Genomic DNA, 144,179 nt, shown 5'->3' with positions numbered 1-144,179 from the left:
ATAAAAGGATGGACGGCGTGGATGTACAACACATCATCAAGGTGGGCCCCACGGTAGGTGTAACACCCACGAAGTTGTTACCCGGGCAACACCTAATCCGCTACGCTGTGTCCAGCCACTTGGACTATTAGTTACGGTCCACCCACCTTTCGTGTATGTCTGATGTCTGATGTCCAACCGTTTAATAGGTTGGCTCTTGATGACGACCATTGTCCAAACATCAATCATATTTCCCACCGAGTATACCAAGGATGTATTTTTCTATTTATCAATGGCTACATTTGTATTTTCCTATTTATCAATAGCTATACATTATTTTCTATAATTTTTACCACCTTATGAGTGTTGATTTTTGTACCATGTGATGTTTTTGGTGGGGCAAACGTAGTGTAAGGGTTGGATGTCACATGCACTTAATTGGTTGGAAGTTATGGATAAGTAAACCGTACCTTGTGGTCCAACCCGATGGACTTAAGACCTGTTTTGATTACTTCCTGTCACTTTTCTACGAGCAAGAATTTCTTATTCTAGAAATGTTGATTTTGTACATTTGTCAAAGGCTATTTTGAAACGTGGCATAACGTTCTATAGGACTGGTTAGTTGCGCCTCCCGGGTAACACTCCCCACCGTGGGACCCACATTGATGATGTGTTATATAGCCACGCCGTACATCCGTTTTTCCACTCCATTTTAGGACAAGGTCCCAAAATTTAAGCAGATCTAAATTCAGGTGAACCACACCACAGGAAACAGTGTTTATTGAACACCCATTGTTAAAAACTTCCCAGGGCCAACTGTAAGCAGATCCCTAATGTTTATTTGCCTTGATAAGGTCAACCAGACGTGGATGAAGGAAAAATTCAAATGTCAGCTTGATCCAAAGCAAAGTTTTAAATCAAGTTGAGATTTTTTGTTTTCCCTTCATTAAGATCGTATCAGCTTTACTGACGACGATTTAACAGTGTCAGTGAAAACTTCCTGGGCACTACAAAAGTATTAAATCAATTTGATATTTTTATTTTCCCTTCGCCAAGAGCCGTATCAATGGCAGCATTTGAAGGGCCTACTAATAGCTGTTGCTATAATTCAGTCAGAGTGGTTGTTGTACCATGGGCTCTCCATAGCAGTGTCCATCATGTAAACGGTCCACATTCATGTAGACCCTTGGAACGTCGACTTTTCCGTTGTCCTGACTTCCCCCCTTGAGAAAATGATAAGTCATAACATGCTCTAGCAGATTACGGTGAACCATACACTTGGACATTATTCTGTGTATGTGGCACGAAGATACATCGATCCAGACCTTATAGATTGTGGCCCAGCTATTATCCCTGCTATGCCATCAAATGGAAGTTCCAAGAACAACGGTCAACAGTCCAAGTTCAACAAAGTGGAGATAGAAGAACGGCTTTGATTATTCAGTCGTTTTTTTTGTTTTTTTTGCTATGGCCCGTGCACCCATCAATGAGGCCCGACAATCTTGAATTTAGCTTTACCATGTACGCCCACAAGTTTCATTTTCTGACAGCTGTTGATGGGAAAAATCTAACATTGTATTTGATTTCACCGTGTCTTACGGCATTTTTACGAAGAGAAATTTACAACTGTATGACCCATTTATGGCCCATTTACATTTTTAAACCCACTTCTTTTTACCTTTCAAGAATAAGCCCCATACGTACGGATGGCTTCCCAAAAGTCGACAATACCCCTGCTCTTCCTTCCGCGAGAGGATCGGCCACTGACGCTCCTCGAACTCAGGAGCTTTACAAAAGGTTCAAAAGATATCAAAGTTACATGGGCTCCACAGTTGTGTATTTATTATATCCACAACGTTCATCCATATTTCGAGATCATTTCAGAGCATTATCAAAAAAAAAAAATCATACCCAAAGGTCAACTGGACGACACCACAAAGAGCTGCGGGAAAATTGATTTTCACCGTTAAAAATTTTGTAGGGCCCACCATAACATTTATTTTCCATCTAATCTATTCATAAGGTCACAAAGACATGGATGAAGAGGAAAAACAAATTTCATAATGATCCAAAACTTCTGCAACCTGTAAAAAGGTTTCAATGGTAGACATCCAATCCTCCACTGCCTTTTACAGTGTGGTCCACTTGATAGCTAAATTTGTCTTATTTTTCGTAACACGAAAAAGAAGGAAAAAAAAAAATGAAGCCTGGAACCTATGACTATGGATTATAACCGTAGCCATAACTGCAGCCCAAACTTTTTCGATACGTTCTTTGTTACGTATCGAAGGTCTTTCGATATGTACTTCGTTAGGTATTGAATGTCTTTTGATTGATTGAAAAAGGTCTCAAATGGTCTAACGAGTTTGCTTAAAAAATCCTGCAATTTTCGATACATATCGAATACAGTATCGAAGCTATAGCTACGGATTATAGCCATAGCCATAACTCGTAGCCATAGCTATAGTCTGTAAAAGTCTATGCATTTTATTTTATTTTCTCTTTTTTCTTTTTTTTACATGGAGAACTTTATTTTACCTACAATTTTTTCTAATACATATTTATATAAATAAATATATATAAGCATATAAAAAAAAAATCACTCTTTTGTTCATTTCTTTCTTTATTCATTTAACAAGAATATCTTCTAAACCAAAATTAGTCACTTGACATACCATATATGATATTGGGGTAGGAGAAGCTACTTTAGCCAACTAACCTTGTTATTTTCCAAGATTCCATTAGGTCAATGGTCGAAAATTCATTTTATTCACTTCGTGAACAATTTTAATCAGTTCGTGGTCAATTTCATTTATTTCATTTACTTCGCGATTAATTTTATGCATTTCACGGTCAATCCCGGCGATTTCCCTTCACTTCACAGTCAATTCCATGCATTTCACGGTCATTTTCGGCGATTCTGTTTAGATTCATGGTCATTTCCATGCACTTCACGGTCATTTCTATGCATTTCACGGTCAATTCGCTTCACTTCAGTGTCATTTCTATGCATTTCACGGTCATTTTCGGCGATTCCGTTTAGATTCATGGTCATTTCCAAGCACTTCATGGTCAATTCCCTTCACTTCACGGTCATTTCCACGCATTTCATGGTCAATTCTCTTCACTTCACAGTCATTTCCACACATTTCACAGTCATTTCCGGTTCCGTTTAGATTCACAGTCATTTCCATGCACTTCATGGTCAATTCCCTTCACTTCACAGTCATATCCATGCATTTCACGGTCATTTCCATGCATTTCATGATCATTTCCGGCTATTCTGTTTAGATTCACGGTCAATTTCATGCATTTCACAATCAATTCCCTTCACTTCACGGTCATTTCCATGCATTTTACGGTCAATTCTCTTCACTTCAGTATCATTTCTATACATTTCACGGTCATTTCCGGCGATTCCGTTTAGATTCACGGTCATTTCCATGTACTTCATGGTTAATTCGCTTCGCTTCACTTCACGGTCATTTCCGACGATTCTATTTAGATTCATGGTCATTTCCAAGCACTTCATGGTCAATTCCCTTCACTTCACAGTCATTTTCACGCATTTCACGGTCAATTCGCTTCACTACACGGTCATTTCCATGCATTTCACGGTCATTTCCATGCACTTCACGGTCATTTCCATGCATTTCATGGTCAATTCGCTTCACTTCACGGTTATTTTCATGCATTTCACGATCATTTTCGGCGATTTCGTTTAGATTACGGTCATTTCCATGCATTTCACGGTCAATTCACTTCACTACATGTCATTTTCATGCATTTCACGATCATTTCCAGCGATTCCGTTTAGATTTACGGTCATTTCCATGTACTTCACGGTCATTTCCACGCATTTCACGGTCAATTTGCTTCACTTCACGGTCATTTCCATGCACTTCATGGTCAAGTCCCTTCACTTCACGGTCATTTTCCATGCATTTCATGGTCAATTCGCTTCACTTCACGGTCATTTCAATTCATTTCACGGTCATTTTCGGCGATTCCGTTTAACTTCACAGTCATTTCCATGCACTTCACGGTCAATTCCCTTCACTTCACAGTCATTTCCATGCATTTCACGGTCAATTCGCTTCACTTCACGGTCATTTACATGCATTTCACGGTCATTTCCATGCATTTCATGGAAATGACCATGAAGTAAAGCGAATTGACCGTGAAATGCATGGAAATGACCATGAAGTGAAGGGATTTGACCGTGAAGTGCATGGAAATGACCGTGAATCTAAACGGAATCGCCAGAAATGACCGTGAAATGCATGGAAATGACCGTGAAGTGAAGCGAATTGACCGTGAAATGCGTGGAAATGACCGTGAAGTGAAGGTAATTGACCGTGAAGTGAAGGTAATTGACCGTGAAGTGCATAGAAATGACCGTGAATCTAAACGGAATCACCGAAAATGACCGTGAAATGCATGGAAATGACCGTATAGTGAAGCGAATTGACCGTGAAATGCGTGGAAATGACCGTGAAGTGAAGAGAATTGACCGTGAAGTGTTGAGAAATGACCATGAAACTAAAAGTAATCGGCAGAAATGACCATGAAATGAATGGAAATGACCGTGAAGTGAAGCGAATTGATCGTGAAGTGCATGGAAATGACCGTGACTCTAAACGGAATCGTCGAAAATGACTGTGAAATGCATAAAAATGACACTGAAGTGAAGCGAATTGACTGTGAAATGCATGGAAATGACCGTGAAGTGAAGGGAATTGACCGTAAAGTGCATGGAAATAACTGTGAATCTAAACGAAATCATCGGAAATGACCGTGAAATGCATGGAAATGACCGTGAAGTGAAGCGAATTGACCGTGAAATGCGTGGAAATGACCATGAAGTGAAGGCAATTGACCGTGAAGTGCATGGAAATGACCGTGAATCTAAATGGAATCGTCGAAAATGACCGTGCAATGAAGCGAATTGACCGTGAAATGCGTGGAAATGACCGTGAAGTGAAGGGAATTGACCGTGAAGTGCTTGGAAATGACCGTGAATCTAAACAGAATCGCCAGAAATGACCGTGAAATGCATGAAAATGACCGTGAAGTGAAGCGAATTAACCGTGAAATGCATGGAAATGACCGTGAAGTGAAGGGAATTGACTGTGAAGTGCATGGAAATGACCGTGAATCTAATCGGAATCGCCAAAAATTACTGTGAAATGCATAGAAATGACACTGAAGTGAAGCGAATTGACCGTGAAGTGAAGCGAAATGACTGTGAAATGCATGGAAATGACCGTGAAGTGCATGGAAATGACCGTGAATCTAAATGGAATCGTCGAAAATGACCGTGAAATGCATGAAAATGACCTTGAAGTGAAGCGAATTGACTGTGAAATGCGTGGAAATGACCGTGAAGTGAAGGCAATTGACCGTGAAGTGCATGGAAATGACCGTGAATCTAAGGGCCTGTTTGATTTTCTGGCTCAAACGTAATTACCAGGTAAATGAGTAATCATTATTTACCAAGGTAATTACCTGCATCTTTCCCGATGCTGACTTCACCTGTTACTTTTTAAACACTTAAATAGAGGAATTTGTAAAATAAATATGGGGCCCACCATAATGTGTTGTGGCTTATCCACACTGCCCATTCATTATGCCAAATGAATTTAAGGCATGAGCCCAAAAATTAGGCAAATCTAAAGCTCAAGTGGACCACACCACACGATATTATGAGAATCGAATGCCTACCATTAAAAACTTGTCGAGGCCCTTAGAAGTTTTAGATCAGGCTTATATTTATATTTTTCACTTATTCATGTCTATGTGACCCTATGAACGGGTTAGATGGTGAATAAACCTCAATGTGGGCCCAGTAAAAGAATCAACTTTCAACGGTGGACAAATTAAGTCCATTGTTTCCCTTCATGTGGGCCAATTGAGCATTAGATCTTCCTAATTTTTTCGGATCATGCCTTAAAATATTCTAATAAAACGGATGGATGACACGGATATATTATATACATTATGGTGGGGCCAATGGATTTAAGTCAACATTTTGGACCGATTTTCTAGGTGGAATTACTCATTCATTTTCAAACGAGTGAAAAAGTATTAATTACTTCTTTACCCGAGATTTACCAGGATCATGGAAAATCAAACAGGCCCTAAACGAAATCGCCGAAAATGACCTTGAAATGCATGGAAATGACCGTGTAGTGAAGCAAATTGACCGTGAAATGCGTGGAAATGATCGTGAAGTGAAGGGAATTGACCGTGAAGTGCTTGGAAATGACCGTGAATCTAAACGGAATCGCCGGAAATGACCGTGAAATGCATAGAAATGACACTGAAGTGAAGTGAATTGACCGTGAAATGCATGGAAATGACCGTGAAGTGCATGGAAATGACCGTGAATCTAAACAGAATCGCCGAAAATGACCATGAAATGCATGGAATTGACCGTGAAGTGAAGGAGAATCGCCGGGATTGACTGTGAAATGCATGAAATTGATCGCGAAGTAAATGAAATAAATGAAATTAACCGCAAACTAATTGAAATTGTCCGCGAAGTGAATGAAATGAATTTTCGACCATCGACCTGATGGAATCTTGGAAACTAACAAGGTTAGTTGCTAAGTAACTTCTCCTATCCCAAAATCATATATGGTACGTCAAGTAACTAATTTTGGTTTAGAAGATATTCTTGTTAAATGAATAAAGAAATAAATGAAAAAAAGAGAGAGAAAAATTTATATGCTTATATATACTTATTTATATAAATATGTATTAGAGAAAATTGTAGGTAGAATAAAGTTCTCCATATAAAAAAAAATGCATAGACTTTTACGGACCCAGTTATGGCTACGGCAATAACCCGTAGCTATAGGCTCGATACATATCAAATATACTTTGATATGTATCAAAAATTACAAGATTTTTTAGGCAAACTCACTGGATTCAATTGAAAGACATTTAATACATATCGAAAGACCTACGATACATAGCAAAGGACATATTGAAAAAGCATAGGGTGCAATTATGGCTACAGTTATAATCCATAGATATAGGTTTCAGGCTTTTTTTTTTTTTTTTTTGTCTTGTTGTAATCCCCACTGCCTTTGTGGGTCCTTTTATGAGGTATGTGTTATATCCGGTCAATTTTCCCGCTGCTCTGTGTTGTGGTCCAGTTGATAATTGGGTATGATTTTTTTTTTTTTTGATAATGCTCCCAAATGATCTCGAAATATGGATGAACGTTGTGGATATATAATAAATACGTAACTGTGGGGCCATGTAACTTTGATATCTTTTGAACCGTTCGTACTACTCGGAGTTGGAGGAGCGTTAGCGGCCGATCTTCTTGCCGAAGGAAAAGCAGGGGCATTTCCGACTTTTGGGGAGCCGTCCGTACGCATGGGACTTATTCTTGAAAGGTAGAAAGAAGTAGGCTTACAAATGTAAATGGCCATAAATGGGTCGTACAGTTGTAAATTTCTCTACGAAATCGGATTGCGTACTGAGTTATTAACTGCGCTCTATTTTACCGAGTAAACTCTTTTTGAGCCCGTATTGAATGTATGTGGCTTATCCACGCCGTCCATCCGTTTTTTCAGCTCATTTTAGTTGTTGAACCCAGGTTTGAAGCATATCCAAAGCTCAAGTGGACCACACCACAGGAAACAGTAGGAATAATGATTTTCACCGTTGAAACGTTCCTAAGGCCTATAGCGATTTTTATTTGTCATCCAACTTCTTCATAAGATCTCAAAGAAATGGATGAAGGAAAAATAAAAATACCAGCTTGATCAAAAACTTCTGCTACCCCATGAACTTTTCAACAATAGAAGTTTAATTCACACTGTTTCATGTGGTAAGATCCAATTGAAATTTAAATATTCTTCGTTTTTTTAATATGAGTTATAAAATCATCTGTTAAAATGGATGGGCGGAGTGGATAAAATACATGAATCACAGTGGCCCCAGAGAGTTTCCTGGTACGCTTAGCGTATTGAGTTGCTCAATCCGCTGCCCATTTTTATATCCAGGAGATGAGCTAACGGATCGGCAACTCCCCCCGGTGGCTGGTGGTCGGTGCTCTGTGGGCCCACCTTGATGTATTTGTTTTATTCATTCCGTTCATCCATTTTTACAGATCATTTTATGGCTTTATCCAAAAAATTAGAGGTATATAAATCTCAGGTGGACCACACCACAGGAAAACAATAGTGAGTGGATATCCACAATTAAAATCCTCCTAAGGCCCACTGTACTGTTTATTTGACATCCAATCTGTTGATTAGATCATACAGGCCTGGATGAAGGGAAAAAACAAATATCAGCTTGATTCAAAACTTTTATGGCCCCCAAAAGGTTTTTAACGGTCGACGCTCATTCAATACTGTTTCATGTAATGTGGTCCACTTGAGAATGAGATATACCTCATTTTTGTTCTCATATCATAAAATGATCTGGAAAAATAGGTGGACGGAATGGATGACACATATACATCATGGTGGGTCCCACAGAGCACCGACCATCAGCCATTGGCTGGTGGCAGGGGGAGTAGCCAATTCGTTTCCAGCTTTTGGACAAACATACACACTGTTTGGAGCGCTTACTCTCGTAATCTCTGAATGTGATATTTTTGGACAGTTGTATTTACTCCTGTGGCTGCCCTGCCCACCCTGATTAGTATATTTTGATAGTTTGTAAAAACAAAAATAAAGAAAGGTGGCAGTTGGAAAGTACTTAATGTTGCTTTCTGGCCTCTCTTAGAGTTAGTTAAACTAAAAACACTACATTTGTCCATTCAATGCCGACCATTAGTTTTTTTTTTTAATCTCAAGTTGTTAGGCTAGCATTTCAGGTCCCACGAATCCTATGCATGGATCAATAGAGAATCAGATTGATTGCGTAGCTGAAGTCATGGTGTGCGTGGGACCATGACTCCCCCCTTACATGGGAAAATCCCAACAATCCAACCCATCGGTACATCCCTTTCCCTCTAATTCTCCACCACTTGCCTAATCCAGTCATGACCGAAGTGGGTCCCACCGAAGGGTTCGGTCTGGTTTTAGAAATGTGTGTCACGTGTTCGGCCATATTATGGGCAGGTAGGTGTGTTCCAATCAAGGTCTGAAGTATCGTCCGAGACTGGCCTGATGTGTATCAGTAGGGCTGTCAATGGGCCCGGCTCAGGCAAAATTAAACTTTTTAACAGACCCGGCCTGCCTGAAATAGTTCAAAATGTGGGCTGAAGCTAGCCCCGGATTGGACCCATTGACAGCCATGCCTATTGGTATCATCCATGAATGATATGGCTATGTTAGCCTGTGTGGGCCGAAGCAGCCCGATCGAGGGTCAATGTGATGCTATGTTAGCGGCGACCTATTCCCCCAATAGACATGGTTTGGCTGGTGACCCAACATCCGTTCGAAGCTTTTGAGTCCTACTATGCTGTATATGTTTTATACATGTTGTTCATTTTTCTTCATTCTTTTTTGTTGTATGCTATTTCAAACCATTTTTTAGAGATCTAGTTAAAAAATGGCATATGTCATTGTGTGAGAGATATATAGCATGTGGCATGGTCAAGAGAAACATGGTTGAGTGAAAAGTGGTCAAATGGAAAGATGACAAAGTATGGACGAGAAGTTCAAAGGATAGAAGGCAGTCCACTATAAATGAACGGCCAAAAAAATGTGAAGAGACAAAAGGATCTAGAAAACTAACGTGACAGCGCTTTAACTACCATAACCGATGAAAGAATAAAACCGACTCATCTAAAGAGTTCTTCTCTTCTAGAAAAGATCCATAAATAGTAGAGAAAGCAATAGAATGACACACAGAGTATCACACCAATCAAATCAAATCTAGCAATTTACCTTAACTTAGTTTATCTTAAGAGTAGTGATGATCTTTAATTGTAATCCAAGTTTATGCTCATACATTGGACTTAAATTGTTGAGATGTAGAGCCATATCTGGACAGGGCTGCTCAACCAGTCAAGTGCCTTGCTCGACCAGTCGAGTGGCCCACTCGACCAGTCGAGAATTGGCTTGACTCAAAGTCCAACGAGCATGAGCTTTTTTGTTCCGAGGTGCTTGACCGATTGAGGCCCATGATCGACTGGTCAAGAGTCCGCTCGACCAATCGATCAGCCCGCTCGACTAGTCGAGGTTACGCAGATTCGTTTTGCGCATTTGATACGAACTACGAAAATTTGAGTCGATTTCGTAAAGATGCGAAAGGAAAGTTGCATAAACTATAAATAGAGGTCCCTAAGGCTTTTCTAGGGTTATAGGAAGTATTCTAAAGTGTGGGCAAAGGGTTTTCTCTCTACATCTAAAGGGAAAAAGTTAGTATATTGCTTGTAATCTCGTTTTCTTCATAGTGGAAGTTTGCACCCGTGATTTTTTACCCTTGTTTGGGATTTTTCCACGTATATTGTGTCTTGTGGTTTGTTTAGAATGCTTTGATTCTTATTCTAGTTTATATTTCTTCTTGTTTATCGTTTGTGGGTGAGACTAGATATTAAATCTCGGTTCACTGCGTTGTTGGCGTGTTGCGCAACAACTGGTATCAAAGCTATTGGTTTAGTTTTATTGAGAGCGATAACGGAAGAAGGGAAAACTAAAATTGAGAAGTTTGATAGTTCGAACTTTTCCTTCTGGAAGATGCAGATGGAGGATTATCTGTATCGGAAGGACCTCTATATTCCTCTATAAGGAAAATAAAAGAAACCAGAAAAGATGACAGATGATGAATTATTTTTATTGGATCAAAAGGCTTTATGAACGATCTGACTCTCTTTGTCTAAGAGCGTCGCTTTCAATATATCCAAGTTGAAAAACACAACAGAATTAATGGAAGCCCTAGCTACGATGTATGAAAAACCCTCAGCGTCCAACAAGGTTCATCTCATGAAATGACTATTCAACATGAAAATGTCAGATGGTGGGAGCATGGCTGAACATCTAAACGAGTTCAATACAATTACGAGCCAGTTGGAATCCATTGACATTATTTTTAAGGACGAGGTCAGGGCGTTATTGGTCTTGTCCAGTTTGCCAGACAGTTGGGATGGTTTGGTGATTGTCGTGAGCAATTCTTCAGGGTCGACAAAGCTAAAGTTTGATGATGTGGGCGGTCTAATTCTCAGCGAAGAATCTAGAAGAAAGACATCAGGAATTTTAGAAAATTCAGAGAATGCTCTAAACGTCGAAGGAAAAGGAAGATCGTTAAACAAAGGAGGCAATAAATACGGACGTTCTAAGTCAATGAAGAAGTCCAAGGGATTGAAAAACAAAGACGAGTATTGACATTGCGGGAAGAAGAGGCACATAAAACGTGATTGCAGGGCACTTAAGAAACAAGAAAAAAGCTCTCAAGGTGGGAAGGATTCAGTGAACATATCTGAAGAGAGTGACACAGAGGCATTGATCTTGTCTCTTGATGTAAGGAATGAATCTAGGGTCATAAACTCAGGTGCGTTGTTTTATGTCACTTCATGTAAGGAAGTTTTGCGTGATTATGTGTCAGGTGACTTCGGGAGAGTCTACCTGAGTGATGATGAGCCGTGCATTATTGTTGAAAAATGAATATATTCATATAAATCAGAAAGACGGAACGGCTTTGAAATTGAAGGATGTCAGACATGTATCGAGCTAGAAACAGAACTTGATCTCAGTGAGATAGTTGGCCAATACTGGATACGTGACGACCTTCACTAGTGATTCCTGGAAGATCACAAAAGGTGCCTTGGTAATATCTCGAGGCAAGAAGGAAGGTACTTTATACATGACTTCATGATCTTATAGTTCACTCACAATCGTATCAACTAAACTGAATGGGCAATTATGGCATTAGATGATAGGACATATGAGTGAGAATGTGATGAAAGTACTATTGTCAAAAGGGAAGCTACCAGGGCTGAAGTCTATTGACTTGGAATTCTACGAGGACTGCGTGTATGGCAAGCAGAAGAGGATAAGTTTCAAGAAAATATGACGCACTCCAAAGACACATCTGTTGGAGGTTGTACACACTGACGTGTGGGGACCGGTACAAATATCATCTCTTGGTGGCTCATGTTATTTTGTTTCTTTTATTGATGATGCTAGTAGAAAACTGTGGATCTATTTTTTAAAGCATAAATCTGATGTATTTGATGTATTTAAGAAGTGGAAAGTTATGGTACAAAACGAGACAGGTAAAACAGTAAATTGTCTTAGATCAAATAATGAGGGAGAGTACTGTAATAAGAGGTTTGAGGAGTATTGTGCAACAAATGGAATCAAAATCAGAAAACGATTCTAGGGACACTGCAGCAGAACGGTGTGACTGAGCGCATTAATAGGACCATCCTTGAGCGTGCCAAGAGTATGAGGTTACATGCAGGGTTACCCAAGATGTTTTAGGCAGATGCTGTGAATGCTATCGTATATCTCATCAATAGAAGTCCCTTAGCACCATTGGATAGTGGGTTGCCATAAGAAACGTGGACTGAGAAAGAAGTAAACCTTACACATCTCAGAGTGTTCGGTTGCACTTCATATGTTCATATTGATACAGAGCACAGAAACAAACTGGATGCAAAGTACAGGAAGTGTACATTTATAGGCTACGGGTAACATGATTTTGGCTATAGGTTTTGGGATACAAAAAATAGGAAAATCATCAAAAGCAAAGATGTAGTCTTCAATGAAAAAGTGATGCATAAGGACAATGTGCAGCAAAACAAGGTCGATGAGAAAAAATTCATTGAGTTGGAAGAGTTACCGAACACAAGTGTTACAGCGGCACAGGATGATCATGCACAGGAGCATTATGAAGAAGAGCCACAGACACCGGTTGTGAGGAAGTCTACTCGGGAGAGGAGACCCACAGTCCAATACTCACCCTCCTTATATTATCTACTGTTGACAGATAATGGTGAACCAGAATGTTTTGAAGATGCATTACAGTCAGATACATGGGTTAAGTGGGAGCAGGTCATAGATGATGAGATGAACTCTCTTGAGTCTAATCGTACATGGGAGCTAGTCACTCTACCTAAGGGTAAGAAAGCTCTTCATAACAAGTGGGTTTACAAACTGAAGGAGGAGCACGATGGTTCGAAACAGTACAAGACTAGATTAATTATGAAAGGGTTTCAACAAAAGACAGGTATCGATTTCACTTAAATATTTTCACCGGTAGTGAAAATGTCTACGATTCGCATGGTTTTAAGTATAGTGGCTACAGAGGACTTACATCTAGAGCAGTTAGATGTTAAGACAACCTTTCTTCATGGGGACCTTGAAGAAAAGATATATATGCATCAGCCAACAGGATACGTGTCACCAGGAAAGGAGAACAAGGTATGTAGACTGAAGAAGAGTTTATATGGCCTGAAGTAGGCCCCGAGGCAATGGTACAAAAAGTTTGACAATTTCATATCAGGAAATGGTTATAGGAAATGTCATGTAGATCACTGTTGTTATTTGAAGAAGTTTGATACATCGTATATCATCATTCTTCTATACGTTAATAATATGCTTGTGGCCAAATCAAGTATGAAGGACATCTCAGATCTCATAAGACAAACTATCTAGAAAATTTGCCATGAAGAATTTAGGAGTTGCAAAATAAATCCTAGGCATAAGGATAAAGCGTGACAGGGAAAACAGGAAACTAGTTTTGTCATAGGCAGAGTACATAGCCAAGGTACTTGATCGATTCAGTATGGGAGGTGCTAAGCCGGTTAGCACTCCATTAGCCAACCACTTCAAGCTTTCTAAATAGCAAGGTGCAAAGACGACGTAGGAACAAGATACACTGCTAATGTCTCATACACGTCAGCTGTTAGGAGTCTCATGTATACTATGGTGAGCACGAGACCAAACATTACTCAAGCAGTAGGAGTTATTAACAGGTTCATGAACAACCCCGAGAAAGAACATTGGGAAGCTGTGAAGTAGATCCTCAGATACCTGGTAGGTACTGTGGATATAGGGTTGTGCTATGGTGGATCAAAAATTATGCTACAAGGCTACATAATTTCAAATTTGGCAGGAGATATCGACAGCAGAATAAGCACTACAGGTTATGTCTTTACTCTGGGTAATACTGCAGTCAGTTGGGTCTCTCAGTTACAGAAGATAGTATTTATTGGTATGACGGAAGCAGAATATGTTGCAGCTACAGAAGCGTGCAAGGAAATGTATGGATGCAAGGTTTCATGGAAGAGATGGGTAAGAAGCAAGCATATTGCAAGCTGTACAGTGATAGTTAGAGTGCAATACACTTGGCTAAGAATTCAACCTTTCATTCAAGAACCAAGCATATTGATATCGGATATCACTTCATACGTTCGTTACTTGAAGATAGATCAATTACTCCGGAAAAGATTCATACAATGAGAATCCTGAGGATATGTTGACTAAGGCGGTCACACAGGAGAAGCTGAAGCTCTGTTCAGCTTTGATTGGTCTTCAGGCTTGAAGACGGGAATGTGGTGCACTCCGGATGTAGAAGACGAAGGTTTATGGTGATGTGTCTCCAAGTGAGAGATTGTTGAGATGTGGAGCCACATCTGGACAAGGCTGCTCGACCAATCGAGTGCCCTGCTCGACTTAAAGTCCAGTGAGCTGCAGTTTTTTGGGTCCAAGGTGCTCGACCAGTCGAGGTTACGCAAATTCGTTTTGCGGATTTGATACAGACTATAGAAATTTAAGTCAGTTTCACAAGGATGCGAAAGGAAAGTTGCCTAAACTATAAATAGGAGTCCCTATAACTTTTCTAGGGTTATGGGAAGTATTCTAAAGTGTGGGCAAAAGGTTTTCTTTTTACATCTAAAGGGAAAAAGTTAGTATATTGCTAGTAATCTTGTTTTCTTCATAGTGGAAGTTTGCACCTGTGGTTTTTTACCCTTGTTTAGGGGTTTTTCACGTATATCTTGTCTTGTGGTTTATTTGGAATGTTTTAATTCTTCTTGTAGTTTATATTTCTTCTTGTTTATCGTTTGTGGGTGAGACCGGAAATTGGATCTCGGTTCACTGCATTGTTGACGTGCTACTCAACATAAATATCCTTATCTAATATAAGCAAATTTTTTTTTTAGAAAAAATAAAAAAAGTATTCTTATAGTTGCACTCAATAACTAGTTGTAATTATTTCCTTTTATTTGATTCCATTGGTATACTAAAAGTCATTTCTTGTAAAAGACAAAGCGTAACCCATCTTTGAATGAATAACCATACTCTTCGACTATTGTTTGATCATTACAAATATTTTGTGAGTGATTGAGTAGGCAATCAATCTCCTTAGATCTCAATCATATACTGTCAAGTTTAATGTATCTACTTATTAGGATGCTTAAAGTTGTTTGGTTTAAGTCAAGCCGCTATTTTGACATGCCCGCATACTCTGCACATGATAGATAACAAATTAAGTTCTAACAATTTTTTAAAATGAGCCAAAAAATAAGACAGATTTACATCATTTTAGTGGGAATTGAATCGTTTGCCATTGAAACTTCTGCTCAAGCTGATATTTATGTTTTCCCTTAAAGATAAGATGACATTTTTGAAGAGGTTGGATGACAAATAAACATCACCGTAGGCCCTTGGAAGGTTTCAAGGATAGATGTGGTGTGGTACACTTGAGCTCTGGATATACTACAATTTTAAGATCTCCCCTAAAATGAGATGGCAAAATCAATGGATGCCGTTGACACAACAAGTACATCATGGCAGGGCCTACAGAGCTTTGACACCCGCTAGCTGGCTGGCATGGGGTGACCAACCAAACCGCGTCCACTGCAAACCAATCTTCCATAACAACTCCCACTTGCTGGGACACGTCATTTCAGCGCCGACGAGAAGAAAAGTCGTAATCTCATCCGGTTGGGTGAACCCTGTGCGCTTTGAAATGGAGAGTGGTTTGAAATTGGGAGGTAGATAGGTATCCAGGAAGTTATTGAAATTGGGAGGCAGGTAGATACCTTGAAGTTGAAAACTGCTGAGACGGGAAGCTCACGCATCTGCTCTTCCACTAAATTTGGACCGTTGATGTGGTGGGCCGACTTCTTATATACCCAGGCCGGAATTAACGTTGGATTCCTCAACGGATGGACCGCACGAGCACATTTAATGGATTGGAGGTGATCCTAACCTTTTAAGTGAGAAGGCGTGTGATAGAGCTGGTGGAAAAGTAAGATGGTAAAGCCATCTGTCCAAATGCATGGAAAGGTGAGGAAATAATCAGAGCCATCCATGATGGGGCTATATGCATCAGATATCAAACCCAGCAGATTATCCTATTCCTCAATTCTCTTTACTCTTCCAACATTGAAAGTCGACCATCAAGCACTTCCATTTCCGGCCATTGATCAAATGGCTAGGATCTTCCTAACGGAACCATTTGTCATCCTCAATGGGTGCAATTTGATGGATGGTGCTAAAAGATGTCACCTTCTCGCATATACAGTTGAGAGATGGCTTGATCCAAACCCCAAACCTTTTCATCAATGGCCTACTAATAAACGGTTAGAAATAAAATACAGCAACGGCTCATAAAATAGACCAAAATTGGATGACTAAGATCACCAAATCTGTAATATTCAGCTGTCTCCGTCATCCATGGTTAGAATCATCTAATAAACGGTTCCGATCGCCTAACCAGGGTCTTGTACCAAATTAAGGCATCAGGACAATATCGACCTTGTACTTTCCAAGTGCAACCACAAGATCATTCCCATCATCACAGCCGTTAATCTGGAAAGCTGTTTAATCTCAAAAAAGAAGATTGTTGTAAGCGAAAACAGAAGAAAGAAAACCAACGTCCAAGATTTTCCAACAGGAGCCGAAATCGATTCAAATCACGAAACGGGAGGCGAAGAACAGAGCCCATCATCCACAGCTGTCCCACCACCGCCATCATCATCATCGCCGTTGATCTGATCGAGGACGAGTACTAGGCCCATAGCGAAGGCGGCATCGAAACGGGGCCTGAGGCAGAGGCAGAACACGTCCTTCCCGAGCACGACATTGGCGGAAGCAGAAACCTTTCTCTTGATCTCCGCCACCGTTTCTGTGGAAGCTGCGGAGGAGGTGTTGTAGAAGGTGCAGTTTCGGTGGGAGAAGGATCCTTGGATTTCGTACTCCTCCACAGGGGAGCTGCTGTTTCCGTACACCTCCGCGGTTACTCTCGACCGTCCGATGATCGATGAGCGTCGGACGCTGAAGATGGGTTTCTGACCGTCGATCCTCTCTCCCAGAAATCCCTCCCAGCGATGATGAAGGCTTGGTCTCTGCACTGCGAGTTTTTTCAGTATTCTACTTTCTCTCTCTCTCTAGCATTATCAGTGACCGAGTTGACTCAGAACCCTCCCGAGTCAACTCCGCCGTTTGCTAAAAACAAGGCCCCCAAACGGGTAAACCGAACGTGTTAAACACACAAGCTCTGTGGAGCCCACCATGTTGTATGTGTAAAATCCACTCCGTCCATCAGTTTCTATCCTTGATTTTAGGGTCTGGGGAGAAAATCAGCAAGATCTACAACTCAGGTGGGACATACCACTGGGAACAGTAGGGATGGGATGCCAACCATAGGTTTGTTCGTGGGACCACCATGGTTTGTATCTTTCATCAAAGCCGTTAATCAGGTGTTTTAGGAGCTGTTTTACATCGTTACCATTGGTGGGGCCCATCAGGAGTTTTTAATCAGGCTGATATTTTGTATGAATGGCCCATCTCACCTGATGAACGGAGTGGATCTACACAAAATGGTGGCCCCATAGAGCTTGGCAATTCCAGTCTAGCAACGAAACTCGGTCGATTCGAGGATTTACTCGCTCAAGTTGAGAGTTGAGAAACCGAGTCAGAATCCCCTCGTACGGCCATCTTTCAAGGGGCAACGGAAATCAGAAAGGAGTAGAAGGTGGGCCACGTTACCTTTCTACGGACGGTGAGGATGCAGTTTCCGGTGGGGTCCATGAGAACGAGCTCGTGTTGGTTCTTGGCGTCGTGGCCGTAGCTGTCGACTCGGAAGACGACATCGCCTTTAGGGTCGTAGACGGTGAAACCATCACCAGAGAAGAAGAGAGAGGTCTTGAGGACGGTTAGCTGCGTCTCTTCGTCGTTGCAGTAGCGTTCTTCCACGATCCCTCTTCCCATTCCCAATTCGCGAATTTCAGAGAGAGAGAGAGAGAGATGGGCGCCGTGTGGAATTCCTCCCTTAGATTGGCGCCGTGTGGAATTCCTGCCTTGCCACATATAGTAGGTTTCAGTAGTTGAGATCTGTGCAGGATGACCATTTTGTGTGAGTTTTTGGGACATGGATTAGATACCGACAGGTAGAGTAGCGAGACTCGCTCATGAAGTGACGTCACCAAGTTATGTGGGTCCCACCATGATGTGTTTTCTGTATCCACACCGTCCATACATTTGGAGAAAGCATTTTAGGGCATGAGCTAAAGAGTGATTCAGATCCAAATCTCGAGCGGATCCCACCGTAGAAAACATTAGAGAGAGTGACGGCCACCATTAAAATTTTCTAAGGGTCATAAAAGTGGGCGTCACTCTCTCGATTGTTTTCTGTGGTGGGTCCACTTCAGCTTTGGATCTGACTCATTCTTTGGATTAAGTACTGAAATGATCTCTCCAAATAGATGGACGGTGTGGATACAAAACATACATCATGGTGGGACCCACGGAACTTGTCACGTTAGCGAGTCTCCCTACTCAACCTGTCAGTAGCTAATCCGCGTCAGGGTTTTGACAGAACGTGGGCCCGCATCACAGCTCCCAAGACGTCTGTCCAGAGTGGTCTGTCCAGAGTGGTAACCAAATAGATCTGTGGGGCCCATCGTCATGTCTGTGTGACATCCGCTCCATTCATCGTTTGCGCCCACCTATGTTAAGATCCGAGCCCAAAAATAACACAAATCCAACACTCAAGTGCGACCCACCACGAGAAACAGTGCAAGGGTTGACTTCCACCATTAAAATCTCCATGGGGCCATTGAAGTTTTCTATGGCGGGCGTATCCATTTCACTGCTCACCTCCTCACTCCTAACATGAGTTGAAGAGCTGACGAACGGAGTGGATGTCTTGCAAGCAACGCAGTGGGCCCACAGAACTTTTGGTTACACGGGCTCCCGGTAACAGGAGTTGCAGGAAATTCGCATCCTACCATGTGGGGTTGGCCCCACCGTTGGATGGCACGCGTTTCACCGAAAAAATGGGAAAAATTATCACTGTAGACGCTGTCTTTCAGGTAATTATTTTTCGCCTCTCGGGTTCAAGTAAGAACCTGGTGAAAAATTAAGAGTGTATTTCGTTCGAAGTAGGTTGTCCGGGTCTACTCTGGTTATCTTTGTTGGTGGTCGGTCGCAGCTGGTAAGGTAGGTAAAAGGTGGTTCTACAGTAAAAAATTCCCCGCCCAAGTGGACCACTCATCAGGTATTATACACTGGAACGTGCCATGGACCAGAGAAGAGAGAAATGCTCCCTTCCAGACCAATCGGTTTATCTGAACCGTCCATTAATGCTTGAGCTCATTTCTAATATCACCATGAAAATATTGCATTGATCTGATGATCCAATCCATCTTTTGTTAGACCTATTTTATGTAAATGATCTTCACCGTCTATATTAAAGACCATTGATCCAACGGTTAATTATTTTTCATAATAGTGTGATGCTTACATGGTTGCTCATGAAATGTGCGTTGGACATAGTGAATAGTTTGATCAATGGATTGGATAGTCCAGGCGTTCTAATACAACTAAATGCAACTAGATCACTATAACTTATAGGTGCCCTGAAAGCGCTGGACCATATGTAGGAGAAAAAACTTTTATACTCTGGTGGAATGTGATGGATGATACACAGGCACTTATAGTTACTTTTAATTGATTAGGTGCAACATAATTAATTCAAGTTAAAATATTCCAATTATTACAAAACCAAAGATTACGCTCAGTTAAACAGCTGCCTACCAGATGGATGGACATTTATTGGATGGTTAAAAATGAAAATATCAACGGTCCTATTTTCACATTTATTGGATATATCGAAATGGAAAATATCAAAGGGGTCTAATTTCAACAGACAGGTGTCAAGGAATCAGAGATTTGGATTTGGTCAAACATTCATCTTTTAAGATCATGACTTATTAGCGACAGTTGTTTCCACAATTTAGTCCGTTTTTATTAGGTAAATCACTCCACGTGCACAACTTTTTAGTGCCAGCGCATCAACCGTTGCAGGCAGCGAGAGTGTCAAATAGCTCCCTTCTTTTCCTCATCGAATGAGCACGAGGCCGCAAAACTAGTGGAAGGAGTGGAAGCCAAATATGCAATACGGCGGCCCTACTCCGTTGGGGCTACCGCGATGTCCAACGTCCACTTCGTTGCTCTCTCTCATGTTGGCATGTTATTCCAAAAACGTAGCCGATCCAAAACTCAGGTGGGGCGCACCTTAAGAAATTGCGGGTATTACATACTGTTGAAATTGGTGCCTTCGATATCCCCCGAAACAGGGGGTTTTGATTGAATTGAAGGAAGCCTCGTTAGATTAAAAAAAAATTAACTTTTTCCATTTTGTTTTTGGATAGTTTTGGACATATTTGATCGATCAAATATGGAGAAAATTATATTACCTTTCTGGACACTTTTGAGCATGTTCGATTGATTGAGTATTGTGGTGTCAATCGATCGAAATATGCTCGGTCGATGTTGATTGATCAAAGGTTTGATAGATAGTGCACACAACTTTTGCGTAAGTGCATGGTTTTATTTCTAATTCTGAATCCAGGGTTATATAAATGGGTGTAATACACAATTAAGGTATCAGGAATTTGTTTTAAAGAAAGCGAGGGTTTGGAGAAAGGGGATCCGGGGTTTTAAACTCTAGTATTTTTTGGTAAGTTATCAATTTCTTTTAATTTCATTTTTATGGTGGATTGTTTGTTGCTTTATGCCATAGTTTTTTCCCACAAGGGTTTTTCACGTAAATTATTTTATTCTCCGTAAATTTTCTATCTTTATGCTTGTTTGATTCATATTTGGGTGACGTTTGGGTGACGCTTCCGCTTCGACAAGTGATATCAGAGCGATCAGGTTATCAGGTTAGGGTTTTATATTGAATATCAAGACATAAAATCGAAGGGAATGAATGTCAAGTTCGAGACGGGGAAGATTACGGGGACAAGTAATTTTGAATTGTAGATGGTGAATATTAAAATTCTTCTAATTCAACAAGGGTTACAGCATGTACTTATTAGGAAAGTGAAGTATCCTGATACTATGAGCGATGAAGAGTACGATGAACTAGAAAGAAATGAGCACAATCCAATTATGTTTAGCCGATGAAGTCTTATATAATGTCATTAGTATGACAGCTACCTCTAGATTATGGGCGAAGTTCGAGTCTTTATAAGACGAGTTCGCCTTCTAATCATGCGTTTCTAAAGAACCAGTTGTATAATATGAAGATGGTGGAATGGACAGTTCTCAATGAATACATAAGCTACTTCAATAATGTACTTTGCAAATTGATGAGAGTGGAGGTGAAAATTGACAAGGAAGATCAAGCCCTAATCCTGTTGAATTCTTTTCTAGAGTCTAGCAAGAGTCCCGTAGACACTGTACCATAGTAGGGAAATTATTAACATCAAAATCATTATTTCAACTCTCCATTTGAAGCAATTGAGAAAGAAAAACAAGGGCAAGGGTTCCTCCACAGATGTGTTGATTGTTAGAGGATAAAGTTTTAAGCGGGTGAAAGGGAATTCACAATCGAGATCCAAATTTAAGCGCAATGGTAAGATGAAGTGATAGAATTGTCGGAAGACCGGATATGCCTAAAACCCGAAAGGATGTGAATTCAAATAATTTTACAAGGGAGGCCAATTTAGCGTAATCCCGTGAAGGTTCGGATGGTTGCGATGTATTATCGGAATGGGTCACTTCTATCAGGAGTGAATTTTGGATATGGGGGTTTCATACCACATGACCCCTCATCAGAGTTAGTTCCTCACATACCGCGAGTATAATAGTGGCCTAGTTCTTATGCACAATGATCATGCTTATAAGATTATTATAATTGAATTTGTTTACATCATAATATTTAATGGGGTGGAGCGTACTCTAACCGATGTGAGGCACATTTCAAATTTGAAGAAAAATATGATTTTAGGGTGCAAGTTCACTCACCATGATGGTGTCATAAAAGTTTTAACAATCTCTATAAGTTGATCGGGAATACTTATTGGGTGGAGTTGTAGCATCTATAGTAAAGTACATGTCAGCATGTATGTGGCATGTGCACCTTAGCCACATGAGCGAGCATGATATGAAGGTACTCATAAATCATAGTTTAATTCATACTTTTAAAATTTTTTATTTGAATGTATGTGAGTATTGCATATATAGTAAACAGTCAAAATTTTCATTTAAAACCATGAAATTGTAATAAGGGACTGTTGGATTATGTGCACTCTGATGTGTGGGGATCGTCGCCCATGGTTTCTAGAGGATGGTTGTTATTCTTCGTAACATTCATTGATTACTTTTCTATAAAAGTGTGAGCTTATTTCATTAAGAATAAATCTGATGTGTTTATCATTTTCAAGTCTTGGAAGATTATGGTTGAAAAACAGTTAATGTAACAGTTGAAAGTACCGAGGACTAACAATGGTGGAGAATTTACTTTGAAGGAATTTAATCAGTTTTATAAGGATGGGGGGATTATAAGGTATAACACAGTCAGGTACACACCATAGTAGAATAGTGTGACAGAACGTATAAATCAAACTATTTTCAAAAGAGCCCGAAGTATATTTAATAATATTGTGTTGGGTAAGGACTTATGCGCAGAGGTCGTTAATACAGATTGTTATTTGGTGAATCAGTCCTCATCTACGATTATTGATTGCATGATTCCTGAAGAAGTATGGGGTGATCTGTAAGTAAACTATTCAGGGCTACGTGTATTTAATTGTGATGCTTACTCTCATGTACCATCTATTGAGAGAGATAAGCTACACCAAATGACGAAAAAGTGTACATTTGTTGGATATGGTGATGGTGTGAAGGGATACAGACTATATGACCAGGCCACATGAAAAATCACAATGAGTCAGGAGTCAAGTTTGACGAGGGTTCCTTGTTCCACAAGGATGGATACAAGGAAATGAAGAAATCAGTGGCAATTGATGTTAAAATTGACAAAGAGCAGGAGGAGCCATTACATATCAGGAGAAATCAATCCACCATAGGATCGCAAGTTACCATTGAGATATAGAAATGATCCAAACATTGCATTCACTCTCATTATGGATGAGAGGGACTTATCTACTTTTTAAGAGGCCATTGATGATGTAATTGCAGAAAAGTTGATGACAGCGATGCAAGATGAAATAGATTCTTTGTGTAAGAATAGGATGTGAGAGTTGGTAGAACTTCTAGCTGGGCGGAAAGCGAATGGATGCAAGTGTGTTTATTGAAATAAACAAGATATATAAGGCCAAGCTTGTAGCAAAAAGGTTAAGCACAAAAGGAGGGTGTTGACTTCACCAAGATTTTCATACTTATGGTCAAGCACGTATCTATCATATTTATATTGGCTTTGGTTTCCCAATACAATCTTTAGCTGGAAGAGCTCAATGTTAAAACCGCTTTCCTACATGTGAAATTGGAAGAGCGGATCTATATGAAGCAGCTAGAAGGGTTCGAGGTACATGGGTCAGAGAATAAGATTTGTAAAATTGATTATGTCATTGTACGGCCTGGAACAATTACCTAGGCAGTGGTACAAAAATTTTAATTATTTCATGATAAGCCAGCGGTCTACTAAAAGTGAATTCAATCATTGTGTTTACTTTAGATCACTAAGTAATGGAGAATTCATTATCTTAGTATTGTATGTTGATGGTATGCTTATCGTCAGCCAAAACATGTTTGATATCAACATTTTGAAGGCTTAGTTATCCATGACATTCGAAATAAAAGATTTGTGCACTGTAAAGAGGATTCACAGCATTGATATATATAAGGATAGAGGAAGGAGCAAACTATCGTTGTCTCAGGAGAAGTATATATATTGAGAAGGTCCTACTCAATTTTGAAATGGACAAGGTAAAATCGGTTAACACTCCCAATGTTGCTCACTTTTAACTTTCTTCGGAATAGTGTCATGCATCAGATGAAGAAAAGCAGTATATGTCTCGTGTACCCTACTCGAGCGCAGTTGGCAATTTCATATATGTCATGGTTTGTACAAGACCAGATATTTTCACATACAGTGGGTGTTGGGAGCGGATAAATTTCTAACACCGGTAAGTAACACTAGGAGACAGTGAAATAACTACTTCGTTACATATAAGGTACAACGGACTACGTCTTGATATTTGAAAAATCTGAGGAGAAACTGGTAAGCTACATGGATGTTGATTATTCTGAAAATATAGACAATAAAAGGTTGACTTCTAGTTACTTGTTTGTGCTAGTGGGTGAAATGATCAGTTGAATGCCAAAGCTTTAGTATGTGGTTCGTCTTTTTACAACCGACACGAAATATATAGTGGTGACAGAAGCATTTAAGGAAGTTCTTTGATTGAGAGGTATGATGAATGAGTTGAGGCTTCGACAGGAGGTCGTGCCCATGAATTATGACATCGAAAGTACAATCAATTTGACAAAGAACTCGATAAACCATTCTCGTATTAAACATATATATTGATGTGCGTCATCACTCTATTTGACAGATACTAGAGAGAGGTGATGTTACTCTTTAGAAGATTTATATGAGCAAGAATCCGACAGATATGCTTACGAAAGTTATTCCTATAGAAAAGTCATAATCGAATCAAGAAAATCGTGATTTTTTCAATTTTGTTTTTGGACAGTTTTGGATATGTTCGATCAATCGACATAATTTCGAAAAATCATGTTAGCTCTCTAGAAACTTTTGATCATGTTTGATTGATTGAGCGTCATCGATCAATCAAAGAATGCTCGATCGATATCGATCAATTGAAGGTTCGATCTATGGTGCACACAGCTTATGTGTAAGTGCGCGGTTTTGTTTCTAATTCCGAATATGAGATTATATAAATGGGATTAAGATATTGGTAACTTGTTCTAAAGAGGGCTATGATTTGGAGAAAATGGATTTAGGGTTTTGATTAGAAGTTGTTTGTATCTTATGATTTCATTTTCATAGTGAATTGCTTTGGTTTTTTTTTTAAAAAAAATTAAATTAAATTTTAAATTTTTTATTTTTATGCAGGGATTTTTTTCACGTTAATCATTGTGTTCTTTGTGCATGTTCAAATTTTCTGTCTTTATGCTTGATTGATTCATATCTAGGTTACGTTTGGGTGACGCTTCCACGCCCAACACAAGTGGTCCCATGAATCTTAAATCTTAGATAGGCTGGCATATGTTATCCTCCATCTTTGTGAGAAGCATCTCATGAATGGGTTGGATGGCCTATGGACATTATGGTGGGCTCCAGTAATGTTAGGCTGACATATGTTATCATGCATCCTAGTGAGAATCACCTTATGAAGGGGTTGATGGCCTATAGACGTTACCGTGGGCCCAATAATGTTTTAACGATGCCCGTTCAATTCCAGTACTGTTTCTCATGGGGTGCCCCAAGTGAGTCTTGAATGTACCTAATTTCTGAGACCACGTTCTGACGTAGCTGGAGAAACTGTAGGCCCACAGAGTTCTTTGCTAGATGGGCTCTGTCCCACAACTTTCAGGGAGCGGCTTAGGTGTAATGGGAGTAACACCATGGCGGGTGTTTCCCTGACTTTAAAAGGACCACGTTATGTATGTGTTATATATCCATGGCATTCATCAGTTTTCCCATGTTCTCAGGGTATGAGCTAAAAGGTCGATGACAAATAAGCTTTACGGTGGGCCCTAGGAAGTTTTTAATGACCACTATTTCCTGTGGTGTGGTCCACTTGAGATTTGGATCTGCTTCATCTTTGGGATCATGCCCTAAAATGATCCGGAAAAACTGATGGACAGCGTGGATATACAGCACGTACATCAAAGTGGCCCCAATATTAGGCAAACACCCACCAAATCCACACCCATTGCATCCGCCCGTGTGCGTTGCACGCGTTACTACAGCAGGTGGTGTAGACGAGTCCGGTCCGTACAGAATCCGTTAGGAAGATGCTTCTTGGTGGGAAAAGATATGGTTGTATCTCTTTTCAGCCACACGCTTCCTCTTCCTTCGAAGCCCAACCTTCTCCTCTCTCTCTCTCAACCCCAGCCAGTTTGGGAGCGTGGATCCGACGACTGCAACCAAGATTTACGCAGGGGAGGACGTGAGGTCGAGCACCGTCTTCCTCAAGAGGATAACTACTCCGAATCCACGGAGCTTCTCTAGACTCCTCATAGAGACTTCTCGAATCCACCAAGTAAGAAAGCAGCAAAATAGAAATAAATTTTAATAAATTCAAAATTAATTAATTGATCCATAAAAACCAGTTTACAACTCTTTAAATAGGGGTACCAAGCAATGGGAAAGAAATCAGAATTTACTATAAATAGTAAAATTACTATTTATAGACGGTCGTGATGTCTACTAGTGCGCAAGGTTTTCGTCCAAAAATAGTGTCCTATTTGTCTTCACCAACCTGTTCTCGTAATTATTCTAAGCTCTTTTCACGTTAGGCTAACTCCTAAAGCCCGACGGATGAAGAGTTATAATCAAACTAAAACTTACTATTTACAGTAAAAACGAAATTAAAATAAGGAAATGACCATCGATTAAGGGGTTTTTCACAATTCCAGGTTGCGCAACCCGGCGTAGCGGGGTTGGTTAGCTAAAGTAGCTCATTCTACCCCAAAATCATATATTTTACGTCAGATAACTCATTCCGGATTGTGAGGTACACCCGATCTAAGGTCCGACGGTCCGGATCACTACTGTCGTCGACCAGGCCTTTTCTGATCCATCATGGCCATGAAACTGTCCGCAACCTGCTCCACATCAAAGATCGATCGAGATGCTCGTTGTCAAGGCGAATCCAAAAGGAGGTTAGGGATTTTCAATTTCATTTCCATCATATTTATGAGTAGTTTTCTCTTAATTTTGGACCGTCCGATCAGAACGCTAACGGGCCATGATCTCGACTTGAATCGCGATTTGCCTTTCCTCATTTCTATTTGAATCGCCAACTGTTTCTGTGTATTCCTCGATCGGTGCTTTGAACAGATAAGAAGTCTGGTTGAAATTCGGGTGACGCATATGTACCCTTTCCTCCACCTCCATGCGAACCGCAACCAACGGATGAGATTCATCCTCCACTGTACCCAGACCTTGCAACTCTTCACCTAAACCATCGTTGACTTCCTCTGAATTCCCTCCCTCCCCTTTCTGCAATTCCAAGTTCTCAGGCTGGCTTCCTTCATGGAAAATTCCATCTTTGTGAGCCACATTCCCCAATTTTGGTAGTCTCACCGAACTCAATTGGTAGAAAGCTTTCGCCCATCTGAGACCGATTCAACCAGCACGGTTGAATCTTGCTGATCAGACCCTCTGGAAAATGCAGTCTCCCTGCAAGAATACTTTTTGTGATTATATGGGATTCGAGCTCAAATAACCCATCTCGATCATTCACAGGCTTATGGAAAACTCACGCTTCATCAAGTCCTCATCAAGGCCCGCTCAATCTGCGACTTTTGACACCTCTCCACCACTACCAACACCTCAACTTCATCTGATCTTTTCCCATCAGAAATATCTACCCAGCCAGTCCTGTGATTATCAAACCAAAAGGCCTCTGCTTTAAGTCTGTTCTTAATATACTGAACTTAATTAAAAGACTCCGTTCTGGCTTAAATAATCTAATGGGCCTCTTAAAGAGTTCTAACTCCTAAGCATGCCTGCTATATCTACAAATCCCAATCCCATAGTCCAATATAGGCAACCTTCAGTTTCAGTGAACTCGTATGGATGCAAAATATGTTGATCTCACCAAAATCCCTTTTTATTGGCTTAATCTCCGTGGGATCTACTCTAACTATAATTTTTCTTTCTTTTCTGAAAGTGGACAATACCACTGTTGAAAGATTGGTTAATTTGACTACATTGTATGTCTTCTAATTCCTGATAGGACATGCTCATTTTCACATTATGGTCTAGCATTGTGTAAACTAATCTCATTTGGCCTTCAGTGTTTGATTGTTCAAAAGTTGGATCTTGAAAGACATAACGAGGACAAAGTTCTTTTATTTCTCTTTTCTTTTTCTTTTTTCTTTTCCTTAAATTATGCTATGTTGATGTGTCAGTGTCCATGCATCCAATGCTTCCAGAGACTACTCATATAAAAAATAGATTTGTTGTCAAGATATTCAATAATGGTAATGGTGGCTGTGACATCCAGCCTTATGGTCATTATGATACAGGCCACAACTAGTGTTATCAGAATCGTATGAATTGTATGATTCATATTGTATCGTATGGGTGTGCGATTTCAATCGTACACCCAAATCGCAAATCCCAAATGCCAAATAAGTGTACAAATTGTACAATAATCATAGATTACATAAATCGGCCCAAAATTTACTTTATATATATATATATATTCTATTTCTTCTTTCTTTGTACCCTTTTTCTCATAAAACATGAAAAAGGCCTCCCCTATTAAATATATCTTCATTTTTTTCTTAGAGAGAGAGAGAGAGAGAGATTTGGGGACTTCAATATTCAAAAATCCAAAACAAAGAAATCAAGATACTATTCACAATGGAATCAAATGCATTTTTTCTAACATGATTCTACACTTAGGAAAGGTACAAAAGAATAAAATTATTAAAGGACTCTTGTATGTTTTTTAAGGTAAATCTTTTCAAAAGACGTCAAAAGAAAACAAAGAAAAGAAGACAAGAATCCTTTAATATCATGATATGTATACAATGTACTCACCATATATCATCAAAATATAATATTTAAGTATTTACCTTCTAAAAATATGTAATTATTTTATTATTTTGAATATTATATGAGTGATGGCATATCATTGGTGTCTATATGAGTCTTTGCGATGACCAGTTCCAAGAGCTCAGGTAAAAGAGGAAGGCTGGTTTCTAGCGGCCAGCTGATTGTAAGACTTGGCAAGCCGCTCTCTACTTTAAGAGCTAACCCCCAATTGTTGGAAGAAAGTATAAGATGATGATGGTGGTGATGGTGATTTTATTATCTTGAATTATATGGAAATGTCAATGAATTTGACTTTTAAAAGTGACCCCGTCGAGCTCCCCATTTTGTGTCGAACAACAACATAGGCGTACATGTCTATGTTACATAGGTTGGGTTTTTCTTTCATCTACAACTAGGTACATGCAAAATGACTTTTGCTTTCCACTAGCTGTTCATTTATAATTTATCAGAATCCTTATTCAAATATGTTGTATTAGTTTCTAGTTTCATACATAAATCAGCCTTGGACCTTTTGAATGTACTTATTTTATGATATTTGCATTAGATGGAGACTAAAGATGGAATCAGGGGAGATAAAACTGGCATGGCTATTACCTCTCCAAAAGGCTTCATCCATTAGCCCCCTTCTTCTCATCTTGGGCATAGACAACTTTGAGGTAATATTTTCTTGACATGAATCATTTGCTAATATGTGATTATTCTCAACATTTCTCCAAGGAACAGACTAGAATGTTTCTTTTGTACAAGGTGATTTCTCTTTTGATGCATTATTTGGGAACTTGGTAGGGGAGGTCCTCCTTCCATCATTTCGATAAGAGGATGTAGATTCATCAGAGGATGGACAGGATATTTTGTCAAATGGACATCTACAAGTTTCATCTGAGATGGCAAAATTAGCAAGGGGAGCCTCCACTCCACTATTTCCAGAAGTCGATATTCTCCTATCTCGGTTCAAGGATTCTTGCAATGAGACTTAGTTGATCTCATAAAGCAGGTATGCCCTTGAGATTAGAGGTGGTGGACTAGATATGCCCACTCGAGCTATCCATCTGAGTTTTCTTTACTGTTTTTGAAGATTGATGCAAAACTCTACAATCTCAAGAAGAAGATTTCTTTCCAAGATTTGAAGTACTGTTAGACACTTCTTGAGGTTAGTACTTGGTAGAAGCCAATACTTTGCATTGTAATCTGGTGTCATCTGGTACTCCCTTTAGTCTAACTTAATGCTTTTATATGCAGGCTCCAGCAGTGATTATAAAATGTCCACAATTATTCTTAGCAATGATTCGGTCTATTAAGCACTAATGATATGTTTGCTTTTGGGTTCCAGGGAAGTATAACACAATGTATGGGCTGAAATTTTATACAGTATGTTAGACTTCCAGTGTAGTAGTGGGGTCCATGGTTCAGAGATCCACACTGTTGGTACAATGGGTGTCACCATGAATGATCCTAGCACAAAACCTGCAGTATTTTTTTGAGTTAAATGTGAACCATTGTTGTTATTCATGTTAGAGAAGAAGAAAAGGAATAGAGAAAAGACAAGAGGGATTAGGGAGCTAAATGTCTCTCTCCCTTTAAGCTTTTATTTATAATAAGATTAACCCTAAACAACATACATCATATGGTACCCCACAGGAGTACCCAAACTATACACGCACACAATCTCCTCACCCCCTCAAGCTGGAGCACAACTCAGCTTGCACACAACCTCCTGAAGATGAGAACTCCAGCCGGTTGGACAAGCAGAGTACACAACAACTTAATTGAAATGTTCTCTCATAAAATGGCAGTCGACCTCTATATGCTTAGCAGCATGAACCATCAAAGCCATACCTGAAGAAGAAAATGAAGCCATCTAATTTCACATGTATCATGAGCCATCGAATGATACTCTGCTTTTATTATTTTGTTTCGAAATGAGGGAGCAGTCATATTGATATAAAAAAATAAGTATTTTAAAAAAATTTAAACAACGAAGAAATTGACAAGAGATGATAAACAGCTATCAAAGATTTAAAGTTTTAGGCAGTTCTTAAATTTTATTTTATTTTTATTTTTATTTTTATTTTATTTTTATTTTTTTTTTGAGAGAGAGAGAGAGAGAGAGAGAGAGAGAGAGAGAGATCTTTCCTTTTATTGCTTGTATAATTTGCTTTACTTTGTAAGTAGTTTTTTAAAAACTATAGTTGGTTTACATTTTAAATTCTAAGTAAAAAATTTTAGTCTTTTTTTTGTAGACAGAATCTTGCCATGAGGTGTTTCTGTGTCTTCTTGATGCATAGCTTTGAGCTTGTCCGTTTGCTATGATCTAGTAGATGTATTTTTGGGATCTATACCTCCTATTTCTAGTTTTGTAATTTTTGCATGTTTTGATCATTTTGGATCTCAAAAGACCTAGAAACTAATGACCAAAATAAAGACAAATTTTGAATTATTCTTGTAGGGATACTTTTACATAATTAGTGGTTATGATTAGAACTTAGTAGGTTGGGTAGAACTAACGGTGAGATTAGAAGTTGGATGGCAGTTCCTTTTGCTTTTTTCTTATATTTTAATTGAAGAATGTTAGTTTATAATTTAAAAAAAAATCAAAATCTCGATTTTTTTTAATCACATTTTTTCTTCAATTTTATTTATTATTTATTATTTATTATTATTATTATTATTATTTTGTACTTACTGCATTTTCTTTTTCAAAATGTCTTTCTTTTTTCAAACTTCTCCAATTTTTTTTTCAAATTCTAATTTTTTTTAATCTCATTTTTCTTAACAAACTTTTCAAATTTTCAAAATACAAAATCTCAATTTCTTTTTAAAAATCTCAATTTCTTTTTCTAAAATCCAATTTTTTCAAACTTATCAATTTATTTAAACTTCTCAATTTTTTCAAGATGTCAAATTTTTTTCAAATGTCAAATTTTTTCAACATCTCAACTTTTTTTTAAATATCGTAGGGTCCAATGTAATGTTTATTTCATCTTATCCTCTTGATTAGGTCATACAAATTTGGATGTAGGAAAAAACAAATAACAACTTAATCCAAAACGTTAGTGGCCCTCGAGAAGTTTTTAATGGTGGACATTCAATTAACACTATTTCTATGGTGCAATATTGACCTAAATTTTTTTTCCAATTTAGAAATCTGATCTAGTCACTCTATTCTACTTGTCAAGGGCTTTGATTTGACTGGTCACTCGCCCCAATCGGGTTTCGAATGAGAAAGATATTGAGGGAACAAGATTGATCAACAATATGGTGGGCCATATCTTGTGATCCAACGGTCAGATTTGAGTGAAATTTAATCTAAACATTTTAAAGTCATTTACTCTTCAATCTGGACCAATCAGATTGTCCAAAATATGATCAAGATCATAATAAACTGATCATGCCAATTTAAAGAGTGTTTTAGATGTTTTTGATTCGTTTCAGGTCACAATGAGCTGAATTTCGTTCTCTATACTAATTAGCACATTCCGAACACATTTGACCCTTCAGATCAACTTTAAGATGGCCCGATCATAGAATTTCATCAATCTCATCATTATAAGTTATTCTTGCAAAATCACATTTTTGTATCGAACTTCTCAATTTTTTTCAAAATACAAAATCTCAATTTCTTTATAAAAATCCTGATTTTTATTTTTGAAATCTCAATTTTTTAAAAACATTTAAATTTTTTCAAACTTTATCATTTTTTTCAGACATGTCAATTTTTTTTTTCAAATTCTCATTTTCTTTCATCAAACTTCTTAATTTATTTCAAAATACAAAATCTCAATTTCTAAATAAAAATCTCAATATTTTTCAAAATCAATTTTTTTTTTCAAATTTATCAATTTTATTAAAACTTCTCAATTTTATTTTATTTTTCGAAAATGCCATTTTTTTTTTTCAAATTGTCAAATTTTTTTAATCTCATTTTTTTAACTTCTGAAATTTCATTTTCAAGATGATATTTTTATGTCAAAATTGTAATTTATTTTTAATCTCAATTTCTTTTCAAACTTACTTCCTTTTTTTAAATCTTCATTTTTTTTAATAACTTTTTTTCTTTCAAAAACTACAAATTAGGGGATTTTTCATGTGATACTGCAATGCATTTAAAAATCATTTTTCATGCAAAAATAAACATAAATTCCACTCAATTGATAAAAAATAATAATAATAACAATCAATGCATTCAATCAATTCATTAAAAAAAACCAGATTGAAGTTTAGGGCAAAAGTTACTAATTCTATTAAACATCAGTGTTTTTTAAAACACATTTTTTAATCATTATAAAAAATTTAACTACTTAATTTTCTTTTTCAAAATGTCAATTTTCTGTCAAAATGTCCATATTTTTAATCTTTTTTTTTTCAAATTTTTTAACAAAATATCATTTTTGTCATCAACTTTTTTTTAAAATTTCAAAATATAAATTCTAATTTTTTTTTTCAAAATCTCAATTTCTTCCCAATATCTAAATTTCTTTTCAAACTTAAACAATTTATTCAGACTTCTCAAAATTTTCAAGATGCCTTTTTTTTTTTTTCAAAAGCACCAGTTTGTTTACAAATTTTCAAATTTTTTTTTTCCAAATGACAATTTTTTGTTAAAATCGCAATGTTTTTTTTAAAATCATTATTTTTTTTTTCAAAATCACAAAATTTTCAACTTCTCAATTTTCTTTTCAAAATGTCACCTTTTTGTTAAAATCTCAATTTTTTAATCTCATTTTTTCTTCAAATTTTCCTTTTGAACTTCTCCATTTTCTTTTTTAAAATATTTTATTTTTTCAAACTTGTCAATTCTTTTCAAACTTTTCAATGTTTTTCTTCAAAATACAAAATCTCTATTTCTTTTTCAAAATATATTTTTTTTTAAAGTAGTCAAATTTTTCACAAATTTTTTTAATCTTTTCAATTTTCTTTTTCAAAATATCAATTTTTTTCGAAATCTATTTTTTTTTCAAAATTATCAATTTTATTCAAAGTTCTTAATTTGTTTTCAAAATCCAAATTTTTATTAAATAACAGTTTTTTCAAAATCTAAATTTTTCTCAAACATTGTTAATTGTTTTTTTAAACTTCTCAACTATTTTTTTCAAAATCATAATTTTTTTTCTAATTTCTTAATTTTCTTTTTCGAAATGTCAATTATTTAAGAAAATCTTGATTTTAATCTTTCTTTTTTTTTTTTTTTTTCGAACTTCATTTTCTAAAACCTCAATTTCTAATAAAATACTAAAGATGTAGTTTAGGATTTTTCATGTGATATTGCAAAGAATTTAAATACAGTTTTAAAGCAAAAAAATTATTATTAATTTCCACTCAATTAATTAAAAAATCAATGCATTCAATCAATTAATACAAAATTAATCTTAAATACAAATAAATACAATTAAACTATGCAATTCTATTAAAAAAAACTTCTTCAACTACAATAACTACAATTTTATACCAAATTCTACAATATATATAATAGGATCAGGCAAAAGTGAATTTATGATGGACCATCATCCGTCGCAAAAGAAAATAAAATCCGTGATTGTTCGAGTTTTTAGGCGGCACTACTCACCGTTCAAAATTCGTTGCAAAATCTTAATTTGCGACGGACCATACCCGTCACAAATCTCGTTTTTTAGCGAGAATCCTCTATTCTGAAGATACGCGCGACGGATGATGTCCGTCGTTAAACCATGCCTTTTTTTTGACAGACAGTATCCGTCATAAATTTAGCGTTTTGACCAACTAACTGGAGATTTTTTGTGGGTCGTCCTATCTGCCCCAGGGACCAGCACATACGAACATTTTCTCTCACAAGAAGACATTCCTCACTTGTCTGTGTCCCTCCTAATCCTGGGATGTCCTACCTAATGTAAGAGATGTGATTGTTCATCCAGTGGGCCCCACTGTTTTGTGGTTATGAAAACAGGTTACCAAAATATTTGACCAATGTTCCAAATACCATGTGGCCCACCAATTGAATGGATCTACCTCATTTTGGGTCCACATCATGAATGGCATGGATCCTACACGTGCCACATTGTCTTGCACAAAGTAGGATTCAGATGGCTATAGAAAGCATCCATTGCGTGGCCCTTATAATGCACAACAAGCACTAGCAAACCAACACCTCGGTGAGCTTTGGCAAATCAACCACCTTGAGTGGGCCATATGTGCATGTTGATCGGACGGTTCAATTTGTAGCCCTCCATTGTGAACATACCCCAAAATTCACACTAATTGGACAATCTTAAGCACCTGATTTTCTCCGCTGAATTTGGAATGATGACCGTTTTGATTCTAGGCGAGTTACTTGATACTATGGCAGCCAGCAACGCTTAATACTCAGGCATTGAAGAAGTGCATACGTTGAATGCATTAACTCAAACTAAACACACGTGGAACCCACCATCCTCAAGTCACTGACTCTTATTGTACCCTACTTGTGACCGTTCGTGTAATAGCCAATGAGGAAATGACAACTATCGTTGCATGGAAATACATATCGTACATAAGATCTTTGGACATATTTGGAGTATTTTTTCATGAAAGTACATCTGATGTTGAGCTAGTTGATACATGTATCGAAAGTGGTTAAGTGGAAAAGAATGATTAGAAGCTCATTGAGAGAGTGAAGAATTTATAAGATTAACATGTCAATGATTCAACTATCATAACCGTTGAAATAAAGAAGAGAAAAGTCTGAAGAGAAGCTACAACAGAAATCTATAAATAATAAAAAATTCAGCAAAGCAAATTATCTCATACCAATCCAACGAACAAATCAAATTATTTTTTCTTATCATATCTCAACTCTATCATAGGAGAAGTGGTAATCCTTATTCATAATTCAGTAGCAGTAATTTTTAGCTGTAATCCAAGTCTATACTTTTGCATCAATTGTTCCTAGTATCGATACAATCATTTTATTTTTCAAAAAGGCATTTTACTATTACTTCATGTGATTGATCATAAGTATTTCTTTTTGTTTGACTGTTTCTGTTTATAAAAGTCGTTTCAGATGGAAGGAAATGCACGTCCCATCTTCAGAGCCCCACTCTCCGACAATCGCCTGATCATTTTACAACCATATTGTGAGTGGCCGAATAAGTGGCCAATCTTCTCTAGTCTCGGTTATATACGCTCACGTTTGATGTATTTGCCTATTTTGGTGCTCGAGGTCGAGTTGTTCGGTTTGAATCAAGCTGCACAATCAGCTCTAACACACCCGCACAAGTCACATGTGACCAAACTAAACCGAAAGCTAACAATTTTGTGCATGTCCAGTGGGACACAAAACTACTTGGTTGCCATAAATATTTAGCGTGCACTGGCCGTGTAACAATTTTGACGAAAGCCAATATTTTTTGGCACACCTAGTATGACACAAAACTAATTGGTTGCTATAAATACTCAATATGCACCGGCAGTGCGGCAATTTTAACCAAAGCCAACAATTCCGAGTCATAATGGTTGAATAATCCTAATCTCTTATTTGGGGACCCTTGCTTGCTGAAAGAGGATTATCGGGTATTTTTCCATTTTAAGCATCCACCAATCTGATATTCAAGTAATATGATAAACTTATTTTTCTTTTTACTTTTTCCTTCTTTTTTTTTTGGTTCATAACAAACCAAAATTGGGGTCCATAATTTGGACAGTCTAATTTAAATTACTTGTATGTCAGGTGCCTAATCTCTAGGCGCCTCCGTATCATGCATCACACTCTGCCAGAGTATCAAGGTTTTGCTGGCCTCTGACCCTACATTTGATGCCAGCCGATCGAATGGTTAGGATTGGCCCACCTGTGTTATTTTCAGATTGTGCTCGAAAGTCGAAACACAGGCCCACAAACTACATAGACAAGGATTAAAAATAGGTTGCAGTGCACCGTCTCGATCCACCTCCTAACCATAGCCGCTGATACAGGCAAACATGTACATCTACAGTGGGAAGATTAGATCAACGGCGCAAATATGTACATCTACACTCATCTACAGTGGGAAGATTAGATCATTGGCCTGGCCATGGATAAATATTTCAATTATTTTTTTTCCCATGATTTGTACCATTTAGTTAAACTTAAGGCCACACTTTCAAGTTTCAATTGAAGGAATCTTGGGTGTGATGCTGGTGTGGCATGAACCATGCATCAGGTGCACCCTACTGATTGGACCACCCAAAAATCAGGCCGATGCGAAACTCAGCCGGGCCAGATCAAAGAAAAGAATGTAAAAATCTTCCCAGACCTCTAGATTCATCATTCAAGTAGTCTGGTCTTAGGGCTCCCCCTTGGTGGCACACTGGTGAGACCGTGGGACCCGCACACAATATGGTTTTTTCTATGATGGGCGGCCTCCATTATTCTCTGTCCTATGGCCCACTTGAATTCTGGATTTTATTTTTGGGGTTTGGCCTTGCCAAACATGAGACATGCCAGATACAAGCATGGGATTTCAGACAGAGGACAAAGGTGACGGAGTCATCCTTCCTTGTAATGGTCCCACTGATTTAGAATGAGTTGCCCACTATTTACACGTATACGTTGGATGTATACGGTTAGGATGTTTCGATTGTGCCCTGAAAACTAATGTTATACTGTCTTTAACATGCATATATAGACTATATATATGATGCGGTCATTCATCAGTTGACTTAATGTAATATGTTCTTATGAATTTAAGAGATATTCTTTTATTGTACTTGGACACTTGAAATGGGATACAAACTGTTAGTAGTCGAGGGAGATGTGATACATGGCCCTCAACCCTGACCATAAGCATATAGATTCCAAGATAAAATTGTTATGCTTTGACAATAATCATCTTGTGTGAAAGAGTTTGACTTTGGTAATAAGACGGATAATTTCCATCATCAGCCGTGACCTTAAGTTAATACGCCTTACCCTTACTCCACGTAAGTGTAAAAGTATATTATGGATGCTGTACTTTGATAGAACTTTTAGTTACTTATGTTGGTAGAAACGATGATAAGTATCCAAACTGAGAGACTGATCATGTCTAGACTAATAAGACTCTTTTTTTTTTTTTTCAAGGATGTGAAGATATGAGGGGCTTGCCTGGTTTGGCTCGATTTAGAAGCTATCACCTGACCAATAAAAGTGGATATAGGTGAGTGTATTTTTCAGGATTATTAATGTGTATATAATTTAATAAGGAATCCAGTTAATTTGGTCGGAACATGATCATTAGTGAGCAGATCTTATAATTTAGGCCATCTATTAGACATTCAAAGGCTAGACAACACCTCTAATCACGTAACCAATAGAAGTGGATGTGGTTGGGTGCATTTATTGGGATTATCCATGTTCATACAATTCAATAAGGGATCTACTTAATCTATTCGGGACATGATTAATAAGAAGATCTGATAATTTAGATCATCCATCAAGCATTTCGAAGGCTAGCCAACACTTCTAGTGTCATCAATTTGTTAATTGTAAGTTTCAATCGTTAATTTTTATTTTAACTGTTGATTTGCTTTAAACAATACTTGATGGGCATTTAGTAACAAAGATGTGTTGATCTAGTCCTTGGCCTAAAATGAGAATTAGCTAAGGATGATGACAACGACAATGGGAGAGATTTGAATGGTTAGGGTGCAAAATATATATATAGGCAAATTGACTTCATTCACAATAGGTTATACCAAAAATTATAAGACAGTGGAAATGATAAGTGGTACATATCCTAAAATTTTAACTTCCTTCTTAGAAATATATTCTATCCCAGATAGAGAGAGAACATTTTAGATAATAGAGATCCTGGACAGTACCCGAAACCTCCTATGAGTGTCACCTGCGCGCAGAGAGAGAGAGAGAGAGAGAGAGAGAGAGAGAGAGATGGTGTGGTAGAGAGATTGGGCCACACCCACACATATAGGGCCCCCCTAGTGACAACTCAAGTCAGCTTTTGTCCCTTACAAAAGATCTACAATGGTTATTCATCTTTCCTACATTTGAGATAGGTTGGGAAAAGAATTTGCATGAAAGATCAACCAAAAAAAAAAAGTAAAAAAATATTTTTATATACCTTTGCATTTGTAGAAACATGATATTTACACCCATTTTCACCATCCCGACGTGGACCAATGAAAGGTTGTTACGTGTTGACATTATGGGGCTAGTGCTGACAGAAATCCTACTCTGGCCTAAGAGTATCTTTGTTTGATCTTCCTTAGGCATTACACATTTGGTATTAATGCGGAAGCACATACCTATACGTCTGCCTTTAGGAGGATAAATAAAAAGATACCATGTGACCACGTCTATCATACCAATTAATGAGATAACATGCCCAACATGCCTATAAGAGACCCACTGAGAGAACGGATCTTATCACACATTTGCTAATGACATCCTTAGCGAAGCCATCTCCCACAGTCTTTCTAAAATGAGAGATCTTTTCAGAGACGTTCGAAGACTCTCTAGTGTTCGAGAAATCGGAAGGTCAAACTGATATCCAAGCGAATTTGGCTATGGATTGGTCCCAAATTAGGAGATACAAACACACTAGTTGGATTATCCAATCCTAACCTGTGGTCTGATTGTGATCAAGTGAATGGGAGAACTATATGTGATCTGGCCCAATAGCAGATTGGTATCAGGTGTTAAGTTTATCCATCACTCCAAATCATTACGGAGAATGGTTCAATGCAGGAGGTGGTTCAGTCTGGACCATCTAATACATTGATAGGAAGTGTAAGAGGTAGGCCACTAGATGAGTGGTTGTGCTCGATTTGAGGTCTAGAATCAACCCTTGAGGTTCCTTGATTATTGATCTGGTTGTCTTCATTAAATGAATCTTGACTTCCCCAGGCTTGATAACTGAATCCATTTTGTGGGCCACAGACATCTCCTATTGAAGGGATCAACAACAAGGAGAAGAGTCGAGAAACTAGAAGTTCCGGACTCATTCAGGAGATTCCCGTATCCAAAAAGCACGGAAGATCCAGGGTCAGCAGGAGAACTAATCGAGGGTCTTGTCGCCTTGACGAGCTATAAAAGGATCAATCAAAGAAAAGCTCGAGCCCCTACACCAAATACATTTATCTACTTTACATTTACCTTTCCTATTTATCTTATCTAGCCTAGCCTAGTTCTATCTCTATCATAAATTGCTATATCTTAGCAACTTCTACTATAGTACCCTAGGAGTAGATTGAATATTTATAACATTAAGTTGTAGATCCATGATCAATTAAGTTTCGATTTAGTTGATCATATTCATCCGGTCACATCTTGCTTATCACCCGCCTCAATCATCTATTTCGAGGGACGAATCAGGTATTTATCTTTCTTTCATTTATTTCTTAATTTGGTTGTTAAATATTTTATCGATTTAAATGGGCTATACATTCGAATATTAATAAAATCAACATTGTTTAATATTCTTTTATTTATTTGTACATTCTTATTTCTTCGAGAAATATTGAAATGAAAGTACGGGTGAAAGGAAAAGCATTTAAGTTAGTGGATTGACTTCTATTATCACAACACAAAAGGAGTTCATTCAGAAGGGCTAAAGGTACTCTTTCACGAATTGTCTAAGCGTTGAGCACAAACGGTGGTTGAAAGGATAATTGAATTATGTATCCAATCTCCAATTTGTCTGTCTCAACACGGGGGAACACCAACATTTCAGTCAAACCTTGAGTCGAGTAGACTCCGGCACACTTGCTCATCATACCCACATACAAAATTTAAACATATGCCCTCATTCACGAATGTGGCCTTGTTTGATTGAGTTGGCAACAAAAGTTCATATTATCAAAGTCGGGAATCTATTAAAACTAATACATTTAAAAATAAAAATAAAAATCCAACCCACTTTATTTCACTCCATTTCAAAAATATCTAACTTCTGAACTGAATAACACCCGTTTTATGCAACACAAGAAAACTTATTCTCAATTGGGCCACCACATTGTATACGTAAAATCCACTCCATTAGTTGGGTTTTCTTTTTCAATATTAGGCTTTTAGGATTTAAGAAAAAAAAAGAAGCCAAACAACCAGGGCGGGGCACTCTAGTGGAAACAATAGGAATGAGATGCCAACCGTAGGCTTGTTTGAAACCTTTATGGTGAATATATTCCATCAAATTCATTAATCAAGTGTAACTCATTGCCAAAATCAACTTAATAAAAAAGTGAATCGGTCTGTGTCACATGAACTTATTATTGAGCTTTTTTTTTCCTTTACTTTTTTTTTATTTTTATTTTTTCTTTTGTTGTTGTTGATACTGATGCTGATGCCACTGAGGCAACCGTCTGAATTTTTTTAGCGGCATTTTGTACATTGGTTGAGACAAGGGTTATCACCGGATGAACGTAGTGGATTTAACGTATATACCATGGTGGCCCCCACAGAGCTTGGATGTTTTACGCGCCCCGTAAATCAGGTGCTGTAGACAATTCCGGTCCGGGTGACGGAATTGGTTTAGATCTTTACCGGTTTTGTCGGAACACTACAAATCTTTGTTGTGACAATATCCACTTGATGATGTAAAACAAATACGCTCCACGGTCGAGAGCTTTGCTAAATCCACGCGCGTGCGGGAGCCCTGCACGTACACAAGTGGACTCATGTGTAACATTGCGACACGTGTGTTAGATCAGAGCTTTCCATCGGGCGAGGTACCCTGTATAGATGTTTCAGCATAAAAATTATGCCGTTTCACATGTCATGTGGGCTAAAACTCATCAGAACAAATGAATGGCCAGGAAAAATAAATAAAAAAGAATATAAAAAAATCAATCTATTTTGTAAGTTGAGGCCGACTCCAAGAGTGCCATTATCTGATTTTTAAGCAGAAGATGGAGAGCAGAGATCTCACACACTTTGCACGTGTGTCTGCGTGTGGATGTGCAGGGCTCTACATGCAACATGGGCTATCCATGATGGGTGTATTACAGTATTAGACGGATAATCCCGACTGATACAACACTGTACTACGCACCACATACGCCAGCTCATGGGCTAGCGTTGCGCACGTGGCATGGGATCCAAGCTCTCACGTGGGTCCCACCGTGTAAATCCCCTGGTCCGGAATTCAGGCCGCTTAGCTGGTCAGGTCCACGATAACGTTAAAAATACGTGGAAGGCGGGAGCGGATTAGGTGAGACCCTGGCCTCACCCGAGACGGTGCGTCCGTTACCGTGGGGCCCACCTTAATGTATTCATTCTATATCCACACCGTCCATCTGTTTTTTCAGATCATTTTAGAATACTATCTAAAAGTGAAGCAGATTCAATTACCAGGTGGACCATACCATAAGAAGTAATGGTGATTGAATATCAGGCCATTGAAAACTTCTTAGAGCAAATCTTAATGTTTTCGTATGTTTATTTTTCATCCAATCTATTGATAATGTCATATAATCCTGGATGAAGGGAAAAAAACAAATATCAGCTTGATCCAAAGCTTTAGTGGCTCATTAATGGTCAATCACCACTCTTTCCGATGATATGGTCCACATGATCATTAGATCTGGTTTATTTTTTGTATAATGCCCTAAAATGATCTGAAAAAACGGATGGACGGAGTGGATGCAGAATACATACATCAAGGTGGGCCCTACGGTAAAGGCCACACTGTCTAGGGTGAGCCCGGGATCTCACCTAATCCGCTCCCCATAAGGGCGGCACGCAACTGATGACCGGTCCGGATTACAGGTCATGTCATTCCTCCGGAGTGACGTGAATCCTGCCGTTGGTTCGGGTCTGGTTTTTAAAACTGGCCCGGGCGAGCTGGTTCAAATTTTTTACTTTGAACTTGGTCCAGGCCGGACCCATTGCCAGCTTTCAATACCACATTCCCCGCTCAGACAAGTCAAATGCTTGAAAGAGTTGCGTGATCCGCCCGAGGTTTTGGAAAGTATCCTAGGTTTGTTTTCGGCAATTTGGGGCCGTGGCTCAGAGATCCTGGCCATTGGCACGCGGGACGTTCCTTTGTCAGCATAGATAATCTTCATTTGTGATCCAAAAATAAAGTAGCTGTCCACATCGTATTGAAAATGGCCCTAGGATTGGTGGATTGAATCTATCATTCCCGGACAAATGTGGGAAAGTGATACACCACCGTAGGATGATTTGTCTTGATTTTTTATTTTTTATTTTTGGTCTTAATTCAATGAGAGTATTTACTTCGATATTAATTTTATGAGAAAAATATAAATAATTAATTTAGATTAAATGAATCCGTATATATGATTTGAGGATTGACGAAAACAATAACACTATAGGTGATGATTTTGATTCCTTATTGGGTTGAGGCATGTACCATAATACTCTTTTTGAGATAGTTGATTACTCTTGATGAGATCAACCAGTATGGTAGGCTTCTGATGCACTAATCTTATGAGTAATGTAAAACTAAATATATAGCAAAAATACCATTCATATGCCTAACAAGAGAAGTAAAGTTTTTGATTGATTTGTTAATTGATTAATATTATTTTAAATATGATAATTTTATCTGACATAAAAAACTTAATAAAAAATTATTTATATATAAAAAATATTACTAACATGTCAATTACGAAAACTGACACATTTGTTGAGATGCGACTGAAGGAAGAGTCATGGCTTGGGCAAGCCTATTGAGTTAATATTTACATTCTCGTAGTTGAGAACCATGCATATGCATTCGGTTAATTGTTTTTCCGATTGGCTTGTTCTTTAGAAGGATCTTTTAATCATACATATTAAAATATAATATGATCATTTTTTTCAAAATTTCATAAATGATAAACTTTCTAAAATACTTCTTGTGTACTATCTCTATAGAACACCAAACAAACTCTTACACTATCGAATTTGGATGAAGATTCATTTCAAAAGCTTTCTTGTTAATTTCCTGCCATGAAAAGTTAGGTGGGGTCACCATGATGATTGCGGAAATCCATCTTCTCCGTTTATTCTGCTGAATCCAGCTAGAACTTGGATCCAAAAATGTTACAAATACAAAATTCAAGTGCGCTGCGTGATAGGAAAATATTAGTAGATGAATGCCTACCATTAAAAAAATCATTGGGTCCACCATGATGTTTATACACTATTGATACGGTTTACAAGGTAATTCATACTATGATGAAATAAAAATACAAAAAATAACTTGATTCAAAACGGTGTATATATGTTCAATGCATATATTACTGGGGACCCTCCGATGCCTAAGTCAGGTCAAGGGAATCTGGGTCTAAGTTGACAAGTAGAGAGAGAATACCCGTCTTTCGCCCCTGTAACAATCGGGTCTTATTGTATTTATACCTGACTGTTGAACGGTCTAGGTCCGTTAATCTCGGCACGATTCACTTAATCAGTAGGATTTTCGGATCGTGGGGATATCGTACGCAATTCAAGGATCGTGTAGGATCTTATGCGCATCATGCGTATCTATGAGAGAAGTAACCGGTCACATCCACTTATGGTAGTTTCTAAACTTAGCTCATGGAACGCTCACCTTGGGATTCGGCCTCGGCTCAGACCTTCTGACAGATAAAGTCTCAATCAGAGTGGTTATAAGCCTTCGTGAATCCTTCAGTTGTGGGCATCGCAGGGATTAGTTATCTGTTTGATGACGTTAGCCCTCGGGATTATAAGGGGCTCAGATCTTCCTATAACAGAAGCCCCCTACTCTTCGAGGTCGGTTACGGACTCGGAGAGTAAGCATTCGAAAGATCAACCACCTCGTCTGCTGAACCTTCCATGCGTGCCGATATTATCTTGATTTCGAAATTTTGAAGCGACGCGCCCTCAGGGTTTCTCAGTCACGGCCCAATATTCAGCGGCCGCGTGGCAACGGTTAAGATTTCGAATCGTCGTCTGCCTATGGCATATTGTCATGTACCCCTGATCAATGTTTTGGACGGAGCTTTCGTTGCTCGGGCATCGTTTCATTTATCCGGAGCATGATGCTCCATGTCAGAGGCGTACTGCTCGATAGAGCCTGGGCCAATAGTGTGTGGCCACGTAAGCTCCGAAGTCAGCTCGCGACGATTTGGCTGCGGCCATCATTTCTTGTCATTAATGTAGAGATTTGGTAAGGTCTATATAAGTCTCCTTTGGAGACCTCTGTTTTACTTCTGTGCTTTGTGTTTGAGTTGTTACTGAAGGAGACGATTTCCGGCGAGGGCGATTCCGACCGATCAGGCATTTCCGGCAAAAGCGATTCCCGGTGATCGTCCGATGAGTCTCCTTCCTCGTGCTTCTTTCCGTACCTTCCTTGTGCTTCTTTGCATACCTTCCTTGTGCTTCTTTGCTTACCTTCCTTTTAAGATGTCTTTTGACCTAGATACCGTTTAGGATTATGATGACGATTTCGAGTCGGGGAGCTCTAATGACAGGAGAGGGGCCTCTTAAGGTCCCTATGAAGCTATACCCCTATTCCCTTCGCCCCGAAGACAGAAAGAAGCAGGGGCTCAGACTTGAAGGGTTGTTAAGAAGGCTACTTGAGCCCCCCGGGTTACAACTACTGAGGCCATAGGGATGCCAGTACGTAGACGGGCCTCGGAGGTAGTCCCAAGAGGTTCCGTGCTCTCCGAGTCTCAGATGGAATGGATCTGCTCGGAGTTTCAGATCCCTGATTCCATCCAGATAAGAGCCCTAGGGCCCCTTGACACCGTTGGTGCGCCTGCTGAAGGAGAAGTTGACATTTTCCTCTATGCACTGTAATGCAGGCTCAGACTTCCTCTGGATCCCTTCATTCGAGCTGTGACAGCCTACCTTGTCTTAGCTCCCAGACAATTTACCCCTAATGCTTGGAGGGTGCTGATTTCTTCTTACATCATCTGGCGTCAAGTCAGGAACTCAGAGCTGACCCCTAAGGAATTGATAAGTTTGTACCTGGTCAAGCACAACAGTCAGGAACCATGGTACTACTTCGCGACCCGAGGCAGCAAGCGGTCAAGGCACGTAATGAATCTTTCGTCCTCCAATAAGGATTGAAAGAATAAATGGTTATGGGTTGCGTGCGAATGGGAGGTGCCGGTGACTGAGCTCAGAACCTCGACAACACGAGTCCCCACTCGATTTTTAAAACCAGGTCGGACCAATTATTCCCTCCTTTCTTCATACTCTTCTTTATTATGCTGGTCAGACTGAAGCTATATCTATCTTTGTAGATTTTTCAAGGGGCACACCTCTCCTTGATTCGGCCCAGAAGAATCGCATAACTAAGGCTAGGGCATGATCGGGAGAGCTCCGTTCCTGGTCGGACCTGATTACCGCCACCAACCTTCATTAGTGCGGGCTGTGCAAGTCCCAACCTCTTCCAATTTCTTTCAGTAAGGTTTTTATTTTTATTTTTCGGTAGGGATTGAACTCTCAGATCTGATTATTTGACCCGTCGCTTTTGACAGGTATGGCTGAGGCATCTAGTTCTCGGAGGAGGAAAGCCGCTCCGACAGCTAAAGAAATGTTGAGAGCCGAGCCCCAGGCGAAGACCACCGCTCAAAAAAGGCAGGTCATTCCTTCCTCTGGCCCCGCTCCCGATTTTGCAGCTCCGGCTGCTGCTCCAATTCCTGCTGCGACACCAGTTGCAACGTCTGCTGGGTCCCGAGTTCCAGCAATCATTGTTCCGACTCCAGCGACTATAACTCCTTCCCTTCCCCCTCCACCTACCGCAACCCCCCTGCCGTGGAGGTTCCTCTTCTAGCCCCCGAGCCTTGTATTGTTGTCCCTTCTTCCTTCGAGCGGGAGGAGGCTATCCGGATAGCTGACGACATGCTTTCTCCTCCTGACGACGGGAATGATCTCAGGGCAGAGGTCCAAGTCTCGGTAGGCAGTCGAACCGGGGCTGAGGAAGCCATGGGCTCAGCCCAGGTGGGGACGAGCGGCGGAAGGTTTGAACCGGGCTACCACCTGTCTTGCCTAATGCCTTGGGCTGCCAAACATGCCCCAAAGGAGGATATAACCCGCCTTCTCAACAGATCGGATAGCTCCTTTTTGAATGACATGGCTTCCATTTTTTACATGGTATTTTTCGTCACCTTTCTGCTTCTTAGTTTCCATTTCTTTCGCACCCGTATGCTTATCTTTATTTTCATTCAGTCTGTCTCAAAGCTCCTTTCGGCTCGGGAGAGGGCGCGGGAGTTGGAAAAGAGAGAGGTCGAGGCAAAGGCCCTCAAGACCGAAGTAGGGATCTTGCGGGATGAAGCCAATTTCCTTCGACTTGAGCAGGGCGAACTGCGTCGACAGCTTGAAGAAGGGAAGGCTAGAGAGTGGGATGGGTAGGCTAGAGAGCTCCAGCTGCAAGGGGTCATGAGTGATCTTGAGGCCCGTTGCGGTGCGGCGGTGGCTGAGCTGGCACGAGCTAGGGCTCATGTGGATTCATTGGCTCAGGAGATTACTCAACTAGGCGAAGTCCTAGATCGGACCAGAGCCGAAGCGACAGAAGAACGGAGCCGAGCTGTCTCCCAAGCAATGGAGGCCCAGCGGGCCCAGGATGAGGCCTCCCTAGCTGAAGCAGTGGCCGCAGTGGTAGATGCCTTCAAGACCTCAAAGGAAAGGGACGCCGAAGCCACCAAGTTTTACAACCGTGGTTTCGATACTTGTATTGAGGCGGTCCAGGATTTGTACCCAGACCTTAACCTCGAACCATTGTTGTCCAAAGACACCGGAGAGGTACCTGCTGAAGATGTTTGCCCGGACCAAGTCCCCGACTCCCAAGCACCTCCGACTGTATAATCTTTAGTATTTTTTCCGTGGACTTGAAACTTTTTCCTGTGTATGGATTTTTTTTTTATGATGATAATTTTTGACCCTTTAGAACGGGCGTTCGGATGATGACTGTTGTTTGTTGATTGCCGAACTGATTCGCTGACAGGTCGGTTTACTTCTGGGCATGGCCGGCCTTTTGACGGGTCAGCCCCTTCCAATGCCATCTCGTAGAATTTTTAAGCCTTTATGGCATGATCATTGGAGTCCAAACGCCTAGGGAGTCGGGTCATCTTTTAGCTTTTCCCTTGACTTAAGAGGGGATGCCTTGTTGAGTTTTCGTGAGATTACGTTAACTCCTTCTCTAAGGGATCATCTCGTTGAGTTTGCCTCTGCATGTGAGAGGCAACTTTTCCTTAGTCTGATTAAGTAGAGAGGAAACAGTGAATTTCATTAAGAGCCTTAAGGGCTAGTCGCTCGGAGGTGTACACTTGTTGAGAGCCTTAAAGGCTTGTCGCTTAGAAGCGCATATTTATTGAGGGCCTTAAAGGCTATCTTGTCACAGGTAGTAAATTTTCAGATGCTCGGCATTCCAGGGGTGGGGGAGCGGACGTCCCTCGAGATCTTCTAAGTGATAAGAACCTAGTTTGGTCGATTGGACAACACGGTAAGGCCCTTCCCAGTTAGGCCCGAGTGCTCCATCCCCCGGCTCAGCGGTGTTTTGGAACACCTGGCGAAGGACCAAGTCCCCCGGACGGAACCGCCTGATCTTAACTTTTAAATTGTAGAATTGCACAACTTGTTGATGATGAGTTGCGACTCGGAGCCTTAAGATATCCCTGATTTCTTCGAGAAAATCCAGATTGGCCGCGATCTGCTCGGAGTTTTGATTTTCATGATAATTCTTAACCCGAGCCGTAGGGAGACTGATTTCGACTGGCACCATCACCTCTGAGCCGTAAGAGAGTGAGAACGGAGTTTCTCCTGTTGAGGACTGAGCCGTGATCCTGTAGGCCTAGAGAACGAATGGAAGTTCCTCGGCCCAGTTGTCTTTCGTTTTCTCCAACTTCGTCTTGAGATGGTGCTTGATAACTTTATTAACTGCTTCCACCTGTCCATTGGACTGGGGATGTCGAGGAGAAGAGTATGCATTTGTGATGCCGAGTCCTTGACACATGCTTCAGAATTTGTCGTTGTCAAACTGCCGGCCATTGTCTAATACGATGGTGCCCGAAATTCCGAACCGGCAGATAATATTTTTCCAGACAAAGTTAATCACCTTCTGTTCTATAATCTTGGTGACAGGCTCGGCCTCGGCCCACTTGGTGAAGTAGTCGACCACAACGATGGCGAACTTGACTTGTCCTTTCCCTATGGGCAAAGGGCCGATGATGTCGACTTCCCAGTGGGCGAATGCCAGGGACCGCTGATGGGAGTCATTTCTTTTGTGGGTTGTCTCGGCACGGCTGCAAAACGCTGGCATTTGTCACATTTCTGAACATAGTCTTTAGTGTCCTCTTTGATGGTCGGTTAAAAATATCCTTGTCGGAGTATTTTTAGAGCCAAGGCTCGGCTGCCAGAATGGTTCCCGTAGATTCCTTCGTGAACCTCTCGAATGACATATTCAGCCTCATCGGGTCGGAGACACCTAAGGTAGGGCTGAGAATGCCCTTTTTTGTATAGGATACCATCGAGGATGGTATATCGAGCTGCTCAAACTCTCAGTCGCCTGGCTTCCAACTTATCTGAGGGGACTTCACTAGTCGTGAGGTGGTTGAAGATCAGGTCAATCCAGCTCGGATTGACATGACTCAAATTGACCTCCTTTTTCTCAGCCTTGTCGATGCTTCGGTGCTCTATGAATTCAATGGGGATGACTCGTGGGATCTTCCCTTTCGCGGCCGAGGCGAGTCATGCTAGGGCGTCGGCCCATGAATTTTTCGCTCTCGAAATTTGACGGACAGTGCAACTCCAAAATCTTTCGATCAATTTCTTCACCTCATCAAGATAAATGATCATCCTTGTTTCCTTAGCTTCATACTTGGTGGAAATGTGGTTTACTACCAACTGAGAGTCGCTTCGGACCTGAAGAGATTGAACACCCAGACTTGCCGCCAGCCAGAGTCTTGCTAGCAAAGCCTCGTATTCAGCCACATTATTTGAGGCCTTGAATCTGAGCCTGATCGCATATTGGATTGTCGTGGAATTAGGCGCGATCAGGACGATTTCGGCGCCGGCCCCTTTGATATTGGACGACTCATCCACATAGAGGACCCATCCTTGGTCTGATACGTCCTTTTGGTCTCCTGGGGGGACATGTGGACTTATTTCGACCTCCGCATTGATCTCTCTCGTGCTCGGAGTGATGAATTAGGCAATGAAGTCGGCCACTGCTTGTCCCTTGATTGCTGTCTTCGGATGAAACTGGATGTCGAACTCACCAAGTTCGATGACCCACTTGGTCGTCCGACCTTACACCTCGGCCCTCTGAAGAACTTGTCAGAGAGGGGAGTCTATCAACATAACTACTGAATGAGCTTGAAAATATGGACGTAACCTCTGAGCTGAAACAATGAGGCTGAGCGCCAACTTTTTCAAGGGTGAATATCTCGTTTCTGCAAGTACCATAGCCTTGCTCACGTAATATACAAGGTGTTGTTTGCCCCCGACCTCCCTAATCAGGGCCGAGCTGACGGCCGAGGCCGAGACTGCGAGGTAGAGGAACAGTGGTTCACCTTCTTCAGGTTTGGATAGCAAGGGGGGTGATCCCAGATACTGCTTCAGTTGTTGGAAGGCTTGTTCGCACTCCGATGTCCACTCTGCCTTCTTATTACCCCAATTGTTGGAAGAAGGGAAGGCATTTATTTGTAGCTCTGGATATGAAGCGTCCGAGTGCTGCCACTCGCCCTGTGAGGCATTGTATTTCCTTTGGAGTCCGAGGTGAACTCATGTTGAGGAGCGCCTTGATCTTATTGGGGTTCGCCTCAATGTCTCTCTGACTGACTTGAAACCCAAGGAATTTTCCTGAGCCAACTCCGAAAGCGCACTTCATGGGATTCAGCTTCATCTGGTATTCTCGGAGGACGGCGAACATTTCTCCAAGATCCATCAGGTGATCGGCTGCGTTAATGCTTTTTACCAACATATCATCAACGTACACTTCCATTGTATGCCTGATCTGTTTATAAAACATTTGATTGACTAGTCTTTAATACGTGGCCCCAGCATTTTTCAGGTCAAATGGCATGACCCGGTAATAGTAGAGTCCCTTATTTGTGACAAAGGTAGTTTTTTGCCTATCTGGGGGATGCATCGCAATCCGGATATACCCGGAGTATGCATCTAGAAAAGAGAGTAATTCGTGATTGGCCATGCTGTCCACTAGCTAATCGATCCGAGGCAACAGAAAACTATCTTTCGGACAAGCTTTGTTCAGATCTGAGTAATCCACGCAGACCCGCCACTTCCCGTTGGTTTTCTTCACAAGGACCACATTCGCGATCCAGTCTGGATAATGTACTTCTATGAATCCGGCATCGAGCAGAACAGAGACCTCGTCAGCTATTGCTTCATATTGTTCGGCGTCGAACGGCCTTCTCTTCTACTTGACAGGTCTGTGATTCGGATCCACGTTCAACCTGTGCACTATGACATCCGGAGAAATTTCGGACATATCTTGGTGGGACCATGCGAAGACATCCCTATGTTGTCGTAGGAAGGCTAGTATTCCGAGCCACTGTTCAGAGTTCAACGCTATCCCGAGTTGAACAGTTCTGCTCGGATCGACTTCATCAAGCGGTACCTTCTCTAGGTCTTCCACAGACGAGCCTTCCACAGGCCCTCTGGGGTCCATTATATTGATGGTGAGTGATTGCTTAATTGAACCTTTCTTTACTGCCATTACATAACATCTCTGAGCTTCCCGCTGATCGCCTCGGAGATAGCCTATTCCGTCCTTGGTGGGGAATTTCATCATCAAATGATACGTGGAGACGGCTACTCTCATCGCATTGAGAGAAGGTCTGCCTAGAATGACGTTGTGTACTAATGGCACATTGATAACTAGGAAGTCCACCATGAATGTGATTTGATGTTGTCCTTCTCCCGCAGTCACGGGAGGGAGATGGCTCCTTCGGAGATCACTCTTTCCCCAGCAAAGCCTTGCAGTGGGGTCTTCACAGGCCTGAGATAAGACCTCGAAATCCCCATTCTTTCAAAAGCTTCGGAATACATCACGTCAACTGAGCTCCCGGTGTCAACCAAGATGCGTTATACTTTACGGTTCGCTATGGTCATAGTAACCACTATGGCATCGTCATGTGGATGCTGAATTCTGTGTGCGTCTTCTTCTGTGAAGGTTAGAGTGCATGGGCTGAAGCGGAGTTCCTTACTGGGTCGCTTGGTTAAATGGACGCAATGTTCCAGGTTAGGCTTCCGGGAATGGGCTTTCTTCGCCCTATTCGAATCTCCTCCACCAGACGAACCTCCGAAGATGGTACGGATTTCAGCGGGCTCTTCCATGATATTATTTGGCCGCTCTCACTCTCTTCCTTCTTTTCGAGCCGCTTTTCCCTCTTTGGTGTATCGACGCAGGTGTCCCTTCCGAATAAGGGCTTCGATCTCATTCTTGAGATCCACATAATCGGCCGTATTGTGGTCGTGATCTCGGTGGAATCGGCAGTACTTACACTTGTCTCGATGATCTGGGTCGGCCCTCATACAAACAGGCCAATTTAGCAGTTTTTCTCCCTGAATGTCTAGTAGAATCTGCTCGACAGACACGTTAAGGGGGGTGTAGGACAGAAATTTTCCTTCCGGCCTTCTATTCGAACGACGATTGAGAGGGGCGCGGTCGTCGGTCCCCTTGCTGGACGGCTGGGCTTCCCCATTCCTAGGCCTCTTCCCTTTATCATTCATCTCTGGCACTTGGACATTTTTACGGGCATTAGAGAATTCTTCCGCATTGGTGTATTTTTGAGCTCGAGCGACTAGTTCAGCCAACGTCTTCGGCTTGTTCTTTCCAATGGAGAAAGTGAATTTCCCTTCTCTTAGCCTGTTGAACACAGCAGCGAGCGCCATTTTGTTGTCGTAATCCTCTATCAACAGTGCTTCCTCGTTAAAGCGGGCGATGTAGTCTTTCAATGACTCCTTCAGCTCTTGTTTGATAGCGAACAGATGGGTGTTGGGTTTCTGACTTATCTTACCACTTATGAATTGGGTAAGGAATAGTCGGCTCAACTCTACGAAGGAACTGATGGAATTTGGTTTGAGTTACCAGCACCAACTCCGAGCAGAACCTGTAAGCGTGATCGAGAACCCCCGGCATATCATGGCGTCCATCGCGGTCTGGATCTGCATCCACGAGCGATAGGCTTCCACATGCTCAGATGGGTCTCCAGACCCAGAATATTGAATGACGAGAGGTATACGGAACCTCTGGGGCATCACCTCGCTCATGATTTCCGAGGTGAAGGGAGGCTCGGTCTCTTCCATCATTGCCTGAACGGCTGCAGGGACTGTCGTCGGCTGTTGTTTCTTTTCCAGGGCTAAAAATTTATCGTTGAGCTCCGCGAACCGTTTCTCCCACGGGTCCTTGTTTTCTGTTATGATTTCTCGGGTGTTTTCTGTCTCTGGAGTTCTCCTTCCCCTCCTTCATTCTAGCCGATGGCGGAGATCCGTCGGCGCCAGGGCTGAAGTGACTGAAGCGTTGGTTGGAGCTCGTGTGGCCTTGTTCTGTGCCGAGTCTTAGATTTGAGTCGGAAGAGGATTATGCCCCAGAATCGGCATCTGAGGGTGTTGAGGCGCCTTGGGTCTCATACTTCCCGGCACGGAGTGAGTTTCCACGACCAGATCGATTGCTTCAAGAACAGGATTCTCCTGAGCTAGGCGCAGTTGTGGCTCCTGTTGTTGCTTCATCCTATTCACCTCGTCAAGTAGGGCTTGTATCTCACCCTGCATGGCGCGATATTTACTTGCCCGATTGCGAGAATGCTGGGAAGGCCCAGGGGCTGATTCTGCATGAAATAGTGAGGAGGAACGAGTTTGCTCATTCGGCTCTGGTTCAGCAGCTATTGCTTTCTTCTTCCCTCTAGCCATTATCCTTGAGAATAGGAACCCGACCTTTTGTATCAGTTTTCCATAGACGGCGCCAAAAATGTTGATGACAAAATTTGGACCACCCTCCACTCCGCACGACGTACCTCCGAGGAACCCTAGTCCTGCGCAGAAAGAACCCTGGTCCTAGACAAAGGGTGAGCAAAGGAGACCCTGGCAAAGCCTGGGGACCCTCCGATGCCTGAGTCAGGTCAAGGAAATCGGGGTCTAAGTTGACAAAGTAAAGGGAGAATGACCGTTATTGCCCCTGTAGCAATGGGGTCTTATTATATTTATACCTAACTATCTAACAGTCTAGGTCCGTTAATCTCGGCACGATTCACTCAATCAGTAAGATTTTCGGATCGTGCGGATATCATATGCAATTCAAGGATTGGCATGAGCCAGAAAATCAGGCCGAATCTATCCAGGTGGTCTACACGTGATTGAATACATCAAGGACGCATCATCTATATGGAAGTTGGTGTTCACTCCTCAAGTATAGGGTTGTGATGTAGTAATAATCTCGGTAAGACCGAGGTCGAATCCTAAGGGACTGAAACCTGTACGTAATTTGAAAATAACTAGAACTAGAACTAGAAAAAGATGAAATCTAAATCAGGTGGATTTGAGGAATAATGATGAAATAGTGAATTAAAATATGTAGAATTCAAAGGTAGGAAACTAGGGATTCAGAGGATCCACTTGTAGAGATTAGGAGATCTTATGCCTGCTTTAAGAACTCAAGTGGACTTAGAGTCCCATCTTAATCCAGCTGAAGAGTGTAACAATGGAAAGCAAGACCGAACTTCCTTTGATAGTTTTCAATAGATGAAAGGTATATGAATTAGAATGGATTCCATCACCAAACCATGCCTAAAAGACAAAGTAAACAACAGAATTAAACTAATTACCAACCAATCAACAATGTATGAAGGTTAGGAATGGTACCGTCATCCGACTATGTCGAGGAGACGATGGTGAACAACATGGCTTCCTGACGTCATAAACATAAAAAGGAAAGGAACATGCTCAAAGCTATCACAGACCCATTATAATTTTAGTCACAACAGACCATTAAAAACTAAAAACATTCTCTTAATTAAACTAAAATCAACATCAGTTCAATCTAAACAAAAGGCACAAGCAAAATCACGCTGCAAGTTTCACCTCTTAGCCATAGCTAAGATGTTTAGCTACACATAGACATGAGTAGGCTAACCCCAAAAATCATAAAAAAGAAGAAAACAGTAATTAAGGAAATAGAAATTTCTAAACTCTCTTGTGCGGACGTCCAGGCTTGAATCTCCCAGCTACTGAATGAATGTTCTCTTTCTTCTCCTCTCTCTTTTATATTTGTCAAGAGGTCGGCTAGTTCATAAAGTCGGTGGAGAAGAGCTCTTTACATAGCAGTCATGAGTTGGAGTGGAAGTTTTACGCATTCACTACCTTTGAATTTACACTGACATGCTTGGTGGGGCCATGCTTGGTATAACTTGACAAATCTAGTCTGTTCATTGGATTGTTCATGGAAAACTGGTCGAACAAGACCGTTTTTCTTCTGTTTTGGTGCAGCCCACCAGACTTTCTGTGCTACCATTCATTCTCTGTCAGATGGTTGGGATCATCCCAGCAGTTTTCTCTCAGAACTTTGACACATAGGCCCTAGTAATATGGTCTCCTTGATTCTAAATGACGGTCCAGATCAAGCTGATGGGTGAGGGGTGGGCCCCACTGCATGAAACCGGCGTCTGATTGTGAAACAGAGCCGCCGCAAGTCGCTATCACATTTGGTGGAGCTCACGATCGATGTCAGGTGGAAAATCCACGTCGTCCATTGAGGTCTATTCAAAAAACCATTTGGATATGGTCGTTTTTGGATTGAATTCGGTGTGGCCCATGAGATTATCTACTCTGCCGTCCATCTTGCATTTGAACGGTAATCTGCCTGTCCGTACGTTCATGGGTCCAAAAGGACACATAGGTGACGGTTATAGACATCCGTTGGACACAATGGAAGGATCTTATCATCAGAATGCATGATAGGTGGGGCTCACAAGCCAAAAACGGTCGGCGTGCGTTAGACGCTGTGGCCTTTCTTGATTTGGAAGAAGAGAGTCGGTCAGCCCTTTTGTTTGACCGGACTCTCTGTCTGGTGCACATCCTGTGTACGTGTAACATCTGTATATGTAATGTACATGTGGGGTCCATCATAATTTATCTTGGGAATCCGTTCCGTTCATCCACTTCCCCATCTATTTTAAATGGTTGAGTCCAAAATTGAGGCATATCCAGATTTCAAGTGGGCCCCAGATCAGAGTTTTATGGGCTGATCTGTCCGTTGGGCCACTTCCACAAGGATCTAATGACTGAAATTTGACGTGTACGGTTAATTTGGGGTCCTCAGGCCAAATATAAAGTTTTAAGCTAAATAGATGGTGAGAACCTTGTGATCTTGCATTCATTTTCAGATCATGGGGATATCATGCACGATCCAAGGATCGTGCATTGCATCATACGTATCTGCGGGCGGAGTATTCAATCATATCCTCTTATGTTAGTTTCTAAGTTCAGCCCACGTTTCCCCCTAGCCTCGGCTCGGACCTTCTGGCAGATAAGGTCTCAATCAGAGTGGTTATAAACCTTCGTCGAACAATGTCCGTACTTATAGTCTGAGTCGAGCTGGTAGTCATCCGCCCGATCGAGTCAGCATGACGTTAGGCCTACCATTAAAAAAATCATTGGGTCCACCATGATGTTTATACACTATTCATACGGTTTACAAGGTCATTCTTACTATGATGAAATAAAAATACAAAAAATAACTTGATTCAAAACGGTGTATATATGTTCAATGCATATATTACAGTGTACTTGAGTTTTGGATTTATGTAAGTTTTAGCCGATGTCTCAACATGGTATCAAAAATTAGATGGATTTGGCAGATTTCCCCCAAACGCCACCAAGCTTGCATGTACAAGGAGTCCCCGCAAAAGGCTTTGGCAGACATTGCGTCCTCGAAATTATGAAATACTTTAAGGAGGAGGACATTTATGGGCCAACGTGTCTCCTGAGCTGATAGGACACTTGTCATGAATCCTAACAATTCACCAGGTAGGGTGCACAGTCAGCCAGCCATGAAAATAATGTTGGTCCACCGATTATACGATAAAACACCTCTGGTGATCCAGTTTCAGCGTTCTGGTAAAAGTTCAGTGGCATGTCCTGATGAATGGCCAGGATCTCTGACACGTGTTCCACCCACACATTAGAAAGCCCATTGAATCACAACTCATTTCTCGCTGGAAAATACAAACTGTTTGCTCACTGTGCGGAGAGAGGAAAGCCGGGAGACTCTGGCAGAATGTGACAGGTGATGCGCAGGCACTCAGAAAATTACTGAGGAATTATATACTTGTCAAGCAAGAAATTCAAGTTAAACTGTCCAAATTTAAATATACCACGAACTAAGTATTACACTTATTTGATCGTATCATATCAGATTTGTCGACATTTATTGGACGGTTAAAAACGAAAGTCATCCAATGGTCCTATTTCCACAAGCATGTGTTATTGAATCAGAGGTCAGCCTTGTTCAACCAATCTGATCTCGTCCATGTGACTTATAGATACAATACTTTCCACAATTCAGTCGGTTTAACTTGAGTCCATGCCACGCGTAGAATTTCTGAATACACGCGTATCAAGCGGCACACGAAACTGGAGTATCATATAACACTCTGAGAAAAAAAGAAAAAGAAAACCCGGGTATATAAATATATTCAAAACCTCAGGTCGCGGATCATTTAAATTCGTCGGACGACAGGTGCCCAAGCCAGCCTCATAAATGGCGGGCAACACCACTACAGTACTCCCGCAGTAGATCCAATCCCATTAAAAGCACATTTCCATTTCTACCCCTCTCTTTCATTTCTCTTCTTCCAATCTCGATCTCAGCTGCCCCATCACAAAATTTCAAAATTCCATGACTACCCCTCGCCCACCCCACGAGACGTGGGACGGCATGCTCCCGGGCCCACCGAGCCGCAGCAACGGCGGATGCGCGGACTGCAGTCCGTCGGGCCTCCTGGCGTACGGCTCCGGCAGCAGCGTCGTCATTGTCGACACCCGGTCGATGCAGCTCGTGTCCGCCATCCCGATGCCGGCCCCGTCCCCGAACTCCCTTGCGCCCTTCGTCACCTCCGTGCGGTGGACCCCACAGCCCCTCTGCCGCGACCTTCTCACCTACGAGCCATCCAATTCCCACCTCCGCCTCGCGGTCGGTGATCGCCAGGGCCGCATCGCTCTCCTTGACTTTCGCGCCGGCCACGTTGTGCTCTGGTTCGACTTCGAACACCCCGACCGCTCGTCCAAGCTCGGCGTCCAGGATCTGTGCTGGGGCCGCTCCGAGTCCTGGCTCCTCGCGTCCCTCAGTGGGCCATCCCTCCTCGCTCTCTGGAATGCGTCCACCGGCCGCTGCATCTGGAAGTACGATGCCTCCCCCGAGTACTTCTCTTGCATCCGCCGCGATCCCTTCGATTCTCGGCACCTGTGTGCCGTTGGCCTCAGAGGCTTCCTCCTCTCCGTTAAGATCCTGGGCGAAAGGGGCGAAGACGATGTCGTAATTATGGAGCAGCAGATCCCTGTCGGCGACTACACTGCGGAGTTGCAGAAGCTTGAGAAGGAAGCTGCTGCGGCTCCATTCTCACCTGCGCTGGCCGTGTTCCCGCTTTTCTTCGTGAAATTGGGGTTCTCGCCTCACTGGAAGAATATTATATATGTGAGTTTCCCCAAGGAGCTGGTCGTGTTCGATCTGCAGTATGGGGCGGCACTGTCCTCGACCACGCCTCCACGTGGGTGCGGGAAGTTCGTGGATGTCATGCCGGATCTGGACAACGATCTGATCTACTGCGCTCACCTTGATGGGAAGCTGACAGCCTGGAAACGGAAAGAGTAAGGCTGTCTGACCTGCGACTCGTTCCTGAATTGATGGATGTCTGTTCATGGTACTACCTGTTGCAATTGTGTTGTTTTTCGTATTTTATGAATCTGAACCCTCTCAACTCGTACAATTGAAATCACGAGGCCTGCTGGATCTATGCAATGTAACTCTTGGATTTCTTCCAAGAATGATGCTAGATGTGCATTTCTTATGTGGGTGCACCTGCATTTAGTATGGTTTGATTGAAGACGATCAGCAGGATGTTGGTTTAGTTAGATGTGGAAGTTATTTCTGTGAGGTATCATACAATGCTCAGGTGAGGGTTTGTAAGTTTGTACAGTACATTGGCATTTTGAGCCTGTGCAAGTGGGGTCCATGAATCAGTGATCCGAGCTGTTGATTTGATGGGCATGACTGCAGATGGACCATGCCCCAAGAGTTCCCGAATTGGTAGATCTTGCGTAGTAAATGCTTTGCTTTGTTCAGTTGAAAGTTGATCATTGCTGCATATTCTGTCATAACAGTCAGTTATCAGGTCATTGGTTAGGATTTTCTCACTTTGAATACTTTTGGTAAATGGAACGTCCACAGTGGGACGTACAATTTCAGCTGTTTGGATCACAGAACCATGGGCGCACTTGTAAAAACACAAAACCAAGTGTATCGTACAGACTCTTGTACCGAGCATTGTACGCTACCTCCATTTCTATAAGCTGCTTTGAATCCAAGTTTGGTTGGGGTTGATGGACTTGAATTACATCTTGCCATAAATGTGTTTACGGTTGAACTGATTGGTTTATTCTGTTTCTGTAGTGTAGATCCTCCAGGAATCTGGATCGCCCAACTTGGATTATTTTGTCAAATACTTGTAGAAGGATAGGGTATCCCCCATCTTCAAGACTCAAACTCTATATCTACCTGGCCAAAAAACTCTTAAGAGTCCAGAGTCTAAGCCTACTAATTTTTAGGACATGTTTGGAACTGCGCAAATTGCAATAGTGTCCTATTTAAACAGCACCAACCATTCGTTTGAAATGGCCTTAATTGTTTGGAAAGTGCGGAAACCCCTCGTTGAGCAGAGAGATCTGTTAAACTGGCTCGAAATGGCAAGCCAGCTCAATTTGGCAAAGAGATGAATTGAGGACAATGGCCATCGTGCTCAGTGCAAATATCTGCACTTCCAAAAGCAGCCTTAGATTTGAAGTAAATAATAACGAGAGGGCTATGAGCCCAACTTATGAAGTTGATGCGGAAACATTTCAACATTGTAACAGATCCTTGCCAGACATGGTAACATAGGCGGAGAGGCTTATTAGAGGCATGTCCATGGTATCCACTTAAATTTAATTGTAAGAGACTGAAGCACCCCTGTTCTGAACTGTCTGGTCAAGGGTTCGAGTACCCATAGGTGGTGAAATTCCACTACGGTGTGAGTTTGTGGCGGTGCGTGTGTAAAAAAAAAAAAAAGTTACTACTGATCAGAACCCAATAACCAGTGCTAAAGCCTCAATGGCATCCATCACGGGAGAGAGCTAGGAAACAATTTCTGACTTTTTTGGTTGATAAGTGGTTTGTGGGGTTGGAAAGTAGTTTGCGGGCTAGGAGTTTGACAAACACAATAATAGCCTTTCAGGATGTCCATAGTGATTGCCAGAGATGATCTCACTGGGGATCCAAAACTCATCAATAGACCTTTTATATGGAGATCATACATGTAAGTATGTTTGTAGTGCCAAAGTCTTAGTAGTATTGTGTTTGGAGATGAGAAGGCTTCTATAGGCAAAGCATCAAATGTCACAGAGGAACCAGTTTACGATAATAGGGAAGTTCTAGGGGCGGCGTTGATGATGATCTTAAGGAATAGATTTGAGATTCTGGACCTGTTGAAGTTTGGAATAGACTCAACATGTTTGCAGTGCGAAAGGAGTTTGAGCTTCAGATCTAGGAGAATGGAAGTAGGTCATCAATGCAGAGCAAGTTGATCATTCGTAGAACTTCTTTTCTTTATTTGTTTTAACTAAACAATTGCAGATGACCAACTTGAAGAGAGGTCTGATATAATTCCATTACATGAAGACCTCCAGCAATGTCTCTGTGGCAATTGCATGAACTGAATCTACAGTTCTATGGGATTATGTATCATATATCTCTCTAGGATCCTTTTTAGCAAGTCTACATAGATCGTTTATTTATTTTTTCTTCTTTTGAAGGGTTCCAAAAATTTTATTGCAAAAAGTAGTATGGCAAGGAGTCCATCCAGAAAGGCTTAATGGGCTTACGAAAGACTGCTCCTATCCCCAATATAATACCCCATGCCCTCACCAGGCCCTTGGCTTTGAGAAAGATTGCAGCAGGCTGATTTTTGGAGTTGTTGAAGGTTCAATTAATGCGCTCTACCCACACCAACAACAACACAACAAGCATGAATGAACCCCATAGCTCCTCTTGCACCCCATACCTGAGCCATACCAAACATGACCTCTCCACAAATTGTCACGTGACCCATTTTACCATGAACAATGAGAGGGCTCTCCCCACTATACAGATTGAGCAAATGGGTAATGCATGAATAGATGGAAGTAAAATTGCACGGTAATCTAATATGATACCATGACACGCCGAAGCTTGCGGAGCTTAGAATTATGGCTTGGGGGGTGTTGGCATTGATTTCTTCACATCCTCCAATTACTGTTGTGGGTCTAAAATTTATGGAGAAAAAGAGCTCTGAGCTGAATTTGTAGACAAGGAAGGATACTCGGTGACTAATGTTCTAAACAAATAGCAGAGATGAGTTGTAGAATCAGGTTAGAGAGGAGGAAGGGAAGATCTCATTGGGGGGAAAAATAAAATAAAATCTTTGAGATCTAGAGGCCAGTTTCTCCAATGAGGTACATACTGTGTTGGGTCAGCCCAGGACTCATTGGGTTGGCCAAGTCGATCAAGAAATACTCTTTTTATTTTTTATTTTTTAAATATTTTTATTGTAAAATAAATAATAAAAATGTAAGATAAAAAATTAGAATGTTATAATCTGTGGGATTTTTGTGGCATTGGTCCAACATGGTAAAGCCCGCAATATCAACAATTTGGATCATTGAACCATTGGCCCCAATTATACAAAATTACAAATCATGAAAAAAATCTGAAAACTTTTGGTATTTCTAAAAAAAGAAACTTTAGGTAAATATAGTTTGTTGTAGAATTTAAAATAAGAGAGTCCAATATTTCATATATCTCTCTAGGATCCTTTTTAGCAAGTCTACATAGATCGTTTCTTTATTTATTTTTCTTTTGAAGGTTTAAAATTTTATTGCAAAAAGTAGTATGGCAAGGAGTCCATCCAGAAAGGCTTAATGGGCTTACGAAAGACTGCTCCTATCCCCAATATAATACCCCATGCCCTCACCAGGCCCTTGGCTTTGAGAAAGATTGCAGTAGGCTGATTTTTGGAGTTGTTGAAGGTTCAATTAATGCGCTCTACCCCCACCAACGACGACACAACAAGCATGAATGAACCCCATAGCTCCTCTTGCACCCCATACCTGAGCCATACCAAACATGACCTCTCCACAAATTGTCACGTGACCCATTTTACCATGAACAATGAGAGGGCTCTCCCCACTATACAGATTGAGCAAATGGGTAATGCATGAATAGATGGAAGTAAAATTGCACGGTAATCTAATATGATACCATGACACGCCGAAGCTTGCGGAGCTTAGAATTATGGTTTAGGGTTGATGGTTTGAGTAGGACCACTTAAAATTATTTACCGATTAATCCAATTAAGTGAGTCCTAGAACATTGACCACAAAGGTACAACTATATGAGTAAGGAGTCTATGATGTGAGACATGAAAATACCAGTTGAGTGTGCTCTCAATTAAGTGCCTACCATACAATCTATTTCATGTATTCATATAGTATAAACAAATCATTCATAAGCATAAATAGAATTGTATCCACATAAACAATCGCAAACACAAGGATGTATAATGGTTCGGCTAAATGCTTACTCCCAGTGGACGCACTTAAACTCGAGTGTATTGGATTTCACTATCTCAATTGGTTTTCCATATGTTCACTAAAAAACTTTACCATGGTTTCAATAGGTTCACCACAAACCCACGCGAATGTACCTGTGTCGGTGGCGGTCCTACACAAGGATCTATACATATGCACATATGTTAGTGGCTTCCGCGGAGACTTACAAAAGTTTTCTATAGGCTAACCAATAACCTATGTGGTCCTACACAAGGACCTACGTATACTCACGCCAGATGCGATTCTATACAAGGACCTACACATATACACCTGTGTCAGTGATGGTCCTTCACAAGCATACGCACCCGTGTTGGTGGCTCACTTGAAGACTTCAAGGGTTTTCTATAGGCTAACCAATAACCTTCAATTAGTCCTACACAAGAACTAATCTACGTACACTCCTGTCGGAGACGGTCCTACACAAGGACCTATTCGAGTTTGGGTTGCAAACTCTATGGACTCTCAAATTAAACTCTTACTAGTTTGGATGAGCCCCGTTGATAGCGCTTTATTGAGATGCTTGATCAATCTTGATGTGGCTTCTCTTTTGCTCTCCCGATCTTTGATGCAGATCTTCTCAGCTTCTACGATTGGCTCCTTGCTTTGATCTTCCTATTGAGAGTGCCAATGAATGGGAGAGTGGGTTGGTTGAATCTCCTACAAATAACTGGGCTGTTGCTTCCAATTTAGGGATTCAGCTAGATGGGCATTTTAGAGGATGATAGACAAGTGGTTTACTTATGGGATAGTGTCTAATCTCTATATAATGTAAGATATCATGTTCATCTTCAAATGAAGCTTGGAATGCTCATTAAAGTGATGAATCACAAAGAAGATGATATGAATCTCTTTGGGTGATAGCCTAGGAGAAAAGGGAAAGAGTGGGATATACTAGGGCTTCTAAATCACAAAAAAATCCATTTAGCAAAGGTCCAAGTGCCTCTTTTATAGAGAAAAAGTTCCAACGGACACTTAACGACTAGTTCGATCGAACTTTCTATTCAATCGACAGTTTTCAGAAATCTGTTGATTATGATTTTCGGTTTTCAACAGATCTGAACCCCTACGAGCCTAGCTTATCATGTTCATTTTAAGACTAAGACTTGGGATGATCAAATAAGGATTTTCCTATGGGAGAATGGATCATCTAGATGTAGGTTATTTTTGGAACTTAAAGGGGTCTAGGGCTAGTTTCACCATAGCACCTCAATTTACCCGTGTCTTCAAGCCTTGATGCTGTAAGTCTTTAAGTATTTAGTCTTCCAGTGTCTTCCAATGGGGGCTCAACTGACTCAAGATACACTAGCACACGTCATTGACAAACTGAGGTACTAACAGGAACATTAATTTCGTCTCATGAAGGCAAAGAAGACACCCATTGACTGATACAAGGCCTCTTCTTTCGTGAGCACCTTGCTTTTAGCCACAAGCCAGGGGGTCCAAATCCAGCTAAAAGGGTCTGCTGGCATGTGGTTCCATTGCCCAGCCAAGACAAGGTAAAAGGACTTGAAAACCAGCCCCAAATATCTGCTTTCCAAACAACCTGTTGGGTCCCTCCAAGTTCAACCTCAAACGCTGAAGTAAACTGACGAGGCTAGTCGCTTCTTCTTTCTCCTTGTCATTAAGATCTCTTTGAAACTGTGGACCAAACCGCATTGCCCCTCACACTTGAAATGAAACTGGAAATTGGGCCATTCTTCTCCACCGCCAGCCTAGATGATGAAGGAAATGCAAGGGACAAAGATCCCTCCCTAGACCAAATATCCACCCAAAATCTAACCCTCGATCCTTCCCCTGCTCTAAGGATAAATCTCTTTTTGAATGAGATAATTCCATTAATTCATGTCTATGAGGAGTTTTTGTGGAGGAAATAAAACAAAGAAAATTTCTGAAGTTTTGAACCTGTGACCTGTTTGTGCAAGGGCGAGAAGTTCTTGTGGTGGTTCGATGCCACTTGTGGGCTGAGGATTTGTAAGATCCAATTTCTAGCCTAGTTATCCTGCACATATCTTTGCTGTTTTCTCAGTAGTCAACTGTTACAGGAGAGATTAACAGTTCCTCGATGATGATGTGGGTCCATATCTGATGCATGTCTGGATCCATATTTATACATCTGGTTGTGTGAGATCAACTTTTAGATTTTCCTTGGTTATGAATTCGTCTTTTGTTTTCATTCTCAACCATGATCAACTCCATTTCCAACCAGCTGATAACCTTTGATCAGTGATTTAGTAGTTTTTACCAATCTCTGATCATGCTTGCTCAAAAGAAAAAGAAGAAGATCACGATCATGATCAACTATGTCCTGGTTATTTTACAGCAACTCATCAAACTCTTCTGTACCGTACTGCCATGGGAGTTGGGAATCCATATTTTTCTGGTTACTTTTTGTTTCGGTTTCATCTTTGTGTTTAATGTCTAGAAGAGTCGTTTGGCTAGCCGTTACTTGTTAGCCACTTTTACTAGTTTGTTTCAGTTTCATCTTTGCGTTTAATCTCCAAAGACTAATTTGGCTAGTTGTTACTCGTTAACTGCTTTTGAGTGGTTTTCACCTGCCACTTTGTTGGGCTTGCAGAATTTATTTATAATAGAGATTGCTTGATTCATTCCTAAACTATATGTAAACTCCAGAATTGTGTAGATTTTGGGTTAATTGGATAAAATATTCCACATGATTAAAAGAGTGTCAGATATGCAAGCAGCAATACTTTGTTAGGACCATTCTCTTCTTCACATTGTTGCATCGAATAATTGAAGCATAAAATGGAGCTTTTTGCCTTCTTTATTTGAAGTGGAGCTTTTTTAATGGAAAAAGTCATGAGAGTAGATGGCTTTAAATCTACAGAGTCCTGTTTCTTGGATATGTTGTTGTTTTGGGGTCCTGTCTAGCATGTTTGTTAACAAGTTCAGAAGACCTAGGATCATCCTTCACTGGGATCGTTTTGTGTGCTACATCTGAAATTTTTGTGGTTTTGATTGGTTCGATTGGAAAGATGAATACAGGCAAACCAGTAAGTTTCATATGGTAAACTGGTTATTATGATGTTCTCGTATCACTATTGTTAGCCTGGAACCCCCCCAACCCCCCCCCCCTCTCTCTCTAAATGTGGAAATTTGGAATTCGCATTTTTGTTGATTTACCTTTTCACAACAAGTTTCTTCTCTGATGCATATATTATTGGAAGCTGCTTAAGGCACGACTTTTTTTCTGGACTTCAGGGGATGTACTTATTGGCTTATTATCGCAGAGGAGAACAGGTGCACATGCTGTGTACAATGGAAGAGTTAATGCCGTCTATTGGGACCACTGTTCCTTCTCCTACTGTTCTTGCTGTCGTCCCATGCCAATCGGAATCTGCTCTTCAAAATGTTAGTAGCAATTATTCTGATGTACCCCATACTTCTTCTCCATATGCTGTAAATTATGCTACTCCAGATTTCTCCTGTGAGCCACTTGTTGTTTCCGAAGCATATTTGATCTCCATTTCTGATGATGGGAAGATATGGAATTGGCTCATAACTGCTGAAGGGGCTAGAGATGTTAAAAAGACTACGTCAGATTTGACCATGCTTGCTGATGTTGGCCAATTGAGAATTCCAGATTCACATGGTGAATCAGCAGATACTTCTGTTGATGGATCTGCACTGAGTGTTGTTGAAGAGTCTGAGCCTGTGAATCGCAATGTTAGCTGCCCATCAAGCTCAACCTTTACCAAATCAGAGTTGTCATTGAAGGTTGGTAAATTGGACTTTATTTTAGATTATTGTGGCATGCAATTGGCATTGACTTTTTGTTGGTGGTTTTTTCAATTTTTCATTCATGTTTAAGATACACACAACCAAATTCCTCTCTGAAATCATTTGAGCATAGATCTCGAGTTGTCAAGGACTTAGAATGATTGCCAGTATTTTTGTAAAAATACCTTCTTCTTCTTCTTCTTTTTTTTTCTTGTGGGTGGGTGGAACCAAATTTCACTTGTAGCTGCCTGGTTTTACATGTAGATAGGGGTGGGAAGGGGCCAGTTGAGTCAAAGCACATGTTGCATGATCAAACATATTTTGTAGGGTTACTTCCATCTTAAACTATTTTGGTGTGTTTGTTGCTTTTGGCTAAAGTATCATCAGCATCCACATCTAAGCTTTATCCTAACTAATTCAGTTTGGCTAACAAATCCTGTTTCACCATTCCACTCTATGAAGGACCATATCCTCAGTTAGACCCTTTTCTTACTACATCCACCCATGTCATTTTGGTCCTTCTCCTTGCCCTTTTAGAGCCTTCAACTTGAACCAACTCACTCCTACCCGTTGAAGTTCTTGCCCTCCATTGCACATGGCCAAACCATCCAAGTCTTATTTCTTTCACATACAAGAACAATTTAATTGGATCAGCTTGAGGGACCATGTGACTGGTTTCGAGGCACTGGCAGGTCTTGTTTAAATCAGACCTCGTGGATACTATCCAGATTAGTTTGAATCTGGTATGGATGACTCGTTTAATTATCTTAATTGTAACGATGTACCCATTACCTTCCTGTTATTCTTCTCTCTAAAACTTAGTTTTTTGGGACTATTAAGGGCTTTACAGGGCTGAAAGTTACTGAAAATGGAATGTTAAAGAAAACTCAGAAGTATCCCTTCTCAGGAATGGTGATTAGAAGAGGAGAGAGAGAGAGTCGCTTCTCAGGAATGGTGATTAGAAGAGGAGGGAGGGAGGGAGGGAGAGAGATTCCCTTCTTACAGGGCTGAAAGTTACTGAAAATGGAATGTTAAAGAAAACTCAGAAGTATCCCTTCTCAGGAATGGTGATTGGAAGAGGAGAGAGAGAGAGTCCCTTCTCAGGAATGGTGATTAGAAGAGGGGAGAGAGAGAGAGAGAGAGAGAGAGAGGCGGTGCAGACCACCATTTTTTAACCATGAATCTGCCATTTTAACCAGACTGGATAGACCACTGGTTTCTTGACAATTGACTGAATTCAGTGTCTAGAACATTGACTTTTATAGCTTTGATGCCTTTCAAAAAAAGAAAAAAAATGAGAAAAAAAGGACTTTTATAGCTTTGATGATAATGGTTATGTTGGTTTTCTATTTGCCCACTAGGTTGGAGCCGACTTATAGTTTGTCGTGGGTGGATATAAATTTTGATAGGTAACTGAAATTTTATTAAGAAGCCACCAAAAGATGGAGAAGAATACACAAGAAATTTAAGAAAAAAACCACTGGAAGATATCAGCAGACAAAGTTGATTTAACATATACAGCCAATGTCAAAGTGCAATGGCTGTTTACCCATAGGTGGTGAAATTCCACTAGCGTGAGTGTGTTTTTTTTAAAAAAAAAAAAAAAAAAAAGCCCTCCAAATGTGCCAAAATATAACCATTGCTACAAGGCGCCAAACAACTTGTCTGTCTCTACTCACCACACCTCCATGCCAGGCCCACAAGGGGTGATTGACCGACTTGGGCATCACCTAGGACATGGAATAAGTTGAGGAAATGCTCCCAAACTTTTAAAGCAAAATGGCAGTGTATAAAATGATGATATATCGATTCCGCATCCCTCATACACATCAAACAAATGTTTAGAAGGATAAGGGATCTCCTCTGCAGGTTATCTATAGTTAATAATCTTTTTCTTCCCATAAGCCAAATAGAGGCCGCAATTCTTGGAGGGGCTCCATAATACCACTGAAGGAAAGGGAAGGAAGAAGGCAATGACGACATAGAGATCAAGCTATGGAACAAGCATACTAAGAAAGATCCGGAACTATGAACTCTCCAAACCATCTTATCATCGTCATGAAATGAGGGTGCATAGGGCCTCAGGAGGTTAAGCAAACAAAGGAGCTTATCAAATTCACCATCTGATAGATTGCGCCAGCAAGGAGGAGACCAAACAATTGTCCCACCAACTAGAGAGAAGCAACAAACCATTGTTATGAATCGATCCAGAGCAAGAGAAGCCAAACTTGGAAAGAGATCTTGTAGAGGCCTATCCCCACACCAAATATCTACCCATAATCAAATAAGATTCCCCTTTCCAAGAGAAAAGGAGATTCCTTTGCGAAACAAGAGCTTGGTAGACGTGATAACTTTCCAAACATTTGAGGTGTGATAGAGAGAGTTTTTATGCTCCAGCCTCCAGTCACCCTTTGGAGTGCCATATTTGGAAATGAGAATCTCCCTCCATAGCTTACCTGCTTCAAATCCGAATCTCCAGTGCCACTTCCCAATAAGGGTGACATTCATAGGACGTAAACATTTCGGCCTGACTCTTCCTTCACTAATCAGTTTGTAGCTTCGTCACATTTGAGCAAGTGAAAACTTTCCTCTCTCCTCATTCCCTTTCCATAGGAAATCTCATCTCATCTTATCAAGCTTATTTATCACTAATTTCGGGCATTTGAAGGGAGACATAAATATACCGGCATATTGGAGAAGGCTATTTTGATAAGTGTCAGCCGGCCACCCAATGAGAGATATTGACGCTTCCTACTGGATACATTCCTCTCGATTCTTTCGATAACCCTGTCCCAAAGATGCTTTGTCAGTTTACCAATACAAAGGGGCAAACTAAGATAGAAGGAAGGGAAGGAACCTCTCTTGTACCCAAAGACATTTGCCATATGAGTAAGATCTCCCTGATTGATATGAATTCCCAACATTTCACTTTTAGAAGCTTTAATATTTAGAGCGGAGACCACTTTGAAGCATGCTATAATTTTCCGAAGGTTGTTGACTGTTGTCGTACTTGCATCACAAAAGAGGATTCTATCATCCATGTATTGAAGATGAGTAATCTACACCCCTACCTCCACCATCTTGAAACCATTGATTAAGCCGTTTTCCTCGGCCTTATGGAGCATCCTACTAAAAGCGTCCCCAACTACGACAAAGAGATGAAGATAGGAGATCAACCTTTCGTATGCCGCGAAAGCTCCAAAAGAGATCGAAAGGCGACCCATTAATGAGGATGGGAAAAGATGAAGACTGAATGCAAGTTTGAATCGAAACAACTATTAAAATGAGCTGAAAAAATGGATGGCCAGCATGGATAACCCGCGCACATTTATAGTGGGCCACAGTACTACTCTCAACGGCCATAAGATCTGAACAATGATTACGAGTCACCTTGTCATTCTATGTAGGGATGAAATGTGGCCATAAATATGTATTTTTTTTAAATGCATTTACTTTTGCATGTCTTAATTATTATAAGCTTCCATTTGTTTTACATAAACTCATTTTGGTTATTATTTGAGTAATTTCTTACGACAACGCGTGCCTTTTGGCCCCCATTAAATAGAAACTTCTTATTTAATGCATTCTTTTTGTAATTTTTTCATTTCTAAATATGTAAATATGTGTATTTAGACATGTCATGAAGTTTCACTGAAAAATTCCACCATTTTCTCCATGTTTCCCCCTTTTTCCCTGCATTTCCAGTTATCGGCGATATTATCGGCGATAACGATATTATATCTTTATCTCTGGCCAGCGAAACTTGTAGCGATACCGACAACTCGAACACTGCATCCACCCATGTCATTTTGGTCCTTCTCCTTGCCCTTTTAGAGCCTTCAACTTGAACCAACTCACTCCTACCCGTTGAAGTTCTTGCCCTCCATTGCACATGGCCAAACCATCCAAGTCTTATTTCTTTCACATACAAGAACAATTTAATTGGATCAGCTTGAGGGACCATGTGACTGGTTTCGAGGCACTGGCAGGTCTTGTTTAAATCAGACCTCGTGGATACTATCCAGATTAGTTTGAATCTGGTATGGATGACTCGTTTAATTATCTTAATTGTAACGATGTACCCGTTACCTTCCTGTTATTCTTCTCTCTCTAAAACTTAGTTTTTTGGGACTATTAAGGGCTTTACAGGGCTGAAAGTTACTGAAAATGGAATGTTAAAGAAAACTCAGAAGTATCCCTTCTCAGGAATGGTGATTAGAAGAGGAGAGAGAGAGAGTCCCTTCTCAGGAATGGTGATTAGAAGAGGAGGGAGGGAGGGAGGGAGGGAGATTCCCTTCTTACAGGGCTGAAAGTTACTGAAAATGGAATGTTAAAGAAAACTCAGAAGTATCCCTTCTCAGGAATGGTGATTGGAAGAGGAGAGAGAGAGAGTCCCTTCTCAGGAATGGTGATTAGAAGAGGAGAGAGAGAGAGAGAGAGAGAGAGCTGGGGGGGCGGTGCAGACCACCATTTTTTAACCATGAATCTGCCATTTTAACCAGACTGGATAGACCACTGGTTTCTTGACAATTGACTGAATTCAGTGTCTAGAACATTGACTTTTATAGCTTTGATGCCTTTCAAAAAAAGAAAAAAAATGAGAAAAAAAGGACTTTTATAGCTTTGATGATAATGGTTATGTTAGTTTTCTATTTGCCCACTAGGTTGGAGCCGACTTATAGTTTGTCGTGGGTGGATATAAATTTTGATAGGTAACTGAAATTTTATTAAGAAGCCACCAAAAGATGGAGAAGAATACACAAGAAATTTAAGAAAAAAACCACTGGAAGATATCAGCAGACAAAGTTGATTTAACATATACAGCCAATGTCAAAGTGCAATGGCTGTTTACCCATAGGTGGTGAAATTCCACTAGCGTGAGTGTGTTTTTTAAAAAAAAAAAAAAAAAAAAAAGCCCTCCAAATGTGCCAAAATATAACCATTGCTACAAGGTGCCAAACAACTTGTCTGTCTCTACTCACCACACCTCCATGCCAGGCCCACAAGGGGTGATTGACCGACTTGGGCATCACCTAGGACATGGAATAAGTTGAGGAAATGCTCCCAAACTTTTAAAGCAAAATGGCAGTGTATAAAATGATGATATATCGATTCCGCATCCCTCATACACATCAAACAAATGTTTAGAAGGATAAGGGATCTCCTCAGCAGGTTATCTATAGTTAATAATCTTTTTCTTCCCATAAGCCAAATAGAGGCCGCAATTCTTGGAGGGGCTCCATAATACCACTGAAGGAAAGGGAAGGAAGAAGGCAATGACGACATAGAGATCAAGCTATGGAACAAGCATACTAAGAAAGATCCGGAACTATGAACTCTCCAAACCATCTTATCATCGTCATGAAATGAGGGTGCATAGGGCCTCAGGAGGTTAAGCAAACAAAGGAGCTTATCAAATTCACCATCTGATAGATTGCGCCAGCAAGGAGGAGACCAAACAATTGTCCCACCAACTAGAGAGAAGCAACAAACCATTGTTATGAATCGATCCAGAGCAAGAGAAGCCAAACTTGGAAAGAGATCTTGTAGAGGCCTATCCCCACACCAAATATCTACCCATAATCAAATAAGATTCCCCTTTCCAAGAGAAAAGGAGATTCCTTTGCGAAACAAGAGCTTGGTAGACGTGATAGCTTTCCAAACATTTGAGGCGTGATAGAGAGAGTTTTTATGCTCCAGCCTCCAGTCACCCTTTGGAGTGCCATATTTGGAAATGAGAATCTCCCTCCATAGCTTACCTGCTTCAAATCCGAATCTCCAGTGCCACTTCCCAATAAGGGTGACATTCATAGGACGTAAACATTTCGGCCTGACTCTTCCTTCACTAATCAGTTTGTAGCTTTGTCACATTTGAGCAAGTGAAACTTTCCTCTCTCCTCATTCCCTTTCCATAGGAAATCTCTTCTCATCTTATCAAGCTTATTTATCACTAATTTCGGGCATTTGAAGGGAGACATAAATATACCGGCATATTGGAGAAGGCTATTTTGATAAGTGTCAGCCGGCCACCCAATGAGAGATATTGACGCTTCCTACTGGATACATTCCTCTCGATTCTTTCGATAACCCTGTCCCAAAGATGCTTTGTCAGTTTACCAATACAAAGGGGCAAACTAAGATAGAAGGAAGGGAAGGAACCTCTCTTGTACCCAAAGACATTTGCCATATGAGTAAGATCTCCCTGATTGATATGAATTCCCAACATTTCACTTTTAGAAACTTTAATATTTAGAGCGGAGACCACTTCGAAGCATGCTATAATTTTCCGAAGGTTGTTGACTGTTGTCGTACTTGCATCACAAAAGAGGATTCTATCATCCATGTATTGAAGATGAGTAATCTACACCCCTACCTCCACCATCTTGAAACCATTGATGAAGCCGTTTTCCTCGGCCTTATGGAGCATCCTACTAAAAGCGTCCCCAACTACGACAAAGAGATGAAGATAGGAGATCAACCTTTCGTATGCCGCGAAAGCTCCAAAAGAGATCGAAAGGCGACCCATTAATGAGGATGGGAAAAGATGAAGACTGAATGCAAGTTTGAATCCATCCTCTCCACTTGTGACCGAAAGGCGATCCTAGAATCTACCTGCTTGCTAGAAAGGCGCCTTGATTTTCCAAGTTGATTTTTGGAACAACGTGTTTTAATCTTATGGTGAGAACTTCTGCTTGGATCTTATAGGCAGTGTTCGAAATATTGGTATCATGTTATGTATCACACCCTTGGGATACGGATACATATCGGTTATCGCATATGATATATCGGTTGTATCGCATAATGTATCGCTGTTGTTGGAAACATGAGTAAACATTGGGAAATTGGTTGAATTTTTCAATGAAACTTCAGTGATTGTTAAAAAAGACATCAATACACACTTATAAATCAAAACATTACAAAAAACAAGTGCACATAACAGGTTTTCTTTGTAGGGGTTCCTAATTTATGTGCCATCTAAGTAAATTGATGTAAGTATATTCAAACTCTATTCATATAATTTATAAATGTAAGAAGATGTGTGGAAACACAAGTAATACATTCAAAAGCAAAAGAAGAATTAATAGATCAGGTTATATACATGTTTAATTTTATGTTTGGACACAAAGATTGCAACTGATTTGCGAGAAATTGAGAAAATTGTTTTTTGTTTTTTGTTTTTTTTTTTCAATTTTCCATAACTCGGCCCATCTTTCCAAATCTCAAAATCGAAGCTCCCAATCCATGATTTTTCATGAAAAATCATGGATTTGTAACAATTTAACACTGATTTATAGAAAAAAGGATCGAAAATCGAAAATACTCGTCGGATCGAGCATGTGGGATATATGCCACTACTTTTGCGTTTCGTATCGCACAAGTGGAATACAAGATATATCGTGGGATATATCGGCCGATGTCGTCGATACTTAAAACATTGCTTATAAGGACTTCCAATAACGCTAATAGGTCTAAAATCTTTCAACATATCCGCCTCTTCAATCTTAGGAATATGGGCTATGAATGTGGCTCCAAGGTCCTTAAAGTGATGACTTTTGTTGAAAAATTCAAACATAAAGTCCACGACATCCTTCCTAAGTAACAGTAAAAACTTTTGAAAGAACAACATTGGGAAACCATTGGGCCGGGGGCCTTGTCTCCGCACATTGAGTTGAGAGCAAATTTAAACTCTTCTTTTGAAAAAGATTTCTTAAGAGAATTTGCATCTTCTGAAGATGAGTGGGGGAAGGTAAGATTATCTAGCCTTGGTCTCCTCCAATGATCGCAAGAGAGCAAACTTATAGAACCGGACCAAGGTGTTTCGTAGCAGTAACAGTGGGTGTAACAGTGCCCACCATTAAGGGTACGTTGAATCGGTGTAGTGGGCGATATGGGGGCGTAACAGGTGATATACCCCTGTATCAGTTTATATATATAAATTGCTCCAAAAAATCTGGAAAAATATTTAGAAAATCCAAAAAATTATAAATATTCCAAATATGCATTCATTTATAATTTTGAACATGTTTATGATAGTGTAACGGTCCAATCTTTGGTGAGAATGCTATATCAAGTTGTCTGATGGATTTACGAACCTGACATCGGGTTGTGAGAATGCTATTTAGTTAAATTTACTATAATGAATGTAATGGCAAAACATCTTATATTTTCAGGTTTTACTATTATTTATAAAATTGGTGCATTGCATAATTCGGGACTCGCATACATTTCATTAAAATGTATAGAGTTTATGGACTTTTGTATAGTATTATGTAATTAATATACCGAACAATTTTATATTATTTCCCCCCATAGATCTTAAGGAAAAAATAAAATTAAAATTAAATTGGGTTAAATAGTGTTGTCGGTTTGGGGCTGATTTGGGGACCATTCGATGCCCCAAACTAGCCTCAAATTAATGCAATTTATTGGCACTTATCCTACTAATGGATTGTGGACATTTATTAGACAGTGAAGAATGAAAAATATCAAATGGTCCTATTTTAAAGAACAAGTGTCTGCAAACTAAGGGTGAAAATTGTTCAAACAATTTAATTTTGGGATTGTGACTTAGCAACAATGGTCCCAAAATTTAATTGGTTAATTTTGAATTGATATATACCTCATGTACAAATTTTTAGGGCCTTTTATGTGGTGTCCACTCAATTATGTATTATATATCCATGTCATCCATCTGTTTTGGCAACTCATTTAAGGGCATGGTAAAAAATGAGGCAGATCCAGATCTCAGGTGGGCCAGGAGGGCCACCTCGATGTATTTGTATATCCATGCCATCAATCCGTTTTGCCAACTCATTTTAAGGCATGGTCCAAAAATTCAGGTAGATCTAAATCTTCGGTGGACCACTAGTGGGTATCCCCTTAAACGTGGGGCCCACCTCAATGCATTTGTTGTATATGCATGTGGTCCATCCTTTTTGCCAACTTATTTTAGGGCATGGTCCAAAAAATGAGGCTGATCCAAATCTCAGGTGGACCACATAGTAGGGATTAAATTCCCACTATTAAAAATTTCTTAGGACATTTTTTTTTTTTGGATCAAGCTGTTATTTGTGTTCTCCCTTCATCAAGGTCTATGTGACCTTATCAACAGGTTCGATGGAAAATAAACATTATAGTGGGCCCTAGGAAGATTTTAACGATGGGCATCCAATACCAACTGTGTGGTCCAATTGAGATTTGGATCCCTTCATTTCAGGGACTGTGCCCAAAAATGAACCTGAAAACTGATGGATGGCATGGATATATTACACATAAATCAAGGTGGGCCCCACGCAAAAAAACAGTGCAAGTGCATTGCACCGCAGAGCATTTTAAACAAAGGTGTGTACAGCCACGCAGTCCATTCATTTTTTCTGAGAAAGAGGGAAACTGAAAAGAAAAGAGAGACAGCCATGCAGTCCATTCATTTTTTTCTGAGAGAGAGGGAAACTGAAAGAGAGGGGGGGACTAGAAGAAGAAGAGCAACAGCAACAGCCCAAGAAGAATAAGAAGAGAAAAGAAGAAGGAATGGTTTTTTTTTTTTCTTCTTCTTCTTTTTTCCCCTTTTCTTTAGGGTTATTGTACGTAACAGCTTTTACGGTACTGTAACGGCCGTTACAAACCCAAAAAATATACTGATTTTGAGTGCCTTGAACTGGACAATGGAGTAACATATTTGGGCTTTTTTTGTGTCGCAGGTATATGTTGTTTGTTCTAATTAGTCAATTTTCCCTTTTGTTTCTCTTATTTAAGGCTGTGGATTACTACAGATCAGACACTGTTCATGATGAGCACTGCCACTTCTCTTTGTTTCTGTTTGCTTGTTATTATCTTATCTACTTCCATCAACTCTTAGTTTTTCATGGGTATTAAAATGTCATATCACTCATGCAGATCAGCTTGGTTGGCCAGCTTCATTTACTTTCTTCAACTGTGACAATGCTAGCTGTACCATCTCCTTCTTTAACTGCTACTTTGGCTCGTAAGTCCTGCAACTGTCGTTCATTTTGCATTGCAATGGTTTGATGCTTTTGGCAGATTTCAAATGCAATATACAGGTCAATTAAATTTCTCCACGTGCTAATTTGAGTGGAATGGTTCTATATGAAGGTGGGGGCAACAATCCTGCAGTTGCAGTTCCACTGGTTGCATTAGGAACACAAAGTGGAACCATTGATGTCATTGATGTTTCTGCCAATGCAGTTGCGGCAAGCTTTTCTGTTCACAGTAGCATTATTCGGGGATTAAGATGGCTTGGAAATTCTCGGCTGGTATCATTTTCATATGTTCAGGTACATAAAGTTAGACTCTGATTGTTTATTTCTATGAGCACATTTGCCATTCTTCTTTTCATTGTTAACTTTTGAGGCCCAATCCCTCTCTCTGGTTTTTTTATTGGATAAACGGAAATGCACAGACAAGCAGTAGGACACTGCTAGAAAATGCCCATCATCTATTGTCTACGATGACCACAGTAGACTAACCCGATTTGCACCATCTTTAGCTGATTGGTCTGCTTCAGAGTTAGCCTGTATAGGAACACATGAAAAGGAAATAGCATGACCAAGACACACCTCTCGAGCTTCATCAATTATATCCCTGTGGAAAAGCAGACACCTCTCCCTTGATTAAAGCAGCCTTTTGAACCTCCTGCTATATTATTTTTCATTGTCTAAGTGCCTCAAGGCAATGCTGTCGAAGATTAAAAAAGTAAAAATTGAGAAGGGATTTCCTTTGGAATGAAGTAGTGTTTAAAGAAAAAAAAAAAACTGATTTCATTTGCTCGACTAGAATAGTATGTCATCCTATCAAAGAAGGTGGAGTGGATATCAGACATTTGGAGAATATGAATGTTGCCCTTTTGGGCAAGTGGATATGGAGATTTGGGTATGAAGGCGATAGCTTATGGTGCTCCATCATAGTAGGCAAATATGGGACCTCGACCTTTGGTTGGGAATCCAAACAATCTTCTCTGTATAGAGCCTCGTTCCTTTGGAAATCAATTATGCATTTGGAGCACAAGGTGTGGGATGGCATTGGTTTTTCTTTGGAAAGCGGGACTAGAATCTACTTTTGGGACGTCCTCTGGTTAGGGGAGAGTCTATTGAGATCTATCTTCAATCTCGCTACTCTTTGCCCTTCGAACAACATATCTGTGGAGAAGTGTTTTTTGGGATGCAGTGTAGAGGGGGTTTGGATCCCTCCTTGTAGGCGTGATCTGAATGATATTGAGTTGGAGGAGCTATCCCAACTCCTCACTTGCCTTCAAGGGATTGTGCCAAATCTGGGAGCCTTGGACTCTAAGCGATGGCTAAGAGAGAAACCAGGCTCCTTTTTAGTCAATATGTTACATGACTCCATTCCCTGTAAGAGACCAGTCATGATCGGTAGTCTGTGGTCATGTCTGGTCGTATGGTGCTCCGTCGAAGGTAGCCACTTTAGCGTGGTTAGTGGACCGCAATAGAGTTCTGACTGTCTACAATCTACGCAAGCAAGGGATGGTCCTTCCCAACATTTTTGTTACCTCTAGTCTGTTCACAGTTAGCTCCTTCTATAAAATGCCTTGTTCAAGTTCGTCACGATTAGAAGAGGCTCACGCTTTTTCTGGTTTTATGGAGCTCCGCCTAAGGTTGCCACTTTCACTTGGTTGGTGGGTAGAAAGAAGGTGTTGACGATCAATGACCTTCAAAAATGTGGAATGGCCATTCCGAATATGTGTTGCTCATGCAAGCAAGATGCTGAATCAACTGACCATCTCTTCATATTTTGTTCATTCACAGTCAAAGTATGGTCGCATTTCCTATCCTTATTCAATATGAGTTGGAATATGTTGGGCTTAGCTTCATCTTTTTTTTCTTTTTTTCTTTTTTTAATTTTTAATTTTTTTTATCGTCTGTGGGCGTGGCACAGGGGCGGCATGTCAAAAAAGAGTGGGACTTTGTGGCAGTTGTTTTTACCGACAGTGTGGTGGGCCATTTGGGGCGAGTGGAATATGCGTTGCTTTTGGAATTCTTCACGTTCAAGTGAAGCCTTGGTGGACTCCATCAAAGTGCCCATGTCAGAGTGGGCAGCTCTCTTGAATGTCGAGCTTGATTGCTTTATGGCAACGTTAGGGTTGTAATTCTTTTGGGTTTCTTTCCTTGTTGTTTTCCCATCTTGCTTGCAAGCGGGCCTTTAATCAAATTTCCATTATCCCTTAAAAAAAAAATCCTTCCCAACATTTGTATCCCTTGTAAGAAGGATGTAGAATTTGTCAATCACCTCGTCATTTCCTGTCCATTCACCACCACATTGGGGTCCTCCATCCTTGAGTTTTTTAACATCTCCTGGGCTATGCCAAGCTCCACGGAAGGCCTGCTTTCACCTTGGCATGCCAGTATGCCAATGGGCAACGCCATGGTGAATAGAGATTAGCTATTAGCCTTGTTCGCAGCTTTATGGACCATATGGGGAGAGTAGAATAATTATTGTTTTAGGAACATCAGTGGTTCTTCCTCGGCGGCAATTTCTAAGGCTTTCTTGCTTATAAGGGAAAGGGATCCTCAATAAAAGGAGGTTCTTTGTAGTTTTCTTTCTTTCTTTCTTTCTTTTTTTTTTTATCAGTTGTATTCTTTGCCTTACAAAAAAAAAAAGAAAAAAAAAGAGTCCCTAGCCCCATTATGCCCTTGAAAATCAGGATTTTCCATTGGGATTTTCAAAACACATTGGGAAATAAAAGATTTTAAGAACCTAATTTTAGATTATATGTCCAAATGTATCCCTGTTTAAATGTTCTCAGATTTCTAAAAGGAAAAAACTTAAATCCTACGGCTAGGATTTACTAGATTCGTGCTGTCAATGATTTGTTGATGCCATTCCTTCAACTAGAAGGTCTCTCCTCGATCTATCCCAGATAAAGGATATGGTACTCTATTACCCTATATTTTTCCATACGTCCCACTACATTGGGAGTTTTTAATCTTGCCTTATTTCATGTACTGAAATTGATTAAATCCTTTCACTATCTTGGCCATCCATAGAGTTGGGCATTTCATACCCGAACAGGTGGATCTAACCCGATTCGAACAGAACCGATGGTTAGGATCGGTCAGCATAAGTCAGATCCGAAATATTTTCGGGTCGGATCCGGATAGGCCTTGTTCCGAACCGACCCGATCCGTAATCCGATCCGATTCAATCCGATCTGACCCGATCCGGAGATGTCCGTTCAATCCATTTTACAGATCATTCCAGGGCTTTATACAAAAAAATGATAGGGATATAAATCTCAGGTGGACCACACCACAGGAAAACAATAATGATTGGATATCCACCATTATAATCCTCCTAAGGCCCACTGTACTGTTTATTTGACATCTAATCTGTTGATTAGGTCATAAGGACCCAAATGAAGGGAAACAATAAATATCAGCTTGATCAAAAACTTTTATGGCCTCCAAAACGTTTTTAATGGTCAACGTTCATTCAACACTGTTTCCTATAATGTGGTTCACTTGAGATTTCGATATACCTCATTTTTTTTTCTCATAAATAAAATGATCTATAAAAATAGATGGAGGGCATGGATGAAACACATACATCATGCTGGGGCCCACAGAGCACTGACCACCAGCCAGTGACCAGTGGCAAGTGGAGTAGCCAGTCCGTTTCTGGTACAGTCTGGCGGTCCTCGAGCTCCGAGTTGTATAAACGGTTCAAAGGAGATCAAAGTGATATGGGCCCCACAGTGATGTATTTATTATATCTACACCGTTCATATATTTTTAGAGAAAATTATAGAGAATTTTTCAAAAAATAAACAATATCCAAAGATCATCTGGACCACACCACAAATAACAACAGAGAATGATTTTCACCATTAAACAATTCGTGTGGTCCACTTGATAGTTAGATCTGTCTTATTTTTCGTCTTAAGCCTTAAGAAGAGCTCGCCAGATGGATGGACGGTTTGGATATAACACATACCCCATGAGTAGACCCACAGAACTCGCAAATGTCGATAAAAAATTCATTATGTGGATGTTGTGCTTGCGTGAAAAGCAAGCTACTACCATTTCGTGCAATGCACCATGCACGTCAAAAGTCAAAGTCCAGTAAAAACATGTATACGGTAGATTGAAAGTCTTCTAGAGCCATGTGGGGCCCACCTTGATGTATGTATTTTATCTAAGCCGTTTATCCATTTTGAAATATTATTTTAGACCATGGGCACAAAAAGTTGGTATATTAAAGATTGAAGTGGACCACATCACATGAAACAGTTGAGTTAAAGTTCATACGATCCGAATCGTACCCAACACGATCCGACTCGGTTCGGGTCAGGCCAACCATGCATCAGATCCGTCCAAGTCCGGTGACCTGGATTAGATCTCGGATCGGATCAGGTTCGGGTCACGTCTTTGGGATTTCGGATCGGATCGGGTTGGATGTAATCCGATCCGATCTGGACCGATGCCCAGCTCTAGCCATCCACCATTGACCTAATACTCATTCAAATCAAGTGGTTGACCACATCACATCTAAACCATTAGATCATCATCAAGTGCGATCAAAAGCATTTTAATGGTTAAACAAAAGTTTAACGGTTGAAAACATCTGTAAAACCTTTTGACATGGCTGACATTGCTTCCATTGATGTCCACACCAATGCCGTTGTTGGTTGCTTACAAAGTTCCCCTATTGATTTTCTTTGCATATTCAATCTATTCAATTTGTATGTTTTCCCTTCTCTCAAGGTCTGATTGGTTGTTTCATGATTAGTTTGACAACCTGAATTGAGCAAAATTGTCCAGAGATTGATAAGCTTCACTAAGTCCACTATAGAGAATGCATTCTATTTTATCATAATTTTCACCACTTTGTGCAACATGGGTCTCATTTTTTCATTACTCTTGATTGAGAATCTGCTGTCTACCATCATCATCATCATTTTTTTTTTGTCACAGTAGCAATTTTGTTGGATCCTGAAATTCTATCGACCATCATTATTTTTGGAGGGTTTTTTTTTTTTTTTTTTTTAGGTTGGAGTAGCAATTCCTTGGAAAATGCTGTTGGATCCTGGAAATGGAATTCTTTTGAACTTTTTATATTGCCATTATTGTGATATGGAGCAATTATCTGCACGCATTTATTTTTTCTTTCTTTCTTTCTTTCTTTCTTCTTCTTCTTCTTTTTGCAGAATTCATTCTTTGATGAAGGGTTTTACCTATAGAAATTGATTTTCATCGGTTGTGACTAATTGGATGAAAAGTGAGGTTTACCACTTTTAAAAAAAAAAAAATATTATTGTGCTCTGACTACAAAAATTCATGTTGACTTTGTTTTGCCTCAAACTGAATAATGTTAAAATCACATGCTGGACAGTTAGCAACTTCATGCTAGGAGTAGAAACAAAAGTATAGATTCAGTCCATCTACATATGAATTTGGACTGGTGATAATGGTGTGAAAGTCGGCATTAACTTTTTAGTAGGTCATGTGATGAGGATTTTGCCAAGTGCTCTGTGAAATACAACACAAACATTGAGTCATCAGTATGATGTTGCTAACTAGTTATAAACAGGAATTCTGGAAGATTTGGAAGTATTTCATTCCACCTTGTTTTTCAGGTACATGGTGTTCTTACTTGTAGTTGGAGATATGCTAATCATTGCTCTCTCTCTCTCTCTCTTGGATAGCTTTTCCATAACATATATTTTGAGAAGGTTTGCTAATTTTACTTTCATGCGTAACAAAGCCCCCCATATACACGTCCACAAGTGTCAACATGGCACACACGTGGAAGATCCAAAAAGACATCAGGTGTGAGCAAAATGTAGAGGTCCTGGCCCACCACCAATTAGATCAGTCCACTTATCAGGTGGGCAACACTTACGAGACAAATGGATGAACTAAAAGACCTTTTTTTTTTTTTTGATGAGCTAAAAGACCTGGTTTTACAATCCATTTTGTTTCATACCCTATAGCACACCTATTGAACTACCTTATTTGGGCTAGGGCATCTACATGGTGAGGACCACTTGGTGGTCTGATTGGATGTCCCACACATGCTACATTGGCAAATGTGGTGGCATGTGTGGGCTACCCACTGGCACATGTGTGGTATTAGAAAATATCTGTTGTGAGATTATTATTATTTTTATGCATGCTACCTGGTTTGTGTCTTCAGCTTGTTTGATTAAGCCTGCCCTGTAAATGAATCCAGTTTATGTTCAATTCATGTAAACTCAGACTCTCTTGTTACTTCATCTATGCATTCTGTGTAGAAAATTCACATCATTGCTTGCCATGAATTGGCCATCCTTGTATCTTCCTGTGATTTCATTTCTTACAGCACATATGAAGTCACCTTAAGTTGATGTGTTGAGATTTAACGAAACCATGGTGGATCAGGTGAATGACAAAGTTGGTGGCTATACTAATAGACTTGTTGTGACCTGTCTTAGAAGTGGTCTTAATCGAACATTCCGGGTCCTACAAAAGCCAGAACGTGCTCCTATAAGAGCTTTAAGAGCTTCTTCATCTGGAAGGTCGGCCCTGAACCTTGGTTTTCCTCTTGCCATCTATGCTTTGGATCTGTTTTATAGCTAATATCCTGTAACATCTGTAGCATTAACCCATGTTTTTATGAAATACTCTGTTGAAAAATGGAATAATGGTCCTGGTATTCTTCATTACTTATAAATAAATTAAAATATGGATTTGGAAGATGGGGTTTTGCAGAAGATTATGCTGGAACTACCCCTTCCAAATCCAGATAATACCATGCAAAACCATGTCCTCCAATATGTGTTGTTAGTTGTTACTGATAAAGGTCCTAGAAGGGGTCCTATTGGTGCTGCAACTTCCATTTGAAACATCCCTAAACGAAGTAACAGAAAATGGGGAGGTAAAGGTTCAAACCACCTTGAGAACTAGCAGATGAAAGAAGACAGAACTGTGCCCTCAATTGCAAGTTGGTTTTCCAAGCAGACATTTCCTTCAACACTGCATTTGAATTGTTTCAAGCCGAGGATTGAAGCTATATGATACCATGAATGCAGCCTGCAACTTACATAAGCTGAGAGTGCTTTTCTGAAGTAAAAAGTACTACATTTGAGAATTTTTAAGATGTAACAAGAGGCATGTACAAATAGCTGAGGATAGAGCCTTGGATAGGCATGATTGGTGAAAGACCCCAAATAGCTGGCGCAAGGTTATGATGATGATGATATGATGATTGAGATGCATGTGCAAAATATTATTGTCCAATCTTGTCACACAGGAGGAGAGAAAGGATAGGACATCGATTATATTTCTTAAATCGTCCCTTTGAAATGTTTCAAGGCAAGGACCGAAGCTATAGGATGCTAAGAATGCTTTTCTAAGGGGAAAAGTACAATTCTCAAGAATTTTAAAGATGTAACAAGCAACGTGTAAAAATAGCCAAGAATAGGGCCTTGGATAGGAATGATTGGTAAAAGACCCTAAATAGCTGGGGCAAGGTTATGGTGATGATGACATGAAAATTGAGAGGCATTTACAAAATACTATTATACAATCTTTTGGGTAGAAGGACACAAAAGGATAGGATATTATTTTATTTCTTAAATTATCCTTTGGGAAATTTTTATTAAATTGTCCCATTGGAGTTTTATATTCACATCCATTGATTCCTTGTCCTCACCAACTTTTGAGTCCGGTTTTCTATCTGTTATTATTTTCGGATTTATTGCGCAAACTTACGTGGGTATTCTTTGTAAAGCGCATTCAGAGGATTCCTAGTGCCTGTTTTGCCAAATCACTTCAATCTCATTGGAAACGCTTAAAAAGAAGTTTAGAACATTACTATGTTTGTCATTCACCCATAATTAGAGCCTATTCAACTCGTTGAGTCCATTCATAGTCTCTTAAGACTTGACGAGGTTGTTGGTGGTCTTCAATGATTATACTTTTAATTCATGCATGCCTAGGTGCGTCAATGATGGGAAAGTCTTAACTATCAGATGCCGTACTCACACCTTTTCACACATTGGCAAAATTGTGAGATTTTTTTTTTTTTTGGTTCAATGCACTACTGGTTTCCATTCTGCTATTTTTCTGTTTCCTCCATTTCTTGATTTATTTTGTGGAAAGCAAGGTCTGAAGTTATATGAGAGTTTTTTTGTTCTTTCTGAACTAGTTGCCTTACTGTCCATCAGATGACTTAATTGGTTTGCAGGTACCTCCTTATTTTGTTTCGTGATGCTCCAGTAGAAGTATGGGCTATGACAAAGAGTCCCATTATGGTAATAACTGTTTGTCCTTTTATTTTCCTCCTCTTTTCATGAATCCTGCTGCTTATACACAGCTACAATATAATCATTGAAGGTTTTAAAGTATGTTAATGTAACTTACAAACTTGGATGCATCATGCCCGGAACTTCAAATATACATGGTTTGTGATTGAAGGGCTAATCCAGAAGAAGCTTGACTTCAATGGGATCTGTGATCCTGAATGGCTTGGCAAAGGCTTCACATGTCTGCTTCCAATTTGATCTTTAAATTGGTATTAGAGCTTCATGTTTAAAGGAAATGCATTTGGATTTTTTTTTTTTTAATAATCTTTTTTGTTGTAAACTGCTCTGTATTGCCTATTACAGGAGCCATACTTTCTACGAAGTACTTTCCTAGATACTATCTCCTTATGACTTATCTGTTTTTGGGTTTCTGCATAGATGATTCCTTCCGCATGTCATGTTTTTCCTAATTTCGTGAAGCATGTACTTGAATGAACTTGCATACATAGCCCCGGATTCCTTAAAATAATCTCTTAATGATCAGATAAGCTTTTTATTACTTCAAAACACATTTTTGGAAGTTGTCCTCTGAGATTTATTCTGTAGGATCAAATCCCAGCAATGGAATTAAGATTTTTATTACCACTCAAAAGAATAGTATTTACTGATAGACGAAAATGCTTCCTCAAGTTGCTTCCTGCATCAATACGCAGAATTCTAGAGTCTATACCTCCAGCATGTTTTTTCTGTTGTATTATCCCAATAAATTGGAATAAAATGAGGTCAGGCTGTAAAACAGTTCTGATTTTAATTGTGAAGTGTGATTTTTTCACTTTGAAAGCTAGATATCACCAAAAACTAGTTACTAGGACCTATATTAGCAGTCTCTAGGCTTTACTTCTTGTCCCTGCAGACCTGTGTGCCAATGTATTGATCCAGCATTGCTGGTTCATGCTGAAGTATGCTGGCAGTATCCAATAAAGCAAACATGTTTGTGAACTTGGTACACCTAGGAAACCCAGTTCTTAGTTCTTACTATAGGCACGTCTGCAAGTATGAATGTCATGTAGCACTTCCTCGACGGCTAGATGCAACAAAATGAACTGTTGCTTAATCAGGAAAAAAATGCATGATGTGTAATTGCAAAAAGTGCCAAAAATGGTTCCACCTGACTCTTGATGTAAATTGGTGAATCGTTTAGGTGTGTGGAGGAACCTTGAATGATGCTATCACCATTGTGTCTTGTCAGTATAAAAGAGGCTCATACCTTGATTTCTGGCCTTTAATCCTATCTCTCAGTTCACAATCACAAATTCACAATTGCTACCTCATTCTTTCATGATTTACAGTGGTATTTATTCCTTTTGTTTCTTTTCCTCTGTCATTTGTTACATTATCTGTAATATGCTGCGTGGGGGATGTTCACTTGTGTGTATGTGTGCGTGTTTGTAGGATGTTCTGTTTAGATATCTGGTGACTGTGCATAATCTCTTTTAAGCCTTTTTACTTCTTAATTCTGCATTTAGTTGTATTTGAAGATGTATTTAACATCGGTTTTCTAGATATTTATCATTCTTTATTTATCTATGTAGCTTAGATCATTAGCCCTTCCATTCACAGTATTGGAGTGGACGCTTCCAACTGCACCTCGGCCACTTCAAAATGGGCCTTCTAGACAATCATCATTATTCTCGAAAGACAATAGTAGTCCTGTTGCTTCAGCTGTCACAGCTTCTCCTACAAAAGCATCTTCAACAGATTCTAGTGAGAGCCCATCTTCTGGAATGTTTTTTTAAGATTTATTCGTACCATATGTGACTTCCAATTTATTTGCACCTTTACTTTCTAAAATGTGTTTGAAGTATGCTGCAACAAGCAACTGCATTTTGCAGAGGCAACAAGCTTAGAAGGATCTTCTGATGACACGTCTGAAAGTTTTGCATTTGCATTAGTCAATGGCGCTCTTGGAGTCTTTGAGGTTCATGGACGAAGGATCCGAGACTTCAGGTAGTTTGTTTTCCATTCAACATTGATTTCTTTCAGGGATTGACACTATTGTTGGAATTCATCGCTAACCAGGTTAGGCACTACTGGGTCCTAGGCTTTTATTAGCTACACACACAGAGACATACATGCATGCATAGGGCGTTTTCTCTTTTGCCATTGTAACTTCAAGAACCTTTTATTTGTTTTCCTGTTTCAGCATCCACTTCTTTGCACACAAGTGTTACAAAGATGGAAAAGATAAACTATTGCTACAACAATCATTACAAAAAGATCATTTTACTATAGAAATTTACAAAACCTAGCAACAACGGTTGGTGGGTAAAAAAGAAAAAACTAAGATTGAGCCGATAATCCCATCAGGTTTAAGATTCATGATCGATGAAGGCATTTACAAGTTTCTTGCATCATTCAATCTTGAGAAAGCACTAGAACATACAAACAACATCAGACGCATGAGATGCTTAAAAATAGAGCTAAACAAAATCTATTACGCTATGCTTGAGTCAAGGTATTCCATAACGTTTACTGGGGCCATAATAACCACTACCGTTACCATTACAAAATGGGCTGTAATGGCCGTTACGACTTTAAAAAGAAAAGGAAAAAAAAAAAACACTGTTTCGGCCCTGTAATGGATAGTTATGGGCCATTTTTACCATTATGGCCCATAGCGCATAACGGTTACCGCCGTTACTATTACGCAACCTTTTTTGAATACCTTGGCTTGAGTTGTTAGCTTGTCTTCTCCTTTGGCCAAATAGCAAGCCATTCTGATGTTCACCACGTTATTATCTGTGATTTACTTTTATTTTTATGTCAATTTAGCGATCAGATAGAACCATTGTGTTCTGTAAGTCTGTAACATCTACAATATATGTGTTTCTGTATGAATTTTGTTTCCATACATTCATGGTTTGATTTCAGATAATTGGATGTGTTAACTCATAATGTTTGTGCTTTCTTCTCAGACCAAAATGGCCTTCTTCTTCATTTGTTTCATCTGATGGATTAGTTACTGCTATGGCATACCGGCTTCCACATGTAGTATGTATCACACATTCCTGAAATATCTGTATCTAACTTCAAACCATTTCTAGTGAATATGGATCTTCTTCTTCCAAAAGCTTGTTGTTGCAGAAACATTACCATTTCTAGTGAATATGGATCTTCTTCTTCCAAAAGCTTGTTGTTGCAGAAACATTAGTCATGCTAGACATTGATGTGTCTTCTCAGGTCATGGGGGACAGATCAGGGAACATACGTTGGTGGGACGTGACAACAGGATTTTCTTCATCATTTAATACTCACAGGGAAGGAATACGGAGAATCAAATTCTCCCCTGTTGTTCCCGGAGACCGTAGCCGAGGGCGTATTGCTGTACTATTTTACGACAACACCTTTTCAATATTTGATCTTGTAAGTAGGAAGTCAAAATCACAACTGGAATTGGTTATTTTACTTGAAATTTAAGTTCCTATTTGTCAGTCAGGCACATATCAAAAATATAATTCGGAATTATGGATTGAATTTAGCTTGGTACCTAGGGATAGTAAACAAACAAGTGGAACATTTTGATATCCTAGTCGTGATTTTATTGGTAAATCTATGTCCCTTAATTAGTTCTGCAATTTCTAGTCACCTTTCAAAAAACAAAGGTCTTTGATAGTCAAGGAAGCATTTTGTCATGTTGGAGTGCTTCTAGCTAATATACATCTTTGTTTTGGTGATTTCATTGTGAAGAATCTTTATGACCACATCTTCTCTATCAATGAGGACAGATGACCATTCCCAGTATGCGTGGATCAGCATATTTGTCGAAACAACTTATTATTTTGCCAATATTTAAATACGAGAACCGCATTCTGCTTTGCTAACTTGCTAACTTCATCAGTTCACCTTTTTCTTTTTAATTGACTAGAGTAACTGGAATTTCTAACATTGCACATCAACAACGTAGTGAATGACTCGGTATTTCCGCAAAGCTTTTCTTGATAGTTGTATCAATTTGACCTATATAGGCATTTGCCAAGACATGTTAAATCATGCTGCACTTCCCATTTATACTTTAAAGTAGGCTTTTGCTAATGCTAGCCTTGTGGGCAATTTGCAAACTGAGTTTCAAATTCAATTCATGCAGCAAAGCTGTTGACATCTGAATGTAGTTCATTAAAAGGCTCATCTCTTACTTCTAAAGGGTCATAAGAAACTATCTACCTAAAAGAGGGTTACAATAAACTGGTCATTGATATACGTAGTCTCATCCTTTGGCATTTGAGTTTGCTCGCAGTTCTTTGGAATATTTGGGGGGAATGTAATGCAGGGTGTTTCTGTAACTAGTTGGGGCCGTGAGAAGAAGTTTATTGGAAATCTAAAAGGGGTGCATTAGAATGGGCAGCTGGGCTCAGTCATGTTAATATTTGTGCTGCTTTTTCTGTAATGGGGATGTAATATCTATTCACTTCGTGTTTTTTGGTGTATTCTTTGCTGTCTTGTCAGTTGTCAAGCAACCTCTTAATAAAATAAGCACATTATCCTTCCAAAAAAAGATAAATGCTAAATGTCATCTATTTTGCTATTTGCAGGATACACAGGATCCACTAGCCAATGCCCTGTTACAACCACAGTCTCCTGGAACCCTTGTACTGGAGCTTGATTGGTTGCCTTTGCGAACAGACAAAAATGAACCACTGGTATTATGCATTGCTGGGGCTGATAGTAGCTTTCGCCTTATTGAGGTTAACATGTATGTAACATCGATTCAATTATAATGTGTTTAACCCCTTCCCATTCATTTTGAATCATAAGTTTCTTGCACTTCCTCTGGAAAATGGATTGTGTTACTTTTTAGGATATTGTAGCTATTCATCCTGATATGATGACACTGCATGTGATACTTCATGGCAGAATCTCATAGTATATCAGATGTGACAGTGTTTCATATAACTACACTATATCCAAAAATATCAGATTTTTGGGAGTGGATTAGGTGTTACCTAGGTAAACACCGAGTAAGGTGTTACCCCTGACGTGGTGACATTTCATTGGGTTGCAGAAGCTGTCGGGGTGGGGCCATCAACTTTAACAGGTCAAGTACGTACTTGATCCTTCTCTGACAGGCACCTGGATGCCTAATCTGCTCGATGGTAACACCTTGGTTGGTATTACCCGGGTAACGCCTAATCTGCTCCCCAGATTTTTCAGTCATTTGCTGAAACATGTTACTGGAACCACTAAATGAAATATGGAATAACTTTGATCGCTTATATTAGATGATCTACATCTTGAATTACCTTGGCCTTGAGGGAAATTGCATTCATGTAAATATGTAATTCCAATCTAGCGGCCATTGTTTTGAAAACATTCTGATGCTTTGCAGTTTGTTGCAGTTAAAAGTGTTTTTTTTCTTCTTCCAATCTCCTGCAGTTAAAGTGTTTGTACTGATACACTTCAGAGATTCAGCATGACCTTCCCTTACTAATGTTTGCCTTTTATGTTATGCAGTGGTGAACCAAAGTCCCCGTTGGGATCCCAGCCAAGAGCCATTAAAGAGAGATTCCGGCCATTGCCACTATGCTTGCCCATTTTGTTTCCTACAGCACATGCCTTGGTAAGAAGTCTTTCTTTTTCTTGTCAGTGTATTTCCAATGTTACATTTTTCTATTAAGTAACATAACTCAGTTAAAAATGCAGGAGATTGTGTGTTGGTGTGCATGTGCACACCAATACTTGTATGTTTGGAGTGGTGGGTATTATGGGTGGTGTGTATATCTGTTAGTTTGGTGGTCATTCGGGATACCATATCATTTTATGTTTGGGGCTTCATAATAAAAGGATATTAGATGAGAGAGAGGAATTAATTCTCTCCTCATCATCTCTCCCAGTACTTGCTCCTTTTCTTTTCCCTCCTAAATTATACCATTTGATTTTTGACATGGTATTAGAGCAAGTAGATTAGATCCCCTTCTTCTTCTCCCTCCTTTCTTATCCCTTTTCTCTTCTTTTCATATCTTTTCTTTTTCTTCCATTTTCCTCCTTTGTGGTTGGTGCACCCACCGATACACTAGTCAGCACAATGGCCCATGTCCTTAGCCAGCACCAATCATCGACGCACCAACCGGTACTAACCACCTCTGACACTATGAGTGCTCCTTTGACCTCCGTTGATTTTGCATCCTTTTTTACTTGACATTTGAGATGACTTGTTGGGTGTTTTTTTTCTAGACAACATGCAATAAGATCTGTTTAGTTCATTATTTTTTTTAAGTTGCCTATGCATTAAGTTTGATTTAGGAATCAGTAGTGGATGTTGTGGGACCCTTCTGAGTCATTATTATGGGAGATAGTTTGATGTTTGGTGGTTAGAAAACCTTGTTTTGATGAGATCAAGTCAACAACATCACCATTAGGGAGAGGTGAATGGCGATGGTATGCCAAATTGTTGAAGCGATTACAGAATATTCATCTCTCCCTATCTCTCTCGGATGCTCTATGATGAGGACATCCAAGCGCCATTCATAGTGTATCAAAGGAGGAGAGCTTTGGCCCCAGTTACAACATCTTTACGGTTGGATGATCACTATATGGGGCTCGGATCGAGTATGTAGCCATGTCGGAAGACCCCACATGCATGTTTATGTATCTTTGAAGACCCCACACTGGGAAAATGCATATGGGCTGCATATAGGAGCTTATTGAACACATCTAGACCGTTAGATTGAGTAGACGCTTTAATTGAACTGTTGGATTTTGCGCATTGGATCATCCAGATCATTGATCCATCTTGATCATTGGACTATCTTGGTCGTGGACATCATGGGGCATTAGTTTAGACATCATGAGACATTAGTTTAATTACTTTATTTATTTTGTGGGTTGTCTTATGTTTAAGTTGATTTAGGGGATATTTTGGATATTTTAGAATAATAGGTCTTTTTTTTCTTCTTTTTTTTTTTGGGTAAAAACACCCCAATTAGTCTATAAAGGGGTGGGCGTGTGAACCCTAGAGCATTATTATGTATTGAATGAAATTTCTCTTTTGCTTTTGAGCAATAAAAACCTCCTTTTTAGCTTCTCTTTTTATTATTCCTTTCTTTTTTCTTTTGTTTCAAATAAACTCAATCAAACCCTAACCCATCCAAATCTCAACCCAACCTACCCCGACCACCATCAGCCCCGAGTCCCTGTCCGTATGGCCGTATGGAGACACGTGTACAGCTGTCCGTACGGATGGCCCCCTTGTTCCGTGGCCCTCTCGCTTCGTCTCCATCATTTCTCTCTTCCTCATGACCCTTAACCCCAAAACCCTAATTCCCAAAAGCCCTAGTTTCCAAAACCCTAATTCTCACAACCCTAGATCCCCAATTCCCAAAATCTAAAATCCTAAACCTAAACCTAGGTTGGCTAAAACCCTAAATCAAGTGAATCCCGTAGAATTAAGAATAATCCTTATGCTAGATGGAAGTTATACCTTCCATAGATCTTAATTGATTCATATTTTGTTAGATTTGCATTGCGGGATTGTTTACGGCTTTGAATTGAAACATGTTTTGTTTCTTGGATTCCTTAACTTTGTGATAGAGTAGTTGTATTTTGTGTTTTGATTGCTTCAATTAATCCGTTATTTAGTTTCAACATATCATTCTGGTTAGACCATCCGTCCTACATCACTCTGGTTTGGAATGCTTCTCCATCGGGTAAACTCACAGTTCAAGTCTTCTACAAGTGGATCCGAAAATCATCGTCTTCAAGTTAGGATTTTTTTCATGGTTTTTGGTTCTATAGAACTCCATCTAAGGTGGCGGCTTTTGCATGGCTTGTAGGAAAAAGAGAGTATTAACCATAGGTAATATTCAGAAACGGTAGATCATTCTTCACAACATTTGCCTCATGTGTGTGAATGATGCAGAGTCAATAGACCATCTCTTTCTTCATTGTCCATTTGTGAGGCAAGTTTGCATCGCGTTTATGGGGTTGTTTGAAGTTGCTTGGGTAATGCCTTCTTCAGTAAGCACACTCTTTTGGGCTTGGCATGATGGGATCCTAGGGAAGGATGAATTAATCATATGGTACATGGTCTTACTAGCAGTTTTGTGGAACATTTGGAACAAAAGAAATAGAAGGTTCTTCCTTAATAGTGAAGGATCATGGGAGGAAGTTCTTTGGAAGTTTAAAAAAGATGTTCTAGAATGGGTATCTGAGGTAAAGAAGATTAAAGATTGTAAAGTTTTGTCTTTGATTAGGTTGTAATTTGGGTTGTATTCTTTGCTACAATGATTTTTGTCATAGTGGCTCATCAATAAAATTGTAATACTCTAAAAAAAAATGCCATTCGGATTAATGGTTAACACGGTGAACCTTGATGGAAAAATTAGTTGGAGTGGTTCCAATCGGCCAATATGTTCATTGGCAGTATAAAGAAGTTAGGTTAGACAAATGGAACCGAGGAGGAGCTAGCTGCAAATGAGCCATCCTTTAATGATTCACAAGTGAAAACTGATAGTTATATCATAGTTTTGCCACTTAGTGCAACCTAGTAACTTTGTCTTATTGTTTTTGAAAACTTCATCCTTTCTTATGTTGTGCCACAAAAAATTGCGGCTTTCTCTTTGCTTCTTGCGAAAGGGAGATTCCTCACGGTAGATAATCTTTAGAAAAGGGGCATGATTCTTTCTAATGTATGCCCCCTCAACCTCCTCGAAGTGGAGACATTTGGTCATCTATTTATCTAGTGCCCTTTTGCCAAGGATATATGGTGCTTTAATCTTGGCAAATTTGGCATAATTGGTTCTCATTGGGTCATGCCACCTGATGTCTTAGGCCTGCTATTTGCCTGGGGCATGGTGCTAGCTTTGGTGATCCTATTCAGCCCCTTTGGCGCCTTGTTGAGCTTACGACCCTATAGGCAATCTGGAAAGAAATGAATTTGTGTTGTTTTAGAGATCTATCTTCTCCTACTCCTGAGATGTTCACTGGAATCCTCAGTGAAGCTTTAGATTGTGCTTGAGTCCTCTCAAGCATTTAAAGGTCAACCAAGCACTTTTGGAAGTGGAAGACTCTTGCAACCTGGGTTTCGAATGAGAACATGAGGGAATCGTTTGAGGTTGCCAGTGTGGAGGGTTTGTTTTTTTATGACACTCTTGATGTTACCCCTCTACAAGTAGTGAGGGAGCTCCTGGCTGGACGCAGTGAAGTTCTTATTCCCCTAGTTCTGGATGATACCTCTCAATATTGCTAGGGTGGTCAAATGATCACGTGATGCAGGGACATGTGATGGCTTAACCCTAGATGCATGTATAATCAAGATGAAGAAATTTAAATAAATTAATTAATCAACTAATTGTTTTCAATCAAGGAGATTAAGCAAATCTCAATACAGAGATGAAATCATTCTGTCAGGATCATGCCCCTTAGCATAAAATCACATAATCAGTAAAAATGGAGGACATAGGGATATGGGGATATCTCAGATCTAGTATAAGTCAGTCCACAGTCAAGTTTGGATCTGATTCTTCTGACTAGCCATCTCTCTTTTCCGTTCAAACCAAAAAAGAATATCCAGAGCGGAACAAAATGGATGAAGAAGAGATAGGTTCGAGATGAAGAAAGTACGGATTATAGGGCATCAAAGGAATGGAGATAGTTGATTCTTATCTTTTCCTGCACCTTGAAGATCTATAAAGAAGGAAAGCTGAAATCAGGGTGGAATCCTTAACACCCAAGGGCCAATCTTGAAACCTTAATATATAAAAAATTTAAAAAAAAAAAGATAGAGAAAAAAACATACGAATTCTCATTCATTCTATATTAAAATAGGGTTTCTCGCAGTGTATATGTAAGCTATGGAAAAAGTAAAAGTGCACTAAAGCCCTTGAAAACAAGGAAAAGAACAAAAAGACGCCTAAAACTAAAACACCCGCGCGATAGGGTGTGAAATCCGCCCCATGGGCCTGCGGTCAAGGTGCAGTCATGCCACTCCTGCACTCGTAGGGTGTCAGAAAATGGGTTCGATGGACCCGACATCCATCCACATCAACTCCTCCGGTACTTTGTCGGCGACGCCTCCTCCTCTGGTACACTCTAAAGGTTGCACAACTGATGTCCACATTATGACGAAGATGCGATGATGGTACAAAGACATGTTGGAACGCATTGGCAGACTGGTAGGGCTGTCCTTTGGAGTAGAAGATGATGATGTTCATGCCTTTATTAATTTTAAGGGAGAAAAGAGGCAATCTAAAGCCGAGAGAAATGTATTTACAAAAGTTCAAGATAAAGTACCCAGAAGGTTGGAGAGAATTGCTTAATTTGGAGTGCTCTATTAATTAAGAATCTTCTAGCAAAACTAATGACAACAAGAAGGGCAGGGGTCATCGATCTGGTTCCTAATGAAGGTGCTTAGTTGGAACATGAGGGGGCTAGGAAGCCAAGGAAAAAAGAATTCAAGTTACACATGTATGTAAGAAGTACAAGATTCGGATTATCTCTCTTCAGGAGACTTAAGCTTGAGGCTTTTGATGATACAATTCTCAATTCCATTTGGGGAATTAAGAACAAGGGGACTTTGGACACGAAAGGTTTGGCAGGGGGTGTAGTTATAGTCAATGTTGTCAAATGGCATAAGCCTCGGACAGTTGTGGCTTCCCATCTAGCCGCATACCATCCATCAACAGGGAATTGATGTTGTTATTCCTAACTCTAGTTAAAGCAATATTGTGGAAGAACCGTGTGTTCTTATCCCCTTCCGTTAACCAAACCGCCCTTGATAGCTGCCTCCATTTAATGTTATCCTCCTTTAACCGTTGTGAGCCTGTGAGTACTGGTAGCTTCGAACAACGTTCTTCTCTTCTCCCGACAAGCCAACCCCCTCTTTGACATCGAGGGCATGAATTTTGTCAAGGATGGAAGACACCTCAGCTTCTCGAGCCCCGTAGACCTCCTTTTTCCAACCCTTCAATTTTTCTTTCAAAAGTTTCAACTTGTGATGGATTCTGAACCCAGAAAAACCTTAAATTTGGAAAGACTGCCACCAATCTTCCATGGACCGAGAGAAGCCTTAACCTCCAACTACGAGAGCTCGAGTCAGAATGGTTTTTTGGCCCCCAACTATCATTCTTTACCTAAAGTAAAATGGGCCGATGATTTGAAACTGGCCTCGAGAGTCCCTTTTGCTTGGTAAAAGGGAACCTCTCCACCCATTCCGATGACATTAAGAATCTGTCCAATCATGCCCGTTTGTCCATGTAAACTTAACCTTGTGCATTGGAATATCCAGCTGATCATTCCTATTGATCCAATGAGAGAAATTCGACATTCTATTGGCTAGCTGGAGCTATTCGAGTTCTCAAAAGTAAACCGGATGACATCGAAGTCATTGCCGATGCACCTTGGGTACAACTACTTATCATAGATGATCTACAACTCCTCCTAGAGAAGGGTCCGCTAGCTGGCTCTGCATGGGCCGTAAACAACTAAGATAATCCATTTGAACCTAGAAGACATCATTTAGGATCACCAAGGCCAAGTGTCGGCCGCCCCAAGAATCTTCTTTCCTCCATGTAATTGAATTCCAAGTGATCAAAATGCCCCAAGAGGATCCTTCCGTGTCCAAACAGAACCAATCCTTATTGCGAACCCAAAATTGAATCCAAAATTTTCTTATTGATAGCCTGGAGCTTTGTTTCTTGAAGGAAAATGATTTGAGCCTTTGACTTAGTGCACATTTCTTTGATCTGGAGTCTTCTAGATTTGCACCCACATTCCAGCTTAAAACATTCACCGAGAAATTGACATTGCCCTTCCACCACTATGAGGTCCGCTGGCTTTGTTACCCACTTCGTAGTTGACAGTGCTCTCTAGCCGAAGAAGCTCTCTTTGACGATTGGGTGTATGCTTCAACAACCCCTTGAGCTTTGTGTCTTAGCAGTGACTCCCCCTTTGCTCCACGAATCAAAGAAATGCTTTAGCATCCTCATCCTTAGCAACCAAGGAAAGACCCAACATTCGCCCCGCCTTGTCTATAACACCTTTGTCCAGTCAATGTCTTCATCTGATAAAGATCTAACAAATATCTTCTTATCATGAGGCTTAGGAGGTGCAATAAGTAAGGCCTCGCCTCTCCTCTGACTGGAAGCCCCTCCTTGCAATAGCTATCTGGAGCGAGGTGATGTCCAAGGTCTCCGACAGATCTTAACCCAAGAGACCTGGGATTTCCTCCCGCTGCCCTTCGCTTACCTCCAATTAATAATTGAAGTCCATCTCCAAATTCTTGTCTCCATCGGCCGAAGCACTCCAATTGTCTTTGCTTGCAGAGCCCTCACCTTGCTTCTCCATCTGATATGAGGAAGAGGTTTGACACTCTAGAATACTAGCTGAATCCGGTGAATCTTCATGGACTAGGGTTGAGTTAAGCTTCAATGGATGCATATCAGACTAGGTTCTCGAGAGAATTTCATTTTGCCTCTGGAGTAAGGAATAATCACTTTAGCCAGAGGGATATATAAACTCGAAGTTGGATTGCTTGCACGTGCAGTGCTCAACACAATCATCTGACGAGGGTCGTTCATCCCACAAGTCTCAACTACCTTTATGAGGGAGAGTACACTCTCTCTCTCTACTGATGTGGCACCCCATGTGTTGCCCTGCACGAGCTTACTAGGATCGGGGTGGGGCTCGATGCTGCCATGAGTTGACATCTCCGCCGTAGAATTTTCCTCGTGCATCTTGAGAGTGATATGAGGCACCATCCAAGCCTCTCTCATACACCCAAGGCTCCGATTCAAACCCCAAACCGCATGCACCAGTGGTTGCCCATCCATGTGCGTTCAAGTCAACTCCCAAGCCGAAGGATCCACCCGAACATCTCTTCGAACCTTGACATTAGGAATATCCAGGACATGTGTCTTATCCATTGCCTCGCATGTGCCTATAAGAGACATCACATGTCCTCCAGGAGGGATGGAAGTGGTGTCTTGTGCACACCAGGAGCATCGAAGCCCCCTAGAACGATTTGAGCCTACCACATTCCCACTAACCCCTTGTGGCCCGCTGAGATTCGACCATGCAACCGTTGCACCTTCCCGTACATCACCGGCTACTAAAGTGATGCACCTTTCTCTTAACCCTCTTGAATCCGTCTCCACCTAAGCTCTACCTTCCCTCCCCTTCCATTTCTCCCACCATCTGCTTGGGACGCACCATGCCCTTTACTTCTCAACCTGCAGTTGGAGACACTTCTCCAACCTTTAACAATATTGATTCAGGAGTTGACCTTGCCCATTTCTCGTGGATACAAATCCTTGCAGCACTGAGGTCATTCCCTCTCTCCGTGTCTTCATCAATGGTGAGAACCTCAGCTATGCACTCTTCCAGAGCCATGAAAATATCCTAGCTCCACAGCTTGAGGGGGATGTCCCAAAACAGGAATCAGGCATCCTCTATCCCAAAGTCCAAATTGTTTTACCACTTCATAATGGATTTAATTGGCCCGTCATTGAAGAGAATCCTTGTCATCATGATTTGATTGAGGTTTGTCCCTGGTTTGACAAAAATCCACACCTGGTTAGCTTTGAGGGGTTTGATTCCGAAGTTGTTTGCTTTTAGCTTGCAGTAAGCAATCAACTGTGTACTGATCTAAGAGATTTGAGCGTCTTCCTTCATCTCTGCGGCCACTAACCATTGCAGCGATGGCCAAGCATAGTTGACGACTGGCGGGTCAGAAAGACCTCTGGTCCAACTTTAGTAGAGCCTAGCCATACCCATTTCCTTTCCTCGAGGCTTCCCTTATCTTTTTTGAGTTTCGCTGCCCTTCTGCTCCAGCACACTCCCTATAGCATCTTCCTTGAAAGATATTTCTAGCGAACCACTAGACTCCCCCTCCTTTCTCAGGAACCAAATGCAGGGCAAACTTTAATCGATAAATTTTAGGCCTTCTTCCGTCTTCTTCCTTTGCCTAATCATCCCCTGCCATTACCTTTTGACCTTTCCTCCCTGTTAACTACATTTGGTCTAAGTCTAGCCTTCTGGAGTAGCATTTCCTCCTCTGTGAATCTCTATCCATGTTGCTGCCATTTGCAACTCCTCTATTCTTATCCTGACAAATGCAAACCCACGAAGACATTTGGAAGCCAGCATCCCGCAAAGCCAGTCATTAACAGAGTCGGGATCTCCAGGATGGTTTCCTTTCCCCCTTTCCGGCTTGAACCTGCAACCCCCCTCTTCTCTACCTTCACCCATTTATTCCCCACTTCGTCTTCCTCGCCCAATCTTCTCCGGCACTAGATGTCATGACCCCCCAAGCTCCACTCCCCAAATCCCATCCCCATCTTCCGATGTTGCCCTACCCCTCGAGCTTCCATCTTGGTTCCTTGATTTCGTAAGAATTCCTCCCTCACCTACCAGTCTTCCCCTTTCGATCAGTCCACCTTGAACGTTTCTTCCCTTCCCTCGGTCATCATCATTGCTTTGTTGTTGTTGGTCAACATCCCCACCTTGAGGCCCTCTGTCGACATCCCCATTCGTGCGAGTACTTTGTTCTTCCCGTTTGCCTCCTTACTCTCACTTGTACTAGTTGTTTCAATCGTCACAGCTATCATCTCGATGTTTGTGTTCTTCTCGGCCGTCGTGATGCTCATCTCAGTGCATAGAGGGAAATGATAGGCTACACCACGTGGACACTGCACCATAGGGTAGCACTAAAAAACACCACTATAGACTGGTGGCCCATAGACTAGACAAGTTAAATTCATACCATACACACACCATGGTGGGCATCACATGGGCCACGCCATATAAGGTAATGCACACCTACCGAAACACCTCCAAAGAAGCATGGTTGCATGCATGCCATACACACAACATAGTCGGCCACCAAAAAAAATGGTATTAAAAAATAAAAATAAAATTGCATAGCAACCCTTATCTTGCAACATTGCATAGTAACATTCCATACACAAACCACAGCAAGCCCAAAAACCATAGAAGAAGAAGAACAAAGAAAAGAAAAGAAAGGAAATAGATAGCAACCCCTATCCTACAACATTGCATAGTTATTGGCATCCTAAAATGGGAAAAAAAATAATAATAAATAAAATCCCAAAAGAAACAATAAATCATCATTCAAAATGAAAAAAAAAAAAAAACCCATTAGCAAATAGTAAGGGGAAAAAATATACCTCTATTAAGCTTGAAAAGAGATTCAATCAACAAAAGGGCAGGATTTTTGCTATCCATAGTTGCACGGATGTGAAAAGGGAGAAATTTGATTTTCTCATTCGTTTGAGCTCTAATGATCTTGAAAATGCAGCAAATGGACCTTTTAGGGTTGATTCACCCATCAAAATATCTCCTTGAATGGCTTTATGGATCGAGAGAATCAAAGAGGGATCTGGGATGGAGGGGGGCTTGCGTCGGGACTTACAGAGTTTTGAAAGAGGGGTTTTTGAAAACCCTCTTTCAAAAGATTTTGTTTTTAACTTTATTTAAATTTTGAGTTCCACACAATTTAATAACAATGGGTCACTACCATTTTATTTGAAAGTAAACTTACAGTTACAGTTTAAAGAAAATGTTTTTTTTTCAAGTAGTTGTAGCCAATGCTCGAAATATCGGTATCACGCAAGGTATCGCACCCTTGGGATACAGATACGTATCGGTTATCGCATGGGATATATCGTTTGTATCGCATAATTTATTGTAGTTTTTGGGAAACATTGGGAAACATTGGGAAAATGGTTGAATTTTTCAATGAAACTTCAGGGATGGTTAAAAAAGACTTTAATACACACTTTTAAATCATAACATCTCAAAAAAAAAATATAGACAATAGGTTTCCTTTGTGTAGGGTCATAAGCCATGCGCTGTCTGATTGAACTAAGTCAACTATATTCAAATATAATGTATAACATTTATAAATGTATCAAAACATGTATGAAAACACAACTAAGTGGACCCCACCACACAAAAAAAAAGAAGAAGAAGAAGAAGTGGGGACAGTGTTGAAACCTTCCTGCTTTGAAACCAACATGTGCGTGGGACCCTCAGTGTGGCCCTTGCCATTATATATGGGTTGTATCCACACCGTCCATCCATTTGGAGAGATCATTTTAGGTCCTGAGCCAAAGAATTAGGACAATCCAAAGCTCAAGTGGACCCTACCATAGATAACAATGGGGGCAATGACACCCACCGTTGAAACTTGAAACCACTTTTATGGGTTTCACCATAATGTTTATTTTAGATCCAATCTATTCATAAGTTCATACAAATATTTGCCAAGGTAAAACACAAATATCAGCTTGATCGAAAACTTTTATGGCCCTCACAAAGTTTTTAATGGTAGGAGTTCAATCCCCATTGTTTTGTGTGGTGGGGTCCACATGAGCTTTGGATTTGACGCACAGGTGTTACTTTTACTGTAGGGCCCACCTTTGATGATATGTTATATATCCATTATGTCCATTCATTTTTACGGATCCTTTTAGAACGTTTTTCCAAACATTAAGTACATCCAAATCTCAGGTGGACCACACCACATGAAACAATGATTATTGGACGTTCACCATTAAAAATATATCAAGGCCTACTTTAAGTTGATCCTTAATGTTTATTTGTCATCCAAATTGTCGATAAGGTCAATCAAAACTGAATGAAGGAAATATACAAAGATTAGTGTAAACCAAACTTTTGTGGCCTATAAAATACTTTTAACGGTCATTCACCAGTTTTTCTGGTGTGGTCCACTTGAGATCTTGATCTGCTTAATTTTTCGTATAATGTCCTTAAATTATATGAAAAGACGAATGGACGGCCTGGATAAAAAATATACATCAATGTGGACCCACCATTACAGACCGTGTCTATCTCTACGCATCTTTTAAAAAAGTACCCAAATTATGTCCTACCGCAGCCCGTCTTCGACTGAGAACGGGCAACACCTTTGATTGGCCACCGTGATGTATGGGTCTTATCCACACCGTCCATCCATTTTTTCGTATCATTTTAGGGTATAAGCCCAAAAATGAGGAAGATCCAAGGCCCAAGTGGACCACACCATAGGAAGCAACGGTGATAATGACTCTCATCGTTGAAACTTTTCTAGGGCCCACCGTGATGTTTATTTTCCATCCAACCTATTCATAAAGTTACATAGACTTGGATGAAAAGAAAACACAAATATCAGCTCCATCCAAAACTTATGAGGCCCCCGAGAAGTTTTCAACAGTAAGAGTTTAATCCCCATTGTGTAGTCCACTTGAGTCTTGGACCTGCCTATTTTTGGGTTTATACCCTATAATGATATGAAAAAATGGATGGACGGTGTGGATAAGACCCATACATCACGTGGCCACTCACGGAAGCGGATTAGTTGGTGTACCACACACCAGCTATATGGCTGCTGTGGGTACGTGTCGTGCGAAGATGAGCGCTGACACTCCTCGAGCTCCGAATTGTACGACCGGTTCAAAGGAGATCAAAATTACATGGGCCTACAATGATGTATTTATTATATCCACACCGTTAATCCATTTGGTGAGATCATTTTAGAGGATGAGCCAAAAAAATGAATCGTATCCAAAGCTCAAATGGACCACACCACATATAGCAGTTGTGATAATGATTTTCACCGTTAAAACATTTGTAGGCCCACCATAACGTTTATTTTCCATCCAATATGTTCATAAGGTCACAAAGACCTGGATTAAAAGGGAAAACAAATATCATATTGATCCAAAGCTTCTATGATCCCCAAAAGGTTTTCAATGGTAGACGTTCAATCTTCCACTGCCTTTTTCAGTGTGGTTCACTTGTTCTTTAGATCTGTCTAATGTTTCGGCTCAAGACTTACGACGAGCTCGCCAAATAGATGGACAATTTGGATACAACGTATACCTCATAATGGGACCCACAGAACTTGATGACGTCAATACAGCAGCTATATAGCTGGTGTGTGGTACACCAGCTAATCCGCACCACTCAAAGCTGCTGCTCGTTCCCAGCTTCCGAAGAAGTTGGCGTCCTCAATAAAGGCTTCCGAGGCCATTCTCGCAGCAACAGGGATAGGGTTCCGGTCATCCGTCATCCCGGAACCCTAAAATTTTAAAACTTTTCTAAAAAATCTCCCCAAATCCCTGCGAGTTTTGGTAGACCTCTCGTTCGAGTGGCCCCACAGTTTCAGTCACGCAATCTTCTTTCACAGGTACCGAAATCTCCTCTTAAGAAAGATTTCCCCTTTTTTTTTTCCTAATTTTCCAGTAAATCTACGGATACAACACTATAGTATCGCTAGTATTGTTGATTTCGCAAAAAATCGTGCGATATTGTGCGATATATCGCACGATAAAAAGAATTTTGTTTTTTAAAAAAAAAAATTTCCGAGGGTATCGGATGGGTTTCGTCTCGCTGTGCAACGATAATGATAATATCAGTCGATATATCGGCCGATAGTATCGATATTAGGAACACGGGCTGTAGCATATGCTATGACCTTCCAAAAAAAAGTGTATCATACGTACGCTACATGTTACGTAGTTGTTGCATATGCTACAACCCTTGTAGCGTATGCTATAGGGGATTTATGCTATGTAGCATACGTTACTGCTATAGTACGAGTGTTATTCAAAACACTGGTTATAAGAGAGGAAAATCAATGTTATTAATGTGTATGAGCCGCGAGTAGGGTTAAAGGATAGAATCAAGACAATCTAGGAGGACACGAATTCACTAATGCTAGAAATTCTGAATGGAGATTTCGTAGGAGGTGACTAAAATGGTCATGTAGGAAAAGTAAGTAGAGGATATGAGAGGGTACACGAATGATATAGTTTTGAGAGAAGAAATGAGATGGGGGATGTTGTCCTTGATTTCACTGTGGCATACAATCTAGTTTTAACAATCACATGCTTTAAAAGGAGAGATGAACATTTAAAAACTTTCAAAAGTGGATCATATGAAAGCCAAATGGATTTCTTTCTACTTGGGAAGACAAAATGAGCAAAAGGTAAGGACTGTAAGGTGATACCTAGAGATAGCTTGACTAGGTAAATGGTTATGGATGTTTACATTAAGAGATGTAAGAAAGGGTGTGAAAGTAATGGATGTCCAAAACTAGGTGGTGGAATTTAAAAGGAGAGAATAATAAATCGATGGAAGAAAGAAAGTGGAATGTCGAGGAAGAAGTAAATGTTATGTAGAATGAGATGGATGAGAGCATTAAGAAAGTAGCAAAAGATGATCTAAAGGGAAAAACCAAACATATAAGGAAACTTGGTGGTAGAATGGCGATGTAGAAAAAGCTATTAATGAGAAAAGTTCATGTTTCAAAGTCTGACAAGGGACTAGAAACAATGAAAATCTTAAATAATATAGAAATGCAAAAAAGATCGCTAAGAAAGTAGCAAGTCAGGTGAAACTAAGGCTTATGATGATCTTTACAATAGATTGGGAACAAGCAAGAAGGTAAAAAAGATGTCTTCAAACTTGCAAAAACGAGGGAGGAAGAGTAGGGATCTAAATCATGTTAGATGCATTAAGAGCAATGACTAGAGGGTACTAGTAGAGGACAATGAGATCAATGATAGGTAGAGAAGCCATTTTTAGAACTTGTTAAATGACAATCGTTTTGAGTGCATAGATACTTTCATAGGAGTCCACTTTCATAAGATGTCAAAGTCCATGAATACTTTCATAGGATTGGGATATTTGAAGTGAAGGGAGCTTTGAGAAAGATGAAAAGAGGAAAGGCCCTTGGAGCAGATGGTATACCAATAGACGTTTGGAAGTATATGGGAGATAACTGAGTTATTTTCGTTGGCGAAGTTGTTTAACAAGATTGTAGCTCCCTGGATGGATTAATGAGGCATTTGTATGAAGAGATCACACAGTCTATGTTGTTTGCAGATGGCATAGTTTTGATTGACAAGACAAGGGAGGGTGTAAACACAAAGCTAGATTTATGGAGGGGTGCTTTAGAATTTAAAGGATCTAAAATTAGTTGGACTAAAACCGAGTACATGGAGTGCGATTTTGGTAACAATAGGAATGGGAACGAGGAGTTATTTAAGAATGTTGACCAAGAAGTTTTCCAAAATGACCACTTTCAATATCTTGGATTAATAATTCATGAGAGGAGAGATTGAGAAGGAGTTGCCCATAGAATTCAAGCAAGGTAGAAGAAATGGAGATGTGCCTCTAGAGTTTTATGTGATCGTTGTGTGCTGCTCAAACTTAAAGGGAAAATTTATAGGATGGCTATAAGACCAGCCATGGGACAGAATGTTGGGCAGTTAAGCAACATGTTCAAAGGATGAGTGTGGCTGAAATGAGGATGCTGAGATGGATGAGTGGCAAGACAAGGATAGAATTAGAAATGAATGCATTTTGGGGAATTTAGGGGTAGCACCAATAGGTAATAAGATGGGGGAAAGTAGACTTGGATTGGATGGTTTGGACATGTGTAACGAAGACCAAAAACTTTGTTGGTTAAAAGGGGTGTATTAGTACAGGTCGAAGGCTCTAAAAGGGCTAGGGGAAGCCCAGAAGGATGTGGGTGGAGATAGTCAATGTTTTAAATATGGACGGTATCGGGCGATATATACCACAATATATTGTATCCCACCTATGCGATATGAAATGCACGGGTAGTGCCGATATATCCCACATGTTCGATCTAATCAGCAATTTCAATTTTCAATCCCCTTTTTTTGTTGAAATTATGTTAAATCAGTGTCAAATGGTTACAAATCCATTGGTTCTTCATGTTTTGCATGAAAAATCATGGAGTTGGAGCTCTGATTTCAATATCCATTGGTTCTTCAAGTTCACAATGTTTTTTTTCAAAATTTTCCTTTAACTAGTTGTCAATTGAGAGTAATTTCGAATTTAGGAGTATTTGATGAAATGATCGTCACATACACTTTAATTTTGAAATTTGAGTGTAGGTGGTCCGATTCGGGAAAAATTGGTGAAAATTCGAAAATTTTCCAATTTCTCCCAAATTGCTTGCAATGTCATACTCCAAACATGAAATCAAGCATGTATGAGGGTTGATCTACTGATTTGTTAGGTTCTTGTCAATTTTCGAAAAATAAAAATCATTTTTAAGAAAAAGTTATTAAAATATTATTATTTTTTTCGAAATTTTCCTTCAACTAGCTGTCAGTTGAGACTAATTTCGAATTATTTAGGAGTGTTTGATGAAATGATTATCACATACACTCTAAATGTTATGCATTCAATTTGAATATAGTTGCGTCAGACAGCTCATAGCTTAGGACCCTATACAAAGGAAACCTATTATGTGCATTTCGTTTTTGAGATGTTATGATTTAAAAGTGTGTATTAAGGTCTTTTTTAACAATCCCTGAAGTTTCATTGAAAAATTCAACCATTTCCCCAATGTTTCCCCATGTTTCCCAAAAAGTATGATAAATTACCCGATACAAACAATATATCCCATGTGATAACCGATATGTATCTGTATCCCAATGGTGCAATACGTAACGTGATACCGATATTTCAAACACTGGAGTGGTAAGAAAAGATTTGATGACCTATGGCCTAGCTGAAGTTATGGCCCTTGATAGGGTGGAATGGCAGAAAAGGATTCATGTAGCCGAACCCAATTAGTTGGGTTAAGGCTAAGATGATGATGTTGATGATGGTGATTAATTGCAAATTATTTATCAACCCATAAGCATATGAATTCGTAAGCTTATAGTTCATGCATGTTGTTCGTAAGTCGTAACGTCACTGGTGCATATAGCATGCATGCACACACTTCTGTTAATCTTTAATACACAGCATTCTGTTTTTGAAGTTGAGATGCAAAACTTGAAGCATAACAGGGTTACAAACTAAAGTCACTTGGTGGAATGTCTTGTATCTCTTCTACAGGCTTTACGGATGATCTTGCAATTGGGGGTAAAGCCCTCTTGGTTCAATACATGCAGTACAACCACAGATAGGTTTCCTGACCATATTCGAGGGAATGCTCCAATATCTGCTGGAGACCTTCGTGGTTACATGATCGAGTCAAACCTTCCACCTGTTGGTGACTCTGTGGTGCCAGAATTGCTTCTAAAGGTGTTAGAACCATATCGAAGAGAAGGTGTGCATTCTGTATCTTCTCTACAATGATTCTTCTTACCTTTCCTGCAAAACTTGAATATGTGGTTTGTTTAGATGTTCTCACCAAGTCTATTTTCTTGTGCAAGGATGCATACTCGACAGTAACAGAGCAGAGCTGTATGCTACTATAGTAAATAAAGGTTCAGCAGCAAGGTTGGCCTTTGCTGCTGCAATCTTCGGAGAATCATCAGAAGCCCTTTTCTGGTTACGGTTGCCTCAGGCTCTGTACCATTTGATGGATAAATCATCTAACAAGACTGCTCACAGAGCTTCTCTATCAGCATCTATTCCTGAACTTGGAGGCATGTCTACGCCAAATAGGATAACATCGATGAGAAAATCAATGTCAGTAAAGGAGAAAAGAGATAATAGGGTAAGCTGTTTCATGTTGGTCAGTGGATGTTTTTCTGTTTCTTTTCTTTAGACCTAGCTTGCAACTGCATTATAGGATGCTGGTTTATACCTGACTGGAGAATCCACATACTCATTTATGTTCTGAGCTGTAGCCTGATAGTACCATGTGAGAAATGCTACTATCACACATGTGTATGATAAAAGGTGCTGATTCACACCTTGATTGGTTCATATATGTGACGTGGACACACATCTGAGTGTGGCACCTCATCTTGGTTAATTGCCTGTTTTACCAATCAAAGTACATGTGGGAATCTTTTTTCTTCCATATGAGATTAGCAGGGCTCTTTATCTTTTTAGCTACTTCTATACATATTTCCTATAGAAATAGAATATCTGGTTGGCAAAGTTACGGGGAACTTAATTTGATGCAACACGCACTTAGATTGGTACACACGTGATGTGGAACCACACATCCGACTATGGCATCCCCTTCTCTACTCTGGTTGAGCACATGGGTGACCATTATTTTCTTCCATGTCGCTTTTATACAATTTCCTAATCAGAAATATTATCTGGTTGGCAGAGTTATGGGGGACTTAAGTTGATGGCCTTCAAACAAGAAGAATTGTGGGAAAGTGCCAGTGAGCGAATTCCTTGGCATGAAAAATTGGAGGGAGAAGAGGCAATCCAAAAGCGTGTTCATGAGTGAGTCCTCCCCTCCCCCTTAATATGTACATGTTTTTTTTTTTGTCTGTTCAACCACATATCAGTCCAACTTCCTAAAGTCCATATATCTTCCTCTATATTTGTAATGCAACATTGTAGAAAGCATAAAGCTATTGAAGGCTTGTGCTAAGAAACCAGCAGAAAAGAATATTCTAATGGACTTCTATATGACTGTTAAAATGCAACCAATTCTACTGAACCTGTGGATTGTTGTGTGGTTAACAAGGATGAAGGCATCTTAGTGTAGATGCTCATGGAAGAATTTCTGACATCTCACTCTGATCCTTGCCACTTTGAGGCAGTATACCTCATTCATTGTTTCAATTGGCACAAAAGTTGAAATTCTAATGTTTGTATAACAAGGGATGTTTTGGTTGATTATGTACACAATCAATGCCTATCTCACTATTCACATGTCCATGTGTGTGTCTAGGTGGGTTTTTGAGATACTTGTTATTTTCATGGTTAAAAAATGAAGGTCTGCCAGGACACTTGAATTGGGACTTGGCTCCTCACCGTTGGATCTCCTGCTCGCTGAGAATATGCTTCCTTACTGTTTGTGACCACTGTGCCAAGACCCGGAGGCCCTTTGAGGTAGATGACCTCCTCTGACCTGATCTTATCTTCCATTTCCAACCACCGGTCTCTCTCCGCAGTTCTGTTGTATTAGACCATTTCTGCCGGGACAAGACCATAATCAATGGAACGAGACGACGCCGAGAATGACGATGTGTCCCTTCTTCTCTTCCTTTGGCTGTTGCTTAAGTTTCTCGCCTAAACTCCCTCTTCTTTTGTCGCTGCGATTCCACCTTCCGGAATGATGGATGGGAGTCACTCCTGTATCTCTTTGATATCTTTCTTGCTCTCGCTTTCTTATCGACTTCATCGCTTTCTCGTTTCAAAGGAACTATCTATCAACTAAATCCTAGCAAGCGATAAAGTAGAAGTTCATTTGTGTGCATCAGTGTTTTAAGATTTGCAAGGCAGAACTGGCTACATTTTCAATTGGCAAACTTGCTGCATGTTCATCACACCCAAGTCATTTGCAACTCATAAGCTCTGCAATTCAGTTGGAATAAGTGTCAAATGGATAGGAAACAGCAGAATAACACATGCCTGTCATGTATCATGGGCTATGCCAAACCAAGATTCATGTGTTTGTTTTTTTTTTTTTGAAAGATGAAAATTGTTTTAAGGCCAAGAGCCAAAAAGAAAAGAAAAACATCAAATAGACAAATAAATAAATAAATAAACTATACAACCCCACCCAGCAAACCCTTCCCTACACAGGCACATTGGACACCCAATCAGATGTACATTGCAAGACATGACTGAGAACACTCGAAGCAGAATTCTTCTCACGTTTATTTTATGCCTTCTTGAATGAAATATCTGTGCTTTCCCAGACGGGTTTAATGAGTGCGAGAACCATTTTTCACTGATAAGTATGTGATATTCTCAGCAAGGTTGCTTAAATTTGTTTGTTCCTTTCCTAATAAAAGGGACTTTATTATGTCATTGTAGCTCAATCAGGCCTTTCTTGGATTACAAACTCTTTTTGATGTTTTATTATTATACTCTGTGATGATCAGGCTTGTCTCCATTGGAAACCTAGAAGCAGCAGTGACTTTGCTGCTCTCTACCCCTCCAGAGGGCTCCCATTTTTATCCCAATGCTCTCCGAGCAGTTGCACTTTCTTCTGCTGTTTCAAGGTCATTGCATGAACTTGCTGTTAAGGTGAATATTGATTTTGCAAGCACTTTTTTAACGGCCTTCCTTTTCCGCTTCAATGACTTGACTCATAATCAGAGTTTTCTCTACTTAACTAAAAAAAATGAGTTGGTTTGTTTACTTTTCTAATACTTTATGACCTTCTAGGTTGTTGCAGCAAACATGGTTAGAACTGACAAATCATTATCTGGGATTCATCTTCTAAGTGCTGTTGGAAGGTATCAAGAAGCCTGTTCTCAGGTTAGCTTCTATGCGTTCAACTAAAATCACCCATGTATTATTCATCTTCATGTCTTCAGTCTGTATTTCTTTCAGTTTCTAAGATGGGGGTTATCTGTTGTGGTAAAGGATGTTCATGTTCAACTTTGACTTTTAAACATCACATAGCTATAAGCCTATAACAATTGCATGTTGTGAACGTGGACCTTTTTTTTTTTATGAATGGCAAAATTGTAGAGAGAGAGAGAGACTCCAATACAGCAAAACACAAGACTCTTCCAACAAGTGGGAAAAAAGCTACCTTCAATGGCTCAAATGGAAAAGACAAGTACAAAAACAACGAGCTAGATCTGTAGCACTAAGTCTCTGACCGCAGCAACTATGTCAATTGTGGACTTCTGGACATCTTCCTTGGCCAGGATATCTGGTTCAGAATTAGTAGATCTTTTGACATGCACCAGGTTCACTTCAAAAGAAGTGCAGATATCCATTGCTTCAGCCAACAGATCAGCAAGCCTCCAGGCAGCATTTTTTCTCCTTAACCCACTTGACATTACTTGATATCAGAGGGCACACCTTGAAATCTACTGCTAATTGAGCCCTTGCAACAGTGCAGCAGCCTCAGCAAAGTTCAATCCTGATGACCCACCAACCTGGAGAACCTTCAGTGAGTCATCCCATTATTATTTCTACAGAGGCCACCAATTCTTGCTGGACCAGGATTTCCTATTGAACAACCGTGAACCGTCTAAACTTAGTTTCAACCACCCAGGAGCCATTTTACTGAAATAGAGGGGTTAGGCTTGGCAGGGACTCTTCCCATTTAGCTAGCAAAAAAAAATGAGAGGGAAGGCCTTAAGCTATCTTGTGATCCCCAATCGACAATGGGACTTGGAATCTTCATCTTCTTCTTCATCTTTTTTTTCTTTTTTTGTGAGAAGTGACTCAGAATCTTTTTTGCCACCACGCTGCTGGAAATATCTTTTTGCCTCTGAATATGTGATTACTTATGTCAAGCCACAAACACCAAATGCTGCTTTAACAGCCAATCTCCACATACATCTACCGAAGGTTCCCCAGGCAGAAGTATTTCAACCTGCAAGCAAGCTTCCAGTTGAATCTGGGAGAGCCCAATAATAAATTCTGAATATCTAAAAAATTATAGCCCAGACTTTTCATGCAAAGCCACAGCCACTGTGCAAGAATAAATGGGGAACGTTTTCTTCATTACAGCAACACATGATTTATCAGTTATGAAGCGAAAAATGCCTCTGTTGTAATTGGTGTAAAGTGAGATTCTTATCAAAGCATACCAGCCAGCAGAAAGCCTTAATCTTTGGGGGAGCACTGCCCTTCCAAACCAGGTCAGTTCGCTCAAGAGTCGACTCAACGAACCCTTGCAAAGATCTGAAGAGAGAAAATCTGGAGTTCTTGAAGAGTTTATGTTTCCATGTCTGTCAAAAATCACCAACAATCTCCTCATGCTTTCCCCCAATTGATGTTCATGTTCTAGGCTCACTCCCAGTTTGTTTTGCGTTGGGCTGAAGGGGAGTTATTGTCCTAGGGATTCCTGTAAATATCTTCAAGGATGTTTGGGCCCTATCCGAAAGTAATCGGACCGTAATTGTTCCTGGGACCTGTCATTGGACCATAATCGTTCCCAGGACCTGTAATCGGACATTACCCGGGACTGACTTAATTTTCCCTGGGGGATTTTGACCCTAGTGATCCTGTAGTGGCAGTAGCAAAACCTGTGTCCGCGCAGCAGTCCTTTTATTGTGGGAAGGCCCTTCCCACTTTCTAATTTAATACAGATTATAATTTTTTAGCGATAATCACTTTATTTGAAAAAAGGCTGAAGCCAAATAATACAAGAAAAAAAATTAAAATTAAAATTACAATCGTTAACCTGTTACGATTCTGACCAACTAGTAGGAAACTGATCAATAACTAATACTTCAGCTCCTTTCGCCCATTCCATTTCGCCCTATTGAGAACTTCCAAGATTTGACCCCTTAGATTTTTAAAATAACTATTGTTTCTTTCAAACCAGATACTCCATAACCCTGCTAGTAAACTTAGATGCCAAACCCGCTTCCCAACTTTACCCTTGCCCCCTCCATGCCAAGCTAAGAAAAACTGATCAATCGAACTTGGAGCAACCCATTCAACTCCAAACAAGTGAAAGAAACCATCCCAAATCTTTGTAGCAAAAGGACAATGGATGAAGAGATGATCGACCAATTCCTCATCTTGATATCATATAAACACAGATTGGGGATGGTCATATGATGCTTGTGCAAATTGTCAACTGTGAGAACCTTCTTTCTTCCCACTAACCATGCAAAAGCCATCACCTTTGAAGGAGCACCATAGCGCCAAACATGGATTGTGTGACACTCAAATTGCCTGTTATAGACGTATGCCAATTTGAAAGCTTCTGACAATCTAACCAAATCTTCCACCTCTTTTATTCAAGTTTCTTCTACAGGGAGGCGCCCAAATAGTTTCCTCTCCATAAATAGAGAAACACCAATCAATCGTAATATTTAGATCTAAGGAATTGATGCAGGACAATTAACCACTTGCTCCAAAAGCTCGAACTGTTAGAGCATGGCGAATTAATCCCTTTATCTCATAGCCCAGGCCCCACATCTCATGGGTTAGAACCTCGGCCGAACCCCCCTCATGGGCCCCAAATCACATGGGTACCGCTTCACACGAGCCGCCCACCCCGAGTATGTCGCCGCATCCCACAGGCTACCCCGCTCGAGCCCGGTGTGAAATGCGCATTAATCACCCCTAGTGAGGAGTCTTGAACGCGAGAACTCCCCTGTGGGCATGAAAATTAGATATGATATGCGAGATTTCAGGCTTTAGATCATACCAATTTAGAAATAATCACAAAAATTCCACGTCCCACATAAAGTCAAACATTCAACAAGGGGAATCGACAAGGGTCCAAGCATATACATGTTAGGGTTGGATCAATTAAAAATTATAGACCAAACAATGCTCAAAGGAGAGTAGATTCATCCACACATGCAAAGGATTATTCCCCAATCCAAGGGATTCACATGTTTCAATTCGGGAAAAACCAAGGGTTGCAAAGGTTGAATAGAACTTGGGATTTAGGATTATCTAGGGTTAAGGTTAGGGAAATAAGGCAAGAGAAGAGTGAGATAGATGAGAGAGACGAAACCGAGATGTTCCACACGTGTGGACAGCAGCCCGGACCTGAGGCACGTGTGTGGGGCCCACGAATCTGAAATCAGCCAGCTAGGTGCTGGTTAGCCAAGGGAGGTCCACCCTCACGCCAATCGGATGTCTGGTTTGTGCACGGTGCTCCACCGAAGTTTCAGCCCTCCTGCAGGGCTTGATTCTGCAAATCTGCTGTAGAAGGAGGATTGGCTGGAAAAAGGGATGAATTTGGAGATGGGGTGGCCGTGGGAGATGATGAATATAGAGGGTAGGAGATGGGGGCGATTAGGGATGGGTGTGGGAGATGGCGTGGCTGTGGGAGATGATGAATATAGAGGGTAGTTAACCCTTCGAAGAAGGGAGGGTTTCGCACCCAATTGGATTTCTACAACTCAGAGAATTAGAGAAGCAGGAAAACGCAGAATTTTATTAATAATCTTCACTGATCAAAAACCTACAAGGGGTTGCCTATTTATAAGAAAACCCTATACTCCAAAAGCCGCACCATGTGCGCACACTATTACTTAGAGATGAAGTAAACAAAAATAACAACTAATCAATGCAATCTAAGCCGTTTATGATGTTCTTAATAACAATAATAAGCAAAACTCAAAGTCCTAGTTCTAGATCATCTAGAATAGTGGACCACGATTATGAGGTCCAATGGTGGAATCCACATGATGATCGGGTCCACTACAAGGAACCAAAACATAGTCCTCTAACTATTAGGCCCTCCATGGATGTCGTCATCGATCCAGATTGATGGTGGGACCCTCCTCCTTGCGTACGTGCGTAGAGGGGGCGTGCGTATGCGCGAGATGTCTCCATCAAGAATTCCTCTTCTTCTTCTTCTTCTTTTAACACTTGGAAACACATTTTTTATTAAAGAAAAGAAAAGAAAAAATGCAGCCAAAATATACGAGGATTACACTATACAAATGGCACCCAAAAGCCTTTACAGCTCCGCCCAACTTTCCAGGGACCTTTCAACATCCTTTGAGGCAAGAGCCCATTCTATTAAGATGCAGTTTCGCCCTATGAAACACCTCCTCTACTCGACCCAATCGATTCCTAACGCTTCGGTTATTCCTTTCCAGCCATATAAATCAAAGCCCTGCAAGTAAAACCAATCGCCCAACTCCTAACCCCGGCTTAAGAAGCTTCCATGCCACATCATGAAGAATTCCGTGATGGACTTTGGTGACTCCTACATTACTCCAAAAGGATCAAAGAACTTTTCCCACACTTGACATACAAAGCCGCAATGAATGAATAAATGATCCACCGATTCTTCATCTTGGAAACACATAACACATTTGGAAGGATCATGTTTCTTTAAGTAGGTTATCAACCATGAGGACCTTTCAAGGCGCATCATATCACTAGACAAAAGCAGACGAGCTGACTCCAACACCGGACTGACCTCGACTTAGCATCTTGAAGAAGGATTTTACTGACTCTACAGAAATGCTTGCTAATCGAGGAACCTTCCTCAACCCAAACCTCCAAACCCACTTTCCCTCTTTAAAATCTGCAAACCCGCACCCCCTTGAGCTACTGGTTTTCTTCCAATCCCTACCATAGAAAGTGTCGACTAATCTCTTCTAACTTGGCCGCAACTGATTTCGGACATTCGAAGTTAAAGTAGTAGACAAAATAAATCAGAAGGTTTGACATAGCCAACTTAATTAATGTTAACCTACCTCCCAAAGAAAGACAGTCTCGCTGCATCCGACTTAAGGTTTGACATAGCAGACTTAAGTAATGTTTGACAGTCTCGCTTAATGCAGATTATAGTTACTCTCAAAAAGGGCCACACGTAAACCCGGCAGCCATATGCAAAAGGTGACTGAGCATTGTACAACCTTTATATTTAATTCATCTTCACTTTGAATTTATGTGGTTGATTTATTCCTCTCTTTTTTTTGGTTGATAGATAATAAACTTTATAACAAGAGAGAGAGAGAGAGAGAGAGAGAGAGAGAGAGAGAGAGTGTGTGTGTGTGTGTGTGTGTACATGGATTAATAGATTATTTCTCCCAATGGCATTATGTTGGTGTTTAATGCATTCAATGCTGCAGCTACAAGATGCTGGGTGCTGGACGGATGCAGCGACTCTAGCGGCCACTCATTTACAGGGATCAGATTATGCAAGGTTTGTTTGTTTCTGTTCTCTGAAAAACAGAATGTCCTGGCATGTATCATCGTCCTTGGTTACAAGTTACTATGGGAAAGCTTGTTTCTCTTTCACCATGCGTGCATCTTCCATCTCCGTATCTCATATATGAAAAGATCAACTGCCAGTGCATTGTTTGTACCCATGGCATTGCATTTAGGCATTGCGTATATTATTTGAAGTGCTTACTTTACAAATTTGATTTTGGTCCCTGTAGGGTGTTGCAAAGATGGGCGGATCATGTCCTTCACACTGAACATAACATTTGGAGGTAACACGAACTTTAGATGCTTCAAAGATCTCATATATGTTAGATTTCCGACTGATGACTTGAACCAAACGAAACCATGCAGGGCCCTCATCTTGTTTATTGCAGCTGGTGCATTGCATGAGGCATTAGCAGCACTCCGTGATGCGCAGCAGGCAGACACAGCTGCGATGTTGTTACTCACATGCCATGAAATAAACGCAGAAATTGTCTCGAAATCTAGAAAGCCAGATGAGTTGTCAAGGCCTGTAGCTGGAGAAAAACAACCGTTTGTCTTGCCTGGTATAAATCCGGATCATGAAGATGTGCTTGCAGTTGGTGAATATTTTGGACAGTACCAGCGCAAATTGGTACATCTTTGCATGGATGCAGCCCCACTTTTCGACTGAGGCAGCAGGAAGGTTTTGGCGAAAAAGGCCTGCCATGTCGGTACGACCATTTAATTGACATTCAAAGTGCAAGGCTTTATTTTTTTGCATCGGTGGCGGCTGGTTTTGTCTTCACAATCAGAGGTGTGTATGGTGTCAAATAAACCACTTTGCTGCACGGTACTTCAAGATTTATGGAGGCTACCAACTTATGATGGGTTTGTTGGGACAGACAACTTGGTTTACAAGCAAACCCACAATTCGGTTTTTGGATTCATGGGACAGAAGACAGTTTACAAGGGAAACCTGCACCCGCATCTTGCGTTCTTTGGGTTGCCGTTTGATTGATGAAACCTGATGCATTATTTGGCAAATGAGGTTATCTACACAAGGTGGCTGGTTCCTCATTTTCAATTAATGAAACATGATGCATTATTTGGGTAAATGAAGTATCTACACAAGGTGGCTGGTTCCTCATTCTGTTGCATAAGGTACTGATTTTAATTGCAGCAATGGTAATATGGATGCAATTGTATCATGGAGTGATATCATATCTAACCGGAAATGGAGATTTTGTTTGTGATTGATGTTTCATTGGAAGTATTCAAAATTAAATGTAAGGAATTTTTTTGTTATTCATGGAGAATTGATGATGATAATGATCAAAGCGCAAAGATATGATTTGTATGCTAATACTTTCAATTCTATTCCAAGAGCTATTGGCACAAAACATGTCCTGAATGTCCCATTGGCAATCCATGTTATATGATTTCATATCGAGTGCAATATTGTTTCCAGGCGGTTATGGTTCCTCCCAATACATAATTGTAGATATGAAAGACAATTTTGGTAATGAAGGAATCAGAATCTTATTACTAATGACTTCCTGCAAATTCCTTCCTATCTTTTTTTCTAAAAACCACTTCATAACTTGGTGTCAAAATGGCATGTCATACAAAAATGGCAACCATGTCCCATAATCTCCCCCATCAGAGTCACAGACGTTTAATTGGTGATTCAGAAAATGCAGCTAGAAAATATAGCAAATGGTTGTTGTAACAGGCAAGTACCATACGTCACATGGATGGAATTAACATGGCAAGTCCCACTAGAAGAACGGTTTATATCAACTCGGGTAGACTCGAACTTTACATTTCTTGCCTGCAAAAAATCATTTTGCCTGAGCCAACTGTATATTTCCTTGTAAAAGATGAAGTATAGCTGCGTGGCCCGTTTTCATCTACTGCAAGCTGTTCATGGCAAGTTCCACTTTGGGTGTAGCCCATGCATCTCTGCTACCGATGGAATATAAACCATAAACTCAACTAAAAAGTACAACTGCATAGAGATGGTCTTCCTGTATAATGACATTCAAAGATGACTTCTTTGAGGGACCACCCTGTATAAACCTTAGCAACTGAACTAAAGGCAAAGAAATGGACAAAGCACTTCCAAATCAGAAAGCATCAAAGATGCTTCTAATACAGCTTTTCCAGATGCGTGATCATGGGCACTTCATGCAGAGACTTCAGGGTCACATCATCCGCGAATTGGGTTGCACATTTTGGGTTCATGCCTTTTAAAAAATAGGCATTCCAAACACTGTCCCAAATGTACCTACTTTCTACTCAGTTACAATCAGACTGCATGAACTAAGTTTTTTTTTTTTCCATCCTTGAATGAAAATAAAATTAAAGATACTGTACACATCCACGACTGAATATTCAGTGGAAAAAGCGGTGTCGGCAGCGGGCTGATCCGAGCTCCTCGTACTCGGATTTTGTAACGCACATTGCTTCAAAATCAGGGCTAGAAGCTAAAAGCGACCCTCCTCTCCATACACCTCGAATGGGACTGACAAGCAGTGAGCAAAACATAAGTTCTTTCCATAAAGAAGCAGCGAAAAGTTAGTTGAAATGGTGACAAGAATTTATACAAAACATAGGTTCTTTCTGTAAAGAAGCAGCGAAAAGTTAGTTGAAATGGTGACAAGAATTTATACTCTTCTTGACTCGCTATCTTCACTTGGTAATCATCCTGCACGAGAGGTCGAAGCTCCCTTTCTCTGAATGCAATTAAAATGTATGCCAACTAAGATTAAGAAATACCCAATATGCAATATAATGAATTGCATGCTTAGAGAGGGAGAAGCTTACAGTCTTTCGGCAAATCGAGGAAACAGTGTGCTCCCACCCGTCAAAATAATGCTGTAGATACACAACAGGATAATAAGAGGGGGGGGGGGGGAGGTGTGGTTTGAATACTATCCACCTTTTGACAATTTAAGAGGAAGAGCAAAGCACATTCTTAGTAATTGGAATTAGCAGCAAGTTATGTAAATGTGAGACCACCTTTCAAATAGAACTGGATGAAGATGAGGATGGCAAGAATTAACAGCCCGAACGATACATTCGGCCAATCCAGCCTCATTCATTCCTGTCAAGGAATTCCCAAGGCATGGATGAGTCACGGGGTCTCCAAAACAACACGAAAAGTCAGATAGAACCCAAAACAACACAAGAAATGCTGAGAAAATTTGGGGAAGGAGAGATCGAAGAGGTGATTTGTGGTATAGGTGGCCATGAAGCACGTGCAGGCTCAAGGTGACCATGAACATGCCCTGGCCCCCAAAATTGAGACAGTCCACTCATCCAGTGGGCTGCATGTGGTTGTTGAATATACTGTTAATAATTGTTCTACAAACCATCCTTTTTCCCATGTTGATAGAAATACGCAATAGATACCGTTTGTAGACATGTAGATGCCATGTGTTGACATCTAGTAGGCAGTCTTGTTTACTTAACCATGATGTAGCCAGATATTTTTCATGCAGTTAATATTGTTAGTCAACTTGTTTTCAATCCTCACTGGCTTCACTTGACTACTACAAATACCATGTGTTGTCATCTAGTAGGCAGAGTCTCGTTTACTTAAGCAGCCAGATATTTTTCAAGTACTTAATATTGTTAGTCAATTTGTTTTCAAATGGAATTAATCTACATGGGATTAACGATCATGGACTGTTCTTTCCCTCATTGTCCACCTTGTTGATGCAGATTGGACTGGGTGTCCTGATACGCATCGATCAACTACAGGTTCATGATGTATGTTCCTAGGCAACTCCTTGGTTTCATGGAAGTGTAAGAAACAGGATTGTGTTGCCAAATCCTCTGAAAAAGTTGAATATCAATCTGTTTTGTGCTTCCTCTAAAGTAGTGCGGTGGCAACACCTTCTGGCCAAATTGGGTGTTTACTACTGATTTTCCCACTCTATATGTTGTCAATGTTAGTGCTGTTCAAATAGCATCTAACCTGGTGGTCCAACATATTGAGTTAGATTGCCATTCAATCCACTAACATCTACAGAATCAACCAATGTCTCTTCCTCAAGCTTAAGTTTCTTCCCCCTTAAATTTCATCTCATACACTTGTCCCATGTGATGGTGGACCAGCCTGACTTTTGGGCTAGGGCATGTTCCTGGTGGCCCCACCTTGCCTGGCCTAGATCTCTCACACATGCCATAAGTTGCCTCTTCAATCTCTCCCTGCACCATGCATCCTAGCATTTCTCTTGTGAAACAATGCAAAGTTGGCCAGTTACATGAACCCATGAAGGGGGTGTGGAAGGAGAGGGTGGAAAGGAACCCAAAGAAGAACCGACAGAACACTAAACTTCCTAAAACCCAAATCAGCAGGACAATATCATGACATCTGAAATAAAAATGCAGCTCAGATAAAGCTAAAGGCAAGGGACATGTAAATGTTAGACAAACCCAAATCAGAAGGATGGAAAAGCATCTCAGGAACAAGGAAGCGCTCATTGGTCAGGTTGAACTCCTGCAAGAAAATGCCAAACGCTTAGACTGCAATATTAGATGAACCTCTACTAAAAAGATGTTTTGAATGCTACATTTTTTGTCAAATCAATTCTCCTTCTATCTTCTGGTTTTTCTGCATCTTCGAGATCGTCAATTTCTTCTTTTGACTCTGGCTTTGGAGGTGGGGCCCCTTCTGCTGGAGTGAGGTATCTCTGTGCTTCATCCATGTCTTTTACAAAGCCCTTGGTATGGGTGATACCATCAGGAAGGACGTAAGTACACTTCAATATATTGTCCTTCCCTGGTTTCCTACAGAAGCAATGTATCGGAAATGCAGCAAACTTAGATTTGTTAAAAAAAAAAAACTGTCTACAACGAAAAACATGCAAATGAAATTAATAGATTGAAAGAATAATAGCACTGAGTGCATGCAAGACTGAGATCAGCTGTCTTCTTCGTCTTCTTCTTCTTTTTGGTTACATAGTTGGTTCAGGCAGACTGAAACCACATATTGGTGAGGGACTCAAAAGCCGGGATCTACCCTCTAGGGGCTACTCAACCAATGAGCTGAAAGTGACCTGAGATTAGTTGTCAGTCAAAAGAAATAGACTATGAAAGGTAGCATGTGAGTAAGAAAGATATTGTTTCTTTCATCTATACACTCACAGCAAAGCATGAACTTGTGCATTTCCTTGCTGTAGGCGATTATCTTGGAGGTCCCCTCTGTTGATAATTGCCAGGGACATATTGCTGTTCTGTCTATGAAGGCAGAAGTTGGTGATTGGCATCTTTGCTGTGGAGGGGTAGACAGTTGGGACTTGAGAAAGCCTCAGCCTAAGGTTGAGAGAAGGGAGTGGGAATAAAGGCTTGTTTGGATTTGTGGGGGAAAAAATGAGGAAAAGGTATTTCCTGGGGAACAATGTTTCTACGAAACTGTGGGAACTGATCCATAGCTCAAGTGGTAGACTGAGTGAAAGATACCTCGTTTCAACACTGAGGTCTTGGTATCGATCCCTAGTGGGGGTGGCTAACAGTGAAGTGTGAACTGACAGTGGGGTGTACCAACAAGCTAACAAAAAAAAAAAAAAAAAGTGTTTTCGTTGATTGCTTTTCAACAACATTTTCTTGAAAAATCTTCCTCCATTTCCAAATATATTGTTTGGAAAATGGAATTTTCATGGAAAATTTTAAGATGGAAGGAGACCCATCTTCCTTCCCTCCCACAAGGTTCAACCCCCCTCACACGGGACCTGAAAGGACATGCGAATGAGACCTCTGTCATCTCTAATCTCCCCACCTATACTGCATGTAGATAACCAAGAGATTCAATTTCCAAACGTGGGAGGTGGGCTTCCCCAAACCTCCAACCTTCAAGGAGATTTGAAGCTGTTGCCAATTGGAACTTTGCGCATGACAAATCTCCTTATTGGAGTTCCCTCCTGGGAATTACTACAATGCGATATGCGCAACAGGAACAGAAAGGGTCCAAGAAGATGAGCAACATGAACTGCTATAACACGGAGGGGTAAGGGTGACATCCGACCCTCTCCAAGAGGGATCCGAGGAACATTTGATGTCAGCAGAGATCTTTTGCTCTCCATAGAGAAAGACCTCTATTCCAATTGGAAAGGTTTAGCGTTCTGAGGATATTGAATCTGATGATAGTGCCTTGGTGGAGGTACAAGTCCCTAACAACAGAACAATGTGCTTCTCAAGCGTGTGTTTTATTCCAGAAGGCAAATTGGAAGACAGGTTGTCTTTACACTTTTTAGGGCACAGGGAGTTGATTGCAGCTTGCAATGTTCTCGCTATAATCAGTCTGGAACACATGTGGGCTAGAACTATTGTCAAAGATTGTGGGAGTCGTGTTGGAAGCATCACCCCCTAGAGAATGCTCATTGCCAAGGAGTCCAAATTTGATAGAGAATCACTAGGGCAATTTTGCAGACCCTACCTCATGCAACTTGTTCACTCCACTAGTTGTATCGTCAGTCTATATGGTTAGGAGAAAGATGGAGCAAGGAGAAAAGCAGGCTGTATTGATATGGTAGATTTGATGGAGAAATAATCCTAATCCAAGGACCTTTGTTGTTGGGTCTTTGAGGTCTTTAATTGAGACAAAAGAGCCTTATACTTTCAGTCAAGTGGAGAACAATTCAGAAGTGGTAGAAAACCTTGGGTTTTTTAGGGTTACCTTGATGAGATCAGAGAAATTTAAATTTCTGGAAAATATATGGAAAGGGGAGTCAAAGGAAACGGTAAGACAAAAGGGTAAAGGCTGAGCAGTGAGGGAATTAATCAACCTAGCATCTTTGCAACCTGAGAAAAGGAAATGGAAAGTAGGAAATGGGACAAAATATATTGACATTAGCATTGCAGAGAAGATCCTTTCATGGAATTTCAGGGGCTTACAGAATGAAAATTGAAGATGTTGGGTTAAAGATTTTGTTTTTTAAGTATAAAGATGAACTCGCTGATGCTTAGGAATCAAAGCTGAAGGAGGACTAATTTAGTCTAGTTTGGCCAAAAGTCCATGAAAATGTGGATTTGGCCATTCTGCCAGCGGAAAAGAACTATATTGGTTAGCCAATCTACACGCGTAAACATGGCAATGAAGTAAGGGCCTGTTTGTCTCACCAATTACCACAGTTATGCAAAGGAAATGTGCAAGGACTACAAATTACTTTACCAAAGCATACATGATTCCCCATTCCAGACTTTCCTCCACGGATCAGGCCATGCTCAACATTGTGGAAGCAGACTTTGCTGCTTTGGGTTCGTCATCCTTTGTAGGGCTAATATTAATGGGCTTTCCTTTGTACATAGAGTTGTACATGTTCTTGTGGCCCTTATGGTCACATCCCTATCATATGTCTGCAGATGCCCCAATAATATATGCATAACGTTCACTGGAATGTATGTCACACTAAAGTGATTCTTCATAACGACCTAGGGAGAAGTTCACTAAGCACTGCTTGATCGCAGGGATGAACATGTCATTCACCCACGCAATCTTATACAGCTTGGGATGTTTGTGAGGTTTTAGCTTCAACCTGTCCACCATACTTTGCGGGGCCACGTTTATATTGTTGCATCTATCAATAACGACCTTTATAGCCTTTCCACCGCATAATACTTGTATATGGAAGATGTTAGTTCTTAACCAGTCTTTTTGGTCCTCTTTTAGTGTTGTCAAAATCCTCCAAACCACCAATGATTACTTATTTTTATTAACGTCGTCTACACCTTCCTCAAGTTCATGATCATCATCTTTTGAATCGCTTTTATGTTCACTTCCACTTTGTCCACAACCCTCTTGTCCCTCACAAAACCAGAAATTGCAAGAGGGACATTCTACCGCATAATGTCCACGACCACCACACTTGAAGCAAGTGTTGGTCGACCTCCCTTGAATTGCCGCAATAAACTCTCTATGTCATCACTTCAGGAAAGAGGATTAGAGGAAGAGTTCTAATTAATTTTGTAATCCCTAGGAAAGTTATTGCAGTATGCGATCGGTTACAGATGCGCCGTGAGCCACTAAAAGTAGAACGAGTCGATGCATAGCTTTTGAATTGGGGGCTACCACATCTTATCACCAACTTTTGCTCCTGCATCTTGTAGGCCATTTGATATGCTTCATTTACACTATTGAGACGAACAATCACCAGTTCTCTTTGAACATCAAACCATAGTCCGTTGTAAGAACGCGTCCCTTGTTGCTTTATGATCTTCGTTAGGCAGCAACAGATAACTTAGTCAAAATGATTGATGCAACTAGATCAAGTAAAAAACTAATTGTAATAAGATTCAACGCGCTGGATTTAAGTTCAAACCACAAAAGAGAAAAGAATGCAAGACTGCGAGCAAGCTCAACAGTTCACCCCCCACCCCCCATGCTTAGAGAAATAAGAGAATTGATCAAAGAAAATATCATTCAACTTTCTTATTCCATAGGCATAAGCCTTATCTATAATGAGTGCTTACAATCGTCAATAAAATCTATAAGCCTAAAAATAGACTTCCTAGCTAGCCAAGATTTGAAAAATAGGAAAGTACCCAAATAAAAAAGCACTTAAATAAGAATCTCTAAAATAAGAAAGCACTTTAATTAAGAAAGTACTTAAATAAGAAAAATCTAAGATTACTCATTGCCTAATATAAATATATGAAAGAAAAGGAAATTAGAGATGGGCTAAAAGGGGAAAGTGGGCCTTTTCTTATGCACACGTGTGGAGTGTGCACATGTGGGATGTGGAGCGATTGCATCAATTCTTCTCGGCTGGGAAAAGCTAGCTCCGTCGAGTTAATGGCAATGTACTCATAGAACTCGGGGTTTTGCCCTGGAAATCATCTGTTGAAATCCACGTGCTTTGGATATCGGTCGGCCTTTCCACTTGACGAGAAACTTTTGATGCCCTCCTTGGCATGTGGAAACTATATGATCATCCAACACATCTTCAATGATTTCTTCGAGCTAGCGTGGTACCTCTGGTATCTGGATAGCTTGTTCTTCCGTCCTCTCATGTTCTTGATGTCCAAAATAAATTGTAAGGTCTTCCACATTAAAAATGGGGTAATCTTCATTTCAAGTGGAAGTTGGATTAGGTGAGTATTATCACCGAGCTTCTTCAAAATAAGATAAGGACCCACCCCTTTGGATTGGAGCATTATATAAGAGCCTGTTGGAAACCTCTCACGCTTGAGTCGCTGATGGGGACATCACGCGCACACGCACGTCCCCCCTACACACGTACGCAAGGAGGAGGAGGGCCCCACCATCGATCTGGATTGATGACGACGTCCAAGGAGGGCCTCCTAATTAGAGGATTGTGTTTTGGTCCCTTTGAGTGGACTCGATCGTAATGTGAATCCCACCATGGGTTCTCATGATCGTGGCCCACTATTCTAAACGATCTAGTACTTTGAGTTTTGGTTATTTTTGTTATTAGGAACATCATGGACGATTTAGATTGCTTTGATTAGTTGTTATTTGCGGTTACTTCATCTCTAAGTAATAGGTTGCGCACATGGCGCGAGTTTTGGAATATAAGATTTTATTATAAATAGGCACCCCTTGCAGTCTTTTTTCTCATTGAAGATTGAATAAAATTTCTGCGTTTTCCTACTCTTTGAGTTATGAAAACCTAATTGGGTGTGAAACCCTCCCTTTTTCGAATGGCTACTACCGTGGTACGAAGCTATACCCATCCTGATTTGCCCCCATCTTCTACCATCCATATCCACCTTTTCCTACAGCCATTCAACCTTCAAATCTATCATTATTTTGCAATCAATCCTCCTCTACAGCAGATTTTCAGAATCTGGCCTTGCAGGAGGGCTGAAATTTTGGCGGAGCACCACGCACGGACCGGACGTCGGATCGGGCTGAAATTTGGTGGGAGTGTGGCCCATCCTGGCCGACCAGACCCAAGGTGTCACTTTTTGGGTTCGTGGGCCCCACGCACGTGCGGCCAACCATCAGTGCACGTGCTTCAGGCCTGGCCTGCTGTCCACACGCGCGGGTTGACTTCAGGTTCACTCTCTCCTCTCTTTCACTCTTATCTTACCTGATTTCCCTAACCCTAACCCTAGATTGTCCTAAATCCCCAATTTTATGCCCTTTTCTTCAGCCCTAGGGTTCCCCGAATTGAAACCTGTGAATCCCTTGGATTGGGGAAATATTTTTGTGCATGTGTGGATGAATGTACTCTCCTTTGAGCATTGTTTGGTCTATAACTTTAATTGATCCAGCCCTAGCATGTGTAGGCCTGGACCCGCATAGATTTCCCTTGGTTGAGTACTTGACTTTGTGTGGGATGTAGAATTTTGTGTGATTGTTTTGAACTAGCATAATCTAAAGCCTGGAATCTCGCATATCATGTTTAAAATTTCAAGTCCTGCATCAAATTTGGTATCAAAGCTTAGGGTTCTTGAAGGGGAATGCATTGCATGTTTAGGGTTTGACTTATTCACGTTAGTTTGCATTAACTCTCATCATAGAATCTTGTAGGATCATCTAGTCTCACTAAGACACATATAGTTGTGTTAGAGGGTCTTTGAGTTAAGGAGTAGTTGTATGCCCACACATACTGGTCGTGGTTTTGGTTTGCACCCTACGCTAAACATAGAGCAATTGCAAGAATCAATGGATAACCTAAACCGGCAGTTTGAGTCTTTGGGTAAGCGCTTGAAACAACGTATTGACCATCGCCTTGAACAAATTAACGTGCGTGTTACCCAATTAGAGACCTCCGCCCAGGCAAACTCCACCATTGGGGAAAATGCCCAATCTCAGGCAGGTGGTCAAGAAGATAGACCAAGGAATGGAGGTGGCCAAGGAATCGGTTATGGACGCGCACCTGTGCACCCACCCCGTGAGGGACATTAAGGCCACTATGACCCCGATGCGCAACTCCTTAAGGGAGTTAGAGTAGATGCCCCCACGTTTGATGGTCACTTGAACCCTAAAGCTTTTCTAAATTGGTTGGCGGATATGGACCACTATTTTGAGTGGTATGACATGTCGGACGCTCGTCGAGTCCGATTCACCAAGATGAAGCTTGTGGGCCAAGCAAAGAAGTTTTGGGCTACTGTAGAGCGAAAGAAAGAAATGGCGATGGAGCTCCCAATAGTCCATTGGGGAGAAATGAAATAAACTCTTAGGAAAAAATATCTCCCTTTTTCTTACCACTTGAGGTTGGTTGAGGAATGGCAATCTCTTCGACAGGGTTCCATGAGTGTTGCTGAATACTTCGAGAAGTTCGAAGAGTACTTGACCCGCCGTCAAGTTGATGAGGACCCCGTACTCACTCTTGCTCGATTTAAGACGGGTTTCTGTTCTGACATTAGGAGAGAGTTGCTCGCCAAGGACAGAGACACTCTTGAACAGATGTATCAAGTAGTGTTAGAGATCGAGCAATACCTCAAAACACCTGTGGAAAGGCGGTTTGAGCCTCGCGATTCTGGCGCTAAGGCCAACCCTTCTGGGGCTAAGCCTAGCACTGGATATCAATACAAGCCTTCCAATAGTGTTCAGTCTGGGCCCAAGGATAATAAGGGTAAAGGAGTTGTCGGGTCTAGCTCGCGCAAAAGTGATGCGACTAGGTGTTTTAGATATCAGGGGTTTGGTCACTTTGCCCACCAGTGTGGCACGAGAGAGGGCACCAAGGTGTTCCTTATTGATGGGCAAGTAAAAATAGTGCACCTAGAAAGTGACGGTGAGGAGGAAGAATATGAACCAGCAGAAGCCCCTAGTAATGATGAAGAGGGAGCGCAAAAGTCTACGACCCCTGCAGTTGTGCGTCGCACCTTTACACAAGCAAATAATACCGATGATTGGTGTCGTCGTTTTGTTCATATTCAGTTTAGGTCATATAAAGCCACACTTTAGTGTGATGTTGTTCCTGGGAAGCCTATTGATCTTGTCCCAATGTCACTATCTCCTAGGCCATCAGAGTCTGCAGAGTCCTTTGCACATCACATTCATTCATTGCATCAAGAAATCAGCCGAAAGATCTCTACTAGTAATGCATTACAAATTTTCTGCAAACCAGCATAAACGTTTCGAGGAATTCAATGTAGGGAACTCTGTGATGGTCCGCATCAGGTCAGAGCGGTACCCTCAGGGAATCGTTCGTAAATTACACGCGAGTGGCACTAAACCATTCAAAATTATAAAACGAAACGGTCTTAATGCGTATGTGGTAGATCTTCCACCCTCCATGGGAATTAGTTCCACATTCAATGTGGAGGATCTGGTTGCATTTCAGGGGGCCACTGATGCATTGTCCAGCCTTTCACCTAACCACCCTGATTCCCCAGACTTTTCCCTTGATCCATGGCCCTTTCCCGACCCCTACCTCCTATACCTACCCTTTCCAACCCATCTTCCCAGCCTCAACCTCCCATACCTACCCTTCCCGACCCATCTTCTCAGCCTCTACCTACCATACCTACCCTTCCCACACCCAGAGAGGAGATAGAGAATATTCTAGACCATCAGATAATATCCACGTCGGACGGTGGGTTTCAGAAGTACTTGATTAAGTAGAAGTCACACCCAGCTTCAGACAGTACGTGGCTCACTGAGGAGGAGCTTTAGAGACTTGATCCTGACATCTTGGAGCGGTTCAGGAGTTTTGTTTCACCAGTGGCGAAATCTTCGCAGTCAGGGAGAGTTAATGGGGACATCATGCGTACACACACGTCCCCCTTACACATGTACGTATGGAGGAGGGTCCCACCATCGATTTGGATCGATGACGACGTCCAGGGAGGGCCTCCTAGTTAGAGGACTGCGTTTTGGTCCCTTTGAGTGGACCCGATCGTCGTGTGAATCCCACCATGGGTTCTCATGATCATGGCCCGCTATTCTAAACGATCTAGTACTTTGAGTTTTGGTTATTTTTGTTATTAGGAACATCATGGACAATTTAGATTGCTTTAATTAGTTGTTATTTGTTGTTGTTTCATCTCTAAGTAATAGGTTGCGCACATAGCGCGAGTTTTGGGGTATAGGATTTTATTATAAATAAGCACCCCTTGTCTTTTTTCTCATTGAAGATTGAATAAAATTTCTATGGTTTCTTGCTCCTCTCCGAGTTATGAAAACCTTATTGGGTGCGAAACCCTCCCTTCTTCAAAGGGCTACTACCGCGGTGCGAAGCCACACCCATCCTGATTCGCCCCCATCTTCTACCATTCATATCCACCTTTTCCTACAACCATTCAACCTTCAAATCCATCATTATTTTGCAGTCAATCCTTCTCTACAGCAGATTTTCAGAATCTGGCCCTACAGGAGGGCTGAAACTTCGACGGAGCACCACTCACAGACCGGAGGTCGGATCAAGCTGAAATTTGGTGGGAGTGTGGCCCACCCCTAACCGACTAGACCTAAGGTGTCACTTTTTGGGTTCGTGGGCCCCATGCACGTGCGGCCGGCCATCAACGCACGTGCATCAAGCCTGGCCTGCTATCCACACGCACAAGTTGGCTTCAGGTTCACTCTCCTCTCTTTCGCTCTTATCTTACCTGATTTCCCTAACCCTAACCCTAGATTGTCCTAAATCCTCAATTTTTATGCCATTTTCTTCAACCCTAAGGTTCCCCGAATTGAAACCTATGAATCCCTTGGATTCAGGAAATATTTCTATGCATGTGTGGATGAATTTACTCTCCTTTGAGCACTGTTTAGTCTATAACTTTAATCGATCCAGCCCTAACATGTGTAGGCCTAGACCCGCATAGATTCCCCTTGATTGAGTGCTTGACTTTATGTGGGATGTGAAATTTTGTGTGATTGTTTTAAACTAGTATGATCTAAAGCTTGGAATCTCGCATATCATATTTAAAATTTCATGTCCTGCATCAGTCGCACCATGACTCTATCTCCTTCTTGAAATGATGCAAAACATCGGTGAACATCTACGTTCCCCTTGTAATTTTCATTACGAAGGGTGATCTTTTGCTTGACTTCCTCGTGTATCTCCTTAATATGCTTACAAAGGCTTCAACGTCCTAGTTCGATCAAGTCGCATAATAGGAAATGGGACTAAATCAATAGGTTGTCGAGGTCGCATACCCGTCACAATTTCAAAAGGAAAACCCCATAATGTGGTTGCCAGAACTAAGTAGAGCTAGGCACAGGACGACTCGACTCGCCGGACTCGTTCAAACCCGACTCGATCCGAACCGAATGGGTGAGTCAGTCCAAACTGAGTAGGCTTCGCCCAATCCAAACTCAAACCGAGTTGAGTTCAAGTTACCCAGTAACTTGACCCGAAACTCGATCCGAAACCCGACTCGACTCGGATTCAAGTGTGTGTGTGTGTGTGTGTGTGTGTGTGTGTAACCCTAATTTCTAAATATCTCTAACCCTACCCGCCACACCCGACTCTGACCTAAACTCTAGCCCTCCTTCATCCTCATCCTCTTCCAAGCCCAGCAGCCACCCACCACCATCACCACCCTCCTCCTCTTCTCTCTCTCCCTCCCTCTCCACTCCACTCCCTCCCTCCCTCTTCCAAGCCTGGCAGCCACCCACCACCATCACCACCCTCCTCCTTTCTCTCTCTCCTCTCCACTCCCTCCTTCCCTCATCTCTAAATCCGATTCGGTGCCAACTCTACCCGACTCAGTACTTTTGATAGAGTCGAATTCGGTCCGGATTAGTCCAAGCTAGACCCAGACTCGGATTGAGTCCGGCATGCTAGACTTGGTACCAAGTGGGGTCGAGTTCGGGTCAGGCCTATTTCAAAACCGGATCAAGTCTAGTCAACTCTAACTCGGTCCAACTCGACTCAATGCCCAACTCTAATTATAAGCAAACTCAACTTGTGGTAATACGATGTCTCATGAGCTAATATGATCACCAACCAGACATCAAAATAGATTCCCAAGATTGCAATTGACAACTTTAGCCTGCCCATCTTCTTGTGGATGATAAGCACTTGAGAACTTTAATTTAATTCCCATCTTAGACCACAAGGTGCACCGGAAGTAGCTCATAAACTTAATATCACGATTACATACAATTGCTTTGGGAACAACATGAAGACGAACCACCTTTTTGAAGAAAACATTGGCGATGCGCAGGGCATCTGATGTCTTCTTACTAAGAATGAAATGAGACATCTTCAAGAACCTGTCAATTACAACATAAATAAAGTCATAGCCACATTGAGTCTTAAGCAATCCCAGAACAAAATCCATGATGATGTCTACTAATGGAGCATCTAACATATAAGCAGTGAGGTATAAAGACCAGTATTCTCCTTGTCCCCTTTACCCAGTTAGCACATTTGACATTAATAAACAATGATTCCGACATCTTTCTTCAAACCCAACCAATAGAAGGCCTCAACTAACGTTGTTGTTTTGTCGATACCAAAGCGACCACCAAGGCCACCTCAATGAAGTCCTCCTATAACAAGCTCTCGCAAGGAACCTTTAGGAAGACACAACCTCATGGCATATAATAAGTACTCATCGTGCAGGTTGAATCATGGGTACTCGGTGCCTAAGCCAACAGAGTCTTGAAAATACAATCCCAATCATCATCTGTTGCATAGCCTCTTTTAAGTTCCTTGAGCCCAACAACAAAAATTGATGAGGTAGACAAAAGATGTGATTTTCAGCTAAGGGCGTTTGCTACCTTATTTTCAATTTTGGCTCGATGTTTTAGGTTGAATGTGAACTACTGAATTTAAGCATTCCGCTTAGTGTGCCTTGCGCTTACCTTCTTCTGAGAATTCAAACATCATAATGCCTCATAATTAGAATAGAACACGAACTCTTGATGATGAGGTAATGACGCTAATGTTTCAAAGCTTATACATTAGTATAAAACTTCACATCGTATGTGGAATACTTCTTCCGTGCCTCATTGAATTTTTTGCTGAAAAACGCCACCGAATGTCCTTCCTAGCTGAGGACATCTATGCCTTAGTGAGATGCATCATAGGCAACTTCTAACACCTTTTCAAAATCAGGAAGCCTAAGCATTGGAGCTTCCGTCATTTTTCGCTTGATTTCTTGAAATGCCTTTCTTACTACTTTGGTCCACTAAAATAATTGGCCGTCATACATTTAGTAATAAGCGTCATGACGGAACTAAAGTTTCGAATAAACCATCAATAAAATGCCACTAACCCATGAAAACTATGAACCTCATGAATGTTCATGAGTAGGCCAGTCGACAATGACCTTTATCTTTTCAAGATCAGCCTACAAGCCTTCTGCTTAAATGACAAACCTCAGAAAAACCACACTGGAACTCATGAAGGTACACTTCTTCAAATTGATGTAAAGTTTTTTGTGGCATAAAACTCTCATCACTTGGCAAAGATGGTCCAAATGATCTTCTCATGAGCGTCTATAGATGAGGATATCGTCAAAGTATACAACAACAAACTTGCTTATGAATGGTCGTAGAATTTGTGTCATCACCCGCATGAACGTTCTAGGTGCGTTTGTTAAGCCGAAAGGCATGACTAACCACTCGTACAATCCATCTTTTGTCTTGAAAGCGGTTTCCCATTCATTTCCGGGACGAATTCTTATCTGGTGGTACCCGCTGTGCAAATCAATCTTCAAAAAGATTGTAGCATTCGCCACCATATCTAGATTCCAGCATGCCATCTAGGTGTGGAATGGGAAAACTGTACTTTACCGTTATCTTGATGATGATGCGGCAATACACATCCATCGACTATCATTCTTTTTGGTGTCAACAACACCAGCACGACATACAAGTTGAGGCTATCATGAATGAAACCCTTGGTTAGCAATTCCTACACCCATCGACGAAGCTCTGCATGCTTTGTTAGATTCATTTGATATGCTGGAGGATTTGGTAATGGCGCTCCACGTGCCAAATCAATCATATATTGAATGTCGCGCATGGGTGGAAGCTAGTTCCAATGTTTTCGGTATCGATGATATCGGCCGATAAATCCCATGATATATCTTGTATCCCACTTATGCGATACGAAATGCACAGGTAGTGCCGATACATCCCACATGTTTGATCTGTTTGATCCGATGACCATTTTCAATCTCTTTTCTTCTTCTTTTTTGTAAATCATATTAAATCGGTGTCGAATGGTTACGAATCCATTATTCTTCATGTTTGCACGAAAAATTATGGATTTGGAGCTTCAATTTTGAGATTTGGGAAAAATGGGCCGAGTTGCAGAAAATTGAAATTTTTTGAAATTTTCCAGTTTCTGACAAATCGGTTGTAATCTATGTCCAAATACAAAATCAAACATGTATGTAACCTGATCTAGTGATTCTTGGTAGGGATTTCAAAACAAAAATTAATTAAAAACGTTTGTTAAAAATCAAAACTTCGCTTCAATCAGTGGTCAATTGGCCCCCATTTCAAAGTATTCATGACTAATTTTGGAATTTGAGGGAAGATGGGCTGATTTGCGGAACATTGGAGAAAATTCAAAATTTCTCTAAATTTTCTCAAATTGAAGAGTATAAGTACCACCCTTAGGCATGGCCATACATAACATAGAAATCACACTTGGAAAGGGCGGACAATTAGCTAAAGCAGTAGGTGTTGTAGCGAAACTGGTTGCAAAAGAGAGTAAATCGGCCACATTAAGATTACCATCTCAGGAGGTCCATTTGATATCCAAAAACTGCTCAACAACAGTTGGACAAGTGGGTAATGTTGGGGTGAACCAGAAAAGACCGTTATGTTATAAAGTATCTTCATTGGTATCATTCTGCTATGACTTGGGCATAGTATTGTTGGTTTGTGGAGCAACAATACTATGCCTAGCCCCGTCGAGACGGAGATGGTGATTTTAAGCCACCACGCAACTCATGTGGGTCTGAGCCACGACCACAAACTATTCACAGGTATATTTCTAGCTTTCGACTTCTTTTGCTTTTGGATATATTGCTTGTATTTCCATGCATGTCTTCTTACATCTATAAATTTTATAAATATACTTACATTAGTTTAGTCAGACAATGCATGGATTAGGACCCCATATAAAGAAAACCTATTATGTGCACTTGTTTTTTATGATGTTTTGATTTTTAAGTGTATTGATGTCTTCTTTAATAATCCTTGAAGTTTCATTGAAAAGTTCGACTAATTTCCATGTTTCCCAACAACGGGCTGATACATTAAGCAATACAACCAATATATCCCATGTGATAACCAATATGTATATGTATCCCAAAGGTGCGTTGCATTATGTGATAACGATACAGAAAACATTGGGTAGTTCATCAGGTACCAAATCCTGAAATTGGGACAAAATGTCTAGAATATCAGGTAGTTGAACAACAACATCACCAACTAGATTGGTCTTTGCGACTTTGCTCCACAATTCGGGCCATACTTAAAACCGAGGAAACCAACTTTGCCTTTTTGGGTTCAACATCCTTCATAAAGTTGAGTAATGGGCTTTCCCTTGTACATAAAGCTGCATGTGTTGTAACGGCCTTTATGAGTTACATTCCTATTATAAATCCATGGGCACCCTAATAATATTTGTGTGACCTCCGTTGGAATGATGTCACACCAAAGTGATTCTTCCTAACGACCTAGGGAGAAGTTCACTAAGCACCTTTTGGTTTCGGGAATGAACGTGTCATTCATCCACGCAATCTCATATAGCTTGGGATGCTTGTGAGGTTTCAATTTCAACTTGTCCACCATGCTTTATGAGGCCATGTTCATATTGTTGCCCCGTCAATAATGACCTTGATAGCCTTTCCACCAAACGATACTCGTATATGGAAGATATTGGTTCTCAACCAATCTTCTTGACCCTTTTCTTTTAATGTTATAAACACCCCACCCAAAATAAAACTAAACTACTCTTCAAACTTCGGTTGAGCTTCGATAAAATCATCCCTGGGCAATGCAATTCGAGAACGGTTGAAAATCTGACGAGTCAAATGTGGAGGATTCTTGACTCATCACAAGAGCAACCAACGGATTTGATCGGCATATCCGAAACCTAACAAATTAGATCCTGGCCGATCATTCAAACTCCCTTGAAACCCTGTTTGTGCCTTATTTCAATAAAAGTTGTCTCTATCCAACCTATAAAGCATCGAAACAAGTCACATAGAAAGGGTCTCCAACATCTCCATGAAGCAACCAACAGACCCGATTGACCAAAATAAAACCACGGGCTCACAGTGAGCTGACAGTGACATCATTATCCCTACTTTTGTTTTTCATTCCAACAGGTATCAAGGAACCCAGTCGAACAAAATAATGCCAAGTGGACAGATGGCCACCCATCATGCTTTATACCTAACGAAAATCTTGCCCAACTTCCTAAATGTTGAAATCTCAAAGCAGGGATAGGTGTCGAAACCATCGGCCCGCCACGAGCCCACGATCTCAATATATAAATTTAGTGCCACAGCTGCCATTACAAAGGGGGCCAGAGACGGAGAGAGTCAGTGAGAGGTTGAGAGAGGCATTGGGGAGGTCCTCTTCTCTGAGCACTTCAGAGATTCCTAATCAAAACCGAGGCCCTGCCTGACTTAGGAGGCTAACCGTTGTGAGGGGAAAAAAAAAAGTCCATTAAATAAGCCAGCAAAGCCAAGAGTAGGGTTGGAATCGAGAATATTCGATTATCCCTTTTGCATAAAACGAGTCTCTGATCTCTCCTTTTCCTTCTCACATCACAATCAAGCTTAGATTGCATTTCACTCCACAAGTTCCCATTATATCTACAATATCAAGTCCTGCTTTTTATTTTCTTTCCTTTTGCATTTTTCTTTATATTGCCTACCCAGACTCGTTTGACTTTGCGAAGTGATGCGATGATCTTTTTATTTTTACCTGCCCGGCCCCTTTGTGGATTATGTTAAGCATGGCTAGATGTATAATGCCGAAATTTTACTAAATCCCCCTGAAAGTCATAAAATCTCGTAGAGTAGAAACCGCGCGTTGTGTGAGGAGAAGAGGGTGCCTAACCCTTTCCTCTTCTGTCATCGAGACCATTACTCATAATCTACAGTCGCCGATCAACCACAAGAGTCACTTGAGTCCTGAAATCTCGCGATTCCCTGAACTGTAAGCGATTCTACAATTTCTAGCCAGCCATAAATTCTAAGCTTTATTTGACTAGTGGCGACTCCAAAAATCAAACTATCTTTGACATTCGAGTCAATTCCACACCCCATCTACAAAAGTGAAAGCAAAAGTGGGGGCATCGCTCGCGACAGGAGCGTCCACAAGTGTGGTGGTCTGAATCCTTTTGACCACTAACGATAACTTATTTTCATTAAGGTCATTTAGGCCTTCCTCAGGTTCATGCTTGTCATCTTCGAGATCGCTTCCATTTTCATATTCCATTGATCTACAATGAAGTTTTGTACTATTCATACTCTTGTCCCTTGCAAAACTGGAAATTGAGAGAGGGACACTCTGTTGCATAATGTCCACGACAAACACACTTGGGCAAGTGTTGGTCGACCCTCCATAAATTGCTACAACAGACTTTCCTTTGTATCACCATTTCGGGAAAGAGGATTGGAGGTAGAGTTATGACCAATTTTGTAATCCCAAGGAAAGTTACCGCGGGACACGACTAGTTATGGATGCGTTGTGGAGCCACTAGCAATGGACGGGTGGATGCATAGCCCCCGCCTTGAGGGTTACTGTGTATCACCAACTTGTGCTCCTACACTTTTCCAACCGTTTAATTTGCTTTGTCTACACTATTAAGTTGAACGGTCACTAGTCCATTGCAATAACGTGTCACTTGCGATCTTCCAGTGTCCGTTAGGCAACAACAAATAACTAAGTCATAATAACATTGCGCATATCCCTCCATAGTCAGATTGCCCTACCGAAGCATGAGGAGCTCCTAAAAAGAAGTCATCTCATAATTTAGAGGCAAAAACCTCTACGTCAATCTTTCCTTCATTTCCTTCCAATTACTTACGAGAGAAAAGCCACATTGTTGCAAATTTCCTTCGATAGCACATCACTAGTCTTAAGTCGCGCCCTCAAGTTTCATATCAACAAAACACAACTCAACAACTTCTTCCATTTCGTAACAATGAGAATATCGCTCCATTCACTTTAGACAGTCATTGAACACCTTAGGATCCAAATTACCATTGTAATCAGGAATCTCAATCTTAACATACTTAGTGAGATCCGCAATGTGAATATTCCTCCTTCCTTTGGATAATTTGGATAGTCACGTCGGAGGTTGTTCACTCCTCTAGCTCCCGGTTGCACACGACGATGTTGTTGGACCCCATAGCCAGGCCCATATTCTTCTTCTTGAATATCACAATTCCAACTAGGATGCCTTAAGTCCATTTCCATATTCCAAATCTCCTTTAAGATCATCCATAGATGTTTGGCAATCTAAGATTGATACCCTTTCTTGCTTCTTCAAGAACCATTATCCTGATCTTGAAACAAGTCTCCATGTCATCCAACCGTTTCATGATCAAATCGACCACTTGTTACAAGGTTTAGACAATCCCATCCTGGGGTTTCATAGCCATCTCACTACTGTAGAGAAACAGGAGAATTGCTAAAAGAGAATATCATTCAACTGTCTTATTCCATATGCCTCAGCTTTATTAATAATGAGTGCTTACAATCTTCAATAAAAATCTATGAATCTAAAAATAGAATTCCTAATTAGCCAAGATCTGAAAAATAGGAAAGTACCTAAATAATAAAGCGCTTAAATAAGAATCTCTTAAAATAAGAAAGCACTTTAATTTTATTTTATTTTTAAAGGAAATTAGAGATGGGCTAAAAAGGGAAAGTGGGCATTTTCTTATGCACACGTGTGACGTGTGGAGAATGCACATGTGGGATGCGGAGCGATTGCATCAATAACGTTGTGTATTCCTCCATAGTCAGATTGTCCTTCTGAAGCGTGAGGAGCTCTTAGAAAGAAGTCGTCTCGTAATCCAATGATAGAAACCTCTGCTTCAATCTCGCCTTCATTTCCTCCCAATTGCTTACAGGAGGAAAGCCACATCACTCCAAGTTTTCGTCAATAGCGTATCACCGATCTTGAGCCATGCCATTAAATTTCAGGGAGCAAAATGTAGCTTGATAGCTTCTTCCATTTCATAGCACCAAAAATATCTCTCCAACTCCATTGACTTTAGCCAATCATTATACACCTTGGGGTCCTTTTTTTAAGATAATGACAATTTTTTTTTATTGAAAAGAAACAAAAGCAACTACAACAAACCGGGACGCCGAGAGGGCAACCTACTCACATCCTAAGAAAATCAAAATTACATCCCTTTATATTGGAAGATGAAGAGACCCATTCAACAATAAGCAACCTAGCCATTTGGGAAGTTCCTTCCACTGACTTGCTTTCATTCTTGAAGCATCTTGCATTGCATACTTCACAAAAAGCTACAAAGCCATTCTCCATAAGGACTTCTTCACCTCGTCAAGATTCATCCCATGCCACACAGCTAATAGAGTATGCAGCGCCATGGGGAAGGACCAAGAGACTTTAAACCGGCCCATAATATCCACCCAAATCAGCCCCACAAATGGACAATGCACAAAGAGATGATCCATCGTCACCTGATCGTGTTTACGTAAGAGGCACATGTTTGGAATCACTATAGACCTTTTCCAAAGATTGTCGATTGTGAGAAATCTTTTTCTCCCAACCACCCAACCGAAAGCTACAATCTTAGGAGGGATATCATAATGCCAAATAAATTTGGTGGGCTCCGAAATCACTTGCCGATCACAATCATGCATTAAGGAATAGAGGGATTTTACTGAGAAAGATTATGAGTTATCCGCTTTCCACATCATGCTATCCAGGTCCGAGGAACTTGGATAGTGAAGATATTTGTGGTCTATAAGAGCCATGAATTCCTCAAATTCCCCATCTCAAAGGAATCGGTTGCATGGGGGTTCCCAAACAACTTCCCCACCAATGAGGGAAGGAAATCTCAACATGGGGATTCCTCATCTCGAATTCCTCCACCTTGGGGTCCAAATTACTATCGTAATCCAAAATCTCAATCTTGACATGCTTAGCGGGATCCACAATGTGAACATTCCACCCTCCTTCAAAATAATTTGGATAGTCCAGTCGGAGATCGTTCATTCCTCTTGTTCCCGGTTGCACACAGTGATGTTGTTGGATCTCATAGCCAAGCTCATACTCTTCTTTGTGGGAATCATCATTTTGGCCAAGATGCCTTGAGACGACATTTCCAGATCCCAAGTCTCCTTTAAGGCCATCCATGGATGCTTAACGGTTTGTATTAATTCCCTTACTTCTTCAAGAACAGTAACTCATCCTTCCAGAGTATCTACTATGGCCAGAAAATGATTCTCCATGTCGTACAATCGTTTCATGATCAAATCAACCACTTGTTGCAAGGTCAATATGGCCCAAACCTGAGGTTCCGTAGCTATCCCACAATTGTAAGTCATCCATTTTCCGGTGCTCATATTACAACAAGTTTACACAAAGTATACAACAATATTTTAAAAAAAAAAAATTTTACATATAGAGAGAATGGAAAAAAGGTTTTATGAAGATTGGGTGTATGATGAGGTGGGGATTATATATGGTTTGTGGTGGAAGGGCTGAATTAATAGACTGATCTAGGAAATTGAGGGTAGGTTTGGTATGAATATTGGGACAAATTTGTAGAAAGAAGATGGGGAAGACTGAAAAGAAGAGAAAAGTGAAAGAGAAAAAACCTCAAGAGCAGAACTTGCTCTGATATCAATTTAATACAACTAGATCAAGGAAGAAACTAATTGCACTAAGATTCAACATACTAGATTGAAGTTCGAATCACAAAAGAGAAAAGAATCCAATGATTGTGAGCAAGCTCATTAATCCTCTAGTCTTATTATACTAAAGATCACTTCCCCCTTTCAACAATTACCATAGAGGAACAAGAGAATTTTATGTCTTATTTCATAAGACTAAGCCTTATTTATAATGAGCGCTTACAATCTTCAAATTAGTCCATGGAATCTAAAAATAGGATTCCCAGTTAGCCAAGATCTCCAAAATAGGAAAAACCTTTAAACAATAAAATCTAATGATGCTTATTTCCTAACATAGAATCTCTAAATTAAGAAAGCACTTAAGCAAGAAAAATCTAAGATTACTGATTTCCTGAAATTGAGATATGAAAGAAAAAGAAATTAAAGATTGGCTGAAAAAGGAAAGTAGGCCTTTTTCTTGTGCACATGTGTGGAGAGTGCATGTGTGGGATGTGGAGTGATTGCATCATAAGGAAAATGGACAGTGAGAAAGAACATCACCCATGGTCTATGTTCAACCTATGAACATGGATCACTTGATGAATGGATGAGCATGGGGCATGTTCAAATTGAGCCCCACCTACTACATTGTTCAGAACTCTCACACATGTGCAAACTTGGCAAATGTTTGTCAATTCACCTCTTCAACTGGATCACTTCATCATTTTCTTTTCCCATAAACCCTAACTCCTTTAAATTCTCATCATTATTTGCATAAATCCTTTAAAAAAACAAGCAGATAGAAGAATTACCTAGCAATCTGGAGATCCCGTGGGACGTCGAGCGAGACAAAGCAAAGCTTCTCCTTCACGTCATCGATGATGAACGTCTCATCCATCACATTGATCGAGCGATACGAGATCAGCTCCTTCAGGTAGTTGGTGAGTGCCTTTCCCCCAAGGTCGAGCCGCTTCACCCCATAATTCAGCGTGAAGTTCTGCAGAACAGGGGCAGCATGCGTAAATGAGAACCCACAGTCAACGACAAGGCTGCACTGGGTCCTGGACAGGACCGATCCAGGCCGTCGGCTGGCCTCATAGAGGTGGACCAGGGAGGGGGAGTCGGCAACGTAGAGGGAGCGGAAGCCGAGGTCCTCAAAGACGAGCTCGTCAGTGGAGCGCTGGATGGAGGGAGGGTTGAAGAGGGGCTCAACGAGGAGGAGGGATGAGTGGTGGGGATCAACGTGGAGGATCGAACGGAGGATGTGGTCCCAGATGTCCCTTTGGAGGTCAGGGTTGATAAGGTAGCCGCGATCGATTGGACGACGGAGGGAGAGAGATGTGGGGTCCGTACCGGATTGAAGGAGCTGATCTGCGACGAGCCATCGAGGGTGGTGTTTGGAAGATGATGAGGAGGAGGAGGAGGAGCGGGCGATGCAGTTGGGGACTACTGCCACAGGATCGCGATCCCCACCTATGCCGGCTTTGCAGAGCCCGCCTCCGTTGTCTAGGACGACGACGTTGGACATCTGAGGGAGAGAGAGAGTGGGGGAGTGTTTGGTCGCGCGTTTCTTCTTTTTCGGGCACCTTCCCGCGCCTTCTCTCTGTTTTTAAAGTATTGGGGGGTTCTGCTGAGGGCGAATAGTGAGGGTGCGTTTGGATGGACACATAGTTCGTGATTTGGGTGGATTTTGGCGTCGTTTAGATTACCATCCGAGATAATTGGTGATTGGTTGGGACGCGAATCTCCTCCATGGAGCCGGTGCAACAAATGCTGTGCGGCCCACCAATGCAGACAAACAACACACCTGTAGTAAACGGCCCAATTTTCATTGTGCCTGCAGAAGTATGTATGTGCCCAGCGTGCCAAGTGGTGTTTGACTCGATTTGAACTGGACACCCTGTGGCCGCATGGCGATGAAATAGCTGAATCACGACTAGATATTGAAGGTTGGCCTGATTAATCAATTAGCTATTTACAAAGAAGTAGGCTATTTTACTGAGGGAAAGGTTGGTCCTTCGAATGAGTCCTAACCCTGAAGATAAAGACTTTTATCATGATAATAATAGCTTAGTCACATTTAAAAATAAAATAAATGTGAAGAAAATAATAAAAAAATGCAAGTTACGATTTTATTAATTTGAATATATACACAGTACAATCGGCAAATAAAAGTTAATAAAGCAAATTAAATTACCAACGATAATTCAAGTAAGATGGTTATGGATGATTGATAATCTTCTAGACCTAAATGAAATGCAAGATGATCATGAAAACCTAAACAGTCATGAGACGGTCAAGATGGTTAGTAGATTGTGACTGAGGAAATCACTAAGGATTTAGAGATTTCTGGGTATCTAATAATGGAGTCACGGATGATTAACTAACCTAAATTTGACTTACCTCTACAGTATGTCATACAGGAGTGAAGAACTAAACTAAGCAACGCTAGACAATTCGGACGTGTTGCAGCATTGTATTAGAACAGGAGTGCCACACGGCTCCTTGTCATATGTTGCTTTTATAAACTTTGGTTATGCCGTAGCTTTTTGTGTGAGTTTTCTGTGTGATCTCTTGACTTTCAAAATCAACCTTTTGGCTAAATATAAGCTATTCTTTTGATTTCGGTGTAGCGTCGGTTAAATCATATGCAAATAAATTATTTTTTTTGTTAGCTTGTTAGCACACCCTATTGTCAGTTGACACTTCACTGTTAGCCACCCCCACTAGGGATCGGTACCAAGACCTCAGTGTTGAAACGAGGTATCTTTCACTCGGTCTACCACTTGAGGTATGGATCAGGGTGCATCATATGCAAATAATTTAAGAACCATTGAAAATTTAATTGATCACATGGGCATAATTTGTGGCATGTCGCGGGAACAACTAATGGACTTAATTTGCAAATCAATAACATGACAAACCAATTCCTAGTCAATCGTCTCAACACTCTGAAAATCCTAATTAGCACTCTAGAACCATTTCTATACAACCTGTAAAACATCACAACTCATAACGAGTCGCATATTAAAGGTCTCCAACACTTCTCACATACAACCAACGAATCAGATTGATAAAATCAAATCCTTGACTTGTGGTGAGCTGAGGGTGACATCATCATCCTCACTTTCATTTTTTGAGTCAACAAGCATTAAAGAGTCTATCTTGACAAATAAAATGGTGAAATGTGGATCATCTAATACCCTTTGTAGATGTCAAAGATCTTGATCTCCTCTCCTAGACGCTGAGTTCATCGGTTCAACACAAGTTGACAATCTCAATTTATAAAATCAGCTACACGCTACCATTCCAATGGGGGTAACACAAAGTAAGGGAAGGAGATAGAGAGAGGCTAAGAGGAGTATATTTTGGGTGAGCCCTCTTCTCTAAAGACTTCAGAAATTTTTGATTGACATTAAGGTTTGCCTGACTCAAAAGGTAGCCACATAAAAGTCAACTTGTCAGAAGAAGCCAACAGAGTTAAGAGTATGGTTGGGATTGGGGATATTCAACCATCCCTTTCTCATAAAAAGGTGTTTGATCTTCCATTTTACTTCTTTCATCTCAAATCAATTTACATTCTAGTTAACACATCTCACTCACTTTCTTTTATCTTTATTTGATAACACTCTCTTATCCATCTTTCCTTTTACTTTATTTTGTCTACATAAGCTTTTAAACCATACGTAATAAGACTAGGTGCTATTTATTTTCATTTTTCTACTTGCGTGGAGCCTTGACTTGATAAACATGGCTAAATGAAATAATGCTAAAACTCCGCTAAATTCTCTTCAAAAAATTGTAAAATCTTGTAAAGTATAGACCATGTACCGTACTAGCTTTAATTAATGATGCCTAACCCTCAGTTTTTCCATAATTGAAACCCTTACTTAAAATTTAGGACAATGCACTGACCAAAACGAGAACCAGACGAAAGCTATGAAAGAGAAAGTAAGGTTATCCTCAGTACTCGCAAGGGATGGCATTAACAATCTCAAAGCTATCTTAATATTAGGTAAATAATACCACGGAGAATGAAATGGTGGTGACTGAATATCCACGGTTAATAACTTCTTAGGGTCACTGGAATCTTTAAGGGTCGTTTGGCACCTTGGATTGGAGGGGATTTGAGGGGGTTTCAAATCACTTTATTGTTTGGCAGCATAAAGTAATCGGGGGTTTCAAATCTAGGGGTTTCCAATACCCACTTTGACGGGGTTTGTAATCCATGGGGAGAGCTTGGATTACACCTAAGGTGTTGTTTGGCATTGTGGATTGGAGGGGAGTTTCAAATCCCCTGGTTTTTTGGCAGCATAAAGCAATTGGGGTTTCTAATCCCCTCTTTGAGGGGTTTGTAATCCACAGTGAGAGCTTGAATTATACCTAAAATCATTTCAATAGTTGCAGGTGTAACATGTGTGTCACTATACACTATCATTCTATTGGGCACATGGTTGACTAATGATGATCAACACCGTCCAAACATTATCCATGTAAATTAGCACTGTCCAAATATTGCTCATGTAAATCAACGGTTAAAAATCGTTGGTTTATCACTCAGATATGATCTTGTGCTTGTGGCCCATCCAAGACTTAGAATTTCATCATTTTTGGGCAAAACATATATTTCAGTGGGCTTATCAGAATCATTGTGTCAAAAATTACATATCTCACTAATTAAATGTACTAAAGTTGATTTAGTAATTAAATTCAAACCCTTGTAAATATACCATGGTTTTAGATAGCTACTTTTGGATTAAAGTTGAATCACACTCCAGGGTGCCAAACACACTCGGAGGATTGCAAATCCAGGGTTTCTAATCTCGGGGGTTCAGAATCCAGGGGTTTCAAGGCCTTAAAATCATTTCTATAGTTGTAGGTGTAACATGTGTGTTATTATAGGCTATCATTCTATTGGGCACATGGCCCACTAATGATGATTAGTACCGTCCAAACATTGTTCATATAATTCAGCACCATCCAAACACTGTCCAGCACTATCCAAACATTGTTCATGTAAATCAACGATTAAAAATCATTGGTTAATCATCAGACATGCTCTTGTGCTTGTGGCCCATCTGAGACTTGGAATTTCATCATTTTCGAGTAAAGCATATATTTCAACGGACTTATCACAACCGTTGTGTCGAAATTTTCATATCTTACTAAGTAGAGATATTAAAGCTGATTTAGTAATTAAATTCAAATCCCTGTGAATATTCCATGGACATGTGCTTTTGGATTAAAGTTGATTCACACTCCAGGTTGCCAAATACACAAGAAGGATTGTATATCCG

General features: G+C 40.5%; 3 protein-coding genes and 1 long non-coding RNA gene across 6 annotated transcripts; 2 read left to right on the top strand and 2 right to left on the bottom strand.

The window, feature by feature from the left end:
• Positions 1 to 16,707: 16,707 nt before the first annotated feature.
• Positions 16,708 to 18,170, bottom strand: LOC131223113 (protein LURP-one-related 5-like). The gene is made up of 2 exons (XM_058218422.1): positions 17,892 to 18,170; positions 16,708 to 17,248 (listed from the first exon to the last, which is right to left on the bottom strand). The coding sequence occupies exons 1-2, from the start codon at positions 18,111 to 18,113 to the stop codon at positions 16,817 to 16,819; spliced, it is 654 nt and encodes a 217-aa protein (XP_058074405.1). The 5' UTR covers positions 18,114 to 18,170; the 3' UTR covers positions 16,708 to 16,816.
• A 10,524-nt stretch (positions 18,171 to 28,694) lies between these two features.
• On the top strand, positions 28,695 to 30,953 carry LOC131224056 (uncharacterized). Its single transcript, XR_009160812.1, has 3 exons — positions 28,695 to 29,570; positions 29,701 to 30,064; positions 30,154 to 30,953. It is a non-coding gene; the product is annotated as an uncharacterized LOC131224056 (long non-coding RNA).
• A 26,494-nt stretch (positions 30,954 to 57,447) lies between these two features.
• LOC131223110 (uncharacterized) lies at positions 57,448 to 116,523 on the top strand. Of its 3 annotated transcripts, XR_009160294.1 has the most exons (21): positions 57,448 to 58,630; positions 65,911 to 66,397; positions 76,295 to 76,382; positions 76,511 to 76,692; positions 82,792 to 82,928; positions 84,599 to 84,665; positions 86,249 to 86,420; positions 86,519 to 86,663; positions 87,632 to 87,707; positions 87,897 to 88,079; positions 89,246 to 89,406; positions 90,165 to 90,270; positions 106,551 to 106,764; positions 106,871 to 107,157; positions 107,725 to 107,846; positions 109,460 to 109,604; positions 109,746 to 109,838; positions 115,100 to 115,173; positions 115,412 to 115,465; positions 115,548 to 116,222; positions 116,293 to 116,523. XR_009160294.1 is itself a non-coding variant. In XM_058218420.1 (20 exons), exons 1-20 carry the CDS (start codon positions 57,663 to 57,665, stop codon positions 115,849 to 115,851), a joined length of 4,035 nt encoding a protein of 1,344 aa, XP_058074403.1. In that variant the 5' UTR covers positions 57,448 to 57,662; the 3' UTR covers positions 115,852 to 116,523. The 3 variants fall into 3 exon arrangements, 2 of the variants coding, with proteins under 2 accessions (XP_058074403.1, XP_058074402.1); XM_058218420.1 differs by having other exon boundaries at positions 86,549 to 86,663; positions 115,548 to 116,523; XM_058218419.1 differs by having other exon boundaries at positions 115,548 to 116,523.
• Positions 116,524 to 117,255: 732 nt separating this feature from the next.
• Positions 117,256 to 140,605, bottom strand: LOC131223112 (actin-related protein 6). The gene is made up of 7 exons (XM_058218421.1): positions 139,695 to 140,605; positions 119,741 to 119,957; positions 119,604 to 119,667; positions 118,182 to 118,266; positions 117,987 to 118,037; positions 117,833 to 117,895; positions 117,256 to 117,684 (listed from the first exon to the last, which is right to left on the bottom strand). Exons 1-7 carry the CDS (start codon positions 140,408 to 140,410, stop codon positions 117,555 to 117,557), a joined length of 1,326 nt encoding a protein of 441 aa, XP_058074404.1. The 5' UTR covers positions 140,411 to 140,605; the 3' UTR covers positions 117,256 to 117,554.
• Between the last annotated feature and the right edge of the window lie 3,574 nt (positions 140,606 to 144,179).

The sequence above is a fragment of the Magnolia sinica genome, chromosome 13 (assembly GCF_029962835.1).
Source record: "Magnolia sinica isolate HGM2019 chromosome 13, MsV1, whole genome shotgun sequence".
NCBI lineage: Eukaryota > Viridiplantae > Streptophyta > Magnoliopsida > Magnoliales > Magnoliaceae > Magnolia > Magnolia sinica.
The sequence above is the reverse complement of the archived record's forward strand: the minus strand, read 5'-3'. Positions and strand labels throughout refer to the sequence as shown.

Bases quoted from the DNA above. Each gene is read 5' to 3' on its own strand.
- LOC131223113 (XM_058218422.1), bottom strand. From the start codon at position 18,113: ATGGGAAGAGGGATCGTGGAAGAACGCTACTGCAACGACGAAGAGACG. The intron at 17,249-17,891 runs GTAACGTGGCCC...CTCGCAGTGCAG, and splicing joins TCCTCACCGTCCGTAGAAAG to AGACCAAGCCTTCATCATCG.
- LOC131223112 (XM_058218421.1), bottom strand. From the start codon at position 140,410: ATGTCCAACGTCGTCGTCCTAGACAACGGAGGCGGGCTCTGCAAAGCC. The intron at 119,958-139,694 runs GTAATTCTTCTA...TTGCTTCTGTAG, and splicing joins CGGGATCTCCAGATTGCTAG to GAAACCAGGGAAGGACAATA. The intron at 119,668-119,740 runs GTAGCATTCAAA...ATTTTCTTGCAG, and splicing joins GAATTGATTTGACAAAAAAT to GAGTTCAACCTGACCAATGA.
- LOC131223110 (XM_058218419.1), top strand. From the start codon at position 57,663: ATGACTACCCCTCGCCCACCCCACGAGACGTGGGACGGCATGCTCCCG. The intron at 66,398-76,294 runs GTTGGTAAATTG...TCACTCATGCAG, and splicing joins AATCAGAGTTGTCATTGAAG to ATCAGCTTGGTTGGCCAGCT. The intron at 90,271-106,550 runs GTAAGAAGTCTT...TCTCTTCTACAG, and splicing joins TTCCTACAGCACATGCCTTG to GCTTTACGGATGATCTTGCA.